At 41.5% G+C, this 144,179-nt stretch overlaps 1 protein-coding gene and 1 long non-coding RNA gene across 3 annotated transcripts; one reads left to right on the forward strand and one right to left on the reverse strand.

Annotated features, from left to right (window-relative positions):
• Positions 1 to 14,367: 14,367 nt before the first annotated feature.
• LOC139029706 (uncharacterized) lies at positions 14,368 to 18,777 on the reverse strand. The gene is made up of 2 exons (XR_011481922.1): positions 18,574 to 18,777; positions 14,368 to 16,102 (listed from the first exon to the last, which is right to left on the reverse strand). It is a non-coding gene; the product is annotated as an uncharacterized lncRNA (long non-coding RNA).
• Positions 18,778 to 18,833: 56 nt separating this feature from the next.
• MAP3K7 (mitogen-activated protein kinase kinase kinase 7) lies at positions 18,834 to 80,950 on the forward strand. Of its 2 annotated transcripts, XM_020871770.2 has the most exons (17): positions 18,834 to 19,226; positions 32,747 to 32,857; positions 35,574 to 35,639; positions 36,142 to 36,187; positions 37,276 to 37,414; positions 41,071 to 41,195; positions 44,997 to 45,125; positions 46,846 to 46,976; positions 48,576 to 48,657; positions 51,137 to 51,267; positions 51,928 to 52,057; positions 54,626 to 54,706; positions 62,334 to 62,398; positions 70,020 to 70,125; positions 74,537 to 74,598; positions 75,279 to 75,394; positions 77,859 to 80,950. In XM_020871770.2, exons 1-17 carry the CDS (start codon positions 19,107 to 19,109, stop codon positions 78,037 to 78,039), a joined length of 1,821 nt encoding a protein of 606 aa, XP_020727429.2. In that variant the 5' UTR covers positions 18,834 to 19,106; the 3' UTR covers positions 78,040 to 80,950. The 2 variants fall into 2 exon arrangements, with proteins under 2 accessions (XP_020727429.2, XP_020727435.1); XM_020871776.2 differs by lacking the exon at positions 54,626 to 54,706 and having other exon boundaries at positions 18,836 to 19,226.
• Positions 80,951 to 144,179: the final 63,229 nt, after the last annotated feature.

The following is a 144,179-nucleotide window of genomic DNA, read 5'->3' on the forward strand; positions in this document are numbered from 1 at the left end:
TATGTTTATCATTTATAAATTGTGATAAATAGTAGCAGGAATATTACATTATAGTAAACTACTTTAACATTTGAAATTTTTTCTTAAAGAGCTACAAAAAAGTTATAAAATCTCTATTACACTTACCTTTTTTGACCCAATCTTTGATGGTGTATTTCTAAGAATCCCAATATGTTCTTTCTTTTTGAAAAAATACACCTCAACCTACAGACCAGCAACTGAAGTCTAATGAGCCTCTGATATTGACAAATCACTGCTTTCAACTCATCTAATAATTTTAATCTTTATCCCAAATTTATTATTAAGATACATAGGCCTTTGTTTCTTACCAGCTCTTTCATTTTTCTATTGTGAATTCATTTTTCAAATAAGAATAAAATAGAATATTCAAATATTAAAGAAATACTGCTGCTTGGATAAGGTCAAGAAAATAGGTGAAATTAAATTTTGGCTGACAGTCAGTGCCAACCCCATACTATTTCAAAACCATTGCAGATAAGGTGGCTTAGAAGAGTCCAAATTCAGTGCACAGAAGGTAGACCTGGGTGTGTCAATGTTTAAGGTATGAAAGTCTGCACTTCATGAAAAGGAATGTATGAAAGCTAAACACCAACATAAAAAAATGAAGTATTTCCCATTGTACTGGAGGAGTAAAGGCTAGAAAAAAGGTATGGCCCTGAGCTATGGTTTAGTTTTGAAGGATGTCATTTGTGATAATAGCAACAGCTACCAAGATGAAGCTGAGCCCGTGAATCCACAGGAAATTCAGACATGTGTGAGTATATCTAGAGGACAAATGAGATTTGGCCATCAAGGTTCTCTTTCTGAAAGAGACCAAGAATGCTTCTGGAAAATAATTCACCTTTAGGTTAGCACAGACTTTAGGAGTATCAGTTTGACTCAAGTAAATGTGGTAAGTTAGTGTCAACAGAAAAAGGGATGATTTGGGTCATGTTAGGAAACTTATGTGACACATGTGGAGAATGCTTGAAAGCACTGGTAAGAATTTAAGAGGCCAGAATGACCTTGGAATTGACTGGGGAGAATGGAAAGGAGGTGAGAAACAGAGAAATACTGTATTGTTTCTGCAAGTGTGACCTTTGACCCTATTTTTATTTATATTTATTTTTTTCTTCTTCTTTGACCCTATTTTCATTCTGCATCTCCTCACCCCCCGAGGAAAGATGAGTTAAATCACATAACACTAAGGCCTAACTGGAGAAAATCATTACAAAGCTGACGCTGTGTCGAGTTCTCTTTCCTTTTCCCCTCGTTTTGGCTGATTTCAAATTTTGGAAGCAGAGTTCTTTTCTATTTGAATCATGAGAACAGGAAACAACTGAAGAAAGATTATTTGAGGGCTCATTAATGATATTAACTGGTACGAATCAACATTTTGAAGCTATTATTTTAAAAAACAAAACAGAACAGCCCTGGCCTCTATGGGTTGGGCAGAAATCAACTGGGAAAGGGCATGATGGGATGCGATAATGGTTCATATCGTGATAGGGTTTAGATTATATAGGTGTATTCATTTATCAAAACTCAACAAATGTACACTAAAGGCGTATGCATTTATCACATGTAACATTCACCTCAAGAGAAAGAAATGTAAAAAATACTGAGCTCATTAATGATATGAATGCTGAAGTATTTACGAGAAAACGTACCAAAGTCTGCAATTTACTTTCATCAATGAATATATCAAAAATTAAGATATGCAAATGGGTGGATGATGTGATGAAACAATAAAAAATGTTGATAAAACCTAGGTGGTAAATTACAGGTATTCACAATAGAATTATTTCAAGTTTGCCATATGTTTGAAACTTTTCACAATAAAATGTTGGAGGGAAAAGTTACTTCCTTGCATCCAAGAAGGCTTAAAGTCTAAAAGGGGCCAGAGTAGAGTAAGATACTATCTATCTACACTGCATTTAAAAACCAACAAAGAACCTGAGTGGGATGGGAACAGGCAAGATCAGTCTGTCAGCTCATATTTTCCCTGCCTCTGACTCCCCAAGCACCCCCCATCCCCCAGCACCTCAGGTTATATTGATTCTCCAATCTTTTGCTGGTGATCCAGACATTCTGTGCATTAGGCAGTCAGTATGAAAACGGATACAGCTGCCCATTATATAACACTCCCCGCCCCAAACCGTACATACATCTTACTCCAAACAACGAGCTTAGAAGCTGACATGCTTGCCCGTATTCCCAGCCTCAACACTGGCTCCCACTAACCCATGTTGCTGGCCGAGCCTCTTCTGCCCAGCCAGGCTTACGGTTCAGTGCCCCCGTGACGACCCACGGGCTTCTGGAAGCGCTAGTAGTAAGGGCGGAGTTGCTGTTTTGGTCTCTGTTATCTCATCAGCTTTCTGGGATCACTGTCCCAGTTTGGCTCCTGAGGCCCAGCCTATCACATAAATAGATGATGACCGCTGTACACAGTGACCCCGAGAATAGTCAGCTAAAGGAAAAGGCTACAAAGGGTCCTTCGCTGGGAAGGCATGAGGCTCAGAAAAGGGTTGAGACGGTAGAAGCTACATCTCAAGAACCTCGGTCAAGCCAGTTATGCAACAAATTTATTTAAGTCCCTACAATGTGCGAGGCAATATGCCAGGCACCGAGTAATTTGGTGGTGAACAAAACAAATATAGTCTCTGACCTCACAAAGCTTACATTAGTGGGACAAAACAGTAAATAAAGGCTAAAAATCAAATACCTATACATATATCCTTTAGAATTTACTACACATACTATGCAAAGTAGGGCTTGCTGATGGATTATTCAGGAGATCTACTTTAGACTAAGTGGGGAGAAAACACTGAGGAAATGTCATTTACGTTGTGACCATATGAAATATCAGAAAGCAGACAGTCAAGAGAGAAAGGAGATGTGAAAGGCTGTGAGACAGAGCAAACTTAGAGGAAAGGGAAGAGGCCTGTTTAAACAAGAGCAGCATGAGGAAGGGGTAAGCTCTTGGATAAGGTTTCAGACAAGTGAGCATGGACCAAATCCGAGCAGTCCCGACAAATGTGCCAAGGCTTTGGATCTTACTGAAGTACAATGGGACACCCTGGGTTCAAGCCAGAGATGCAAATGAAGTCTTCCTGAGTGCCACCTACCCCAGAAATCGCTCCAGTTCTGCGGACCAATCTTCCGGGATCATACAAGAATGTCAGCTCCAAGAGGTCAGGGATTTTTATCTGTGTTGCTCACTGCGCTATTCCATGCCTAAAATAGCAGGAACTTGGGAAACATGTGTTGAATCAACAGGGTGTCTCTAAGAACAACAGGCCTTCCTTATGACTGTAGATTTTGTTTCAATGGCTCTGCTCTCTTTAAGCAACTATCATCTCAACATCATAGCCATTCTTTACTGCTTCACAGTGAAGAAAAGCTTAACTCTCAAGCACAGACTCCAAGAGCCAAAATGTTCTTAAAATAGAAGTCTGTTTATTTGGTGTTTTGATCACAGAAGACTTGTTGAGGGAGGGAGAAGAATGGTTTCATATGGTCCATATAGCAAATATTAGGAAACTTACCGTGGAAAGTGAGGGGGGGGGGGGGGGGGGGAAAGCAAACTGTGAAGGAGTGGCAGGAAAGCATTGGTGGAACAGTTGGAAGGTAATGGTTCACATAAGTTCAGGGTAGATCCCCAGGCACCCCTGAACCCAAATGCTCTGGCATTGTTCTCAGGAGTCTTTCCACCCACACTCCAATTTCTGTTCACAGGCTTTGTTCTCAAACAAAGATACCTGCTAGGAGCTTCAGGTATGCTAACTAAGAGTCTAGCAAAACAAGCAGAAAGAGAATGCCTCTTTCCCATGGTTTTAGCCAGTCTATTGGCTCTTATTGGTCTGACTTGGTTTACACATCCTTTCTTGAACCAATCACCATGGCTACAGGGATATACAACTCTTCATAGCCATACCAAGACGGTGTTTTACCACTGGAAGGGGGAGTGAGCAGTCAACCTCACCTTAAACCCAAGTACAGAAAGTGGTCATTCTCCAAAGAAAAACAAAGTACGCTAACTGCAGAATTTTAGGGAAGTGACTGTTCGGGGGACAAATAAAAGGCAACTACAGAGTGTTAATAATTATTTCTATGTACAAAGAAAATTAAAGGCAGAGAATGGATAGAAATTGCTTTTTTTTTTTTTAAGGAATGCACAGATTATATTACAAACCTTCAAATAACAGACTACACATAAACTTTCTGTAATGTTTTCTAAAGTTTTGGCTGAGTGCAAGTTTCAGATGAACAATCCAATCAATGCATGCACATAAAAAAAAAAAAAGCAGAGCTTTTAATTTATGTATGTTTACCTAGACATGTGACAAGAAGGCAGTAACCATTTACAAGAATTTTATGCACGTCAGACAAGGATTTAACTTGATATATTTTTAAGTTAAGCTGAAAACTGCCACAATGTGGAAAGCTAAATGTGACAATTATTTCAAACTGATAATACACTATTCATTATAGTATTACTTGTGTTTTGGACCACTTATTTACTTAATCAAGAATGTATACAATTTTGAGGTGTGTTTTTTTTTTTAATTTCAAGCATTTTTATACTTAATCAACAACTTCAAAAATCTTAAGTACAAAACGTGGCTGAACTTGGAGTTCCCGGGTGGTCAAGTGGTTGGGATTCTGGACTTTCACTGTCATGGCCCAGGTTCAATCCCTGGCCCAGGAACTGAGATCCCATAAGCCATGTAGTGCAGGAAAAAGAAAAAAGGCTAAACCAAATACGAGAATACTGAAAACTGAAAACCTCAATGAGATTAATGAAATAATAATATATTCCTTAAAACAAACAAAATTCTACAATAATGAAAAGTCATTGCTGAGAGTTCTTGAAAGGGAATGAGAAACTGAAAAGGGAAAAAGAAAAGAATTAAGGAGATGGATGAGAGATGCAAAATCAGTAAGTTGTGATCGATACAGAAAAGCATTACAGGGGACATATATTACAAATCTGAGCCTTGCAATGTAAGTGCCAGGAGAAAAATTAAACACACTGAGCAAAACCAATAATCTTCTATTAAAGACTATCAAAATGTGCAAGAACCACACGTTTGCAATAATAGCATATAAGTATACCTGGAAAAACAACATAAGCTTCACTTTAAGCTTTTGTGAGGGCAGAGAGGTAAGACGAAGTAATCATTCATCTTCTGCTGTATCTTTAAATGGGCTTCCCTTGTGGCTCAGCTAGTAAAGAATGCACCTACAATGCGGGGGACCTGGGTTCGATCCCTGGGTTGGGAAGATCCCTTGGAGAAGGGAAAGGCTACTCACTCCAGTATTCTGACCTGGAGAATTCCATGGACTGTATAATCCATGGGCCTGCAAAGAGTCAGACACATTGAGTAACTTTCACTTTCACCTTCATCTGGCACATAGTGGATACTCAACAAACTGTGCTCAGTTGAAGAAGGACACACATAATCACTCTATCTGGTTATTTCCAGTGAGCAGTTTGGTGGGCCATTTTGTGATCTCAAAATGAAACCAGTTAAACCAATACAGCATTATGTGAATGTGAATCTATAACCAAATAAACCCAGAGAGACTCTGGGGTATCTAAGTTTCAGATTGGAAAAAGATACAAAAATTCTATCCATTATTTGTGTCTTGTAGACTTGCAGGGCCACAACCAAGATTCTACCTGGACTGGTTGCAGAACAAGTTCTTAGCTTGGCTTCCCCTAGAAGCAAATCCTGAGACAAAAACTGAACGCACATAGCTTTTTAGAACAGTGACTCTGACAAGGAAATACGAAAATGATACAGAAAAGGAAAGGCAGCCTACAGAGGGTGTGTGATTAAGCCAACTAAGCCAGTGGACATCACAGGGAAGCTTTAGAATTATTCCAGCAAAAGGGTGGAGAGCCTGGGAATTCATACATCACAGCTCCACTGGGTTAAGGGCCATCACCCGAGGGACATTAGCTCTTCTTCATGTTCAGCCTGCCCAAGCATGTGCAGAAAGGGGGTTTGGGCCGCCCAAGGCTAGTCCAGCACACATGCAGTTGCCGGCCCCTGGAAGTCAGGCTGGCCCGCACTGGAGAGTGACAGAATCTGAGGGGATATGAGTGGAGCACTCACAGTGTCTGCTACACCAGGCAAGCAAGGGCAACAGGTATATAAATGGGAAGAGGTCCCAGAATAAAGAGAGGATATGAAAGTGAAATTAATTGTAATTTCTTAGTGTTAGGCTAAATAGCCTTTAAACGTACTAGGGCACAGTGGCTACCACTATCTGTGTTCAGTAAACCACTGTTGTTGATGAGGGACTGAATCAATGATTTAGGACTGAACTATTTAGAAACAGATGTACCTGAATTCCACAGTCATAGCGGCTCACCTACACTGAGCTTCGAGTATTTATTTTTTAAATTTCACTTTTGACAACCTAGCTAAGAGGGGACAGCTTTCATGTAGAACTTTTTGTTCTATACAAGTCACATACTCTGTTTTAGTCATAAAGTATCAAAAATAAAAACAGATTAAACCCTAACCATTTCCCCTACATGAACATAATTATACTATCAAAAATCTAAAGTCAAAAAGCATCTTGAAAGGAATAAAGTCATTTAACCTCTTGTTCTCTATATGTCCTAAACCTTATAAATCTTGAGCTTATATTCTCAAGCTCTAATGACTTTTAAAGGTGAATTTTTTAATCCAGATTTTACATCTTAGTTCTACAGCTAAAATTTGTTGCTTTCAGAAATCATTTGTACGTATGCCAGTTCAATACGCTTCAATCGGAGGTGAATTATCACTTCTGATTATACTTTTTTTAAATAAATTAAGCTAGAGACACAGAAAATAATGTATTCTTTGTTTCCCAAAGGGGATCAATCTGAGATTTATTAAAGTTGATAATGAGTCCCTTAGAAAAACGTAGAAATCAATTCTGAGTAGGAAAGTTAAGGTAAGCAATATTACATGAAACGGAAACCAAAGATGGCTCCACTCCTGTTAGTTTAATACCCACCATATGTCAATTCAAATATGCTATTGTTTTTCTTCTAATGAAGATGGCTTATATTGATTAATAAACTCTTGAATTGCCTGCATACATGAGGAGGTGTAAGACTTGCTCTCATTTAGATTGATCAAGAATTGCTTAATTTGATCTCAGAATAAAATTCCCCTTCAGGCAGTGAGTTGTATCCAGTTTGGTTTAGGATAATGACATACTTAAGCAATTGCCATTTATCAAGGAAACTGGAAGTAATTACTAGAAAACTTACAGAAATTTAGAGATTTAAAACCTTAACATAAACTGAATGACAATATTTGCTATTTTTTATCCTCCCGAAAATTATCAATTTCTATTTAAAGGCATATAGTATAACAATAATACATTTGATACATTCATTATAATATGACCACATTCCTAAACATCCTTGAAGATTCATTCCTAAGGACTAAGTGACCTTTCATTCTTTAAAATATTTCACTCTGCTTAAATTTCAACTTCAATTTCTTCTCCCTGAAACCACAGAATCTCACCACACCAGCCCCAAGTTTAAGCATGTGCATACGTTTTAAGTCACTTCAGTTGTGTCCAACTCTTTGCAGCCCTATGGACCGTAGCCCACCAAGCTCCTCTGTCCATGGGATTCTCCAGGGAGTGGGTTGCCATGCCCTCCTCCAGGGGATCTTCTCGACCCAGGGATCGAACCCACATCTCCTACACTGCAGGCAGATTCTGAGCCACCAGGGAAACCCAAGTTTAAGCCAGCCTTAACTGACTAGTAAATGATCAGATAAGAAAAGAGAATACTATTAGGAAAATTATAGTGATGTAATCCTAAGGCATAATTATCTATCAAATAAATGAGCAGCAAAGGCCCCATATTATTTTTCAGGGAAGGTCCATATTCTTCAAACAAATAAGATTGTAATTAATCATCTGCCTTAAGGAAACCCAATATACTCCAAAGTAATTTAATCATCTGAGAGCTCAACAGAAGCCTAGAACTAGTAATCTAACTCCACACTTTCAGGCAAAGAGGCTTTGGTGACTTTACAAGGAACCTCTGAAGTGAAGTCACTCAGTTGTGTCCGACTCTTTGCAAGCCCATGGACTGTAGCCTACTAGGTTCCTCTGTCCATGGGATTTTCCAGGCAAGAATACTAGAGTGGGTTGCCATTTCCTTCTCCAGGAGATCTTCCCGAACCAGGGATCAAACCTGGGTCTCCTGCATTGCAGGCAGACGCGTTATCGTCCGAGCCACCAGAGAAGTCAACCTCTAGGATCCTTACAAGCTAGCTGTTGTCTTTTCAAGCAGTGCTCTGGTTGATAAAATAAGACACTAGTAAGTTCATTACAACTGCAGCAATCTCTTTAAATACACCACCCCTCAAGCCTCCTTTAGTTAATCTATAGTATCATAATTGTCCCCGCTTATCTCTACTCCCTTTCTCCAGCACTATCCTCAAAAGGACTAGTATACAGTATTGGCTTTTTAGTTCACAGGGCCACTAGTGGTTTTGGAGAGGAGGAACCAAAAACCTAATCGTTCTTAAAGTGAACCACTAAAACTGAGTTACTGAATTTACAAAACCAGAGATTACACCCAAGATCAAGATCTCTTCTCACCAAGGTGACTTGCTATTCCAAGCACCCTACTGGAAAGTCTTGAACTTTAGTTAAAAGAAATGTATTACAAAACAAGAACAGAATCACTAACATCAACTTTATTTTTTAAAACAACAGGAAAATGGGCCCAAGATTAAAATGTTATCAATAATGTTCAGTTCTTCAAAAATGAATTATTAAATTTATTTCTTAAAATATATGCTGCTGCCTGTATGTGAACTTAATGGTTCTCAACTCCACAACTGGGCTGTGAAATAGAAACTCAGGCTGCCTCAGTCACAGCTGAGACCTGCTGGATCAGAATCTCCAGAAGTAAAACTCATTGACTAATCTGTAGACTGCGGCTAACTTTTATGGACACATCATGTCATGTGTCTTTATGCCTTTATACAGCATTTCACTCATATTAACATCTTTGGACACCACATAGTTTCTAGGCACTGTACTATATACTTTCACATACCATTTGGAATACATTATGATTTAGAGATGGAATGATATTTTAATATGTAACATTGATATGATTCACATCCCTATTAACAGAAACAAAGTATTTTAATATTGATAGGACTACAGCATATTCATTTAGCTCAATATTGACAGCATGGCTAGTCAAGCTTCAAATATTAAAGACTTGACAGATTACTTCTTTATTTAACAATTCAAGCTAACACTTCTAACGTGGGTTTAATAATCCACGCAAAAACTTCTGTCCTTCAAGCAGAGACTCCATTGAGGAGCAGTTGTTAAAACCCCACTTCTTGGATGTCTTCTAACGCTTCTAATACTTCCTCAAATATCTGAGCACTAAATACTGATTTCCCAGACAGAACAAGTAAATCTTGAAGATCAAACTATCTGATTTAATACAATCACATTTAGGGGAGATTTTCTGTCTACACTACTTCCCTTAACTTTCTGAACGCCTCTGGGCACAGCTGAAAGAACGTTACTTTTCGTACCATGTGTTAAAGTTTAAGTGTGTGACATAACTGATTAACAATTTTTTGAAGATTAATTAGCATCCCAACAGAAATTTAACAGAACTTTTCATTAATACCTTAATCTTGATAGTATCAATTTTCCCCTCAGAACACTCTGAACTCCCAGAGATGGCTTCCAAATAGGAGCCTCTACTTACTTAATGGAGCTTTGAGCCCCTGAGAAGAGCTCTGTGGGGTGCTGGGGAACTCAGCGGAAAATGTTAAAGGGGCAGCTTACAAACGGGAATGCAAAGTAGGCCCTCTCAGCCTAGCAGGTTTCAAGTACTATCTATCCCTTACCCTGATTGCAACTTCAGCAGAGAAGAGTGGTTTGTTTGCTGAAATAATGAATAGTAGATGGCATCCATTTTAGTGGAAAGTTTTAATTGTGATTCCCTGAGGCTGTGTAAAATAAAACACCCTTATTCATTCCCGTAAATGAAGCCAAATTGTTTCCAGAATTTCTTCTGAAAAAGGCCATCTAGGAACACTGATCTGACATTTTGGTCTGTGACAGAAAACATTTAATGAATTTCCTTTTGTAGCGAAAAGCACTATTTCTATGAAGATCATTTTTTTTCTGAAGTATGTTGTTATCTGATTAAATTTCTGCTTTTAAAAACTGATGCTGAGGTACAACAGAATGTTTAAGCTTGCCTCAGACATTCAGAAAATAAAAATGTCTATCCTGTCTGATTTTGCATCTGTTTTAGCTATATACAAGTTATGTCTGAAAGCAATCATCAGTGCCACAATAACACCTTATTACTAAATTTCAATAAACAAACAATTCAAATGGATTAAATGGTAGTGAGTACTGGGGAAGAAGAAGAACTAAAGTTTACCCTTGCAAAATACACAAGATGAATTACCTAAACATTAGTCATTTTAACACTGAAGAGAGGTATAAATTGACCAACAGAACAAAGCACCTTCAGAATTCTCAAATACTTAAGGAATCTCTGTGATAAACAATTAGGTATGCTACTTGTATGCCAATTTAGCTATTAAATCTTTCCTCAGCGGTATTATAGGAAATATTTGGTTAATCTATTCCTTATACCTGAAATAAAGAGTGTTTACTTAGAAATGCGGATACTCATTTAAGTTGAGAAGATTATGAAGTGTCTACATTCCCAGTGCTGTTCTAAATCCTGAGATGACAGTGGTGAACAATTGATGACAATGCTTAGGATCAATCCCTGTCCCAGTGGAGCTGACATCCCATGGGGTGGGGAGAGAGTGGGAGGACAGAAAATAAACAAGGCAATAAAAGCAAATAAGAATGTCAAATAGGTAAAGGGAGAGAAATCAAACTGAGCAATGGATAAAAAGTGAAGTGGTAGGAAGCTGAAGTGGAGGTAACTGAGCCAAGATCAAAGTGATGAGATAGAGATAGCAGTTGGAAATTAGAGAAATTGCAAATCAGAGCTGGAAATTGCAAATCTACCTACCTGTAGACCTGCATCCATGAAATTAAAAGATGCCTTCCCCTTGGAAGAAAAATTATGACAAACCTAGGCAGCATATTAAAAAGCAGAGATGTCCCTTTGCCTACAAAGGTCCCTACAGTCAAAGCTATGGTTTTTCCAATAGCTGGATGTGAGAATTGGATCATAAAGAAGACTGAGCATTGAATTGATGCTTTTGGACTGTGGTGTTGGAGAAGACTCTGAACAGTCAAGTTGAACAGAAGGATATTAAGAAATGATACTTCAAACAATGTCCCATAAAACACAAAAAGAAACTGAAGGACGAAGTCCAGAATTCTGGGGGATTTGGCTGAATATTCACTGGAAGGACTGATGCTGAAGCTGAAGTTTCAATACTCTGGCCATCTTACACAAAGAGCCAACTCCTTGGAAAAGACCCTGATGCTGGGAAAGATTGATGGCAGAAAGGGACGACAGAGGATGAGACGGTTGGGTGGCATCACTAACTTAATGAAGATGAGTTTGAGCAGACTCCAGGAGATGATGAAGTACAGGGAAGCCTGGTATGCTGTAGACCATGGGGCTGGAGAGAGTCAGACACGACCTAGCAAGTGAACAACAAGAACAAAGTGTAGACCACTAGTACACGAGAAAAGAAATCTAACTCATATAAAAGCAGGCCTTCTCCTAACATTTGTAGGGCCCACAACAAGAAGACAAACAGGCTCACATACATATGTCAAAATATTTATAACTTCTAACTCAAAATAACTGGTAAAGGGAACAAATTCCATCTTGCACCAGAATGCAAGTGGTATGAGCTCCTGACCTATCCCCACTCCTCCTATGCTAGACCTAATTTTACACTGCAAGGAACCTTACACCACCCACATGTGGACAATCCAACCTACCCATTGGAGCCCATTCCCACACCCTCCCTACACAGAGATTTGCCTTGGCTAACCTTCAGGAGGCAAGACCCAAATCCAAAGGACATTCTGAGTTTTTCTCATGTTTAGCTTCTTGAAAAGTATTCAACACTGAAATATCCTTTTATATTTATTTCCACATCATAGTTTACAGTTTTCCACAAATTTCTTTGGCAGTTCCTCTGCCTCTACCCATACCTTAAAGATTTTATCCCATAAGGTTCTGTTTTAATTCCTCTTCTTTCTCATTTTATACATCTTCCCTAGGTAATCTTGTTCATTTCCACGACTGAAATCATCATCAATAGGCCAGTATCTGTTTCTCCAGCACTGCCTTTTCCCCCAAGATTAGTTGCCTACTTGATAATTACACTTGGAACTCTCTCAGGCATCTCAAGCCCAGGGTCTTGAACTGCTCTTTATTCTCCTCTCCCCCAGTCTTGTTCCAGTCTTCCCTGCTTCTGAAAATAGCACCCTTCCCAACTGAGTTGCACAAGTGAGAAATCTGAGAATCATCCTTTGTACCTTTTGCCCTTTCCTTTGTCTCCTTCCCCAACATCCCACCAATTCTGTTTCCTCAGTATCTCTCAAATCCATTTATCCAGAACCCCTGTGGCCACGATCTATATTGTTCAAATTACTAACACTTCTATTAGTACTGCAACACCCTCCTAGCATCTCAAAATTTTCATGTCATGGTACAGGTTAAAGATAATATTGTAAAATATTCTGGGATAAACTGGAAAAGACTGTAAAGAATCTATTTGGGCTTAATTTAAAAAAAAAAAAAACCTGCTTTTCCCTCATTGGGTTATTTTAAAAAATAAAGCATTACAACATCAAAAGAATCCTTGTAAACATCAAACACATTTTTTCAAAATTTTAAAAGGAATTTTTATAAGCTTTCCTTCATAAATGTAACTTTTTTAATATAAGATTTTATATTGTACTTGAAATACCTATTAACAATCCTAATCAAGACTTTTTAAAAATGAACTCTTCAAATTCTTGATAGTCATTATCAAAGACAACATATATTCATGCAAGAAAATGAAACTGTTTAAATATTTTCACAAACATTTAAAAATCTACAACAGCTGAAACAGTAATTTAAAACTCTCTAAACAATTCTTCCTCTTATTTAAATGGCAAATGTAACGTTCAAACTCCTTGGGATAACATGAATGGATTTTGAAACCAACTACATTGTTTCATATCAAGACTTTCAAATACAATGATGGAAATTTTATCTGCAGGATGCACCAGCACCATCAAAGCAGTTGCCTCCCCACTAACACAATTGATGGGGAATAAAAAGAACATCAGCTGCAAACAGAAATGCTAGCTTCGTATAACGTTAGAGAACGTCTTGGAGCTGCACCTTTACTCCACTTTTGCAGGCCCACTCTGACCAGCCACGTTGTGGACACTTGGAACACAAACCCTCCCAGAAGCCTATGGACTGTGAAAGACCTAGAATGAAGACGTGGGGAGTACATGGAATAAGGAAACCCAAATATCAAAGCAATGCATGAATCTGGGGAGCCACTCTCCAGCACTTTCACAGAATTGCTAAGGGATTGGCTCTCTTCTGGGAGAAAACTGCAATTCAAAACTGCAGTTTTGAATACAGTGGAAAACTACTTCTGAACTTTCTATAAAGAATATTTGATTGGTGAGCTACTTTGGTCTGGGACACAGTAAAGATACACTTTCTAAGTATAGAGCACAACCTGAACAGACATATAAATAATGAACATTTGTTGGCTGCATTCCCAGCAACCATTCCCTGCTTTGCTCTCTTCTAAGTCTCTAGATCTTTCTTCCGGTTAGCAGCTCCTCCTTCTCAAAGCTCACAAGTCGGTGAGTCCTAGATCTCAGATAAAGACATTCGTCACTTCGAAGCCCATCTCCCTCCTTTAGTCAAGGGTATAGTTGCCAAAGTTTAAAGTGCACTGTTCTTCAAAGGCAGCTATCAAGAGATGCTGTCACTGTACTAGACAGAGTGATATGTCACAGCAAGAATCAAACTGCTAGAGCATGCACTCTTAACGGAGGTGGTATCATCTCCCAGTGGGGGAAACTGGGGAGGAAACAAAGTCACTCTCTTTACGTATAAAGCAAAAATATGCATACAGTGCATAAACAGATTATACAGTATATATGTAGTAGTAAAAACTCTGGAGGCTATTAAAAGCTTTAAAAGCTTCCTTAAGGGATTAATAATGGGAAAAAAAAGATTGAGAAACTCTGCTCTAGAATAATGGCAAATATCACAAAAAGTAGATGACAACAATGGAAATTCAATTATTGATGTTACCATTAACTTTATGAATCAAATGACACTGTAAGTCTTTCAACTATAGCTTTCACTATAGCTTTCAACTTAACTAAACTAATAAATCCCCTTTATTGTTTAAGCAATGTCTTGATTTTTCTGTCATTCATAACAAAGTCACACTAAGAGGTAAACTACAGAACTTGTTCTGTTACGTATTGACACTGAGGATGGGAGGTATAGAGTGCTCACACTGGGAGGGGCTTCAAGTCCAGTTCAACTGCTTGATATTCAGTTCAGTTCAGTCACTCAGTCCTGTCCAACTCTTCGCAACCCCATGGACTGCAGCATGCCAGACCTCCCGGTCCATCACCAACTCCCGGAGTTTACTTAAACTCATGTCCATTGAGTCGGTGATGCCATCCAACCATCTCATCCTCTGTCATCCCCTTCTCCTCTCGCCTTCCATCTTTCCCACCATCAGGGTCTTTTCAAATGAGTCAGCTCTCCGCATCAGGTGGCCAAAGTATTGGAGTTTCAGCTTCAACATCAGTCCTTCCAATGAACGCTCAGGACTGATCTCCTTTAGGATGGACTGGCTGGATCTCCTTGCAGTGCAAGGGACTCTCAAGAGTCTTCTCCAACACTACAGTTCAAAAGCATCAATTCTCCGGCACTCAGCTTTCTTTATAGTCCAACTCTCACATCCATACATGACCACTGGAAAAACCATAGCCTTGACTAGACAGAACTTTGTTGGCAAAGTAATGTCTCTGCTTTTTAATATGCTATCTAGGTTGGTCATAACTTTTCTCCCAAGGAGTAAGCGTCTTTTAATTTCATGGCTGCAATCACTATCTGCAGTGATTTTGGAGCCCAAATAAATAAAGTCTGTCACTGTTTCCACTGTTTTCCCATCTATTTGCCATGAAGTGATGGGACCAGATGCCATGATCTTAGTTTTCTGAATGTTGAGTTTCAAGTCAACTTTTTCACTCTCCTCTTTCACTTTCATCAAGAGGCTCTTTAGTTCTTCTTTGCATTCTGCCATGCAGGTGGTGTCATCTGCATATCTGAGGTTATTGATATTTCTCCTGGCAATCTTGATTCCAGCTTGTGCTTCATCCAGCCCAGCATTTCTCATGATGTACTCTGCATATAAGTTAAATAAGCAGGATGAAAATATACAGCCTTGATGTACCTCCTTCCCGATTTGGAACCAGTCTGTTGTTCCATGTCCAGTTCTAACTGTTGATTCCTGATCTGCATACAGGTTTCTCAAGAGGCAAGTCAAGTGGTCTAGTATTCCCATCTCTTCAAGAATTTTCCAGTTTATTGTGATCCACAGTCAAAGGCTTTGACATAGTCAATAAAGCAGAAATAGATGTTTTTCTGGAACTCTCTTGCTTTTTTGATGATCCAGCAGATGCTGGCAATTTGATCTCTGGTTCCTCTCTTTTTTCTAAAACCAGATTGAACATCTGGAAGTTCACAGTTCATGTATTGCTGAAGCCTGGCTTGGAGAATTTTGAGCATTACTTTACGTGTGAGATGAGTGCAATTGTGAAGTAGTTTGAGCATTTTTTGGCATAGACTTTCCAAGGAATTGGAATGAAAAGTGACCTTTTCCAGTCCTGTGGCCACTGCTGAGTTTTCCAAATCTGCTGGCATATTGAGTGCAGCACTTTCATAGCATCATCTTTTAGGATTTGAAATAGCTCAACTGGAATTCCATCACCTCCACAAGCTTGGTTCATAGTGATGATTCCTAACGCCCTTTTGACTTCACATTCCTGGATGTCTGGCTCTAGGTGAGTGATCACACCATCGTGATTATCTGGATCTCTGGAAATTTGTGGAGATACTATAGACTAGTGACTGAAGTTCACATGAAATTGTGAGCTCTAGGCTTCCATCCTTAACTCATGAAAGTTAAAGAAGTTAAAAGGAATACAAAGTCAAAATTCAGGTGAACTGAGACAAATTACACTCCCTCAATTCTCTAGATTCAAACTATATTATTTATGATTCTTTGATTGCAAATAACAAAAATACAACTTGAATCAGCTTAAATGAAAAATGGGAATGTATCAGCTCATAAAATCAAATCACAGAATGGGAGAGGTACACTGGACCTTGAGGATGATAAGATCCAGAGTAATAAGCACTGCTGACAGCTGGGACTTTAAAAAAAAAAAAAGAAAAACTGCAAGCAAATAGGAAAAGGATTGGTTTTAGATTACTATCAACATCGGAAGTCCAAATCAGTATATAAAATATAGAAGCAGAAGTATTAAGGTAGATGTTCAAGATCATGTGGGAGATTCACTTTGAAATGCATCCCAAAAAATAAAAAAGATGTACACATGAGAGGATGCATAGACAGATACATGATAAAAACAAGTATAGTAAAATTTTAATGATAACATCCTACCAGTAAGTATATAGTAGTTTACTGTAACATTCTTTCAACTTTTCTGTATTTCGGTATTTTTTATAACAAAATTTTTGGGGAAAAAAAAACAAGCAGAACACCATCATGACTATGGTGACTAATCCCTTATCTGCAATATTCTAGTTCTAAACTGAGGTACAGAAAACAGATCATGCACTCCATGAAAGTTAGGACTGGCAAAACTATTCATTCAGCCAAAACATAAAAGAATTATCTCTTGAATTCCCACTTGGTAGCATCCACTGTTTAAAGATCAAGGCGTTAAAGAAAAAGTAAATATAACTTGTGAGTGAAAGGACAAGGTTAAAAGGTGACCATCCGAGTTTGGGAATTTGAGTAAAAAAATGACAGGTAAAAATGGTTATCCCATTAATTTAATATACTTTCATTTGGTGGTTGTTTTTTGTTTCATTGCTCAGTCATGTCCGACTAGTCGGAGAAGGAAATGGCAACCCACTCCAGTACTCTTGCCTGGGAAATCCCATGGGTTGTAGCCTTCCAGACTTCTCTGCCCATGGCATTTCCCAGGCAAGAACACTGGAGTGGGTTGCCATTTCCTTCTCCATTCTATCTGGTTATTAGTGCACTAATTAAGCATCATTTTATTGTAATACACATAGAAATAAAGCTCTGATTTCTCACTTGGACAACTGAGTAGATAATGGGATTCTTCATGGAGACAGAAAATGCCCACAAAGAATATATACGTAGTGGGTGATAACTTCTGAATGTTTTTGGAATCTTAAAGTTCATGCTCTAAGTTACGTCTTTAAACAGAGATGTTGTCCAATAGGTCCAGAATTCAGGAAAAATTTGAAAACTGGGAGAGATTGTGAGTTACCATCATAAAAGTGGTCAATACCCTGGGTAAGATCACCCAGAGATTGCTCTGTGAAAGAAATTATTCTTTCTTCCAGTCTCTTACCCATTCACCAAATTATCATTGTTATTAAAACTACAAATAAAGAGTCACACTGTCTTCCAGGAGTTCGTAACTTCTTAATTGCCAAATTCAATGACCTATTCGCAATCCAATGTGTTAAACTTACTTCTGTACAGCATTTATTTGGTTAGCTATTCCTTACTTGAAAAACTCTCCTCCACTGACATTCCCATCACCATTCCCCTCACTTTCTCCTTTCTGACTGTTCCCTTTTTGGTCTCCTACTGAGACAGAACTTGACCTTCACAACGTTTCATTCTTAAACCTTCATCTCTAACTCCAATTATCCCAATTAGGCTTTAGATCAAACTGACTGATGTTTAACAGAGAGTTTAAAATTAAAAATTGTGTTGCTAGTACAACACAGGAAATACTTTTCACTTTAGAAATACACTGAGCTAGGTGCTTGTGAGAATCATAATTGATTTACTCCCGAGCCTGTTTACTCCTGTCCTGAAAATGGCAACAAAAATACTTAATTTGCAAGGCTACTGTTAATGATAAAATATGGATACATAGACGCAAAGTATCCAGCACAAAGCACTGCACTCCGACATGTACCATTAATACATCCTATAAGTTAAAATGAACGACAAATTATGCCAAATTATAAATATCTACCTTACCTAAAATTAACTTCTGCTCGTGAGCCTATATAGTATATTCAGGTTACATACGCTGGCTCGCTGTGTATTATTTTCTTTAGAATCTCTGACAGCATCAGGGACTGGCTCAAAGTAACAGTAGCAATCGCTTCCTTCCAAACACCAAAACTCATTTTCCTAGGCTTTTTAGGAAATAGTGCAGTTTAGCTTCGGAGTGAAGCTGAATGGTAAGCTTCCTCACAAAAACTCAATCCAATACTACCCCGTCCATTTGCAGGTGTCTGAGAGAAAAGGGAGCGGGGTCAAAACATACTTCACCAAGGAAGGTTGAAACCGTAGCTTTTATCTTTCCCGCTGGTTCCTAGAGGACCAACCGTACTGAGATTCCACCGTGCTCTGCGCCACTTCCGTTCGCGCGTTTTAATTACGTCACACGTCAGCTCTCGCGGTATTATCACTTTGCTGAAGCCCTTTAATAAAGGTCTCGCGAAATCTGTCCCACAGGTCCAAACAAGCCTCTCACCCTCCCCCACTCCACCCCTCCCCCACTCCACCCCCAACCTGTCCTCCTTTCTCTCACCGAATTCTCCCCTCCCCTCCCGTGATCTCAAGGCCCTCCTCTCGGTTCCGATCTCTGGCCGGAACCGGAAGTTTGGTGGGCGGGGCCGGGCGGCGGAAAACGCTGCGGAGCCGGAGCCGGGACTCGGCTGTGGCCGCTGTCCCTGTCCCCGCCACGGATCGCCGTGGCTCCAGGTTGAAGGTCGGTCCGGAGGCGGGCGGGCGCGGGTCTCCCCCGGACTGTCCGGGCGGCAGCCTTCCCGGGCCCCCCGGGCTCCGCGAGGGATCATGTCTACAGCGTCCGCCGCGTCTTCCTCCTCCTCGTCTTCCGCCGGTGAGATGATCGAAGCCCCCTCCCAAGTCCTCAACTTTGAAGAGATAGACTACAAGGAGATCGAGGTGGAAGAGGTGAGCGAGGCCCGGCACGGAGGCTCGGGCCCTGGCCTGTCCCGGTCTCTGCCTGGTCCTGACTCTGAAGGCGCCTCCCTAGTTCCTCTCTTTCTCGGGACCCACCCTGGCGTCCCCACACCCCAAAGAGCCCGGGTGTAAAGCGGCTCTCCGCGTTCAGCGGCTCCGGGGTAGCTCTCTTTTTTCTCATTTCACCACTCTTGAGTTTGAATTTAATACTCCCGTGCTTGGAGGTTGGGTCATCTCAAACGGAAAAGGATAAACTGGTGCGATCGTCTGGTCCACCAGTTCCAGAATCTGTAAGTAGTAAAATTTATCAAAGACCATGGCCGTTTTGGAGTTTTAGTTCTCCAAAACATGGTGTTCTTAAGGGTCAAGGATTGTTTTATGTTCGACTTCTGGCTCAGCGTCTGGCGCGCAGTGGGTGCTCAATGAATGCTTCGTAAATTGATACATCCACAAGTCTAATAGTTTTTCCTCAAGTACCGAGTAGCTCTGTTTCGCCAATTCCATACAGCAGTAGTCATGTTAAATGTTATTTAATAGCCTTCAATTAGACTAATTTACGTTAATTTCAGCATTAGTAATGTAGACTGGTTTAGGATGAAAAGATGTTTCAGGTAGCACATTCTGAAGAAATAACGACTGATTTCAGTGACAACTAGAATGTGAGGTCAGACCAGAAGTCGCTGTTATTAAAGCTGAATACATCCTTTATTCTGCAATATTTAAATTATTTTGGAGCAAGGTAATGTGCCTTTAGCACATTGCTTCTTTTCAATGCACAGAGGTTGGTTGTATAGACCATAAAAATTAGAAAACTTAAAGCTATATATATTTTAAAGACACTTTAGAAAGTGTTAAAACTTTGGTTGCAAATGGTATTTATTATTTACCATTTGTTTATCATTTGAGAAACTTACTAAGCATCCTGCATTACATATACCCACGAGAATCCTGCATGTTCTGTATTACAGATCTCAAAGAATTATCTCTACTTTAAAATTTTTAAATTACTTTTACACAGTGGTAAGCTAAAAGTAGTGAGATAATTATCCTTCAACGAATGGTTTTTTTTTTTTCTATGCATGTTTTGGAATAATGGATTACTTTATTTTTACTTGCTTAAAATAATATTAAAGATCGCTGAAAACAGCCTCATTTTACAAGATAATGTAAGTGGGAAGAGTAAAACCTTTGGAGTTAGATGAAGGTTCAGTGTATCAGCTGTGCCATTTGTTAGCTGTGTGATCTGGAGCAAGTTTCCTGACGAGCCGTTTTGAGCTTTAGTTTCCTTAACTGTAAAATGATTATAATTTCGACCTCACTTTATTTGTATGAGACTTTATTAGGCAGTATATGCAAAATACCCAACACAGTGCCTGACACACATTACTAGGAAACTGAGTTTCAGAGAGGAGCTGTGACCTGCTTTAAGGTCATATGGCTAAAAGAAGGACCCGTATTTTGGAAGAGGGGGAGGTTTTGTGTGTCTGTGTGTGTTTTTTTCTATTGAGACTATGATAAATTCTTTTTTCAGAATTGGATAGTTGATCTCGCTTTCATGGCTAACATTCTTTCTTTTTTAAGAATAAAAATTCGGTGAGTCAGTATAAAAGAATCGCAGTTTTTAAATAAGCATTTACGTCTACTCTGTGGCGAATTGCTATGCTTGTAGACTACAAATTGTTATATAATAATAACTTGTACGTCGTGGTCTACCAGATGTTTTCAGAAACTTACATCATCTGATTTTTACAACCTTAGTTTTCCCACACCGCTTTCTGAAGCATTTTACATTCTTGGTTATTCGTAAGGTGTCGTTTATCCTTCTACTACGCTTTCCCCAAAGCTATTTAACCTCCTATTTGAGTTGTTTCCAAAGACCCTTCCTTTAGTTTAGATGATGTTTCAACTATTCTTTAGTAGATTTAGGACATTCCTGAGGAGTATATTTTTGTTCCTAGATGAAGTTTTCTTATGTTAGGCAGTCTTTTAATTTTGTTCTTTTCAGTTTTGATTACTCAGTTTATTTTCATGTTAAAGGTTTGAACTTAGATCTTTCTAATGTTAAAACCATTACATAATTTTCATTATATTCTTTATGTTCACATTAAAGCAGTGTTACTATATAATCTAGGCAGCACCATGGGCGCTCATTATTTCTCAACTTAGATTCTGCTCCCAGCTTAAAATCATGAATAAGAGAAACAGAAAGATGACTAGAAACAAAAAGTATTTTACATTGCTTTCATTATTATATATGGTACCAGTATATTGCCTACAAATGAAGAAAATCATATTCTGTTTCTCAGATAACAGTGTAATTGAATCAGCATTATACTAATTCAGTTAGAAACTGTGTATAAAGAAAAATACTCTGACCATAGGCCAAATATGCACTCATTTAACAGATGTATATTTTTAAGGCATCGGCTGATTTTAATCCTTAACATTTCTTATACCATGACTCAGTAATAATCAGTGTGAAACTTTCTAAATTCAGTTTTGGTATCAAATTATGTCAGGTCTCAGCATTCGAAACCTATGTAGGTATTTTTAAAATTTTTTAAGTCATTTTAGCTTTTATCATTCTGGATCTGACTGTTAGAATGAATTGTGAATTATGTATCAGCACATTGGGGACTAGGTTGCAAGAAGTGATAGAGGCAGTGTGGTGTGGTTAAAATAAAAGTGTACTGGGCTGGGTATTTAGAAAATGTAGATGCCATACTGATTCTGCCATCATGTATTTCAGTAACTTTGAGCAAATCACCTCATTTTTCTGAGCTTCTTGATTTCTCACATAAAAAGAGAGAGTGAACAAGATAATTTAAGGTTTCTTCCCGTTCTAAAATGAAGTCACACACTTACTCTTTCACACTTTTTCTGGTATTTATGCTCTGTTTCCACAGTCAGCTTTAAGAACAGTGATCATGATAAAATGTAATTTGTGACTGACTAATCCTGATTAAATAGGGCAAATGATGCTCCCGTTTTACAGATATTGACAACCAGTCATAGAGTTTGATTTGCCAGAAGCCTCATATCTAAGTGCATGGTAGAGCATGGAGTTGAGTTTGAGATTCACACTCCTGAGTCATTTGCTCTTTCCTCTTGGATTTTTAAGGTCCCTTCCTTCTTTCTGAAGTTACTTTGTAGCCAAACCTTATTGTAAGAATGGGAAACAAAATACCGATTTCATTTGTAATAGCTGGTCTCCAGCACTTAATGAACATTCTTTTCTGAGCTAAGATTATAAAAGATGAGTGAAGGATCCTAGGGTTCTCTCCTTAAAAACTTTGACTTATCCTGAGACTAGATTTTCAGAACCACAAATTAAAACTATGAATGTAATGTAAATTGCACGCTTAAGCCATAATTGGAAAGTAGAGTTTATTACAGAAGGCTCCATTTAGCAGGAAAGATTTTGCAACTAGATTTTGAATAAAGTAAGTATCATAGATTGGGAAAGATACTAAAATGAATTCTTTGTAGTTGTTCCTCTGCCTCAAATGCTCTTTGCCCTAGAATTTCATTGACCTGTTCTCACCATTCAAGTCCCATTCAAGTGGTGGTGATGGTGGTGGTGTAGTCGCTAAGTCGTGTCCGGCTCTTGCGACCCCGGGGACTGGAGCCTGCCAGGCTCCTCTGTCCATGGGATTCTCCAGACAAGAATACTGGAGTGAGATGCCATTTCCTTCTCAATGTTACTTCCCTGGAAAAGCTTTCCTTGAGCAACCTAGATCATTGTCAGTTCTAATATCCTTCATGGCACTTAGCTGTCACTGAAAGTAGGTATCCCTCAGCACACTTTAACCTTATTCACACTTTTAACTCCAATGCCTAGCATCTGAAGGTTTTCTGTAAGTAGTTGCTGAATGAGTAAATGAAGTTACTGCAGCATAGTCATGAGAATTCTAGTGTCCATCTGGTTCTCTTTATGTGAGCTGGTCCTTTTATGTGATTAAACCAGAGGTTAAGATAAATTAGTGATTTGGCTAATGCAGCATTTACACTAAAAATAAAATCTGATTCTCTATGCAAATGTTGATTTCATTGCAATTAATTATACCTAGCAAATAGTTTGGTTTAACCAGGGGTAAAAGATTCTGCAGAGGGTCAGGTACTATAACAATACAAGCCATGTATTAATGGGCCTTTACTAAATGCTAAAAAGACCCTGTTTGGCATGGTTGCTTTTTAAAGGGGAGATCCACAGTGTTGACATCAAGAATAGCATATGTGCAATGCACATACAATAATTGCAGCATTTATATGTTCTTAGAGACATGCAGAGGTTCTGTTTTAAATTGAAATACAGAAAGAGCTTTGACAGTATTGTACATTTTGTGATTTTTTTATGTTAAATGTGTGGGCAACTGATAATAGAGAAAACCAACTTATAGTGGCCTGAATAAACTGTGTATAGATTTGTTATTATTAATATTAAGAATATTCAGAATTATTAATAAGCACGTCCATGTGAAACTTGATTGTTGGTTTCAGGAGAAACCTGTAATTGTTATCACAGTGAAGAGGTAGCCACAGTGATCATGTTTATTGTGTGCCTGTGTAACTTAAAAGATGACATGAGCATATTATTTGAAAGAAAGGCCTGTTTAAAGGGCCAGATAGATGTCTTATGGCCGATTTTTAAAAGTCTGAATGATCAAAGCTTTACTTTGGTGTTATAGAGTCTGTCTTGTCAGCAGGTGGCAGTTCTACTCTGCCACAGTTAATTAATAGATACTGAAGTTCTGAAATAGTTGGAGGCTCCAAGTTCTAACTAATAACTTCAGATCTATGTTCTGTCATGTCCCAAATTTCCAGCCAGAGCAATGGCAGCATGACCAGGGTCTGTTCACATAGACCACGGGTCAGGGCTAAAGCAGGCTGCCAGCCGCAGTCCACTGGGCTAGAAATACGGGAATGGACGCAATTAAGGGTTATTTCATAGCAAATGAAGAGTCCAAGGGTGCACACCCTTTTCCATTTAGTTTTCCTTTAGGTGGTTTTTTGCTTTTAAAAACCTGACTTGACAGGGGAATGGAGTGTTTGTACGTCTTAAAGAAATTAGTTTTTAAAGGAGTTGCTTTCTTTGAACACATACACCAAATTTTGATTTTGGTGTTCTTGCCTTTTAATATTAACTGCATGGAAATATTTTTTTCTGTCATCTCATATTCTTCTGCTGTACTTTTTTCATATTCAGAAATTAAATTTAAATCTGCTTTACTACATGAGACTAAAATTGTGGATCCCAAACCATGAGAGCTAAACCATGGGGGGAGAAGTACATATAATAAGAGAATTAATCTGAAAACATTTTAATTTAGAAAACAGTCATATGTTCAGAAGGAAATATTTCTAATTTGACTTCCCTTTTAAAACCAAAGTTCTCGCTGCATTCCTTTGTTTTTCTATTTTTGTAGATGAGGGATTGTGAAAAATATCTGAAATATTTATTTCTGGGTTCACCATTTTGGATGGATGTGTGCATTGGGGGAGATACTTGTAATTTGGACATGTGCCATTTTTTACACTCTTGGTGAAAACTGATCTTGGGGGAGAGCTGTCCATTCACAATAATTGTTCATAATAATATGTCAGAGAAGCTTACTCAGATATGAGTACAATCCAAAAAGCATATTTGATTGTGAACTTGAGTTAGAAATTTTTATTATTTACCTCAGTTGCCATTGTGTCTCAATTTGTCATCTGTGCTCTTCTGATCTACCATGTGTCAAGAACAACAATATGTTGTTCTCAAGAATTCTTCTTTTCCTTTCTTCCTGCTGAAGATACCATGTCAGTGGTCTGGAAAACTTCCATAGACCGTATCAGCAGTAAGAGAAGGGTCTCTGGTCGGTGTGATGGTTTCCAATGAGGTGTCTTGTCTCACTGTTAATTATGGTTTTAATATAACCTGATACAGTCATTCTCAAATACCAGAATCACCTGAAGGGGTGTGTTAAAACACTGATTGCTGGACCCGACCCTCAGACTCAGTAATTCTGGGTGGGAACCTGAGAATTACATTTTCACAAATTGCCTCTGACCCAGAGATCACGCTCAGGGAGCCATGGACTAATGCACTTGCTGTTTTTATGTTTGCTTGCTTTCTGCTGGTCTCTTCTTACCCTGTGTTGTAAACGTTGGCGTGCTTCAAAGCTCAGTTCTGGGACCCCGGTGATCACTTGTTATTTTTTGCTCACCACATCCAGGGGGTTGGTTTGAAGTACTAACTAAATGCTAATGACTCTCCCAAGTTCTTAATGCTCTGCCTGACCTCTTGACCCCCGTTTCCATCTTGTTTCTTGGTATCTCTACTCGGAGGTCTAAATAGGCATCTTAGGCTTTACATGGGTAAATCAGAACTCTGTGCTATTAAAAAAAAAGAATGAAAATCTGCTTGCTTCATCCTTTCTTATCCTTTATTAAACTGTTTCTGAACCTACACATTGTAATTGACTCATGTCTCTTCCTGTCCACCTGTCCTGCCTGCATGCAGATCATCAGCAAGCTCTTTTGACTTTACCTCTAAAACATATGGTTTATGAGATGGTTGGGTGGCATCACCGACTCAGTGGACATAGGTTTGAACAGGCTCCAGGAGATAGTGAAGGACAGGAAAGCCTGGCATGCTACAGTCCATGGGGTTGCAAAGAGTTGGACACAACTTAGCTACTGAACAACAACTAAAGCATATTCCCCGGCTTCCCTGATGACTCAGCAGGTAGAGAATCTGCCTGCAATTCAGGAGTGGCAGGAGACTCAGGTTAGATGGGAAGATCCCCTGGAGTAGTAAATGGCAACCCACTCCAGTGTTCTTGCCTGGGAAATCTCTTGGACAGAGGAGCCTGGTGGACTCCAGCCCGTGGAGTCACAGAGTCGGACATGGCTGGGCACATGAGCACAGAAACGAGCTAAAACGTATCCCGGTTCTGCTCATTTTTCTGTTCCACCGTCAGCCTTGTTCTCAGAGCACTTCTCTCTTGCTTGGGCTGCTTCTACAGCCTTCTGCCTGATCTCTCTCTATATATAAGCTCTTCCTTACAATTCATTCTTCACATAGAGCCAGAATGATTTTTTTTTTAATGTAAAATCATATCACATTCCTCCTTAAATTCCTTTAATTGCTTCCCATCACAGTTAGTTTGAGATTCAGACTCCTTTTCATTGAGCCAAGAACCCTCCAGGATCCAGACTTTGTCTGTCTCTCTGGCTTTATCCTGCATCACTCTTCCCTTTTCCCACTATGTCCTGCTTGCACCAAACCCTCCCAGTATTTCTCTAGGTCATCATTAAAATGTCACCTTTCTCATTAAGGCCTAGTTTAAAACTGGAGTGGGAAGAGTGCATGCATGTGTACACACACACACAATTATGTTTCTTTTCTTCTTAGTGCATTTATCATTTTCTTAAAACATTTTGTCTTTTATACATATATATATACACACACCTGTGTATACACACATCTTGCTTCCTCTTTGTCTCCCTGCACACAGAGAATATAAGTAGTTAGAACAAGGATTTTGGTTTAACTTGTTTACTTCTGTATCTGGAATATGTAGGATAATGCCTAAGCTGTAGATGGTGTTCAAATGTTGTTGAATAGGGATTATAGGTTTCCCCCCTCCCCCCCTTTAGGTTCCTTACACTAGTAGTTTCTTCTTTGGTTTGTTCCTTGTGTCATTCAAATATGAAATTAGTAACCTCCTCAGATGCCTTTTATACTCTCCAGCAATAAATTTCCACATAAGTTTGTCCCATTATTTAACTTTTTCTTTTTCTCAGTGGCAGTTTTTTATAAGCTGTTATTCATCTTATTCATCTTTTTGCCGCACATGCTTGCATGCTCAGTAATGTCTGACTCTTTGCAACCCAAAGAGTAGGCTGTAGCCCGCCAGGCTCCTCTGTCCATGGGGTTCTACAGGCAAGAACACCAGAGTGGGGTGCCACTGCCTCCTCTAGGGAATCTTCCTGATCCAGGGATCAAACCTGCATCTCCTGCGGTCCCTTCTTAGGCAGGCAGATTCTTTGCCACTGAGCCACATGGAAGCCCCATCTTTTTGCCCACTGGTTGTCTTTTCTTTCCTCTCCCTACCCCCCGCTTAAATTGAAAGTACATTTCATGTGGATCTAGGCCTTTGTCTTATTTACAGCTATATCTCTTGTATCCCAGATGGTAGCTGGATATAGTAGACATTCCAGAGATACTGGCTTAAGGAATAAACACAGTTCATCATTCTCTTGGCACTAGCCTCACTTCACCCCTTGAAAGCAGGAGACCGTACCCATTTCTCCCCGCCTGCTAACTGGGCGCTCCTCTTTGGCTCTCATTGATCCTCTGAAATTCAGTTGAGCTCTGCATTTAGCTCCCTGTATTTTGAGCTGTCTACCATCCAGCAGCCTCCTTCCTGCAGTCAGAAAACTCTTCAGTTATCCTGTTTTACTCTTGGCAGGAGTTTTTCTGTATCATTCCCACATTCTGTCAAGGCTGAAAGAATGTGGGGCCTCCCTCTGACTGTCTCCTTCACCACACGTAACTCATCTCCAGCTTCCCATGTTGGCAGAGCCTGTCCTGTGAGGCTGCTTTCTCCTGGAGATCTCAGTGAGAAGTTGAGAGGGAGGGGGCATGGAAATAAGTCTTCTCTACCCTCGAATCCCTAAGTCTGTCCTGAAAGCCGCCAACATAGTCTCATCTCTGGCTCTTTTCAGCTGGGAAGTGTGTGTGTATTGTTTTGTCTTGAATTTCTTCTCTACCTCACTTGCAACCCTTGAAGGCAGGGAACAATTCTTCATATATTTTTTCTTTTACCCCTAATATTTATGCCATTTGAAAAGATGGGAAGTCACATTTTGATTCTGTGATACGGTGATTTACAAGAAATATGAAAAGAATCCACCTGCAATGCAGGAAACCCTGGTTCGATTCCTGGGTTGGGAAGTTCCCCTGGAGAAGGGATAGTCTCCCCACTGCAGTATTCTTGGGCTTTCCTGGTGGCTCAGACGGTAAAGAACCCATCTGCAGTGCGGCAACCCTGGGTTCAATCCCTGGGCTGGGAAGATCCCCTGGAGGAGGGTGTGGGAACCCACTCCAGTATTCCTGCCTGGAGAATCCCATGGGCAGAGGACCTGGCGGGCTGCGAGCCATGGGGTGGCAAAGAGTTGGCCATGACTGAGTGACTAAGCACACACGTACTTGGCCATTCAGATGACCAAAATATTTCTTAAATTTTTGGTCTTTGTCTGCAGTTTCTGGCTCACAGCTCCCAAAACCCTCTGAATTTTGTAAGTGATGAGAGATAAAGATGTCCTGAGGTTAGTTTGGACCACACCTAAGAACGGGGCTGCTAGCCCGGAGAACCAACAGTGTGATTAGAGGGTTGGAGCTTTCAGCCCCGCCCCTCTGACCTCTGGGGAGGGGAGAAGGGCTGGAGGTTGAATCAGTCAGCAGTGGCCAGCAACTGAATCATTCACGTCCGCGTAAACCCGGAAGGACGGGTTTCAGAGAGCTCCCGGGTGAACACACTGAGATTGGCGGCGGGGGGCCCAGAGAGGGCGTGAAGCCTTTGGGGGGGAGAGGGCGGGTGCAGCACAGTCTCGCAGGACTGAGTCCTTAACCTGTGGGATCCGATGCTCTCTCCAGGTGGATGATGTCAGAATTGAGCTCCATGATAGGCTGTCCAGCTGGTATCTGAGGATTGCTTGGAAGTGTGGGTAAATCCCCCTCCACACACTGGAGTTTAGTAATCAGAATCATTACATACACAGAAATGTAATTCATTAAGCGCTGATTCTGTGCCTCTGACCTTTGAATTCACAGCAGTTATTTTTTCTATCATGTATTTCAGTTTACCTGTACAACCTCAGGCATCTTGGACTTTATTTAATCATTTTAGATCTGTTGTTTCACCATACACGTGAAATATCACGTGGCCCTGATGCACGCAGAGGCTTCTTAATAAGTTCATGGACTCTTATCTTACATGAAATGCCTGTTTTATATTTCAGAGTGTTTCCAAAAAATTGCTTTTGTGAACGAGAGGGAGAAAGTTTATTATGTCGTTGCTGCTGCTAAGTCGCTTTAGTCGTGTCCGACTCTGTGCAACCCCATAGACGGCAGCCCACCAGGCTCCCCCGTCCCTGGGATTCTCCAGGCAAGAACACTGGAGTGGGTTGCCATTTCCTTCTCCAGTGCATGAAAGTAAAAAGTGAAAGTGAAGTCGCTCAGTCGTGTCCAACTCTTAGCGACCCCATGGACTGCAGCCTACCAGGCTCCTCCGTCCATGGGATTCTCCAGAGTCCTGGAGTGGGGTGCCGTTGCCTTCTCCGTATCATGCCCTTAGTTGCCCACATTTTGTTCTCGTGGTTTCAAGTTGCAGGCTCAGGTTGGCCATCCTCTCAGCACTAGGTGGCACTTGTGCATCACAGTTAGTCATGCACACCTTACACAGTTTTTGCAGCAGATGCATGATACACGAGTGTAATGTTTGAAATCCCTGTGTGGGCATTCTTGAGAATAGCAAAATGAAACGAGACCTGTTGAGTACCAGTTGCTTTGGTGTATCTGTAAATACATGAAAAGTGACAGAAAAGTGAAATTACTATCCACTAAGTCCTGTTTGACTCTTCTGTGACCCCATGGTCTGTTGCCTGCCAGGCTCCTCTGCCCCTGGAATTCTCCCGGCAAGAATACTTGATTGGTTAGCCATTCCCTTCTGAAGCCATTCCTTCAGGAATTTACCTGACCCAGGGATTGAAGCCACGTCTTCTGCAGTAGATGCAGATTCTTTACTGTCTGAGCCACCAGTGTCAGTTCAGTTGCTCAGTTGTGGCCGACTCTTTGCGAGTCGGACCTGAGCCACCAGGGAAGCCATTTATAAATACATAGTTGGAAAATAAATTACTTCCCAATTGTTATTCATAGTACTCTTAACAGATAGACTGGTCTCTCCATCCTTTCTTTCTTCACCTGATATTGTCATATGTTGAAATTCATTTTAGGACCTGTATGCTGTTCATTGTGGTTAATTTGAAAGAAATAAGGAGTATAACTCCTCAAACTGATTCATACGCAGCTCCAAGCACTTATTATTCTTTTGTGGTATGTAAGAAAATGTCTGATTTTGACCTATGAACTCTATGGATAATATGCTGAAGAAAAAGTAAACATCTCCCCTTTACTGTTGAGAAAACAGAATCTCAAAGACATTAACTTGCCCAGTATTGGTAGCTAGCAGGCAGACAGATCTATATTTAAACTCAAATCTGTTGGGTTTCAGATCCTAGGTGTGGTCTTTCCATTATTCCAATGGTACGAGGTTTAGCCAATCGCTGTTCATGTTAAAGTAACTGGATGCAAAGTTCAAATAAGTGACATTGACCCCTTTGCCTTATGAAAGGTACAGAGGAGGGCTAGAGCCTTATCATCAGGAGGCCCCTAAGCACCGAGGGCCAGGAATGGAAGAAGAAAAGTCACCAGAATCAAGACCACTCAGTTTCCTTCAGGCTGATGACATACAGGCTTTCCACGTGGCTCAGTGGTAAAGAATCCACCTGCCAAGCAGGAACGCAGGTTTGATCCCTTGGTCGAGAAGATCCCCTGGAGGAGGGCATGGCAACCCGGGCTTGCCAGGAAAATCGCATGAACAGAGGAGCCTGGTGGGCACCCGTCCACAGGGTCACAGACGGGTCAGACACGACTTATGGCCTAAACAGCAGTGACATCAGAGGCTGAATATAAAGTGAATTGTTTATCACATCCTCTGTGTTTCCAATCCTGACTTCTCTGATCCTGTGATCTTGGTCAACTTGGCAACTGTGTGACTCAGTTTACTTACCTTTAAAATGGAGGAGGATTAACTATGTTAATACACTAAAGCACGTAACCTAGTTGGAGAAGGAAATGGCAACCCACTCCAGTATTCTTGCCTAGAGAATCCTGTGGACCGAGGAGCCTGGTGGGCTGCTGTCTGTGGGGTTGCACAGAGTCGGACACGACTGGAGTGACCTAGCAGCATACATTAGGTAACATGAGAAATGTCCATACTGCTCTGTGTAGTGTTTAAAGTGGAATTTGAATTATGGCTGGAGTGGCCATCCATCTCAGCTTACAACTAACGATATTAGAACCTATTTCTTACTCTGGATAGAGTACCTGTTCATGTAAGTTTGCCTAAAGTGAAGACTTCCTCCAAGAGAAGATGTAACTGCTCCTTTCTGATACATGAGAGAGATTTGCGTGCATGCATGCGAAGTCGATTCAGTTTTAGCTTACTGTTTGTGACCTCATGACCTGCCTGGCTTCTCTGTCCATTGGATTCTCCAGGCAAGAATACTGGAGTGGGTTGCCATTTCCTTCTCAGCTCACTGCTTACTACTTAGAAAGTACATCATTGGTGAGAACTGTAGATTTTTCACCTAAGGAAGTACTTAGATCCTTTGGAATTTGAAAGATTGGAGCAAATGGCACAAAACTAAGGCATTTTCAGTGACAAAACAGACTGGTTTTGTTCTAACAAGTATCAAAAGCTGTTCTTTAGTTGTTTTAACATAATGACGAATTTCAAGCATCAGTAGAGTAGCCTGAGAGAGGAATGAACTCAAGAGCTACTTGTCAGCTTCAACAATAATACAACACAAGTCAGTTTTTATTTTGTAACTTAAAAAATAACTTCAATGAGATATATTTTACATATCTTAAAATTTAGCCATTTAAAGTGTACAGTAATTTGTACAATTTACTAGGTTGTGCAAACATCACCAGAAATATGTTTTCAAACATTTTCATCTCCTTGGTAGGATTCCTCCTACCCATTTTACAGTTACCCCCAGTTGCCACTCTCAGCCCCAAACAACGACTGATCTACTTTTTATCCCTATAGATTTGCCTTTTACAGACATTTCATAAAACTGGAGTCTTGTGTGGTCTCTTGTGTCTGTCATTGAGTCTGGTGTTTTTAAGGTTCATCCATGTTGTAGGAGGATCAGTAGCTTGTTCCTTTTTCTTGAAGAATGACATTCCGGTGTACAGTACGCCATGTTTTCTCTGTCCTTCACAATGGCCAGTCTTTTATCATCTATTTTTATCCTTTCCCCTCTACTGCCTACCCCACTGAACTATTTAAAAGCTATTTTTAATTTCATAAATATAAGAGCTTAAAACATTGATTATGTTTCTGCTTTCTATTTTTTGTTTTTCCAAACCATCTTCTCTGTATCCTCTTATTCATCTTACCTGTCTTAATTTGTTTTCTGTCTCTAAGAGTCTTTTTTTTTTTCTTTTTCATTTTGGTTTTGAGAGTAAGAGGTGTCTAGACCATAAACTTCCAAAGAGAGAGACAGTGCCTTTTATTGTTTCCTTGTTTGAATGAAAATTCATACTGGCTCTGTGGCAAATCCAGATCGAATCTTCTTTAACCTTTCAGGTTTGCTTCAGCATTAATGGTGGGCTGGATCTATTTGTTTCTGATTCTCATGGGGCTTTTTTTGTTTGTTTGCTTTTAACTCAGGTTGTTGGAAGAGGAGCTTTTGGAGTAGTATGCAAAGCCAAGTGGAGAGCAAAAGATGTTGCCATTAAACAGATAGAAAGTGAATCTGAGAGGAAAGCTTTTATCGTCGAGGTAAGTGGAAATGTCATTTCCGTTGTGTAGTTCTTACCTGAGATACGCTGTGAATTTGATGTTTGTGTCTCTCCATTGTCATTTCTCTGGGTTCTTCAGCATCAGCAATTGAGTTGAACTACAGGGAATGCCATAGAAACATTTTTTCATTCATACTCTTAGTTCTGATTAAAAATTAGAAGAGAGATGTAGCTGCACAAATGAATTCATCCTTGAATTAAAATACAGTCTCTTCCCTGTAATTCAGATCTATTTCAAGGCATAGAATCTAAATTTTAAAATAGAAAAGAAATGGTAATCTCTCCCATTATCTAAAGTTAAGAAGGGAAATTTTATGCATTCATTTTTGACTGAACACTTTAAGAAATTCGAATGAGATTATTTTAAGGAAAAAATTTGTCAAATTGGCTTGTCTCATTTAGCATGAAAATTTATAGCTGTTCTCTTACAGATTTGATGATGGAGAATTCGATAATTATGAGATTTTTGTATTATCGGGTTCATTCTTTTATGCTGTTTTATATATTAGATTACAGTATTCAAATAAATCAGTGATTTTGTGACTTTTTAACTTCATTGGCCAACAGAAGTGGTCTTTATAAACTTTCTGAATTTATATCTGTGAACTTATTTAATTATAATGTCAAAATATGCTTCCTGATATTTTTAAATGCATAACATGAGGAAATGAGAAATTCATTCTAATATGATAAAGTAGATTTTTGTAATTAATTGAATGAACTGAGAGATGCTGGTGAATGGTTTGCTGTCATCATGAGGAAAAATGATCTGTAGTCCAACAGTCTGGCTTTATCTTGCCTTATTCACAGTTTCTGTTTATGGTCTAAATGAGGTTATTGATCAGATACTATTGTATTGGCAGTTTCCTAAAACTAGATAGAATGATATGAATTAAAGTCTAGGAATCTAGTCAAAAAGATGATAATAGCTTGGAGAAAAAATTTTTCATCAAAGTTATAGTTACACGTAATTTAAACTGTTGAATGGTTCTCCATGTATTTTTATTAAAAATCCCTTGTATCTCCTCCCATCAAGTTTTCTGCTTCTCAGAGGCAACTACTTTGAGCTCATCCTTAGTTTTGTGTAATGTCCCCCAATCCAGAGACTCACACCTTCTCTAAAGAAGGTATTTTTATATTTCTATCTCTGTGTTTATCTCTGCATTAAATATATATTTAGAGAAGATATTATTATACCTTCTCTAAAGAATCAACCTCTAATCTTTGGGACAATAAAGAGGCATTCACTCGCTGTTTGAAGACAGGGAAGGAGGGAATCTTTGGCCTAATTTTAAGCAATCTCTCTTATGCCCTTTTATTAGTAATAGCTTATGTGAATAGATACCTGGTATTGTCACCGCTCCCCAAACTTTTGGAGGTTTTATGAGTTAAATCTGGTTGCTTCTCACTTTTTCTCATTTCCTAAGTTATTGCTACTCATTTGCTTTCCAACTTCCAAAAATGTGTGCTGTTTTCTCATATCATGTTTTCTTCGTCTTTCTGAGTTTGTCTTGGAAAAAAGTACCTTTCCTCTTTTGGTAGTGTTTGATGGGGGAGCAAGAGTAAATGCTTGAACAATCTGCTATCTAAAGCTCGGTACTTCAGAATCTTAACAAGGTGAAATATAATAAATGGTGATATTAAGTCTCTTAGGACTAAAAATCTAGAAATGTTGGCTATAGAAAAGTACAGCTTTCTAGTAGCATGTGGCAAAAGAGTTTACCTTTGGGCTTCATATGAGCCAGCAGTATTATACAGATAATAGGGAAGGAGAGGAGGAAGGAAGAGGAAGAAGCAGGAAAGGGGGGAAAAAAGAGCAGGGAGCACTCTGGGGGGTATGTCAATATTAATCTGAGACAGAGAGCAAGAGAAATAAGTGCAGCCAAACCACTCACGGATCTCACTACGAATCACTGGCTTGGATTCAGCTGGATAAAACTGGAGGCACCAAGACCAGTTAGAAGGAGGCTGTGTAGTAATTACTACATTGGCTCAGATTGGAATTGCTAAGGCAAAGGCAGCTGTAATGGGAACTGAGAAGAGGGAATTAACTCGGGAGACAGGAGGTGGACGGAAGAGAAGGCAAGAGTGCAGATTTTAAGTCAGACAGACCAAAATTCAAACTCTGGTTCTACTACTTCCTAGCTTTGGGTATTTAGCAACTCATTTAACCTCCTCTGAGCCTTATGTTCAGGGCACCTCATCTTTAAAATGAAAACGATCATACCTGCCTTGCAAAGTTGTGAGGATTACGCAGTATCTGTGAGGGGCTCCCAGCGCCCAGCATAGAGCACTCCTTCAGCCATAGCTCTGGAGAAGGTGGTGATGACATGGCTTCCTCTGGTGTGGATACCTGAGCCCGGTGCCCTCTCAGGGATGGCATCCTAACATTTCTTGGCAGACTTAAGTGCTCCTGATTTGTACTCACGCCTTGTTCATACCTCCTGTTGTAGCCCTTTGCATGTTGCTTTAATTATTTCTGTATGTATCTCTCCCACGACTAAACTGAGGACTCCAGGGTGGGGCTTCTGTACCGTTGTGGGCAGGTGCTTACGATCACAGTGCCTGCTACCTAGGAGACACTGATTGCTGAATGATTAAGCTAACGTTTTGTACAACCTTAAGATTTGAGTGATACTGTAAGATCACCTCCTCAAAAGTTAGCACTTTTCAGAAGAAACCTTTTTTCGTTACAGCTTCGACAGTTATCGCGTGTGAACCACCCTAACATCGTAAAGCTCTATGGAGCCTGCCTGAATCCAGTGAGTCTGCCATTCTTCATTTTACTCTGTCTGTGAGGAAAACATGGCAGATACATGCCGCGGTGCAGGTTATGAAGCGGTTTTGATCTGTCATATTATCTCTAAAAAAAATAATAATCATGCTGTGTGTGCTTCTAATCTATTAGCAACACAGTGTCAGGGAAGAGTTCTCTTGGGTGGTCTTATCCAGTAACCGCATCATCTTTGGAGGTTCCCAATAACCTGTGATGGCCTCTGTTCATTTGCACTGCAAAAAAATCCCCAAAGGTCTGGTGATTGTGTTTTTATATACATCTTCACTCTTAGACAGTGGGCCCCTAGAAGACAAGGTCTTAGATCATAGATACCTTTTTTTTTTCCTCTAGTGCTGTTCAGATACTGGGGACCAAAAGAATGGTTTTTAAATGCATTTATAAAATCAAAGTTTGATCTAAGTTGTCTCTCAAGTTCCCTAGGATGCTGTAGCTCTGTGGTTAATTATTCTGACATATGTTTCCTTCAGGTGTGTCTTGTAATGGAATATGCTGAAGGGGGCTCCTTGTATAATGGTGAGTGTCATTAGACCTGTCTTTATCTATTAGAATAAAATAATTGAAAAGCTTTTAATACAAACTGTAAGTTACTTAATGTTCTTCACAATTTATCCTCCGAGTCCCAAAAGGAGATAGTTACGAAATCTGCCAAAGATTAAAAATCTGCCAAAGACAAGAAGCTACAACATTAGTATGTGAAATTTAGACGTCTAAGTATAGTAATCTTCTAAATTGATGGTACTCTTCATAACATTAAAAGCATTTACTTGCTTTTTAAATAGATTTTAAAGTATCTTCATACTTACAACCTTTTCTTTTTGCCTTGTCTTAGCTTTCAGTCTCCTCATTTTAGAACTTTTTAACTATACATCCTTATTCTGCTGTATTTTGCCTTTTCCCCCCCCGCAAAAGTAAATTTGTGAAAATGTTCACTTTATGGAACATTCTGGTAACAATGAAAGGAAACTGTATTATTTAGTTCCCTTTACAGAATAGAGCTAATCCATTTAGTTACCTGTGTACAACAGAGCTGTTTCACTCTAAGAAACACCAACCACATATATAGTCTCTTGTCACAGCATTTTTATAACATGTAGCATTTTATTTAGCTATGTCTACTGCTCATGGGTTTGTCATTGTTAATGGCTGTCTAATGCTTCTGTGTTTTATTTTGAATTACTTCTAGTATTTAGCTATTATAGAAAGCATAATTGTAAACATTTCAATGCACATTATTTTATTTTCTTCTATACTGTTTCTTTGTATCTCTCTAAAAGTACAGTATGCTATCAGTTGCTTAAAATTTATATTATTGTGTGCAAGACTGCATCTATTGAGATTTTTAAAGTGGTAATACATATTAATCGTATTTGAATGTATGTATAACATTTAATAGCCGTTCTGTTAAGTGTTAGGTACTTACGTGGTAGCTGTCCATTTGAAACCTTTAGCTGTTTCTGTCTCTATCGAGAAGAGAAGGAAAAGCAGGGCCGAGGGGAGCCGTGCAGGAAGACGCGGGCCGTGGGCTCTGCCGGCGCTCGTGCTCCCCGGCGTCTTCTGTTATGTGCACTAAAGCTCTTCTTAGCTTGCGCCTCTCTCCGCAGTGCTGCACGGCGCGGAGCCGCTGCCGTTCTACACCGCTGCCCACGCGATGAGCTGGTCTCTGCAGTGCTCCCAGGGGGTGGCCTATCTCCACAGCATGCAGCCCAAAGCTCTGATCCACAGGGACCTGAAGCCCCCGAAGTAAGTTCGAATAATGTGGTCTCTCTCTCCGCACTCCCCACCCACTCCCGAATTGAAGCTGGTCATTGCACATCAGTTTTTCTTTTCTCTTCCCTTTTAGCTTGCTGAAGAATGTTTATTTCTATTCTTTTAACGTTCTTTATTTTTAACACACCTCCATCATTTAGCCATCTAAACTTGTATTTTAGAACGTTGTCTTCAGTGGCAGTTTTATTTTTAATAACTTCTACCTTAGATTATCATCCTTCTAGAATCTGTTAGTCTGTGCGTCCTGTTTTGTGCCCACAGTATATTTTGGTTTCCCTGAACAGTTTCATGAGAGCAGAGACAAGCCTGTCTCGTTCCCTGTTGTATCCCTAACGAGCACAATGTCCACACATAGTCAACATTTCCACCAAACTACACAGGGTGGTTATTATTTGCATTTTCAGAGAAAGGCAAAGGGCATTGCTGGAACATCTGAGTAGAAACTGAAAATATTCTGGATTTCTTTATATTGTAGATTCTGGGACTCTGAAAGAACTTCAAAATTCCCTAAATAGATATTTTTAAAGGCTATAACTTCAGAGATCCACCCCGCCCCCAGGGGTACTCAAGTTAAAGGAAACATACACATTTTTGTCCCCATTTCTCTCTAATTTTCCCCTTTCTGTCCGCCTGCGACAAAAATCCCCCTGTGCCCGTTCTCTACTGCTGGCCATCACATGGGTTCTCAGATAAGAGGCTTCCCCTCGGAAATCAGTCACAAGCTCTCCATTCTCTTGACAGTGATTTAAAGCATCAAAGTATCCCTTCCAGGTAGAACTTCTCACTCTCCTTTCTAATCTGATGCACTCTGCATAGGTTTCAACTCTTGGAATCTCCATTCTCTCTGGTGTACCTTGTTTCCACCTCCAGGCTTACACTGATTTCTGTTTCCCTGGGTCCTTGGTCAAATAATGTTCAATTCCCAGGTTTATGATACTTCTTTTTAACTTGACTCCCGAGATTGTTGTTGTAGCTACCTATCTTGGGTAGTAAAGAAGAAAGCAGTTTTATTGGTCCCTGTTTTGGGAGATTATGTTCTCCTTTCCCCACTCCCCAGATTAACACAGAGTTGAATTATCAAAGCAAATTTGTGAAAATCATAGCTCTTATCCAGGAATAAACTGGCTGATTAAAAGGATGAGGCATGAAGGTGTTAGGCCTTCATGATGCAAGTATGAGGCATGAAGCATCCTTTTCTTGGAGGATCCAGAACCCATTAGATGCAAGGCCCGTCTGCACTGGGGCATATTTGGCTTTCTAATGACAAATGAGTTATTAAACAATATACTTTAAAGTAATCTCACAAAAGGCAGTTTTTTAGTTTTTAACATCTTTTGGATTCCATAGTTATACAGCTTAAACACCTGCTTCCATTCTTCAGCCACACCCTGTAAATCCATAAATTTTAGGGTTATTTAACCAGCCTATTTAGACAGACCAGATAGGTCTTACCAAAGTCATCTGCAGCTAGGGACTCTCGTTTTGCTAATAAATACCATTAACATATTTACATAGAGATACAGTCTAGGTCGTTCCTTCCTCTCAGGCATTCTTACAGTTGGACTCATGGTGTAGTGTGAAAAATTGGGGCACCCAGTATACAAATTGGGCTTTATCATTAGAATTTATTTTGTAGAAGGTACTGGGGGAAAGGAAACTCTTTGGAATGGCTGTGCTTTCATATATAACTGCGTACACAGACACATGTGCCCTATCTTATGGTCTCTGAAAGCCTGTGGAGCCTGCAGTCAGGAGGAGTGTTTAGAACGGCACAGAGAGAGGCTCCTGACCATACAGTCAGGTGTTTCATACGGTCTCCGCTCATGCTCCCGCCCCTACTGTGGTTACCTTTTGCTAGTTCATTCAAAACCTTACGAGTAAAGGGGTATTCACTCTAAGTAGTAATAGTATAAAAGTGATTCAGAAAAATTACTGTGATATTTTGGATATCCCAGGATGAAACCAAGAAGTCAGTTACAGAATTCTTCTCTTGGGCAAAGAGTAGTAAGAACTTAGCAATGGTGAAACAAGGAAAAATTTTTTGTTTGTTGAAGTGTATATAAAGGTAATTTGCACTTAGCATTCTTTCCACTTAAATTATCACAGAGGTATTTGTGACATTATGGAGATGTGAATAGTAGTTTATCTGGCTTACTTTAGTCTTGATGGACTAAAAAAAAAATTAATCTAAATAATCTGTCCAATTAGAATTTTGGAACAGAATTATATGCAAAGAATTTATAACTTCATGTAAATATCTGTATATAATGATATAAAAAAGATATCCTGGTAAGGGAATAAAGCAACATTATGTATAGTGTAACCTATACATGCTTAAGGTCCCATATACTGCTCTTGACAGTGCTCACAGGGATCGTATTAACGTGGCTTTGACTCTTAAACTCACATGAGAAGAGTTTTGGTCCTCCAGCAATATGGCAAACTGGGTAAACTGCAAAAACATCCAGCAGCAAACCCAGAGGTGCTCCATCTTACAGCGAGCATCCTTTACGTGCATAGGTGATCTTGTGAGAAGACAAGGGAATCTTTGAGCCAAAAGAGAGAGAACTGAGCCCTAAATGGGTTCGGTGGTTCGTGGGTTTTGCTCCTAAAGTTCAAAGTAAACGTTCCTGATTCATGTCCCAGACTCCATCTGCCTTTTAGGTCAGAATCCTCTGCATTCAGTGACATATAGGGAAAGGAAAAGGAGTATATACGTGTATATGTAGGAGATTTTTATGGATCAGGCTTGAAGGTGAAGTACATAACATTCTACTGGCTAGAATGGTCATAATAACCATACCTAATTGCTCAGAAGGCTGAGAAATGTACCCAAAAAGGAAAGGAAATAGGGTCAGTGAACAACTAAGCAGCCTTGCTACATTAGGCTAACTAAAGACTCATTTCTGTTCACAGTAAGGTTAATAAGAGCAAAGAAGGTTTGGAAACTTTTGGCACCGTGATCCACAGTAAGAAGTACTTTACAGTCTGTCGTGTGTACATAATAATGTGTGTAGACCTGAAACTGAACTTTACTGAAACAATATTTAATCTTAGTAGTTGTGATACACTTTGATATTTTCTATTTTATTTTTTTTTAATGCTGTCATAATCATCTGGGTTGTTTTGCAATCTAGGTCCCCAGATATGTGATCTAGAATTTTTATGATTTAGATTTTATGGCTAGGTTTCTACTTGCACCTTAAAAAACACTGGGGTAGGCAGATGAAGTCTAGGAGCCAACAGTATATGAAGGTATTGCTGTCCATCCATTCCCATTTCAGAACACCATGATGTTCACTTACTAGATGTTTTTTAAAACCCCATATTTTGGCCCAGAGAGAAGCATAGTCAAGAAAGATTATGGAGATAGAGTTGGAGACATCAAAATTTGAGTCTAGCAGTCACCCTAAGAACTGGCTTAAAGTCAACTTTTGCTGATATTCCTCTGTATTATTAAGCTATTACAGGTGACTGGTTCACATTTTACAGAAGCTGAATGGTGACATTTTGCTTATTAGCCTTTTCTATTTCCTCAAATGTCTTTTTTATTATAGAATCAAATACTGGTCTCATAACCTTTCATTCATTTTTTGGTTTATTTTCTGTCTTGTTTGTTTTTGAAACAGCTTGCTGCTGGTTGCGGGGGGTACAGTTTTAAAAATCTGCGATTTCGGTACAGCCTGTGACATTCAGACGCACATGACCAACAATAAAGGGAGTGCTGCTTGGATGGCGCCTGAAGTCTTTGAAGGTAAAATAGCAAAAGCATGATGTGACATGATCTGCCTTATTACCCCATGTAAATCCAGTGTGTTTATGGCTTTCCCCTATTTACATGATTGTATTTCTGCAAGGCGTTTACACAAGATACTTCCTAATAAAGTCTAAGGAAGTACTGCATAAATACAGCTTTAGATCTTGAATCTCATAGCAAGATTTCAGTTGTCTGTGAAGTTCAGGCATTTGTACAGTTGATCCTCATGCTCGGATTCCACAACTGAAAAATTGCCTGCGTGTACCCTAAAATCAGTACTCATAATTCTTTTCATAAGTTATTCACAGGTATGCACAGAGCAAGAAAAGATTTTGAGTCGCCCAGCACACACATTCCTAGCTGAGGTCAAAACAGGGCGATGCTCTGTGCTCTGTCAGTTCTCATCCTGTATCACTTCTGTGATCTATTGAGGGCCTCATTATTTCCCCTTTTTTGTACTTTGTACTGATGATTTCACAGTTTAAAACAGCCTCTACGAGTAATATTGAAGTGCTTTCTAGTGTTCCGAAGTATCAGAAGGCTGTGATGTGTCTTACAGAGAAAATGCACATGCTAGCTAATCTGCATTCAGGCATGAGTTACAGTGCTTTTGGCCATGAGTTTAACATTAATGAATCAATGATTTATATTAAAAAAGATGTTTTAAACAGAAACACATAAAACAAGGTTAATATATTGATCAGTTGACAAAAATGTTTTGAAGAGGCTCACAGGAACCCAATCCTGTATTTCCTCTGGGAGGAAATGATTCACTGTTTACAAATGCACAGTTCAGTTCAGTTCAGTTGCTCAGTAGTGTCCGACTCGTTGCAGCCCCATGGACTGCAACACAGCAGGCCTCCCTGTCCATTGCCAACTCCTGGAGCTTACTCAGCTCATGTCCAGTGAGTCGATGATGGCATCCAACCATCTCATCCTCTGTTATCCCCTTCTGCTCCTGCCTTCAATCTTTCCCAGCCTCAGGGTCTTTTCCAATGAGTCAGTTCTTCGCATTAGGTGGCCAAAGTATTGCAGTTTCAGCTTCAGCATCAGTCCTTGCGATGAATATTCAGTACTGGTTTCCTTCAGGATGGTCTGGTTGGATCTCCTTGCAGTCCAAGGGACTCTCAAGAGTCTTCTCCAACACTACAGTTCAAAAGCATCAATTCTTCAGTGCTCAGCTTTCTTTATAGTTCAACTCTCACATCCATACATGACTACTGGAAAAACTAGACAGACCTTTGTTGGCAAAGTCATGTCTCTGCTTTTTAATAAGCTGTCTAGGTTGGTCATAGCTTTTCTTCCAAGGAGCAAACGTCTTTTAATTTCATGGCTGCAGTCACCATCTGCAGTGATTTTGGAGCCCCAGAAAATAAAGTCTGTCTCTGTTTCCACTGTTTCCCCATCTATTTGCCATGAAGTGATGGGACCAAATGCCATGATCCTAGTTTTCTAAATGTTGAGTTTTAAGCCAACTTTTTCACTCTCTTTCACTTTCATCAAGAAGCTCTTTAGTTCTTCTTTGCTTTCTGCCATGCAGGTGGTGTCATATGCATATCTGAGGTTTTTGATATTTCTCCCAGCAATCTTGATTCCAGCTTGTACTTCTTCCAGCCCAGCGTTTCTCATGATGTACTCTGCATATAAGTTAAATAAGCAGGGTGACAGTATTCAGCCTTGACGTACTTCTTTGCCTATTTGGAACCGGTCTGTTGTTCTATGTCCAGTTCTAACTGTTGCTTCCTGACCTGCATACAGATTTCTCAGGAGGCAGATCAGGTGGTCTGTTAGTCCCATCTCTTTAAGAATTTTCCAGAGTTTATCATGGTCCACACAGTCAAAGGCTTTGGCATAGTCAATAAAGCAGAAGTAGATGTTTTTCTGGAACTCTCTTACTTTTTCGATGATCCAGCAGATGTTGACAATTTGATCTCTGGTTTCTCTGCATTTTCTAAATCCAGCTTGAACATCTGGAAGTTCATGGTTCATGTACTGTTGAAGCCTGGCTTGGAGAATTTTGAGCATTACTTTACTAGCGTGTGAGATGAGTGCAGTTGTGTGGTGGTTTGAGCGTTCTTTGGCATTGCCTGTCCTGGGGTTGGGATGAAAGCTGACCTTCTCCAGCCCCGCTCGCTGCAGACTCTGTGGGAGAATACAGGGAGGGACAGGGACCCAGTGCGCTTTCTGTTGGTGAAACGTCAGCGTTCAGAGCTCCGGAGCATGCCTTAGAAAGAACGCAGGTAACTTAACTCAGGCTCTGAGAGAGTGATCCATAAGTTGCATATGAGGTTTCTGTATAAAAACATCAATTATCTTTTAAATAATTGAGGAAAGTTGAGCTGAAGACGTGTGATTCATGCATTAGAAGGTATGAAAGCTCATGAAATTCAGAAACATTGAATAATTGGATTCCGATTTTGACTTTTATTTTTGATGAATTTAAAGTTTTTTGTTCTTTGTTTTTAGCCACCAAGAGAAAGAAATTTGCTCTGCAGCTGGTCCCTTGAGTGGAGCTATTTTGCCACAAAGTTCAGTTAAAATGTTTGTGGACAAGCACATGTTAAATTATATAAGGTTAAATCATGCCACTTGTTTTAAGTTCGTATGTAGAATACACATAATTGGCATTGTTTTGAAATTCTTTATTTAATGTGACTTTCTTTGAGTTAAAATAGCACAGTTATTACTGTAGTGTGGAGAGCAGAAAGATTTGTTTTTACAGATGAACCCAGAAATAAAAGTTACTCTTAATTGTTTAGAGCAAGAAAACTCAGACTATTAGGCTGTGTAGATTTCTTCATTTCTGAAAGGTGTCAGCACCTGTGGTTCAAGTCAGACTGTGGTGTCACTGTCCCGTTCATAGTGCCTACTGCCTGGGGCACATGCAAAGCACGTCCGCAGCTGCTGTTGTCACATTGGTCGTTCTCACAGTGGGCTCTTCGTGGGGTTTAGGGTTTTTTTTGTTTGTTTATCAGCTGATTGACAGCTGACTTACAGTTATGTACATTTTGCAGCATAAATCTGCTTACTGTAAATTTGGTATTTGTAGTTTTCCTGCTTACAACTTACTTTTAAGTTTGCAAGTTAATAATTTATCTCACCAGATACTTTGGGAAAAAAAAAATCTTCACACTAGATTAGGAATTTCTTCTGCTTTGATAGTGTTTTCCATCAAGAGAATGGGAGAAGAAAATTTTAAGATTAAGCAATTACAGAAAGGAATAAGAAATTACAGAAAGGAATGTACAGGTTGTTTTAATTCTCTGCCCCAGAGAAAATATGTTTAAATAAAAGATAAGGTCTACATTTCTTGACAAAAAGGTAGAGAATGACTAACTTTCTAAAGTGGGTTTGTTTTTTTTTTTTCCTCTTTATCGGATGATAATTCCTTTATAGCGTGGTAGTCTCTGCTGTACATCAGTGCGAGTCAGTCATAACTAGACATGTGTGTGTGTGTGTGTGTGTGCACCCCCCTTCCTTCTGAGCCTCCCTGCCCACCCCCATCCCAACTCCAGGTCATCACAGAGTGCCAGGCTGGGGTCCCTGTGTTACAAGCAGCTTCCTGCTGGTTACCTGTTGTATACACGATAGAGCAAATTTCTGAGTGCGTTATTCATATTTAACTCATTTTAAAGTCTGTTTTTTGCAGAGACTTGGGGTCTTCAGAAAGTTTCTCAGCCATACCTGTGGCAGTCTCTTGTTTTTGTACATGATGCTTATTCTTAAAATTTATGAAAGCCATTCCTTCTGTAAGTCATGTGGGGAAAAGTCTTTAAATTTTACTACCTTTTTTTCTAGGTAGCAATTACAGTGAAAAATGTGATGTCTTCAGCTGGGGTATTATCCTCTGGGAAGTGATAACACGTCGGAAACCCTTTGATGAAATTGGTGGCCCAGCATTCCGTATCATGTGGGCTGTTCATAACGGTTTGTGAAGTTTTTTGTCAGTAGGTTTTGTATATTTCTTATTTGGAAATTGTTTCTCCCCCAAAGAAGACCATTTATCCCCAGTATTAAAGTGTACGATTTCTCGTAACCAGCCTCAAGCCCTCCCTGCCCCAACACCAAGATGGAGCAGAAGGGGGCCAGTCCTGGCTCTGGATAAAGCTGAGAAGGTCTGCTCGCTCTGCCCACGCAGAAGAGGCCTTCAGCAGACAGCCGGAGCCAGCCGCCCCGTTGCCTCTCTCCAGCAGACAGGGACACGTTGGACTGGACGCTGTGGGGAAAAATCAATTTTCTCACATGGTGAAGAAAATTAGGGAGCTATTGCTTTTTTTTCTTGAAGAAGCAGTGTCTCATTGAGAAGAGAAAGCAAAGCATTTTAAGTTTGTTGTTACTTACGATTTGTTACTTAAGCTATTCATAAAGGCAAAACGCAAAGTGCATCACATAGTCTTGCCTTTTAGCTTCTCATTCATCCTTATGATATGAGTGCTATTATTGCCCCATTTTACAGCTTTCCTCATTAAGAAGCTGAGACCTAGAGCAGCTAAGTAATTTGCCTAGGATCATAGGTTTAGTGAGTGATGTTGCTGAGATTAGATCTGGATGTTTCTGACTCAAATGTCCATATTTTTAAGTTATATTCATTTATGGACACAATGTCCTTGCATCCCTTCTATTCCCTTTATACCTCTAATTACAATGTTTCTAACTACTCATGATACTAGAATACATCTCCTTCATTAATCAAGTTACTTTGCAGTTGCTTTGGGAAAATAAAATTCTTGAAAGGGAATTGCCAAATCTTTAAACTTTTGCTCTCCCTCTCTGTTGTTAGTTTCTATCTCTTGATTATAATTATTCTGATTAATGGCATTTTTGACACACTGTTCCACATGTGATAGAACAAGTGTCTGCCCCACTGTTTTGGTCATTCATAGACATGTCAAGGAGTCGCTGGCGTGATCGTGTGAGTTTCCGGTTCCTTGCAGTACCTTTCTTGTTGTTTCCTTGCAGTACCTTTCTTGTTGTTATGGAGGATGCTAGAGCGCTCACCTGGACAGTTTGTTTTCTTTTTCTGTCATGTGGCAGTAAAATTGAATATCAGTGAAGTAAGAAATAAAAGAACTAACTGATTAACTGATAAATTTACAAAGATTTCATTATAATCGGGCCCTTCTTTTAAGTTAGGGGCCTTGCTAGTGATATTAGTCTTGTTAATTACACAAAAGTTGGCAGTTTTCCGCTTGTGAAATGACTGAGTCACACTACCCTTAAGGTCTGCCTCCCACAAAAGAACCGTTTAGAAGTCAGTGAGTGTAATACCGTAGTTGATGACTTTTGATATGTGGAAGATGATTTTTCAAACAGATTTGAAATTTTTATGATAAATCTGAAAATACAGGTCAGATATTACCTCGAGTCACCATTCACACATTAAGCTGTTAATTATTTGTTAAAAGAGTGTTTATAATAAATGAAATATTATTAACTCTCAGTCATAATGCATGTGAAAATTTTAATTTGGCTTCTCAAAAGGTGTAGATTCCCCTTTATGAAAATGTAATGTTAACCTAAAGGACAAAATAAATGTGCTTTTATTCCTCCTAAAAAAATCTTGGTTTAGAAAATAAATAGCATGTTAGAAACCTACACTATTCTTTGAGTAAATACATTCTTTTCTCCCCTCCTCTTTTAATTGTAGGTACTCGACCACCACTGATCAAAAATTTACCTAAGCCCATTGAGAGCCTGATGACTCGCTGTTGGTCTAAAGATCCTTCTCAGCGCCCTTCAATGGAGGAAATTGTGAAAATAATGACTCACTTGATGCGGGTATAATCCTTCTTTTGAGGGGCTTTGGGATTAAGGGACTCTTATGTATACTGAGTTTTAATGGGATTTTAAAGTAAGGGGATATCATTTTTTTTGTTGTATAGTTTTTTGTATTTTCCACTTTAGAATGGGTATTCATTACTCATATAATCAGAGAAGAAAGCATTGTTTTAGGAAGAAGAAATCTAGCTCTTGATAATGGAAAGATGGCTGGATGAGGCCTCTGAACATGCTTTTTTCCTTCTCCTTGACTCAGCAGATGCATTTGTTACTGGGCCTGTTGCCTTATCTGTAATGTGAGAGAAGTTGAATTAGATGATCTCTAAAGCCTTTACAGAACTTGAGTATTTTATGACTCTAATTGTTGCTGAGTTATAAACTTTCTTTAGTACGAATCTTTATCAACCTGTCATTTATATAGCGCACTAGAGAAGCTACACTCCCAGACACTTTTATTTAAGTGATTTTTACCTTTTGGTTTTTCATTGTATATTTTCAGCTTTTCACTTGCCATTAAAAAGTTAAACTTTTTTCTAGGATCTGTAGAATATTAGAATTTAGAAGAATTATTTTAAATGATTATTAGAATTTCCCAGTCTATAAATCAAACACTCTTGTTAGAATTATTTGAATCATTCTAGGCCTCTGGTTTTTGATGCACTAACAAATCTATCAAGTAGTACCTTGACTTGGAAATGTTTATGCACTTGCGAAAGTGCCTGAATTTCAGAACAATTTGCTAAGTAGAAGAATCTTTCAATCTCTTTGAATATAGATCAAGTGATTTCCTAAATGGACACATAATTAATTTGTTCATTCTGTTGAAAATAAGTTAGGCTCAGCAACTTGAACTCATCTTCTTATAGCTTAATTTCATATTTGGAGAAGAGCTATACGTAGAATCCTGGGACCTAAAGATACATTCATAAGAAAACACTCAGTAAAAATTAAAATTAAAAAGTAAAGAAAACAGCTTGGTCTCCATAATCACATACCTTAAAACTTTATAAGTTATTCAGATTTTGATTGTGTTTATAGGTGCTTTGTCTAATTTGAGAAGAAAACGTTTCTCTTTTTTCTCCCTAAATTTTAATTTTTATCCAGCAGATATATCCAATATTTTATCTCTGATTCATAGAGAAACTTTCATAATCTATCCTTGATATTTAAAATACTGATTCTAACAAATTATTCTATGACATACCATCTCAGTTGTCAGACTAAGTGATTTCGACACTTCAGAGATTAGCATCACTGCTATGAGAACATGAATAATGTTTCGTATAATTATGATGAATGATACTGCTGAATTTCATATGTCCCTCTAGAAGAATATTGACTGTTTTCTTCAAGATTATCTGGGCTCTGTGTAGGTGGATACACAGCATTGATAACAGTTGAAATTCAGAAGAGTTAGCACATTGTTGTCTCTATCTACAAATTTCCACATATGCCGTAGTGAAAATAAAGCAGCATCTTTGCTGCATTCAGATCTCAGCAAGGAAGTAATTCACACATACTTACTCTCTCAGTTAATTTTCACACGATTTAATTTGTACTAAAGAAAGTTTACATTGTTATTTACCTTTTTATATATAGTACTTTCCAGGAGCAGACGAGCCATTACAATACCCTTGTCAGTATTCAGATGAAGGACAGAGCAACTCCGCTGCCAGCACAGGTGAGTGGATAGATTGGAACGGTAATAACCTAAGATTTTTGCATCTCTGTTCCCATGAAACGATAATCAGGAAGCAATGAATGATGTCCCTTTTTGCATTTTAATTTATTCATTTAATATGATTGCAATTTGAATTTCCAGGTGTATCATTCTTCGTGCAGGTACCCAGGTTAAAGAGTTAATTGAAAACCCACTTCCAAGTTTTGAAATTCTTACACAGTTATATCTAAAAAGACTGGATATTATATTTTTGTGGATGCCATTCTTTACTTGAAAAATAATTCTTACACAGATACAGCTAGATCAAATAGTATCAAAAATTATTATATAAAACAGCATATTTTCTGTATCATGAGCACCCTACTAGTTGATCTTTGTAGAAGAATCCATAGAGACATTCATTTAAGAAGCTGTGTTTTAGTTCAGAGTTCCTCAGTTCCATAGTTTGTGGTCATCAAAAAAAATAGTAGAAGTAATACTCTAATTTAGAAAAATTTTACTTTTCAAAATATATGGTATTATGAACATTTCATTATTCAGTTCAGTTCAGACGCTCAGTCGTGTCTGACTCTTTGCAACCTCATGAACCGCAGCATGCCAGGCCTTCCTGTCCGTTTGCTTAAAGTTAAAAGGCATAGGTGTGTATGTACACATATACTTAATGCATTCTTAAAAGTTTATTTTTACTGGTCTATTTCCCCTACCTCCAAAAAAATTATATGTAAACTGGTTCCAATTTTACTGAAAGTCTTTCTGAGATGCTCTGAATTCTAAAGTGAATTTCTCTAAAAACATTTGCTTGCCACTCCTTACCCTCAGCTGACCCTGACCGTTTCCCTGTGATCAGAAGACAGCTGCCAGACTCCCCGTCCACGCGCCCCCTGCCCATGTCTGCCCGTCTGCTCTGCACCCTCTTCTGTTCCCACGCTGAACTGTCCGTGCTCACAGCCAGAGGCACGCCTGTCCCCTTGTGCATCAGATCCCGTCTGCTCTCCTAGCAGTTCTTCCTGTCTCTTGCATCATCAGTTTTCGCCTCTGTACTGGGATCATTCCATGAGTATATATACAGTAGTCCCGTCCCCCCCCCCCATCCACAGTTTGCCCAGAAATGCTAAAGGAAAAGTTCCAGAATGAAATAATTCATAAGTTTTAGATTACAGCCGTCCTGAGCAGAACGATGACGTCTCGCTCCGTCCTGTGCATCGTCCTTTTATTCGGTGTATCCTATCCACTTGTCACTTAGTAGCCCTCTTGGTTGTCACATCACCTGTCGAGGTGTCACAGTGCTTGTGTTCATGGGACCCTAGTTTTATTTACTAATGACCCCAAAGCACACGAGTAATGATGCTGGCAATTCTGATATGCCAAAGAGAAGCTGGAAAGTGCTTCCTCTAACTGAAAAGGTGAAAATTCTCAACTTTAATTAGGAAAAACAAATCCTATGCTGGCTGAGGTTGCTAAGATCTGCATTAAGAACTTCTGTCCATGAAATCATGAAGAAGGAAAAAGAAATTTGTGCTTGTTTTGCTGTCATGCTTCAAACTGCAAAAGGTAACCGCCACAGTGCAGGATAAGTGCTTAGTTAGAAAAAGGTATTAAATTTGTACAGTAAGGCACTTTGAGAGAGAGACCACATTCATGTAACTTTTATTACTGTATATTGTTAAAATTGTTCTGTCTTATTTTTAGTTACTCTTGTTCATCTCTTACTGCGCCTAATTTATAAATTAAAGTTTATCCCAGGTATACGTGTGTAAGAAAAAACACAGGATGTGAGGGCTCAGTACTGTCTGAGGTTGCAGGCATCCACTAGAGGTCTTGGAATGTATCCCCTGTGGATAAGGCGGGGACTGTAGAAGTCTGTATTTGCATTTCTCTAGCTTCTCTCTTGCCATTCTCCTGTGCTCACTCCTTCAAGCTTTTATTATGCCACTACTCTAGAACTGCTTTTGTCAAGGTCACCATCTTCCCAACCCATAAATGTCAGGGTGCTCAGGGCGTAGCCATTTGACCTCTTTGTCTAAACTCATTTCCTTAGTGATCTCATCCAGTGTACATGTATACCGTGTGTTTGCCAATATTTTTGCTCCATCCCAAACTTGAACTCCACACTCACATATCCAACTACTTGACTGATACCTGCTGTGAGCTCAGAATTACCATTTTCCTAACTGAGCTCCCTTCAGACTCAGTCGTTCCACACTCTTTCCATCTTGATTAATAGCCATTTCTTTCTCTCAGGCTGAGAATCTTAAAGTCTTTCTTGACTATTAGAAAACTCTTTAGGCACTTTGGTTCCCTTTTTGTGCTATCCTGAAATATCATTTAAAATGGGTTTGTTTGGGTATCTTCATTAGCTTGAAAAGTCTTACCTCTTTTCATATCTTGCTAGTTTAGAAAAGAATTTAAGTTGCATTTTATTGAATGAAGCGTGTGTGTTATTTGCAGCCTATTGTCATAAATATTTTTGCTTTCCTAGGCTCCTTCATGGACATCGCGTCTACAAACACCAGTAATAAAAGCGACACTAACATGGAACAGGTTCCCGCCACAAACGATACAATTAAACGCTTAGAGTCAAAATTGCTGAAAAATCAGGCAAAACAACAGGTTTGTTTTATTATTGAAAGTTAAACCTTTTGGTAACCTTACCAGTAGTCATGAAGTCCTAAACATTATACTAGCAAGTATTGTTTGCCTTCTTCACTATACAAGTCCTGAATCTTGTTCCTAAAGCAGACAGATAGGCTCAAGAGTAGAGATGTGTAATGAGATTCTTCTGAAATTCTTTACAATTAATCGTTCTCCCATCTGATGATTGCTGCCTTTGGCATTTGTACATATCTTCCTTATGATCCCTCACTTGGACAGTTGATGGTTACAGGTGTAAAATGGAGATTTCTTGGCTGTACTACCTGGTTAAAGGAGTTCTTCTAGATCCATCATTTCATGTTTCCAGATTTATTATATTTTTGCTGTTCCTGGTTTTGAAATATTTCAAGGAGTGATTTTATTCATCTTCCTTGAGGCATTTAGGGTAACTAATAATTGGGACATTTAGCTCCCAGCTCTAGTGATCACCTTTTCCTAAAGGCCAGTGTCTGCAGCTTATTCTTCGTCACCCCTACAGCTCCCACTCCCTGAAAATTTTCCATTTCTTTCAGAACAGAATCCCTAAAAATCCCAGTTGGTATCTCCCTTCTTCTAGCTGCCCAGGATTTTTACATATGAAGAGTTTCAGTAATTCAAATTGACCTATGTTTTTAACAGAGTGAATCTGGGCGTTTGAGCTTGGGAGCTTCTCGTGGGAGCAGCATGGAGAGCTTGCCCCCAACCTCTGAAGGCAAGAGGATGAGTGCCGATATGTCTGAAATAGAAGCCAGGATTGCTGCAACCACAGGTAAAAAGGAAGTAAAAGTTTGAAGAGGAACGAAAATGGTAGTTTCAGTTGTTTCGGTCATGGGAATGTCAGGGGCTTTTCTTGTGTGTTTCTTAAATTTTTTTAAAGCAGGAAGTTGATTTATAATATACTTCCCATGCTTCTAGCAGAAAGCATCTCAAATTCCAGATAAAGCAAGCATGATTTGTAAAATTATTTGCATTATAAAGTTGAATTTCTTATTACAGATTTTTATCAAATAAAATTCAGCTCAATATGAGCTAAAAATCTAAATGAGAAATTGAAATTTAGCCAAAACCAGGATGTTTTGGCAGGATTCTGAGTGATTCTACTAGAGTTTTGTGCTGAACTCAAGTAATAGCAAATGTTTTGTTTCGAATTTAGCAGGAAAATGTGCTCCAGGTCCAAATATTGATTTGGCCTTACTCTCTGCTGCTGCTCCCTTCAGTGGCACAGGCAGCTGAGTTTGTGATTAATTCTTTTAATTGTAAAATAAAAGGTCGTAGTAATTTGATCTGGATAAAAGCTCGCATTTCTCTTCCATTTTGTCAGTACTTAAAATGATTAACTGTGGAAAGACTGGTCAGCACAAAAATAATATGTTTTGTTACCTTAGTGGACTTCTAAGCTTCTTTTCTAACCAGGTTCATTTAGTAATGATGGGTTAAATTGTTTTCTTTCTGATTTCCCTAGGGGTGGAGAGGGACTGATTATAAATACATTTCTATCATGGAAAATGTAGAAATATAAATTTTAAAAACCCAGTCTTCCATGATTATCCCACTAAAAAATAAACACAACATTTTTGTGTACTTACCTCTAGTCTTTGAGACTACATATGTATATATAAGTGTATTCCCTAGTGTATTAGCATTTTTTTTTTTTAACTCAGCTAACCAGGTTTTGTGGAATTATGTTTTGTTTTGTTTTAAGATCATTTTGGTCTCTTTCTAAAAAGAATATTTTCATTTTGTGTGAAGTTCTTTTAAGAAGGAAGTTGTCCAGAGGACCATCCTAACTCTTTTTGTCTTCAACTAATCTTGGTCACTTGTTTATCAGTTAGCATTAGAATCAGTTAGATCTTACAGAATTTCCAAAATAACAGTGTCTTTAACACAGACTTTTTTCTCACACACACACAAATCTGGAGGTAGGCTCCTCGACCTTTGGTGACTGGGTTTCTTCTGTCTCTCTGTGTTACAATCGCTGTTGTGTGGCTTTCATCCTGAAGGTGCCCCTGTGCTCCATAATGGCTGTTATGGTTCCAGTCATCACATCCACAGTCCCAGCATCAGGAAGCAGGAGTTAGGGCAAGGGCTACTTGTTCAAAAAGCTTTCACAGAAGTCCCTCCTGACAGCTCCCACGTTTATGTCTTTGGCCATAGAAATAGGGCCAGACGGCTCCCTGTGGATCCAAGGGAAGAGGGGATCTGCAGTCTTTCACCTGGGAACGTTGCTGTCCTGAGTACAGTTGAGGTTCTGTTGCTAAGAAAAAAGGGAAAAGTAGAGATTGGCTGGTCTCTGCCACGCAGATGGAATCTTCAGAAACAAGCAAGTTGCGTGGAGGTCACTTGAGTCACAAGTGTTTCTGTGAGCAGTGGGAGTGTCACAGGACCATGTCTGATGAACAGTGTCCACAGAAATGCAGCCTAACACTTTGGGAGTCCTTTTCATTTCAGGAATATCATTCAAGTCAGAGCTGCCAAATAGTGGTTGCTCCCTAAAATAGGAAGTGTTCTGTAATGTAATAGTAATAATTTTATATCTGCTAGTGTCAATTTTTTAGTCAGGTACTGGTTTATAATTAATCTTTACAGAAGTGATGTTTCACCAGATTAAAGGTAACCACATATATTTAAATAACCCTAACCTTTCTCTGCCTAAATGTGAATAAAACAGATGGGCTGAACATTTGTTGGTGAATTGTCTTACTTTGACAGGTTCATATTTTCCAGCCTTTCAGAACTATTCCGGTTTAGCAGGAATAGACCCTAAACTTTGGAAACTACAGTAAATACTCAGTTTATCAGAAGTATGTTTAAATATTTGTCATTATAAGAGCATATACTTTTCATACTTTGATTCAATAATTATCATATAATCACTGAATTGTACTTTGTAGCACACTTCAGGAAACACCTCATTGAACACATATTCCTGTGTTTGTTTAACTAAAACAGATATGGCAGCTTATTTCTTTTTAATTCCTCTTTTCTTCCCACTTTGATCGTAGACCCTCACTGCACCTCAGTGGTTGCATGTGGATTATTTCCACGAACGTGTTGGAAATCTAGCTTTCTCATCACCCTGCAGCTTTGTTTGTCTCCGTCCTGTTTTCTTTTTTCCTGCTAATTAAAGCCAGTATGTGAAACATCTTGTATTGATAGTTGTTTGCTCCTTCATCATGCCTTGTGTAAGCATGGACAAAGGGTTTGATAGTTCTGCATGCCATCCTGCATGAAGTGTTATTAACATAACTATTTGAAAAGTATTCTGTTTTTGTTCACTGTTTTCTGTGTTACTATTTGTGGTTGTTTGCATGTATACTGTATGTGTGTATTTTTGCAGCCTTTTCCAAGCCTAAACGGGGCCACCGTAAAACCGCTTCATTTGGCAACATTCTGGATGTCCCTGAGACCGTCACAGCAGGTATCATGGACCACCTGGGATGCTCTAATAGCTGTAAAACCGGAATAATGACCCCTGGTGCTTATAAAATGCTTCTTGCTCCAATTTGGTAGAATGTGAAAGTACATACCTTGCATGCAGTCCTCAGGGAGACAGATTAAAAACTGTATACATTTATCTGCACTGAAGCCAGCTTGGCCAGAAACCTCACATCTCCAAAACTGAGGAAGAACTACAAGGTAAAGTAATAAGCTTTTTCATGGAAGGAGGCATACCAGCCCAGAATTCTGCCAACTTCCTCTCATCTTTTAAATGAGCGGAATAGCTGGACCCAGACCTTTCTTGCACCTAGCAGAAAGAGAAAACAATCCTTTAAAAATACTTGTTGTCCTTGGCTCCTTTCCTTTCTTCATTAGAACTTGGGGGCTCCCTCTTGGCATTCTGTCCCAGCCTCTTTCTGTTGGTAGCAAGTGAAATAGGAAGTTGAGAAAAGAGAAGCTACATAACATTTTGCCTTAACCTAGAAAACAGAAACAAAATAAAAACTAAATGAGATTTGCTGTTTTGCATGGTATGTTGCCAAATAATTATGGTCACTTCTGATTCCTTTGTATTATTAGGAGGATCTTCTTGCAAATTACATGTTTCTATACCTAACTCCCACATGTCTCATATGGTTAAATCGCTGTTATTTCTTATGGTGATTATCTCATAGATGAATCTAAATCCCCGTGCCTCGTAGTTCTTGGCTCCTCCAGTAAACTGGTACCTGAGGGTAGAGACTGTGTCTTTGTTATTTATTGTTGATGGCATCAGCTGTGTCTGGCTGAAGACCTCACACATAGTGTTTAATAAATATGTGCCAGTTATGGAAATGACCCATTATTGAGCTCCCGGCGGGTCAGAACTAGGATACATGTAAAATCTGTAAATTACAGATGTGTATAAAATATTTTAAACAGTTCTTAGGGCCCATTCCATCTATGCAAAACCATTTTATTTCTAGTTTTGTTATTCTTTTTTTGTTTGTTTTTGTTATTCTGGTTGTTCAATTGGTTTATTTTACATTTTCATTGTTGCCCTTCAGAGAATACAGTTAATTTATTCCTCGCATATGTTTACTGAGTCATGGGCTGCTTTCAAAATTAGTAAAGTACTTAGGATCATTTTATCTCTGCCCTGAAAGATACCAAGTTTAAGGGAATAGTACTCTAACTGAAGAAGCAGCAACGTTTAAACATTCATACTGCTGAGCTGTGATGATCTTAAATGTTTGAGAGTATCAGAAAAATTAGGTGAATGGCACACAAATCTTAATCTGGGTCTTATGGATAAACATTAAGAACAGATACACCCACACATAGCGAAATAGCCAGTGATGTATGTGACAGAGGCGGAGAAAGCAGCCTCCGAGGTTCTGAGCCGGGGTGAACGTGTGCACCACACCACACCCCGCCAGGGGACATCTGGCGCTGTCTGGAAACGTTTCTGATGGTCAGAATGGGCGCTACTGACGGCGTAGGCGGAAGCCGCGTCGCTGCTAGGCAGTCTGGGGAGTCTCGGCGGCCTCCCGCAGCCGAGAGTTAGCATCCTGAAGGGCCAGAAGGGCCAGGGCTGAAAACCCCTGGTGAGGAGTGCTGTGCGACCTGTAAGGCAGTTTAAAGCACATCAGCGTAACAGCCATTTCACAGATGAAAAAGATTCGGTGGTGCTGAATGGTTTTCCCAGAGTTCCACAGCCAGGATCCCATCCTAGATCTTCTGACACCAGATTGCACCCATTTTTTTTTTTGTTTTGTTTGAATCACAGAAGTTAGAATAATTCTGTGGTGCTCCTACTTAGGGTTTGTATTAGATTTAACTGAGCTCTTCATCCAGGAGATACTTTTGAGTGACATTGGATCCTTCTGGGGTCGGGAAAGCGTAATTCTGCTGATAATTGCCAGAGTACCAGTGCTTGTCAAGTGGAAACAGTATTTTATTCAGTAATACGTTTATTAAATGTTCTTGTTGGGTTTTTCCCCCAGATGTTCAAACATTAACCTAGTAGTTTCCATTTTTTAATAAAGGATGCAACCAGTGAAATTGAAATAATAGGACATAAAACTCAAACGTTAATTTATTCTTAGGTTATATTTTTAAATTAAACATAAAAGATATAACCTGTGCTTTGGGAATATCTCAACTATCTTACATGGCCATTTTAATTGTAAAGAAGGATGAAATTTAATTCCCTAAATTTCTTAATACCTTTTAGAACTTTTTTACTTGAGGTTGATTCCCTACAAATTCTGTGGTTATATTATCAGATACTTCTTGATATATCCAAACTGGCATTAATTAGCATTGAATCCCAGTTGTAAACATTTTTAAAATATAAGCTATATTTTTCATCTGTTATGGATAAGTATTTTCAGTAATAACTTTCCTTTGGCCAAGTGCTGTATACTGAGCTTAATCCTCTGGGAATAAACTGCCTCTTTTTATTAGGAGTGCTCCTTTACGCATCAAGTAAGTTTTTATATGTATTTATTAGCAGTGTACAAATGTATCATTTTTGAAGTGTTGCTTCTTGCATTTTTAAAAAATTTTACCAAGTTTTGAAAGTTTTTAAATAGGCACTGTTACTCTAAAAAATTTTTTTGATACAATCCTTATAATGACTAAAATGCCTAACCTGGTCATGGGTGAACAAATTTAAATCTTGTTTTTTGCTTGCTCTTCAACACTGGTAAATATCCTGCCATCAACAAATGAGGAAGAACAAGCAACCTGTGGCTAACACCAGCATCCATCAATTTAACAGTCTCTCGGGTCATGCAAAAATGGACCTTTAATACCTCAGAACTTCTGTTGGTCAAACTACACAATTGTTTGTATCCTTGCTACCTTGGGCCTGGCTCTCAAAGAGGTATTGGCAAACTTTGTCATAGTTAAGTCTTCTTTCTGCTTTCTGCTGCCCACAGAGTGGCTGTAAATCGGTCTGGCTTCTTTTTAGCAAGGAAGACACATAACAGGGGCAGTTGCCAGTCCAGTATGACATTTCGCTGACTCTTCATTGGGAGAGAATGTCCTGCCAAATAACTGTGCAGCCTAAGCAAAGTTAATGTAAATGCAGACATCTCTTGCCCATAATTGAAACTGTCTGATTTATAGTTTTCTAATCCGTTTTATGTTACTTTTATTTGAAGAAAAGAGAGTGGGTGGCAGATTATTGGATTGCTTTAAATTTTTCTAAAGTTTTTCCTTTAAGATTTTGATGAAAACATGAATTTTTGTTTATTTGGTCCGTTTACTTGAATTTTCTAGACTTTCCCACATTTTGCTTTTGTCACTATCCAAGCTTCCAAGGGTCTATTTTCCCTCCATCTTCATCTCAAATACTCAAATGGGATAGGGATTATGAATTGGGAAACTATAATACATTTGATAGTAACATTTGATCTGATGTTAGAAGAATACCTAAATTTTACATTTCTTTTAAAATTCCACATGTCAAAGTTAAACAAGTGAAATGTCAAAAAGTTAACAAGAGCAGCAACCTTTTCCAGTTTCATAGAGGAAGAGACTGAGTCAGCTTCCCTGACAGCTTAGTGGTAAGGAGCCCACCCGCCAAAGTAGGAGACGTGGGTTCAATTCCTGGATTGAGAAGAGTCCCCTGGAGAAGGAAGTGGTAACTCACTCCAGTATCTTGCCTGGGAAGTCCATGGACAGAGGGGCCTGGCGGGCTGCAGTCCATGGAGCTGCAGAAGCATCCAGCTGAGCTTAGCAACTAAACAAGAGACTGAGCAGTTAAAAAATACTTTGTTGATGGCTCTGGTGTCTGTCATCAAGGGAGATCAGCAGTCCTGCTCTGGAGCCCTTGTGTGAAGAGTTATAGCGCTTAAGGAAGTCAGCTGTGCTTAGAATATATTTTGAAATTCCCTGGATGAAAGTACTGTCAGATACATGCACACAGACCACCTGCAAAAGATTTAATTGAAGCATAAGCTGTCTGTAGGTTCTCCCTTTCTGTTAAAACATCCTCAGGTATAGTTTATACCAGATTGATTGCTATTATGAAATGAATTTCCAGCATATGATTTGCAAAAGTAAATTTTTCCAAATACTGATATTGAATAACTGTTGTACTTATATTATAAAAGATAACTTTTTAAAACGAGCTAAATTGTAAGGTTTTATAGAATATATTTAAATAGTTTTTGTTAATACTACTATAATATCGTACTCACTGGTTCTGAATTTCTTTTTTAAGTTCAGACTAAATTACAATACTTGGCTTCATTTTAAACACTTGAGATTTTTCTCCTCTGTTCTACAGATAGGCATTGCCTTCATGTACTTCTGTTTGAGGACCTTGAACAGTGAGATTCTAGTGTACTTTTTGTTATTCCTAAGCCTGGGATAAGATGGCATAACATTTTAAACTGATAGAACACTTTGACCAAAAAGCATTACATACTGTCTTAAGGATTTGCTAGAGAAGGCTGAATATGCAAGTGTTTTGTTGAGTCAGCCTTAATACACATAAAATATTTTTGTCCAGGTCTCTGAATTTAATTGACATTTGTTGCTTGTAATATTCTTGAAGCTGAAAAGAAACTTTAGGAGTCCTTAATGGTTTCAACTGCATTTAGATCTCTTAACTGAGAAAAATGTAATGATTATTCATTCATTTTAAAGTTCAGTCAGGTACACTGAGCCCTATTGTATATTTATTATTTACCAAAAGTGTGATAAGTAGTTAAGAATATGAAAAGTGCAAACGATCAACAGTGCAGCACCGCTGTGAGGAGACCATGAGGTAGAAAGAATCAAGCTTTTCTGGAGCTCAAGTTCCTACCTTACACAGATAGTGTCATTAACACCTGCCTTTGTTTAGGGACACGGAGGCCCAAGGAGAGCTCTTCTGAGATACGCTACATCTGCTTCTGCCAAGTGCAGACACTGCTCCTTCAATAAAATTCTGTATTTGTGACTAATTAAATAGGGAAGTGCATCTAACCTTACAGGAAATATTTCAGTAGTCTCTTTCCACCTTATTGTAGTCTACCAAGATCACTTTTTAAAATCTAAAAAGGATAAGTGTCCCATAATTTTTAATATTCAAAGCTTAACAAATATAAAAATTTCCAACATTTTGATTAAGGGATGTCTCCAAGAAAATGTATTGATTTTTACATGAACAGTGTCTTCAGAAAGTTGGAACCTAGAAAAATGTAAGTAGTTTAGGTAAGGAAACTGATAAGAAAAGCCGCAGGAGTGACTCTCTGGAAGGACTCTGATGACTTCCAAATACCAGCTCAGGAAAGCAGTTGTACTTTAAAAGAGCAGCTTTTTGGAGAGATGGATTTTGTTTCAGTGTTGTAAAAGCAATTGCCCTCTAAGCTGCTGTTCCAACCACACTTTTAGGGGTGGGGAAGAAGGTGGGCTTAGGGATGTAGTATATTCCTTTTGTTGCTCTTAGAAAAGTTATTTTTAAAAATATCCTTTGTCCCCTATCAGAAGTCCTGACGTTCCAAAATTCATTACAGATTAAAAAACTCAAGACATCATTTATAAATTCCATATTCTTTGATTAAGCACCTGTTGATACCATATTCTCCCTTATTTCTACTTCTTTTTTCCTTTATACTGCTGTGTTTAATACAGGTATGCACATATTAAAGAACCATGAAAAAATGTAAATGAGTTTCTAAATTAGTGTTTAGTTACCAAAAAACTCAGAGTCAGTCTAAATGTACTGAGCACACACTCAGTAATTTTCATTTGTGATAATAGGAGCTTCATGTTTTTTACGTTCATATTTCTGAATTATGGCTTGAAACTTAACATTGGAGCAACAAGTATTTGCTGATTGCGGTCCTTTCTCGCCCCCTCTGAGCTGTATGCCCGGCGGTCTCTGCCGTGGTTACGCTGATGAAATGCGTCGCCTGGCGTTGCTTGCTTTAGACTCCTGCTGTAGCTGTAAGATTTCTCATCTGACGGCATCTGTTAACTGTCAGCTCTCCTTTCCCCTACTTACAACTCTTTATTCCCCTCTCCTCCCCTTCTCCCCTCCCCGCCTCTCCCCACCATCCCCCCCCCCCCCTTAGAGCTTGTCTTTGTTGTTATTGCAATGGTGATGTAATGATTTTCAGACACATGTGCTGGGTGGTTCCCCAGATTCACAAATGTTGCTAATCTGAAAAGAGAATTCCAGACACTTTTACAAGCCTGTCTCATCTCAGCTAATTTTAGAATGATTGTGTTGAATGAAATGTGCCTGAAATTGCTCATTAGTCATGGTAGTGGGGATCCTTTTTGTCCTCAGGAAAATGGGGATAATTAAAAGTTTTCAGAGAAATAGCTTAGTGTGCCTGTTTCCATAAATGTGCAGTTTGTTGTTATGTCAATTTATAACTGAAAGTTGGAACTTGGAGTAAAATGAAATGTGAAGTAACTTGAAGATTATGCAAAGAATTCTAAAACATAGCTTTAAATACAAAAGAGTTATACTTTCTAGGATAACTATAAATTTGAGTTTATATACTCACTGCACGTACTATTGCATTAAACATTATTCTTCTGTTTTAAAGTCCTTTTAGTGTATGTACAAAATAGTAGGGTCACCTTGATTAAGATGCTGGGATTGATTGCTGATTGGTTTAAAATAAGATAATGAAAGTTATGGAGATATAAAATTTTAAGAATGAATTCTGTCAGCTGATCAGGCCACAACTATTAGAATACGTGGTCTGAGCGCTGCCCACTATTACATAATATAGTCTTCAGAGTCAAAAGAATTTTTGACTATTGTGTCAGCTGTTACTCACAGTATTTTGGTGTTTCCTTTTAGACAGCTGATTGCTCATCTTAGAAATAACTGTGTAAACAGCCCTATTCCCAAATAGAAGTGCTGAGTGAAGCTATTGTTCAATTCACCGCCCCCCCCCCCCGCCATGTTGCTGAAGACTTAGTTAGATTTGTCTAGTTCTTTCATAAACTGATTTTTAATTCAGTTATGTTTGGCGTGGAAGTTCCTGAAGCAGGGTTAACACACTAGCCCATTTCAACAAGCTGTATATTTGAGAATGAGAGTAATCTGTCTCCACTAGGAATTAAGAGTTGTTGTTCACAAATAATAAATTACTAGATTCTGACGAAGACTAATGGGATTAGGTAAGTGTGACTCAGTGCAATAAATTCAAGCCTAAGCATCCTTTTAAGCTCTGAAATGAACAAGGTACTGCTGTTGGTTAAAGCCAGTCATGGCTCACAACTTGCTAGCTGTCTTGCTGAAGAAACTGTAACGTAAGGCCCTTGAAATAGATGCCGTCATCAGCCCCAGCCCCCAAGCATTCATCTATTTAAACACATGACAGAAGATGGTGGAAGAGAATTCAGCAGCTCTTCGTGTGGTAGGAGTGGTTATTGTATTAGGACACACTTTATTGTGAGCCAGCAGCTTTTGAGTTAAAATACTATAGCTGTTTCTCTTTCTTTCCTTACATCTTTCTTTCTCTTTTTTTAACAATAAACACTTTTTTTTTCTCACAATCTGTGTAGATCCAAGGAGCAACAAATTCCAACTTCCTCCTGTAACTGTTAAACCCTTCTTGTCTCTGAATAGATTTCAGTATTTTAATTTTTTGATTTTTTTTTAAAAGGCAACGGGCAGCCAAGACGTAGATCCATCCAAGACCTGACTGTTACTGGGACGGATCCTGGTCAGGTAAGACTTAATCTCCGGATTCTCTGTCTTTGAAGATTAGTGATGGGCACAAATCAATAATTAACTGGAATGTGTATCCTCTGCAAAATAAGTTTTATAAGTTGACCTAAAATAATGAGAAATTCATTATCATCAACTTAAATATGTAAGGGGGAAAAAGTATAGATGCCATTATTAACTTAACTTGAATCTAAGAAGAAACTGGTTAATTCAATAGTGCTATGTGTGTGTTATCTGGTTTTCATATGTGCTTTAATAAGGAAGTATTCAATTTTGTACTTGGAACAATTTGTCATTAACATTGTCCTCCAAAATGTATCATTAGCCTTAACCTCCTTTTTACTAAAGAGATTAAGTATCCCCCCAGTAAAGATGTCACTTCTCTGGGGTCACAGCCACCGACATACCTGGTAGACTGTAACTAATCTTTTAATTTGTCGCATCTGCTAGATTTGCATTTTTGTGAAACATCCTTAACACAGTATTTACTAAGCAGATGGATGAACTCTAGCAGGCCATCTATCCCAGTTGTTAAGGGTTTTATTCATCTTTATATTTCTGGATGTTCTTCTAAACTCACCTTACCTCTTTGAAGATGCCCCAGACACTGCTGCAGTTTAAGCCATTACTGAACGGGTGCAAAGTTTTAACCAACCAAGTATATAAACGTAGCAGTCATTGCCTTTTTTATTATTTACATCAATACTTAACATATATAATTTATATCATATTCATAAAATGAAGTGAGAACTATTTATAAGGTTTTATTGTTGATTAGCTTTCAGTTGTGCCAAAATAAATTTTAATACTGTAGCATGCATCTAAAGTGATAAAAATACCACATAAAAAATTACAGGATTATATGTTACAACCAGTGTGATTTAATTTCTGGTAAAATGTGTTAGTACTTTTCATCTTAAAAGATGTTTTATTATTACTTCTTTTTTATAACATGCTTGAAATTTTAGAGATTCTTTGTAGTTGTTAGTAAAAATTTGAAAGTCTTTTCTAGCCATCAACTAACTTAACTAGTTAACAAAAACTACTTGAGATATTTAAATAATAACAGTCTTTGATCTTCATTTATATCTGGGAATATTTCTCATAATGCCCACACACACCTTCAAATTCATATATGCACACCTATATGCATATGCACACATATATAAGCATATACACATATATGCATAAAATATATAATACTCATGTATTATATATTTTATGATATTAAGTGATCCTAAGTCTTAATTTTATTAATTTAATAACATCTTTTTCAGTATATCTGCTTTTGTGCAACCTCAGAACTTTTGAATGAAATTTCCCACTCTCTCCCCCTCAAATACTTCAAGCATTAATCAGGGCATTTAGTAATAGATAGCTTGACATCTGATATTTGCTTTGATTCCTTAAAAGTTTGATGAACTCAGCCTTTTGAATGCTGTTTACTATTGCCGTTGACATTCCAGTTATGAAAAACTCTAGCCAAGTATTCTCCCTCTGATTAGGAGTGAGAGGCTTGCTCTAAGGCAGCTCAGGAGCGTCTGAGTGCTTCTCCACTGTGTTCTAGGATGACGGCATCGCTGCATCTCAGGACTGAGCTCACTGTACCAAACCTTACGCATTTGCTCACAAATTCTGTGTGACCTGAGACTGATCATTACCGTGCGCATGTGTATTTACGTGCACATGGGGCAGCACCACCCTGGCACTGAGGCACACTTGCCTGAGTTGTTGCTGACTACTCCAGAGGTTTAGAATAAGGGGAATTTGATACAGTGGTGAAATTTGTTGTGAAACAGGGTCTGTGCAACCATTGCCTAGCCAGTGTTAAAATTGTTCCACTCATTCAGAATTACTTACATATGACAACCTTAAAATGCCTAATATACAGTTAGGGACGAGAACGACAAATAGTAATCCTAATACACTGTGAAAACGTTTTCCCCTGAAAATGTTATCTATGATAAATAACCATTAAATCTTTCTAATTACTCATGAAAGTAACATTTTTGGAGAGGAAAAGTATACAAATCTGGATTTTCAAAACTGAAGATATAGTTCTTTTTAAAGTCTGGCTAAGCAGTGATTAAACAGATGCATAGGGATTTTTTTGGTTTGTTTTGGCCATGGAAATTGATAAAGAACATAAAAGTATTTGCCCAGCCAATACAGTTGTCAGAGGAAAAGAGCGTTTCCTGATGAAGTTCAATATTATATCTCATAGAGGAAAGTGATCGAATAGGCGTTTCTACTTTTGATTCAATATTGACCTTAATAAAATCGCGTAAAGTTTTCATCTGTCAACTAAAAGTGACGATTTTTGTATTGCCATTTCTATGGAGAAGGGGGAATGGTGAACATTGCAAGCTTCTTAATTAAAAGTGCTTGTGTCATGTTCATGTGAAAGATTGCATCCACACAGCATCCATCTCACTTTTAAATTAACTGAGGTTTTTATTAATTTAGGAAGCTCGTTAAGCATATGTAATGGATCTGGCCTCCATTTAAGAAAAAAGCTACCCCTGATGTTGAGGAACTGATCTCATACTAAAGCCTTGGTGTTGTTAGAAGCTGGAAATAAACAGTGTCTATCTCAGAACACCAATAGACAAAATGACTCTGAGATCATGAAAAAGGAGACAAAACAGGGCCATCTGACAATGTTGTCTAAGCACAGATGGAACAAGGTCACTGTGCCCCCACAGAAAACCAAACACTGCCCTCTCGCGCAGACGTGAGTGCCTGCCGCCGCCCTGCTAGGGAGCAGCTTACCTCACTCTGCCCCGCCCTCCCCGTGGACTGGCCACTGCTTTCTGACAGTAGCCAGGCTGCAGTGAACCCCTCCTTCCTTGTGGCCTCCTTCATCCTCTCGTGAGCTCTTGCTGAAACCTTACGGAAACACCCCCGCCGGGCCCTGGGGAGAGCGCACTGCTTTACCGCAGCAGATCCTGAAGCCAGCTGACTCCAGCACAGTAGGTGCATCCGTGGCAGGCTCTGGCCAGGGTCCACTGGCAGACCGAGAAAGCCCAGTCTCCCAGGAGCTCGTTTGGGCAGAGCAGACTTCGCCCAGATCAACGGGAGAACTTCAGTAATGACAACTGCCTTTTATTTATGGTGCGCCCATTTTGTGCCTTTACTGTCAGGCCTTTAATGTATTTTAACCTGAAAGTTTGGTACTTTTTATTTTCCCCATTTTGCAGATAGATAGACTGAGGCTTAGAGAAACTAAGTCTCACTTCCCTTGGCGCTGGCTGGTATTTGCTATAATCAAGTTTTGAATCCAGATCTGATTCCAAAAGCACACAAACTCTACACTCTGTTGTTCTGTCTTGCATATAAAACTGAATGCAGTGCATGGTAAAGTAATCCTAGACCCCTTCAGTTTCAAGTGTTGTGGCTTCGTTTGGTCTGCATCATCACTAACTATTTAAATACTGTTTATTGACAGTTTTTACTGTACTATAGTTTTGAGCAAGGCTAATCCTCCTTGGTAATAAATTTATAGATCTGTTTTCAAGATTTCTCTTGGAGGGTGCAGCAGTCAGTGACAGATTACAGCTGCAGAATGATACGACTGTGATTATTTAGAGAACCAGACATTCTAATTTTTATGTGGACTCAAGAATCTACCTTTACTGACCTGATATGTGGCTTTGAGCAAGTCCTTCGTTTCCCTGAGCTTCAACGTTATCTCCCAGTGGGGACCATAATGTCCGGCCCCCAGGTTCCTGTAGCACATGAAAGTACCAGACACACCAGTAGATGCTTGGTTCATGCTTGGATGCCGCCCCCATCTGCTGCCTCCCAGGTCTCTTACCACTTATTCTCACGATATTACTACGGAAAAATAAAGCAAAACTACCACTCAAAAAGATGTAAAATCCATTGGCATTCTGTTCTTTCTGTATCATAAGGGAAGCTTCTGTACAGAGACTATGGAAAGCATCTGCTTTAAAGGCCTTCTATCACATGTCAAGAGATGTATTACCATACATTGTCATTATTTAGTTAAGGAATACAATTTTTCATACTATTTCTTTTGTCTATAATAATAATTTTCTGTTCAAGCTCTAAATCAGAAGCCTACATAATTATATTTCCTAAATAATTCCTGATTCATAGTATACCATCCTATTGGAGAATTTAAAGACCATATAAGAAAAATAAAATTCTAAAATTTGTCTTATAATAAACTGTGGTGAAGCCAGAATTAGAGTGAGCCCATAATTTTGAATTAAAAAGAATATTTTTAGTACATCCTTTCATGTATAGATTTAATTAATTTGTGATTATCATGATGAGGTAAGTACCCTTGTAAATCCACATTACCTACTGATACCCATTTCTTTTGAATATCTATGCTCTTCAGATGTTACTTCACAAAAATATCATATAAATCAACATTTAATCTCTGTTTTGTGCTCCTTTAATTTTAGCAACTAAGATGATTCCTGAGAGTTTTAAATAGCTTTCAGATGTCAGTCTAATAGTAACCCTGGCCGTAGATCCTTGACTTATGAAAATATTTTTCCAGTCTTTCAGGTGAGACATAAAAAGCAAAGCTTTATTTTTGTTTGTAAATAACTCCCAATTCCTTTTTATAAAGTTTTGGTCCGAGTCCAGTTAGGGTTCGTGTCTATTGATGGTCATTCGCCCTGCAGTTTAAATTTGGCTTAGTATTCTTTTGCTGCCTTAAATTGCTGTGTGGCATTTCTGAACCCTCATAACTACTTTCATAGCCAGTCCTTGTGGTAAGTCAAGTTTCTCTATATCTCTTATTGAACTTTTCCATTTCTTTGAGAATAAAGTAATTATAAATGTCTTGAAGGGAATTGTAAATGTCTTGAAGGAAGGAGCAACCTAAATGAGTTTTAGTAGTTTCAGAGCATTTATGGCCATCAATGATTTTTTTTTTAAACAACTACTATAAAAATTAAGACTTCCTTCATACTCAGTTACCAGCAGTTTGATACTTTTTTAAAATTATCGCAGTATTACCTGTCCTGATTTATGCCTTGGATTTTTTCAGGTATTCAAAAAATATGGTTTGGTTTTAAATATTTCTTTAGTTTTTTTTTTAAATACAAACGTTAGCATATTGTGTTATTTGTTGAGATACTCATTCCTTGAAATATAAAGACTGATTTAGTTAATTTATGGATTTAAATTTAAGTCATAGCTTTTCTTAGAGCCTTGAAGAAAGACCAGTTTTGAGATGACTAAAAATATTAGCCTTATTTCTTAGTTTTATAACTCCTGGGAAATGTGAAGTAGAACAAATGAGTATTCACATGAGATGAGATGAAAGAAATAAAGTAGCAAAGAATTCTCTTGGAAAAGATTTAAGTTTAAGGAGTATAATAATTCATACTAGTTTCAAGTGGTATTATTTGTTTTAATACCACATATTCAGTGACCCTTTTTTTTAGCATACGGAATTTATTCTTATACTTTGTAAACCTAATCTTGTATTTTATCTTGTTTAATTTCTCACAACTGATATTGGTTCTCACATGTCACAAATATTTATATTTAAAATATTGACGTAAAATTAGGCTGACTGAAACCCTCTTCTAGCACTCTGAAGAAAAATTGCTCTGTATTTGCAATAGAAATTATAACTGTGGTCATATCACTGTACTCTTATTAAATCAAGTCTTGGCCTTCAGACAAAGAAGGTTAAAGGACTGAGGAATAATGTCATATCTATTTGTTTATAGAGATTAACAGCATTCTAAAAATAAGAGTTGATTATTTCATCACCATTCTCTATGGTGTATATTTTCATTCTTATTATATATCAGTGGTAAATAAGCCTAAACACCAGTCCTACATCTGTTATTATTTAATGAGTCTTTATTATATGGTTCTTTACCATGTATGTGGTTTTTATTCATTATATGATATATTTGGCAATCTCCTTAATCCTGGGGTGACCAGTAGAAAAGGACACATGATCAGTGCCCTTAGGAGATTTTAGTGTTTTGGGGGAATCACAGACTTTAAGAGTAATGTAAAGCATTTCAGGCCCAAGTTGGAGTTCATGTCTGAACAGACTGTAAATACACCCAAAGAGAAAAATATCTTTGTGACCAGGCTTGGTCACTGTGTATGTTTTGTAAAAGAACTGTAATTTTGAACTAGGAAAGGAATTGCTAGGTGCTACAAGTCTACTCGTATATCCCATCTTATGGTTACCACAACCTAATTACCTGCCACTTGGTGAGCATTTTTATCATTTTGCAAAAATGTTTCATGGGTGCTTGAAAAGCATGCATAATCCCGTGTGTGTGTGTGTGTGTGTGTGTGTGTGTGTGTGTGTGTGTGTGTGTGTGTGTGTGTGTGTGTGTGCGCGCTAAATCGCTTTAGTTATGTCCAACTCTTTGCAACCCTGTGGACTATAGCCTGCCAGGCTCCTCTGTCTGTGGGATTCTCCAGGCAAGAACAGGGGATCTTCCCGACCCGGGGATCAAACCTGCCTCTCTTCCGTCTCCTGCATTGGTAGGCGGATTCCTTAGCACTGTGCCACCTGGGAATCCCTTTTTAAGCATAGGGTTCATAAATATGTTTAGACCAAACTTGCTTTTTATGAAGGTCAGGTTTTACTGTGATGTGCATAGTTTGGTTTTTGGACCCTTTTATATATCGCAGGAGTATCAGAATATCTCACCATGATGGTAAATTCTTTTGGTAAGAGTCTGTGGGTGGTAACCTCAGTTTTTGTTCATCTGAGAATATTATTTTGACCTCATTCTTCCCATTTTTGATGACTGAACAAATCTAGAGTGACAATTGTTTTCTTTCAGCAGTTTGAACATATTCTACTTCTGTCTTCTGTGTTACTGTTGAGGATCTAACTGGTATTCCTTCGTGGATGATCTTTTCACTCTGGCTACATTTCACTGTCTTCTGTTTATCTTTGTTTTTTAGAATTTGACTATAATATGGCCTGTGTTTAACTCTGTAATGTAGGTTTTCTCCTCATGTTTTTCTGCTTGGGCTTTGTTATGGTTGGAATTTGTTATATCTTCCATCAAGTTTGGAAATTTTTTATTGATTGATGGCAGATACATTTTCTACCCTGTACCCAGAGCTGCTACTTAAGATAGACAGATTTACTTGTTACCGCTTTTGTAGGGTAGGTTTTGTTGTTTTGTTTTCTAGTTTACTGAGAATGAAGCCTGCTTGGGTTTTAGCTTTAAGCAAGAGGTTCTCCAGTCTTACTACCTTTGTACAAAGCCCCCAAACTTTATGCCTGTTCCTCTGAGTATAGCAGGCAGTCAGAACAGAAGCTCCAGGCCATTGGGTTTCAGTGGAAATGCCCAGGGCTAGCAGCTTAAGCACTTGCTAGACTTTATTTCTGGTCTCAGAGCATTTCCCTTACTTTCTTGCAAGCTTACTGGTTTCTAAGAGGTATTATGTGTGCGTGTATATAAAATTTTAGCATACATATATTAATATAATATTCCCAGAGGATCTATTTGATTTCTTGCAAGGGTTTTAGAACCTCTTTTGATAAAAATGGAAGTCTTTCCTTTGCCTTAGAATGGAAATTTTCTCTTGTTATATTTGTTTTTATATCAAAATCACACTTTGTCCCTCCTGTCATTTCTTCCTGCAGGTGAGCAGTAGGTCATCCAGTCCTAGCGTCAGAATGATCACTACCTCAGGACCAACCTCAGAAAAGCCAGCTCGCAGTCATCCATGGACCCCTGATGATTCCACAGGTGACCAGTTTATTTCCTCATTATAAAGTTGAATTTTATGTTCATTTAATCATGTGATTACTCTAATGTTTATAAAGACTGGTGTTATACTGTAGTTTAGATTTTCCTTTTAATAAAATCGAATATTTAGCAACAAATTTTAAAATATCATTTTGAATACTAAGACGGAAACTACTTTTCCTCATGTGGTTCCCCCCACCCCCCATACTAAACCTATAGTTTGAAGATGGTTTGTTTGGGGATTTTTTAAGTAGGAAGATACTCCATTCTTGGTATTTCAGTATGATTTTTCTATTACACTCTATCCTTCTGGTAGTAATGATGGTAGTAAACTCTCGTCTTTTGAATAACTAAAAACAGGGTGGTAAAGTAATCATCTTCATCTCAGTGTTTTGTTTTAAAAATGCAAGATATTGTGTACCTTGGTAAGAAAAAAAAATTCTGACCTTTGACCTTTTGAAGCATTTTTAACTGAGAGGGAGACCTCATTTCAGTTACATAAATAGTCTGTTAAATAGAGTTTTAAAGGTCTGTAAGAGTTATTAAAACTTCCCAACATGAATAACTTAACTGATCAAAAGCAGAATATAAGTATTAAAATCTGCCTGTCTGAAGGTAGTAATGAAATAGTTTCATTATGGGTAACCAGGAAATTATGTGTCACAATAAAATTAACTTTAGCATTAAGAGGATACCTTGATAAATATGCAGCATAATTCTTCTATGAAAATTATTTATATATTATATTGTGTCAGAGAGGGAAGATGATCTCTTAGACCTCGAAAAACTAAACCATTTGGGATTTTATATCAGATCAAGAATGGTATAAATAATGGCAGTTAAATTGAAATTAAAAAGTCAGCTTTCTGTCTTTACAAACTGAAGTTCTGCTTGTAAGTATTTATAGATATTTGACATAGTGTAGTCAAGTTCATCATGTAATTTAAAAGTTACCTGGGTGGCTTTCTCTGGGTCATGAAGATAGAACTATATTTAGCCTTGGCTGTCCTCCCTGGTTTTAGAAAGTTTAAACTTAGTGGTGGCAAAAACTCCTAAATTTCACCCCCATCGCAGCCCAGCCTCCGATCGTCCAGAACATTCACCACTACTCAGCACATGTTTATCATGATGTGCTTCTCCTCAGAAAAGGGACGGGGAAATGATCTTGAGAGATTGGACTGTTAGCGTTCAGGTAGTGTTAGCTCTTTTTGACTCACACATCCTTCAGTGAGGGCGAACTTGCCCTGGCCAGCACTGTGCCCATTACAGCCTTTGCTGGGTCTCCTCATCTCAGCCTGGACTCACCTGGACATCCCAGTCGAAGTGGGGCAGATAGCGAGCTCACGAGGGTAAAATTGTGGTTCTCCTGCCTCCCTCTCATTTAACCGCTGCGATTCCACTTTATGTGTTCTTCTCCCTCCAACCCCCATCTCTCTTTGTTCCTTTTCTGGAACCGAAAATACCACAAAATACCAATAGCTAGACATCATACATGAGTCCAGGTTGCAATATCAACTAAGTTTCATCTCTGCTGTAAAATATACTATAAATTTGTGGTTATCATTTTTAAATAATTTTGAATATAATTTTAGACATTGGGAATCTGATTTAAGTTTATAAATAATAAAGTTCAGCTTTGCACTGTTTCTAAGAAAGATATTGATACTGAAGCTAACAGAATAAATTGTAGGGAAGAGACAGGTAAAACCTTTTTCTTTCAAGGCCCACTGACCAAGAAAAAAATGTAGAAGTGCGTATGTTAAGTTAAAACAACCTAATTAATTGGGTTTTTTTAATTTAAAAGAGCAGCAGTTTTTTGTGTTTTTCAGAGAGAAAGAACAAAATAGTTAGTAATTGTAATGCATGGTGCTCTTGTAATATGGGTTTTTGCTTGTGATACATTTCAGGTGAAGAAAGACATGCCCAAGAGCAGCTAGTAAGAGAGATGCCTGGATCCAGTAGAGGGTGCCACAGAGGTGTCAGGGACACTCGCTTAAGAGATGGTCCTATACCTAGTACTTCGCAAAGATTGAAACACAAATCATGCCCCATTTGTTTGTATTCTGATTGGAGTCATGGTACTGACACATTAAAAGTAAACTCATCATGCTCTATAACAGACTGCTACGTTTACAGTATAAGCTGAGTGTTTTAATAGTTATAGATAAGACCTGGCATAGTCTGTGACTTTTTTTTAAAAAATGAGATTTATTATTTAGTCATAAAGCAGAAAGGAGAAGACAGCATTCCAGTTGAAGGGAGCATATAGTTAGAGAATATGAGATAGTTACAGGTTTTGTGTTTAAGAGACAAGAAGGGAGGTTTTACTTAACCACTCATTGTGAGTTCTGATATTTAGGAAAAGAGGTTAGATTTGATCAGCAATTAAAACGTTATAAGATAAACTTTCATGGAATAACCTTGCTGTCTTAAAACCAGAAAGTGAAAGTCGCTCAGTCATGTCCAGCTCTTTAGGACCCCATGGGCTGTGTATGTAGTCCATGGAATTCTCCAGGCCAGAATCCTGGAGTGGGTAGCCTTTCCCTTCTCCAGCAGATCTTCCCAACCCCAGGATTGAACCCAGGTCTCCCGCATTGCAGGCAGATTCTTTACCAGCTGAGCCACAAGGGAAGCCTTGTAACCAGAAACTGAAAGCTAAATTTCAGTTTAAGTGAGAAGGTGAAAGCTCACTTCTTGGTTTCAGAGAGCAGATGAAATGCAGTCAGGGGCCTTAATTCCCGCCGTCAGAGGGCTTTACAGCTGTTTGAGAACAGCACAGTCCTTGGGCTTCTTTCTTTTTTTAACCCCCAGAAAACTGTGAAACACTGATATGTTTAATTCTGAAATACATATTGGGGATAGGGGACTGATTAAATATGATATATGAAGTATCAAAGGTTTAAGAAAGTGATAAGAGTGGAAATATTAAATTGAAATTTTAAGACACTTAATTTTTCCAGTAAGTTCAGAGGAATCACTTTTAATAAGTTTAATTTTGTTAAAAGCAGTATTCAGTGGAGGTATTATTTGAAACTATTGTAGGGGGTGGGGAGAGGTTTCATCAGAGAAATAAATGTATTTCTTGTTTAGCTATTTCAAAAAAAGCCTTTGCATTAGTATATGATTTTAGGGTAAAGGCTCTAAGGCAATATTCTGTTATTCCTTCTTTATTGCACTCCAGCACACAACTTAGCAACTCAGCAACAGCAACAGTTGAACATGACTTTTTAAATCTGAAATGTTAACTTGAATATCTTAAATTGCCCTTTGTTCCCAATTCTTCACCTGGTATCAAAGGCAATAATTAAAAAAGAAGAACCAGCGCCATGTGTTGAGTGCTCCCCAGAGACTAGCTAGCACTTCGTATTATCCCTTAAATACATTATCTCATCTGCTCTGAATTAGCTTAGCTTTTGGAATTATTTGGAATACCAGTCAGCAGTAACTTAGGAGGTCCTTGAACCGTCTGACTATCTTAGTCTTTATTGTATTTGAGGAGGTGCCTGCTGTCCTCCTGACCGTGCCCTCATTTACACCACTCTCTCCTGGAGTCTCGGAAGCAGGAAAAGTGTGACGAGCTCCCTTGCTCAACTCATTCATTCTCTGTTAACACTGGGGAAGCAGCCGCTTCTGAAATAGGAAAGTCTGTGTTACCTCCCAGTTACCCTTCCTGCTCCTGGAAATGTACAGACACGTTCGTATTGGGAAGAGCGCGCCCCATGCTTCTTCTCTCGCAAGTTGTTGTTCTCCAGCAGTTTCGCCTCTTTTTGAAACACAACCAGAACTTGTGTGTTGAGATGTTTTGGTAAATCGGCCGGTTGGTCTCTGGAGTCAGCCCTGTGACTGCTTTCTGACGTGACGGTGAGTCGCACCTCCTGCTGTCCGTGTGTACTGCGCTCCCGTCAGTAACCCCCTCGTTCTCTGCGGTGACTCGCTGCGAGGAGCGGGACGGGCGGCTGGAGGCAGGATCTTTGCTGATAGAGGATGACCCTCTGGAAAAGAACGTGCCTCTTGCTCTCCCCCTTTCCCCGTGAAGGAACACGGATAATTGCTGGAGTTGACACAGCCTTATAGTAAGCTTAATATGATCAAGGAGAGAAGGACTGTGAGGCTTGATTAGGTAGAGTCCGTAAGACTGAATTTAAAATATAAAGGTCCCTGTTTTTTATTTTAATTAAACAAGGGCTTACATGCTTTAATATATTGTTTTCAGTTCATAGCCAGCTTAAATTGTAGGCATGAGAGTATGGTTGTACTCCAGTTATCTGTAATTGGGTGTCCTCTGTTTACCTTTAGAAATCAAAATTTACCAGTAGCAATAACTTTTTTCTCTAGGAAAAACAATCCTCTGCTTTCTTGCTTTTGTTTTTAATTATTTATGACAGAAAATAAAAACATGCTGTAATTCCAGATACCAATGGATCAGATAATTCCATCCCAATGGCTTACCTTACACTGGATCACCAACTACAGGTAAAGGAGCACCTTCTCAGCACTTTCCTTTCTCCTTTTTAGAGAAGCTTGTCTTGAAAGCTAGTGGTTGTGTTCTTATTTGTCATTGTGTATGCATTTATTTATGCTTTCAGTTGGCCTCCTTAAACTTTTAAAAATCAGATTGAAATAACTGATTCTCAGTTAAGTCAGTGAGATTGCCCAAATCCTATGTTTCTAATCCAACAATCACTTTAAAGTACTCATATCTTTGTTCAGCTGCCAAGAATAGGTCTTGGCTCTTCATTGATAGTGTATTAAAATGTAAAACTCATATAAGCTCATCTCTCCTTAATAGATTTTGTGATACATTGGCATGTTCATGGTAACTGAAATATAAGTAACACACTTCTCTGCCTGAGTATGAGAGCTATAAACATCTTTCAGTATAATAAAGTTTGGCAACTAAAATGTAAAACCAGAGGTCAGGAGTACTGTAGTCATAGTTCAAAAGTTTGAAAACAGCAAGTGTAAATTTAAGATCTGAGTTAACACTGACAAAAGAACACTGAGGTTTTCTAAGCCTGGTTTATTTAACGCTTATTTTTAAAACATCATTGCTTTAGTGCTATGAAAGTCGTATTACAGTCTCTGTCTTAACGCTAACGTAGATACTGAGATTTGACTTAATTATGTTTTTAACATTTGTGATTTATTTCCAGCCTCTAGCACCATGCCCAAACTCCAAAGAATCTATGGCAGTGTTTGAACAGCATTGTAAGATGGCACAGGAATACATGAAAGTCCAGACGGAAATTGCATTGTTATTACAGAGAAAGTGAGTTCTCGTTTATGAGTAATGTAAAGCATTAGTGTTGGGAGTTCAAAATGCGCTAAGGTGCAATATTGTTTAAAGACGTGAAAACCATCATTCTTAGAATTAATCATGAAGTATATTTCTCATGTGGAGCTTTTCTCTATGTTTATGTTTTTTCTTTTTTTTTTTTTTTTAATTTTTTTATTGATGGATAATCACTTTACAGAATTTTGTTGTTTTCTGTCAAACCTCGCCATGAATCAGCCTTAAGTATACATCTATCCCCTCCCTTTTGAACCTCCCTCCCGTCTCCTGCCCCATCCCACCCCTCTAGATTGACACGGAGCCCCTGTTTGAGTTTCCTGAGCCATAGAGCAAACTCCTGTTGGCTATCTATTTTACATATGGTAATGTGAGTTTCTACATTACTCTTTGCATACATCTCCCCTCTCCTCCCTTCTCCCCATGTCCATAAGTCTGTTCACTGTGTGTGTTTCTCCATTGCTGCCCTGTAAATAAATTCTTCAGTACCATTTTTCAAGATTCCATATATATATGCATTAGAATACCATATTTATCTTTCTCTTTCTGACTCACTTCACTCTGTATGATAGGTTCTGGGTTCATCCACCTCATCAGAACTGACTCAAATGCGTTCCTTTTTATGACTGAGTAATACTCCATTGTGTATATGTTCCACAACTTCCTTATCCATTCATCTGTCAATGGACATCTATGTGGCTTCCATGTTCTAGCTATTGTAAACAGTGCTGCAATGAACAGTGGGATACATGTGTCTTTTTCAATTTTGGTTTCCTCAGGGTATATGCCTAGGAGTGGGATTGCTGGGTCATATGGTGGTTTTATTCCTAGTTTTTTAAGGAATCTTTTATGTTTATGTTTTTTAAGCACCCCTGGCTAATTTTCCATGTACAACTGAACTCTTGACTGAATTTTTTACATTAGCAAGACGTAAGGAAAATAAATAGGTGCTCTTAACCATATATTTTATGTTCTCAGAATTTTAAAGTTAAAAGCTATTTAGATTTATTGGTAAATGGATTTATTGTTTCCTTGGACACAGGTAAAATAATTTGATTTACTAATGTTTAGTTATGCTTTATCTTAGAAACATTTTTGCAGATACAGTGTCTCCAGGTGTATGTTTCCAAGAGTAGGATGACTCATTAGAGGGCTTTGTTTCACCTCTGAGTGTTTCTCTGAGGAGTTCTCTACTCACACGTTGCTCTGGGAAATAGACTCCTTTTCTCGAAATAAAGTTCCGTTTCCGTTCTTCTCTACTTAAGATTCTTAGGAAACAGTATTTCCGTTTTCTTGAACATGACCTTCATGAAATTTTACTCCTTTGACACTGATTTATGATGGTACTTTCAAGAAGGGAGAAAAAAAGTTTTTTTCACAGTGTTCTAATACAATGATTTTGATGAATTCAGTTTAACATTTTAAAGGTAAAGCTAAATAGGTTAAATATTAGACTTTATGAACTGTAGAACTATGAATTTTGTCACACTTTATGTTAAGGAAAAAAACTATTTCTTATGTCACATGTTTAAGCTGTACTATTTCCATACTTTAATCATTTGAAAGAAGAATTCTATGCTGGAGAAAAAACACAGGATGAATTGAGGGACACTGTAAAAAATATGACAGTTTTAATCTGTTTTAAGTACTTTAAGAAATGTTACTAGTAAATTTTTGTTTGAGAGCCTTTCATTAATTATTCAGTTGTTTCTAGTAGGGCCCCTTTAGGAACTAATAGATAATATCCTCTAAATAAAAGGCACTTAAAGAAGTTTATCAGGCTGTAAAAGACTGGTTTTTCTCAAAAATAATTGCAAGGGTGGTACTTTGTATTCATTTCATTATTTTCAAAGTAGGAAATAGATTTAAGTTGGATAACACCTATTTTAATTATCTTGCCAATGTTCTATTAGCTACCACTCTGCATTGTAGTTGAATAGAATTGTGACTTCAACTTTGCATATGAAAACGGGAATGTGAAAGTCAAGTATTAATGATTAAAACTTCCAAGGGTTACTTTCAAGTGGAGCCGAGTAAGCTCTTCCCAGCCTTTTTTCTTCCTTCCTACATACAAGGGATAACAAATGAAATTTTCTGGAACTTTATTGTACCATTTTATCTGTTTTCACTACTTATCTAAGTACAGTTACACTTATTAAAAGGAGTATCATGTTTGTATGGGTATGCCAGAAGAGTAGATGATGGTTTCCATTGCAGCCCATAGTTGTGTCTGACTAGTGTTCCTAAGCTCCATCCATGGGATTTTCCCGGCAAGAGTACTGGAGTGGGGCGCCATCGCCTTCCGTTAGGAGCAGCGGCAGCAGCGTACCTAGCCTGTATAATGATAGACCCAGAATCGGAGTTCTGATAATCAGAGCTTTCATTACCAGCTGTTAAGGTAGGGATATTTCCATCCTATGTAATGTGTGCTATTTGTTTTTAGGCAGGAACTAGTTGCAGAACTGGACCAGGATGAAAAGGACCAGCAAAACACATCTCGTCTGGTACAGGAACATAAAAAGCTTTTGGATGAAAACAAAAGCCTTTCAACTTACTACCAGCAATGCAAAAAACAGCTAGAGGTCATCAGGAGTCAGCAGCAGAAACGGCAAGGCACTTCATGATTCTCTGGGACCCTTAAGTTTCAAAATATGCAAAGACAGACTTTTTTTTTTTTAGGAAAGAAAAACCCTTATAATGACAGTTCATGAGTGTTAGCTTTTTGGCGTGTTCTGAATGCCAGCTGCCTATATTTGCTGCATTTGTTTCATCGTTTATTTTCCTTTTCTCATGGTGGACATGCAATTCAACTGTCTCCTTACATCACATGGGGGCATCTGTACTTGAATAAGCAGCAGTTCTCAACTTCAGAACAGATGCAGTGAACCGTGGCTGTATATGCATGCTCGTGTGTGAAGGCTGGCCTAAGGAAAACGGGGTGTCAGACTAGCTGCTATGAGCAAACATCGTCTTTTTTTCGAGGTGGAACCTCAAGAATGATTTTGTTCTTGTATCTCATCTCAAACAACCAATAATCTTTTTATCCAAAAGATGGTATATACCAAGTTAAAGACAGGGTATTATAAATCTAGAATAATTGGTGGTACATTATAGAAATGCAGAAACTTTAGGGATAGTTGAGAGGGAGGGCTTTGATGCCAGCATCCTTGGATCAGTACTGAACTTTATCCATAAACCTTAAGGTAAGTGACAGCCGCTGTATTTAATAGAAGTGTATTTCTTTAGACTTAAATTTGGCTATGACACACAGAACAAAGTGGAACCCTTTTTTTAAAAGGTATAAAGATGTTAAACTCTGTGATTGCTGAAACTGTAAAGCTTTTATGACTCTTAATATTAATATCCCTTAAATGAAATTAAAAGCTAAGCGAACATGATCCAGCTTAACTGATCATTCCTTCCTGCAGTGATTATTGTATTGTTTTACTGTATATTTGAAAAACTGAAGAGAAATAATGGAAAATGGAAATAATTGCTCCAGCTAAAAGGCTCAGGCCTAAACTACTTTTACAATACCAAATGAGTAAAAAAAAACCTGACAAATCAGGACAAGTTAGTGAAGAAGTTAAAGGAATAAATCTCAATTCATCAAGTATCCTATTTATCAGTATTGGAATGATTGATTTTCCTTGCAAGCCCATCCTAGAATGCCTTTCAACACTTTTAAAGGAATTTCACTTATAAAGAAAAAATTTATATTGTTAACAGTGACTTTGCTACCAACTTTGAAAATAAAAGTAGTAATAAAACTTCATTGAAATAGTAGACTATATAAGCTCTATTTTTTCAGTTGGTATTAAAATAAACTACATTTTGATACCAGTACAATGTGTCTTTTAAATAGGGATGTCATCAACCTCATTTTTATAGCATTAATGTTTTATGAAGAGAAAATTAAAAATGAAAGCATAATTGCTGTGATTATTAGAATTATATTGTGATTGTATTGTAGTTTTGCTCTGTTTCAGATAAGCAAGTTGATCTAAGAAGTTATCAAAATTATTCTTAAAAATACTAAAGCAGGTAACTTTTTCTTCCATTATTTCCTCCTCTTCCCACCGAGTTTTATAATGTATTCCTTATGTGCACAAGCAATAAAGGTAAAGGACAGTTTGTACTTAACTGTGTCGTTTTTAGCTTCTTCAGGGTCAATTATTTAAAAGTTTCTAGTAAATACCAATAAATAGTGACTGTTACTTCATTTAAATAAACAGGATTTTCATTCCCGAATGATTTAATTACCTAACTAAAGGTGATGTTAGGCTCAATGTTAGTAGTCGAATAAGCTTGACGTGGAGAATAAGGAAAAGCTTCAGTCTTTCATAGCATCGCGCTTGTTTGTACGTCTGTCACACCACCAAAAGGGACCTAGCCAGTAAGTTTAGAGACTTCTCTAATCATCTCAGAGCATGAGATAGCCAAGCGTGGATGCTAAGACTGAACTTTTCCATTAGGATTTAGCAGATTGCAGATTTTATTTCTGGTCATTAATGTGTTTTTGTTATACATTACATGCTTAAAGGGAAAGTTTATGTTTATTATTATTATTATTATTATATGCAGTCACTTCATAAAAATATCCCAAATAGGTAAATGGAAGAAAATAGCAGTTTAAGTCACGGTGCCAAATGCAGGAAAGGCTGTTAAACCCTCCCGCGTCTGTTTACAGCCTCTTCCTGGGGTTTCCGGTGCCGCAGTTGTCCTACACTCTGAGTACAGTTCAGCCTGGCTTCGTTTCTAAGTTCTTGCATTGCCAAGCTCATGCTTTTAAGTCCTTATTCTTGATGAAGGGAAAAAAAGATAGCAGGGTTAATTAAAATCTGTAGCCAGTTTCATCAGTGTTCTTACCTGTCAGCCCTTCAGAGATGTTAACAAGAAACCAAATTTGTTATTAATTCTGGTTTTACCATTTTTTGTAACTCATGTATTTTGGAGGGATGGAAATAGCTAATAGACATGGAAGTATCTAAAAGGTCCTAGTCTGAAAAATTCACAAGCAGTCCTTGAATAAAGCGCTAATTACATTTTATTTTAGCCTCCAGGGAAAGAAAACAAAGCTTTTAGCTAACTTACAGGGAGATGCTCCTCAGCAGTTAAAATAGACTTTTTGAGGCAAATAAAAATCATTTAAGAATATTTACCTTATAGCCACATAGTATGTTGAAGAGATCTGTTTAAAAATTGTTTACAAATGTTTGACTATTTTTGCTGAAGTATTTTAGAGCATTGAATGTCTTTTCCATTTCTCCAAGTTTCTTTGTGTTCCTAGTGTCATCTCCTGCCTGTAGCCAGAGATCACAGGCCTTCCCTGTGAAACTCTTGCTTCTTTCTGTAAGTGTGTGTGGTTTTCAGCGGTCAGCTCTTCTCTTCAAATGATAGGAAATTCTACTTCCGTCATTCTGAACATTTTATGTAAAATGATGTAATGCAGAAATCCTTGTGCATACTATGTAATTGAAGGAAGCTCTTTAGATTTATTTTTGTTTGTAATAAAATTCAGATTGTTACTCTAAACTTGGTCGTAAAACTGGTGGTGATTTATATCAGCAGAAGAGTGTGAGGTGTCCGCTCCAGCAGCCTGCTTGGCTTATACAAAATAGAATAAAAACTGAAAAGTCAGACTCCTGATACTTAATGCCATCGTAAAATTTTTAATGATTTTTGAGAAGCTTTCCTCAAATTCAGATTTTTGGTTAAATGGATTCTCTTCACAATTTCAATGAACTGTGATTTGCATGAGGTATAACACAGTGCACATCACTACACTTATGCTCATTAGCAACCTGATTTCTTGTAGTCTATGTAAATTACATTATTTCTTTACCAACCTGTTAGCCTTCTGACCTGCACATCTGTGCATACACACAAACTCTGCCTTCACTTTAGTGAATACATCTGCTTATTCACCATTCCCCAGCAAATATCTCTTGGGCGCCTGTGAGAAGCCACGCCGCTCTGGCTGCTGCCGGGTGACGTGTCCGTTTCAGTCCCGTTTCACAGATGGAGCAGTCGGCGCCTGAAGGTTAAGACTGGTGCCTGCAGCTGCTTTTCCGTCATCATCCCTCTTCAGCAGAATCACAAGCCTGGAGGCTGTGGCCACCGCCAGCCCCGGTGAAGGAAAGCTGATGGCAGACAAAGGGAGGGCCAGTGAGGCACCTTGGAGCTTGCATCCCAGGGGCTCGGTGACGGCTCTACCGAGAGCAGCGTGCCAGCGTTGAGACCCACGTGTATCTCTCAAGCCTGAGTCTGCTCTAAGCCGCGTCGCTGTGCTGTGGTTTAGAATGCTCCCTGAGAACCGAGGTGCTTCAGCTTTTTCAGTCACCTATTTGATGGGTAGGGCGTCTTCAGCCTTCTGCCCCACCCTCAACCCCCACACCTGAAGAGCATGCTGAAAATGGAAAAACAGCTCATGGGCTTGTAAGACCTGGTCTTTAGACTCCTCCATTCTTCAAAAAAAGAGACTTTACCCAGGCTTTTTTCATTTTTGGTTTGTTCTTGTTTTGGTTTTTGCTCTTTTTGGTGTGTGTGCAGTCACTTCAGTTGCGGCGGGGACAGGGGGTCCTATTAAAGAATAATTGGAGTGTAATTTTTAATACAAGAAACTGTATCCATTTAAAGTCTGCAGTTCATTGAGTTTTGACACTTGTGCGCACTTGCAAGGGACTTTCCCGGGCGGCTTAGTGGTAAAGAATCCGCCTGCCATACGGGAGACGCGGGGTCAGTCCCTGGGTCGGGAAGATCCCCTGGAGAAGGAAATGGCAGCCCACTGCAATATTCTTGCCTGGGAAATCCCATGGACAGAGGACCCTGGCAGGCTACAGTCCCTGGGGTCTTAAAAGAGTCCGACATGACTTAGCAACTAAATACACTTGTAAAACCGTCCCAGTGACCAAGATCCCGAACGTTTCCATCCCCCGCAAAGCTGCTCTCCTCGCTCACAATCTCTCCCTCCCTTCTCTCCAAGCCCCAGTGTTCTCTCTAGCAGGGTAAAATAGTGAGCATTTTCTAGAAGTTTACATGCATGAAATGATTCAGTATGTACTCTTCTTATGCTTTTTTCCTCCTCTTGAGTTGTTTTAATTTGAGAGGAATGTTTTAATCGTTTTTAGTGATGCTTATCAGTTTTTGAGGGAAAATGTAGGTTTTAAGAGGTTGTAGATATGTCCAGTATGGCCTATTCGATTGTACAGTGTTACCATCTTCTGAAACATTTAGGATCACTTTATATTTTTATAGAACTTTAATACTTCACTCACAAAATCCCTTGCATTTGTTAGTTTTAAGCTTATTTGTGTCTGTATTACTTCAGGTGTTAGAAATGTGAATGGTCATGGTGGGTAACATTAGTGAATATTCAGTCCTTGGTGGTTTTCAGGAAATATGGTTGATAAATGTAATTTCTTTTCAGTATTTGGGGTTTTTTTTTATGTTGTAGTTGCTTTTTTCTTGATCAAAAAAGGGAAGATGAGGTTGGTTACACTGCAGAATAATATGAAGAACATTTTAAATAACAAAACAATCTTCAAAAATCGTTAGGTGTAATATCGTGTACAGGTGCTATCAGTGTCCTGTCTGCTGAGTTGGCAGAGTGTAGACTGCTTGCCAGCAGGACCTCTGCTCTAATCCTCATCTTAGGCCCTCCCGTGGGGGCCCACTGAAACTCACGCTTCTGTTTCCATGAGCTGCCCTTCTTGCCAGTTTTTTTTTTTTATATTTATTTTTGTTTAATTATTTATTTGACTGTGCCAAATGTCAGTTGCAGCACATGAGATCTGTAGCTGCGGCCTGTGGGATCTAGTTCCCACACCAGGGACAGAACCCAGGCGCCTTGCATTGGGAGCGTAGAGTCTTGGACCCCGGACCACCAGGGAAGTCCCCTCAGTCAGTTTCTCTGAAACTTTTCTGAGAAGCAATTAATGTTATCTGAGTTTCATGGAGCTTCTACATTTCCACATAGTGAAAAGCATTCTTCATCCTGTAATTTAATGGTCAGCAATATCTTATAGATGCCGTAAGGCAGCAGGATAATTGCCTTGAAAGCATCAGAAATTACTGAGCAAATACTATTTATCTTCTGGAAGTCAAAAGCAGTTCACAGAATGAAACTACATTTACTGCTTATTTTCTCTCTGTGGATACCTGCCTCTTCTTTAGTTATAGAAATGGCTATATTAATCATTGATTGATACATTGACCAAATTAGAGACTAAAGAAACCTGAAAATGGACATAACTTAATAGTTGAAGAGAAAATGGTGATATTTCTTCATCACACACACGTTAGACCCCTTCTGACTTTCAGTGTTTCCTACGAAAATACTTTAAAATATGATGAGCCTGAGAGATCCCTTAGTTTTAATGATCCTTCAGCATAGTCTCCCCATTTCCAAGGCTTCAGATGAGTCTGCCTTTTCCAATATTGGCCATGCCAGCTATCACCGTTAAAACTACACAATACTAACTTCCATAAAAATCCAAGAGACCATGTACCGGGGATGTTCCAAGTTCCCCAGTAGATGCCTGAGGCTGCAGATAGTACTGGACCCTTTCGCAAAGTTTGCTTTGTCTATTATACACAGAATATTGGCACTAATAAAATAGTACAGTTATTACAATATACTGTAATAATAATAAAAGTTCATTGTGGTTTCTCTCAAAATGCCTTATTTTACAAATTTATTGCTCTTCCATCTTAACTATGCACTGTACCATGCTAGTTCAGATTTTTTTCCTTCTTTATGGTTTCACAGGTAGAAGATTTATTTCTTCCATAGATCTTAGCCATCTCAGCATGTGATATTTTTTTCCTTACTAAGTCAAGAGCTTTCACCCTTTCACTTAAAGGAGGCAGTTTACAGTTTCTCTTTGGCATATCCAAATTGCCAGCGTCACTATTCTTGCATTTGGGGGGCTATTATTAAGTAAAATAAAGGCTCCTTGAACACAAGCAGTCCGAGGCCACAGCCGTCAGTCCAGCGAAGGTGGTGACTGTTAAGGGACCAGTGTCACCATGGGAACACCAGAAGGACAGATGCTCAAGTCCCTGGCGGGACAAAACAGCATTTCATCACAGTGCGCACAACAGCTCAAAGTTTAAAACTGATGAATTGTTTCTGCTGCTGCTGCTAAGTCACGTCAGCCGTGTCCAACTCTGTGCGACCCCATAGACGGCAGCCCACCAGGCTTGTCCCTGGAATTCTCCAGGCAAGAACACTGGAGTGGGCTGCCATTTCCTTCACTGCATGAAAGTGAAAAGTGAAAGTGAAGTCTCTCAGTCGTATCCGACTCTTCGCAACCCCATAGACTGCAGCCTACCAGGCTCTTCCGTCCATGGGATTTTTAAAGCAAGAGTACTGGAGTAATGAATTGTTTCTAAAACTTCCTATTTAATTACTTGGGGCCATGGTTGACTTTGGGTAACCAGAAAACAAAACTGTGGCTAAGGGGGAAATGCTGCAGCCTTTGGGCAGGTCTGTAAATCAAAAAGTACAAGAAATCGGCATTTATTTTCCATTCTTGCTAAACAAACTATTAATAGTACCTGAACCAGTTTTGCTACATGAAATGTTTAAACATTCCTGTAATTGTCCCCTGGAACTTCATTTTAGGATCCAAAACGCCTGCCTTTCCCTTAAATACCAGCCTGTGACAGATGTGGACATGGTTGGCCTACAGTGTGAGCAGGCTGCATCTCCGCAAACTGTTCCACATGAGAGAAAGCGGCACAGCCCCTAACGCCGAACAGTCAAAGGTGTCCCCATCCCCCGCACACAGTGCTTCGGCTCTTTAAGGAAGAAACGGTCTTGTTTTACACTAAAAATAGTCAGACTGCTGCTTGTTACTTAAAGGCTTTCCTTAACCACTCTTGTCCTACATTCTCTTATTCTGCTGGCTGTTAGGGAAGAGACATTTTATTATCCTCTAAAACATAACATTTCATCCCGTAGGACTGCCCTCTACAAACTGACTTCAAACACACGTGGATATGCTTCTTTTTACTTTTCCTTGGTGAATACCCATCTGTTTTTTTGTTTTGTTTTTAATGTTTTGGCTGTGCTTCATGACATGTGGGATCTTAGTTACCCAACCAGGGATCGAACTGGTGTTCCCTGCATTGGAAGCAGAGAGTCTAAACCACTGGACCTCCAGGGAAGGCCCAAACCATCTATTTTTTAAGTGATTTTTTTTTCTTTTTAGTGTAAAGGAAAGGAGGGAAAAGAAAAGAGCTGAAGTAACAGGGACAAGGTCAGACTATTGACATAACAATCTCCAGTTTGTGTTATTCATAATTCCAAGATAGGCATGCCAGCTATAGATGGAGCGATATATAAGTGCATTTCTGCTTTCTCTTAGATCAGCATTCATCCGATTGCCCCTGGATTCAGGGAAAGGTACTGTAGTCATCCAATGAGCTTTGCCTTGGATCCTGAAAGCAGGAGGGGTGTAGCTGACTGTGGGAGGGGATGACAGAGACCTGGGAGGCAGAGTGGCTCTGGTCCTGGCCAGATGCCACCCGGCTGTTGGAAGACTCTCTTGGGAGAGAGGAGACTGAGCCCCAAGATTCTTCATTAATAAACACAGGAATGGCCTGGATCCGATTCTAAATGCCTGTCATCTCCGTGTTTAGTATTACCTTTCCCATTCTCTGCTAGGGCTAAATTCATAGCATCCATCAAATCATATACCTCAGGTACTGATAAGAGAATGATCTCAAATGTTAGGAGGAAATAGAATTGAATGTGTGGTTGTGGATTCCTTCTTTCAGAACACATTCTAAATCCTTTCAATTACAGTTGCACTGGTGTTTTCATAAATTCTCCACAGTCCTTTAAAAAAATGTTACCTTGATTAGGAATCAGCAAATATCCTGGGAGGGCTTCCCTGGTGGCTCAGTGGAAAAGAACCCGCCTACAACGCAGGGGATGCGGGTCTGATCCCTGGGTCAGGAAGATCCCCTGGAGAAGGAAATGGCAACCCACTCCAGTATTCCAGCTATGGCCAACTGAACGACTAAGCAATAACATCCTGGGAACGGAAGTAAAAGTCAGGTTCCACGCGGAATATCTCTAGGACTGGAGGGAGAACCTGGATGGAGGGCAGGTTACTGCCGCTCTGCTCTCTTGATGTGTTTGCAAGCTCAGAACAATGGGAAGAGTCTCAGATCAAACGGCAAGGCAGAGTTGCCACATAACGACATGCAGCCAATTGTAAGTCTTACTGTATTAAACCCGAGGGATGCTGAGGGGAAAAAAACTGCCTCCAAACATAAGTGGAAATTGAACTTAATACTCTAATCACCATAAATTGTGGTGATTATTTGTGTAAAACCATAAACGTACACTATGACTAAATGAGTCATTTACAGAATATCCTTTCAGTTATTAACTTGGCATAAATGCTAATCCCTAAAGATGAAATTGAGCAGTAATCACTAGGAGCATTCAAGGACCTTTTGTAATCCGAGGATCGCATTTACATAGGGTAATTTCCCCCATGGTAGCGAGTAGGGCGGCTCACTGCTTTGTAAGTAGTAACATATGACAAGGATGCTATAACAAGGAATGGATTTTCGTCTCTTCTCCCAACCCCTCCCCTTCTTTCCCAATCTGAGCTTAATTAAAATTCCTCAGAACTTGGCTCTGCTTAACAAGCGGGCAAAGCCAGTCCTTTAAACGCGGACACCACCTCTGCTTCTACCCATTAAGGGTCATTGAGGAGAGCACGTCCGCGGTGTCAGGGCCACAGGTCAGAGGGCAGGAATCCTCAGAGCGAAGAAGCAGAACACGCCGCAGCAAGTAAATCTACCATTTTCCTGACTTCTAAAATGCATTTTAAAAGATGAATTGTTAATTTTTCGAGGTAGTCCTTAAAAGTCCACATAGCTTTACATCAAATTTATCTTCTACTAAATGAGCAGCTGCAGCCCCGCCCCCGCTCTCCACCCCTTCTCTGCCCCACATTTGTAAATAATATACTACTATTTCTTGATTTATCAAATGTGCATTCCAAAATTCTGGCTTCATCTCACGGTAGCCGGGATTTAGCTAGCACAGGCACATCTCTCAATCTCCTCTAAGTCTTCCAAAAATAGTCGCACTCAATTTTAAATCAGCCAGTATTACATTATTGTGACTATGTAACTAGAATTCACTGTTGAGCCAAGTAAAGTATGACTGTAACTATATTGCCTTTCTCTGAAAACCATGTTTCTCCTAGTACTATTTTTCGTTTGCCTTATAGATTTAGCCCCTTTAAATGCTTCAAACAGGTGTGCCACCCACAGCCATCGATAATCTTCCGTATTCTTAAGCGCAGTGGACAGGTCCGTGGACATTCTCCCTCTGAGTTCAGCACCAGCTCCTGACTGGCTTGGTGCTCTCCAAGCCTCTGCTCAGCTGTCATCCTGTGACCCCTCCATCGCTGCTTTCCTGGGCTGGATCTCTGTTTCCTGGACTTCACGTCTGTCTGTTTTATGGTTTATGCCCTCATTTGGCTAAAGTATGTTATCCAGTAGCTTCTTCAGAAAGGGCACAAACGAAGTAAACTTTTTGAATCATTATGTGGCTGAAAGATGGGCTTCCCCAGTGGCTCAGATGGTTAAAAAAAAAAATCTCCCTGCAATGTAGGAGACTGGGTTTGATCCCTGGGTCTGAAAGATCCCCTGGAGAAGAGAATGGCAACCCACTCCAGTATTCTTGACGTGAGAATTCCATAGATAGAGGAGACTGGCTGGCTATAGCCCATGGGGTCACAAAGAGTCAGACACAACTGAGCGACTAACACACGCAGCACGTGTGGCTGAAAATGCCCGATGGCCCCTGTATTTTTACCCGAGGTGCACACTGGTCTATATTTCTGCATCCCCTGAAGACTGAGGACCTCAGGTCAGAGGACTAAAATGTCCCTCTGGCTCAGCTGTTTTCTGGACCATTTTAGACTGTGTTGTGTTGGTTGCTACCCCGTGGACTGTAGCCCACCACGCTCCTCTGTCCAAGTATCCTCCAGATCAGAATACTGGAGTGGGTTGCCATTCCCTTCTCAGGGGGTCGTCCTGACGCAGGGATCGAACCCGGGTCTCCTGCATTGCAGGTGGATTCTTTACCCTCTGAGCTGCCAGGAAGCCCTATTTTAGAGTAGGAGGGAGAGCTTATCTTTTTAGCATTCCAGGCTCCTCCTTAGCATATAAGAAAATTCTTCCTGCCATATAGTTACATCTTTTTTTATTGTATCCTTGGACTTTTTTCTGTCCAAGAACATGGATTGGGGAGAGGAGGGAGAAGGCCTAAGTAAAGAACTCAACTGCCTGAAATTGACTCTCCTTGGCCTCTGAGGACTTGACAGTTTTCCAAGACAAGGGGAGTGGCATGTAGGTTAGTATTATCTCAGGCTGCCACTTGTCCATCCATGAATGGGCCCCGAGTTGTGATGCCACTCATGTGCAAAACGCCTGACCTTAAAAGAGTCAAGATTAGCCAGTCTCAAAGGAGTGAGCTGTAGACCTATGAGAACGTCAATACCGTTTTTCTCCTAAAAGAGCCGTAGCAATTTAAGTTACACCTGAGAAGGAAGAGGGAAAGGGCTTCTAGGATGTTGTTCAAATTAAGGGAAAAGCAAAGGGAGGAAAGGTTCATATAAAAAAGAAATACATGTAAAAAAGATGTGCGGCGACCACTGTCTCCACCGTGCTTCTCCCTTGCCTGTCTCCTTGCAGGAAAGCTGGAGACAAGAGACTCGCATTTCAAGCTCCATTCACCGCTGGGAGTGGCTGAGTGCCCTACGTAAGACCACGGGCCAGTGGCAGGGAGGCTGCTGAGCAGCTTATGAAAAGGCTTTCTCTTTTCCAGACAGAGGCTTGGAAGGAAGAAGCCTTTGTTCCTTCTGTCCTTCCTGCCTAGGACCCTGTGTGAGGACCTAACATGTGGAAGCATCATGTGAAAATGGTGATAGAGGGCCCTCACATCAGGATGATGGAGATGAGGATGGAAATGACCCGGATGCTTTACCCCATCAACCCGGAGATCACAGTCTCCGGACAGAAGCAATGAATGTCCCGGACTTCCTTGGCAAATCCTTGATCTCAGTCTAAAATAGGCTCCTTTCTGTGCTTTTTTTTTTTTTGAAGTGAGATTCACATAATGAAAATTAACCATCTTAGCTTTACAGTTCAGTGGCATTCACAGTGTTGTCCAATCCCCATCTCTTAATTCCAACATTTCCCTCACCCCAGCAGAGAGCCCTGCACCCATGAGGCAGTTGCTTCCTATTCTTCCCTGCGCCCAGCCCCTGGCAACCACAATTGTTTTCTGACTCTATGAATTTACATGTCTGTATATTTCATATAAAAGGAATCACAATACATAGCCTTTTGTGTCTCACTTTGCATGTTTTTGAGTTTCACCCATGTTGCAGCTTCTATCAGCACTTTATTCTTTTACATGACTCAGTATAATAATGTGATGGCATAGATATACTGTATTTGGTTTCTCCATTCATCTATTAGGGACGTCCCTGTAGCTCAGATGGTAAAGAATCTACCTGCAATGCAGGAGACCCAAGTTCAATCCCTGTGTCGGGAAGACCCCCTGGAGAAGGGAATGGCAAACCACTGCTGTATTCTTGCCTGGAGAATCCCATGGACAGAGGAGCCTGGCGGGCTACAATCTGTGGGGTCCCAAAGAGTCAGACACGACTGAGCAACTAACACTACTGTTCATGGATTGGTGGGCACTGGAGTTTCTGCCTCTTGACTGTTGCAAATAATACTGCTGTAGACTTTCATGTGTAAGTGTTGGACCGCCTATTTTCAGCTTTTGGGGGTGTATGCCTTGGACTGGAATTGCTGGCTCATCTGGGAATTAACCTGCTTAACTTTTTGAGGAACCATCAAAGTATTTTCCATGGCAGTCGCATGTTTTTTTAAAAATCATCCTATGCATCTCCTTGTATCTGTTTCTTCCCTATCATGCAAGGTCTGTAAATGTCCTGATCACATCACTACACAGTGTCCCCAAATACTAACGAAGTAGGCCCTCAAACATACTTGTGGACTTAACAAAGAAATGAGTGAGTGTGACAAAACCGATTCACCATTTAAACAGCCCACGGTGGATACAGGCGGTGGATGGATCAGAGGGGCCAAGGATGTGGCAGAGACCAATAGGAGCTGTGTTCACCTGGAGCCCTGGAACAGGCGAGATACTTCGCTGCATGCTGACATCACCCTGGGGCCCACGCAGCTCTCACACAGCCCGGCAGCTGCATTGGACCTGTCTGTTTATCTGCCCCCACTGGGCTGAGTTCTGCAAGAACAGCCACCAGGTTTTTTTCATATTGCCAGTTGCACAGTAGATTCTTAACCAGTGTTTGACGAATGAATGACTATGAATGAGTGGCTCTGAATGGAGAAACAGATAATAGCTGTATGATCTTAGGCAAGATACTTAACCTTTTCAGTCTTAGATCCTTCAGTGGTAAAGCGGTTCCTGCCTCAAAGGATTCCTTTGATGGGTAAAAGAAACAAAGCTTCCAGGGATCTTAGCAGCAGGCTGCCCGTGGCAGTCACCCAGTAAATGATGCCAGAACACTCCTTGTGACTCTGCAGACATAACTAGAACAAATGGGCCCAAGCTGAGGGGACAGGTTTCAGCCTAAAAGACAGAACATTCTAACGTAAGCTAGAGCAGGGCCACGTCCATGCCGTTCCCTTTGGTAAACGCAGTGCCCGGCACAGAGAGAACACACTGCTGCCTGATTGTGTAGTGCGTGAGACTGGCAAATGCGGAATGCGCAGCCGGGGGTCGGACACCACTCATCGCGGGGGGTGATCAGGCCAACACTGAATGTTCACTTGCCTGAGATGGAGGGATAGGCAAGCCTGCTGTGGCAGGACAGATGTGTTGACTGCAGAGATCCCTTATCATTCTGGGTGGTTCATGTTCTTTGATGAGCCTGGTGAGACAGCAGGTTCTTCCAGGGCAAGAATTGGCAACAAAGAAATTGAAAAATAGCTCTAGAGATAAGGGCTACCAAACATAGTACTTTTATTATCTTTCATGAGGAAGGGGAAGCATTCAAAATGCCTCAAAACTGAAGCTGATAAAGTGAAATTTGGGACTTTCTCAGGAGTCTAAAGATGTATCTTCATAAAAAGTGAGGAGCCTGAATGCCAAGAAGATACTTAGACTCACAAGTTCATGGCAGCATTATTCACAGTATCCAAAACACAGAAGCAAGCTAAGTGTGCGCCAATTGACAAATGGATAAGCGTGTGTGTGTGTGTGTGTGTGTAATGGAATATTATTCAGCCCTGGTAAAAAAGGAAATCCTGCCACTTGCAACAACATAGGTGAACCCAAAGGACATTATACTAAGCAACTGTCCATGAACTCTCCAGGCCAGAACACTGGAGTGGGTAGCCATTCCCTTCTCCAGGGGGTCTTCCAACCCAGGAATCAAACCTGTCTCCTGCATTACAGGTGGATTCTTTACATCTGAGCCACCAGAGAAGCCCATAAATAAGCCAGACACAGGCAAATATCACAAATACTCTCTTATATGTGGAATATAAAATAGTTAAACTCATAGAAGCAAGGGTAGGATGGTGGTTGCCAGGGCCTTGGGGTGAGCTGGGAGGGGAATCAGGAGATATTGGTCAAAGGATACAAACTTTCAGGATAAGATGAGTAAGATACGGAGATGGAATGTATAGAATGGTGACTATAAATAATATTGTATTGTGTACTTGAAATTCACTAAGAGGATAGATCTTGAGTTCTTACCACAGAAAAAGAAAAAATGGTAACTATGTGAGGTGACGAACATGTTGACTTTACTATAATCATCATCACAGTATACTTACAGTAAGACATCAAGTTCAGTTCAGTTCAGTTGCTCAGTCATGTCCCACTCTTTGCAACCCCATGGACTGCAGCACGCCAGGCCTTCCTGTCCATCACCAACTCCCAGAGTTTACTTAAACTCATGTCCATTGAGTCGGTGATGCCATCCAACCATCTCATTCTCTGTCATTCCCTTCTCTTGCCTTCTCTGTCGTCCCCTCCTCCTCTCGCCTTCAATCTTTCCTGGCATCAGGGTCTTTTCCAATGAGTCAGTTCTTTGCATCAGGTGGCCAAAGTATTGGAGTTTCAGCTTCAGCATCAGTCCTTCCAATGAACACCAGGACTGATTTCCTTTAGGGTGGACCAGTTGGATCTCCTTGCAGTCCAAGGGACTCTCAAGAGTCTTTTCCAACACCACAGTTCAAAAGCATCAATTCTTTGGCGCTCAGCTTTCTTTATAGTCCAACTCTCACATCCATACATGACTACTGGAAAAACCATGGCCTTGACTAGCTGGACCTTTGTTGGCAAAGTAATGTCTCTGCTTTTTAATATGCTGTCTAGGTTGGTCATAACTTTTCTTCCAAGGAGTAAATGTCTTTTTATTGCATGGCTAAAGTCACCATCTGCAGTGATTTTGGAGCCCAAAAAAATAAAGTCTCTCACTGTTTCCACTGTTTCTCCATCTATTTGTCAGAGATTGGGATGATGAAAACTCTTTGGAGATGGGTAGTGGTGAGGTTGTATAATAATGTGAACAGACTGAATGCTACTTAACTGTACACTTAGAAATGGTTAAAAATGGTAAACTTTGTAATGCATGTTTTACCACAATGAAAATAATATTGATGCCTTTTCCTATTTTCCCATTTCCTTTTCCTATTCTCCTATAGGAAAAGACATCAAGTGGTATACCTTAAATGTATACAAATTTTAGTGTTTTTTTTTAAGTAAATTGGGGGGGAAAAAGCTAGGATCCTGAGGTGTGATTGTTTTGCTTAATGTGCACTTCTTTAGCAATTGCAGAGATATTTCCAATTGCATAATTTTCCAATTTTGAAAATTGGAAATTTTCAATATTATTTTCATTGTGGTAAAACATGCATTACAAAGTTTACCATTTTTAACCATTTCTAAGTGTACAGTTAAGTAGCATTCAGTCTGTTCACATTATTATACAACCTCACCACTACCCGTCTCCAAAGAGTTTTCATCATCCCAATCATTTAAATATTATTTTTAAATATTAATATTTATCTAACAAATGTGTTCAAAAGTTGGAGCTAAACTATTAATCAGCAATTCACTTTTTTAACAAAGGAAAACCTATATTTTTCCTATAATCAAATGGAATTGCTTTCAAAAGGAGTAAAATAGCTGGATTTCCTGAGAAGGAAAAGAACTTTAGAAGTATTTTCTATACTTGTAAACTGTTTTAAATGTCATTTATTTGAGTAGTTAAAGAGATTAAAAACCATATAGATTTCATGTATATCAATCACTGGTCAACAAAACCCAAACACCTTCTATTCCCAGAGTCAATAAATGAAGCTTTATAAGCATAGATGCTACTGGAAAAATTTAAATCATCAGTCTCAGGTAATTTGGTTACTTTATTGTACCTATTTGAACTGCAGCTGCTTTCACGGAAGGGGTATAATCAACCCCATGTGCCCGTATCAGAATCTCAAATATAAGACTTGAAATTAACAATCAAAGTCATTTTTGGTAACAGATCTGGTTTCCATTTCTCCAGCTGACCTCATGGGGTCTCTTCCAGCACCTCTTCTCATATGCTGGGCTCCGATGCCCGACCCCAGTGCAGCGGTCTGCCAGGGTCACCCCAACCCCAGACACCCAGGCAGCTCCGCAGGACAGCCCATGACAGGTCCTGACGAGCGGCACAGCGGGGCCAGTCACACCGATTATAATCAGCTTTGTATTGTTTCATTCTACCTCCTCCATTTGATAGAATCACCAAATTCAAAAATTACTGGGCAGCAAAGGTGAATGAAGCAAACAGCTAATATCAGACACCATTTCACAAGCAACTGCCTGGATAAGCCTTTAATAGAATTTCCCAGTTTACAGCTCTGAAAATGAAGACGGCAAGTTACCATGGAAACAAATAGTCTCTTTAAAGAGAGACAGCCTCCTCTCCTGATCTAAGCATGTTCCAGAAGGGAGGAGGTGGGAGGGGAGGAAAAAGGTAGGCCAAGCATTTGCGACTGGAACAATGAAGGGAAGTTTTCTCATTAAAATCATCCCAATGAAATAAGCTTGGAGGGTCAGCTCAGGATTAGTTTGTTTTCTTGGCTGTACTATTGAAAAAAACCTCAAGTCAGAGATTTTGAGACATTTGGGCAAAATGACATTTTATTGGTAGTTTCTTTCATTTTTCTCCTTAATTCAAATAGTGACACATGCTATGACAAGTGAAACCCTCAGTACGTGACATAAAAGGCAAAGAGGACTCACTTTTCCTGGTCTTCTATCAGCAACAAATACCCATGGTAACATACCATTGATTGCTTTTCTCTGCCTTTAGCCTCTTCATATGTTTGTATATAAACATATACATATATATACAAGCAATATATACAAAAAAAAAAAAGCTAATTTAAACATTGGGCCAAGGACTTAAATAGCTATTTCTCCAAAAAAATGTATACAAATGACCAATAAGCACATGAAACGATGCTCACCTTCAATAATCATTAGGGAAATTCAGGTCAAGGATAGCTATTATTTTAAAAAAAGAAATCAGTATTACTGAAGAGGTGAAGAAATTGGGAACTTTAAACTCTGATGGTGCAGCTATCATGAAAATACATACTTCCTCAAACAGAATTACCACATAATCCAACAATTCCACTTCTGAGCATATCCCCAAAACAGTTGGAAACAGACCTGAAAAGATGTTTGCATGCCTGTGTTCATAGCAACAGAGTTTACAACAGCTAAAAGATGGAAGCGACAGAAATGCCCATTGATGGATGAGTGGGTCAACCAGTGTGGTACATACATGCAATGGAATGTTATCCAGGCTTAAGAAGGAAGGAAATTGCGACACAATTAAGACATTATGCTAAGTGATCGAAGCCAGCCGTAATAATGTATAATCCCACTTCTTTGAGGCACCTAGAGTACCTCATGAAAAGAGAAGGTATTAAAGCGGGGTAGTTGAGAGGAGGTAGGTGTAGGAAGCTGTTAGTGTTAACTGGGTGCAAAATTTCAGTTTGGGAAGAGAAAAAAGGTCCAGAGATGTATGGTGGTGATGATTATACAACAAGGCGAACACAGGTAATGCCATAAATAGGTACCTGTTCAAGTGGTATTTTTTTTGCATGTTTATGCAAATATTATGGATATTTGAGCACAATAAAAATTTTAGTTCAATATATATTTATGTATAGGAGTATTTTGTATATATGGATGTTTTGTATGTATAAATGTATAGAAATTTTGTTTTTGCTCTTGACTGCTTGCTTTTACTAAAAGAATTATACTACACACTTACTCCTTATGAAACAAACCCCAAACCTTACTGGTATAAAGTAACCATGTTAATTATGGTTGGATGGGACATCCCTGGCAGTTCAGTGCATGCGGATTTGATCCCTGGTCAGGGAACTGAGATCCCCCTTGCCATGAGCAGTATGGCCCCCAAAAAAATTCTTTAAAAAAAAGCTACGCTTAGAAGTAGGAAATCTATTTACCTTAGCAGAGAAGGCTCAGTTGACTAATCTCCATGGTGTCTGAGGCCTCGTCTGGGAAGACTCGGAGCCTGGAACAGGAATTGTCTGCAAGGAAGCTTCTTCACTTAACTGTCTGGCAGTTGATGTTGGATCCCCACTTGGGCTGTTGACCAGAACGTCTATATGTGGGCTCACCACATGGGCTGCGCCTTGGAGCTTCCTCACAGCGTGGCGGCTGAGTTCTACGGGCAGCATGGCAAGAGAGGGGAACAGAGCATGTCGCATGTTTACAAGGGCGCGCCGAAAGTCACATTGTGTCCTTGGCTGTGTGCATCGGGTTTTCAGAGGGGCGATGCCAAGATAACCCTCTTTGGAAAATACAACCTGTTGTAGCACATTGATTACTTTGCTACTTGCTTTTAGGACATTTCATTGACATCCCTTTAAGTCAATCAAGACGTAATTCTTCAGTTTTTCTCATTTCTTTATAATTACAAAATTACCTTAAATTCTAAAAGTGATACAAATACAATAACAAAACTTGGAAAACATAAAAAAATCTATCTGCAATTCCACTTCTTCAACCAATCACAGCAATCACTTTTAGACTTTTTATTCCATAATTTTCTCATAATGTACATAGAGTTTGTTTGTTTTTAAAAATTTCCCCTTAGCACATAATCCCCCAGATTCACTTCTTAGCATTAAATTATCATCTTTATTTTTCTTGCGTGGACAAAGCAAATATAAGAGGAGGGTACACCATGGGATAAAGTCAACAGGTAGGTTCTTGCTTATCTAATCCTACCGACAACCATCAGGGAAAATCACTTCAGGGCTTTCAAGTTTTCCATCTTCGTTCCTAGGAGCGTAAGGCAGAGACACAGCACACTGGCTCCAGAAAAATGATGTCCTGAGTGAGCAGCGCCTTCTGTCACATCTAAGGAGCAGATGACTGACCTGGGTGTGGAACGCCAGCTGCTGACCTTTCTCTCAGTTTTCCGCTACCCTGACTTGGCATTGGGGTTTCAAGAAAATGCATGCATCTAGCAAATAAAGTTTGGCAGAGCCCATGTCTCCCAAACACGACTCCAAACTGTTACTGGTCTTCATTGGTCTGCTGTGAAATGAGAAAAATGACCATGGGGTGGGCGTTTCATGAAGCTAAGTGGATTCAATGTTTTAAAAGCTGGGCTTTATTCAGAGGTCATTAAAATGTCAGTATCAGGAGTTCCTTGGTGGTCCCGCGGTTAGGACTCCACGCCGTGACTCAGGTTCAGTCCCTGATTGGGGAACTATGATCCCACAAGCCAAAAACTAAATAAACGTAATAAAACTAAAAATGTCAAAATGTATTTTACAACATTATTCAGATCACAGATTTTCTTAGCATTCCTAAGTAGCAAAGTAGAAAGCTGACAAGTCTCAACTTAGTTTCAGTCATTCGTCTGATCTGTGTTGCTTAGTCGCCGAGCTGTGTCCAACTCTTGCGACCCCATGGACTGAAGCGCACCAGGCTCCTCTGTCCATGTGGTTTTCCAGGCAAGAGCACTGGAGTAGGTTGCCATTTCCTCCTCCAGGGGATCTTCCCAACTCAGGGATTGAACCTGCCTTCCCTGCATTGGCAGGCGGATTCTTTACCGCTGAGCCACCAAGACAAATGGAAACCCTGATCCAGTCACCTTATGAAGAGTTTTTGAGTTTGAGGTACGATATTTGTCAAAAGGGATTACACTCTGAGGTTGGGGGAAGAAACTGCTTGACATGGGAGAAGGATGCAGAACTCACTCTGCTCGTGATGGTCAAGCTGTGTGGCCTTGGCCATGTCATTTATACTCAGAGTCTCCTCAACCATCAATCGAGTAGGGGCGAACAGCTTAACTGTGGGAAGTGCAGAGAACTGGGTAAGTGCCGAGGGCCTTGGGGCTGCACCCTCGAAGCTTTCCCACACCAAGGCAGCTGAGCGGGTCCTGTAATAGCTGGTGAAACACTCAAGAAGGGACTTTCTACCATCCCAAGTATTTCCCTGGGAGTTTCCTAATTTCAATGAGAAAGAGTATTCTTTAATTAAAACGCCGCCACAGAAATTTTTTTTAAGAACAAATTGCCATCTAATTTCCCTTTGATCTGTTTTTTCCACTTGGGTTGCAAGGTTTTACAGAATTTTCCCCGCGCGCTTGGAGTCTGCAGTAATTTTATTTCATTCTGATTAAACTTCAAAGGAGAAAGCACCAAGCCCCCAGAACAAGAGAAGCTTTTTTTCCACTTCATTTATCCGGTAGGCATTTCGGGGGCATCCACAACGTGCCTGACATTGTGCTGAGTGCTGGAGATACAAAAATAAATAAACAGAATTTGGCCCTTGCCCTCACTGCGTTCAATGTTTCCAGGACCTGATCAAGCCACAAACAGTGGTGGTGACGTAGAAACGGTGGAAACAGCATCACATAGTCATCTTCTGCAGGGGCCTTGTAGGTGCCAAATGGTGGCCTTGGCTGAGTTGACACTTTCAATGAAACTTAAAGGATGACTAAAATGAAATCAAAAGAGGGCATGAAGGACAACTGAGGCAGAAGAGATAGCAGAAGCCCAGGTCCAGGGGTGGAAAATCACATGGCCTCTGGTGTGTGTGCACGTATGTACGTGATAGTGTGATATATGTCCATGTATACGTAGATGTATGCATCTCTGTGTGTGTGCATGCGTCTCTGCGTGTATGTGTGATTGTGTCTCCATAATAGGAAGGACCTAGAGTAAGTGTCACCGAGACCGCACTGATGGCGTGGGCAAGGGCAAGGTAACTGCAGCAAGTTGCCAGGATCTTCTGTTATCCGTGGTGTTTCCCTGGTGATTCAGACAGTGAAGCATCTGCCTGCAAGGCAGGTGACCTGGGTTTAATCCCTAGGTTAGGAAAATTCCCTGAAGAAGGGAATGGCGACCCAATCAAGTATTCTTGCCTGTTGAATTCCATGGATAGGGGAGCCTGGCAGGCTACAGCCATGGGTCCCAAAGGAGTCAGACACAACTGAGTGACTAACACTCACTGTAATATCTGTGGGTGTCAGGGAAGGAGAGTCAAAAATTTGCTTTAGAGAAGCCGGAAAGAAGAATGAAAATATTCCAGCATGGGTAAATTTGACTTTAATTTTGACTGACCCTGGAAAGAAGAACCCAAGCTCCCCTGTAGAGGTGACGTGGGGATCCAATCCAGGGCTTCTCAAGCCTGGATGTCCATTTGCATCCCTGGAGATCTTGTCAAGATGCCGATTCTGACTCAGTGGCCCAGGATTCTGCATTTCCAACCAGCTCCCCGGAGATGTCAGTGCTGCGGGTCCGCGGAGCACACTCTGAGGATCGAGGTCAAATGCACGTGTTGCCCAGTCTTGATGCCAGCCTAGACTGCTCGCTGGGGAGCCACTGACCTCAGCTCAGGGCAGAGGTCCCCAGAGGACGGCGTTCAGTCCCTCACTGCAACCAGACACAGGGCCCCATCTGGCGGGAGTCCAGGCCCTCTGGTCTGAAAGGGCTGCTGGCTCCACAGACCTAGAATCAAAAAGTGGAAGTTGGGAGGAAGCGGGCAGAGATGGAGGGCTGGAACTGGCACTTGCTCAGAAAATGGGCCCAGAGAGCTCCTAACAGGAGCTAAGTAAGACACTCGGGGCCCAAGAAAAGGAAGCAGGAGCTTAGGCAAGGGCCCAGGCAGCGCCTCAGACACTGCACACAGACCGTTTGCTCGGTGACTGTCTTTGCTTTACGCAGATATCACAATCATCATCACCCGAAGCCCCTTGCAAAGCCGACCGTAAATCCCTGCCAACAGATGAGGCTGGGAAAGCGCAGAGCAGTTCGGGGGATCACTCGACCTCCCAGTGGATACACAGGGGAGCCCCAGTTCACACCCCAGTGTGCAGGATCTGAAAGTCCAAGTCTATGGGGGACCACACACTGTCCGCTGCCCGTTTAATGATGGATGAGGCCCAGGCTCTGTGCCCTGGGGTATGGTCTTTCGATTATCTGAATCCAAAACCAGTGATGTCAGCCATGAATGTCAGGCCAGGAGGAAGCCAGTCAAGAGAAGCCAGCATCTGAAGAAGAGCTGGTATCGGGAACTGGGCTGCTCTTGGACAAAGTGGCCCAGGCTTCTTGGTCCTAAAGGAGATCCGCCTCCATGTAGGCCAGCCGGGGGTCCAACACGGCCCTCGCGATCTTGGTAGGTGCAGAGGTAGACAAACTGGTTAGTGGACATCTTAAAGCCATCTTGAACAGAAATCTTGGCAGAACTGGAATAGGTACCTGAGAAAAAAGAAAACAGCGTGAAATGGGAAGAACCACCATCTGACAAAGTGTCTGAGCAGAGCATGCAATCAGGAATTGGGAGCTGCTGTTACTATTATCATTGTTTTGTGGGGTGTTGTTTCTGCGCATTGCTCTGGAACCAGCGAGTGATATACTAGGAACATTCTCGGGCATAATTAGATATTTCATTCTCAGGAAACCAAAGTCTACAGGAGTCCAGCCAGGTCGCTAAATGAACGAGCTGAAGCTTCATACAGCGTGATGGAGGAGCATTCACCTCCATCCAACATTTTACAGTCACAAATATTCAGCTATCAGAATGCTGTTTGCCCATGGTCACTGCTTACAGCCACTGGTTCCTCCTGGCTGGGCTATCATGGTTCAAAAATTGTATTTCTAAATGCCAGGAGCCTTCCTATAAAAAGAGCCTCAGACTGGAGTTGAAAGAACCACTCTGCTCCCCACTGACACTCTCCATCTCCGCACCTTGGCAAGGGGGACAAGGGCACCTCTGCTGCCTGCCTCCGGACCAAGAGAGGTGCGGCAAGTGGAAGGAGGCAAAGACCGCCGTCCTCCATGCGGAGAAGCCCTGATGCTACCCTGCCCGAGGCTTGCCATTCTATTCTATTCTCCTTATTAATGCTATTATTCTTCTTATATCCTCTCTGTTGTCTCTAAACTGCCCCCATCGTTTGAAGAACCAGACGGCATTTACTTACATACATACATCCATAAAATAAAAGTCTACATGGAACCTAAAAGCAAACGTCCATGTATAGGTCTAAATACACCTAACATGTATACAGACTTGTAGGCATATATACTGGGATTTCCTGTCGGCTCAGCAGTAAAGAATCTGCCCGCAGTGCGGGAGATGCAGGTTTGATCCCTGGATTGGGAAGATCCCCGGGAGGAGGGAATGGCAATGAACTGCAAAAATTCCATGGACGGAGGACACCGGCAGGCTACGGTCCCTGGGGTCGCGAAAGAGTCAGACACAAATTAGTGGCTAAGCAACAGTGTTTGTATAGAGACATATGTGTGTGTGTGTGTGTGTGTGTACACCAATACACACACACAGAGGCATACATACATACATATATATATGATTTTTCCTGTGTACAAAACTCAAAGGACTACTCGTTAAAGCAGGTGAGACACTTCCACAATTCGTTTAAAAGATTATTATTTAAAAATGGAAATAGCTTGGAGCAGATGACTGGAAATCATTCCTCACTGCAACTCACATGGAGGAAGCTGTCTAATTCTTGGAAATTTAGACATTCTTCTCGTAATTTAGCACAAAAATGGGCCTGACTCAATCTGCTCTTCACATTTTGGTAATTTAAAAGGACATACGGAATTTTATTTTAATGGTAATTGCAAACTCATGCAGAAAATGTAAATGAACATTTCATGATTAGCTTACAGCATAAACTATGGCTTCTATTAATGTATTCCAATTTGTAATTCTTTTCGCAGTATGAGATTTGAAAGCTGTGATTAAAATTAATTAGGTTAAGTAAAGTTTATCCCCCTGAGCACTGCTGTTGGGAAGGAGCACGAGGAACACGCGCTCTGCATCTCGCTCTGCAGGAAGCCGTGTCTTCCCGAGAAGTCGGCCGGCTCCTCTTCTCTCTCGGAGCTCGCCTGCTGCTTATTTGGCATATCTCAAGCACCGTGTATCTCCTCAAGGAGCTAATTGAACCACTCAACTTTTCTTTGCTGGATCACAAAACCACATAGCTGTGACTGCGTCATCTTCCAATAAGGGCATTAGTTAGATCCATCGATTGTTTATGCAGGAAAAGATTGAAGAAAGGAGAAGGGGACGACAGAGGACAAGATGGTTGGGTGGCATCATCAGCCCAATAGACATGAGTTTAAGCAAACTCCAGGAGATGGTGAAAGGCACGGAAGTCTGGCATGCTGCAGTCCATGGAGCCGCAAAGAGTCGGACACTACTGAGTGACCAAACAACAATGAATTGTTTAAACACAGTACATCTTGGAGGGAAATCCATACATCCTGTAAAACTAAGGTAATATGGCCACCCAGAATTCAGTGCCATAATCGCTGTGAAAGAGGTGCTAAATGAGGGAACAATAAGAAAGGTAACGACTAATCCCCACCTGTTCAGTTCAGTTCACTCAGTCGTGTCCGACACTTTGCGGCCCCATGAATTGCAGCATGCCAGGCCTCCCTGTCCATCACGAACTCCCGGAGTTTACTCAAACTCATGTCCATCGAGTCAGTGATGCCATCCAGCCATCTCATCCTGTCGTTCTCTTCTCCTCCTGCCCCCAATCCCTCCCAGCATCAGGGTCTTTTCCAATGAGTCAATTCTTCGCATGAGGTGGCCATAAGTATTGGAGTTTCAGCTTCAGCATCAGTCCTTCCAATGAACACCCAGGACTGATCTCCTTTAGGATGGACTGGTTGGATCTCCTTGCAGTCCAAGGGACTCTCAAGAGTCTTCTCCAACATCACAGTTCAAAAGCATCAATTCTTCAGCGCTCAGCCTTCTTTATAGTCCAACTCTCACATCCATACATGACCACTGGAAAAGCCATAGATACCCCTCGTCCAAGGTAAGGAGCAGCAGCTGCGCTTTTCTGGAGCAGCCGTGAAGAGAGACCCGACGTCCACGGTAAGAGAAACCCAGGTAAGATAGTAGACGCTGAGAGAGGGCATCAGAGGACAGACAGACTGAAATCACAATCGCAGAAAACTAGCCAATCTGATCACAGGACCACAGCCTTGTCTAACTCAGTGAAGCTAATCCCTGCCATGTGGGGCCACCCAAGACGGTCGGGTCGTGGTGGAGAGGTCTGACAGAATGTGGTCCACTGGAGAAGGGAATGGCAAACCACTTCAATATTCTTTCCTTGAGAACCCCATGAACAGTATGAAAAGGCAAACAGATAGGACACCGAAAGATGAGCTACCCAGGTCGGTAGGTGCCCAATATGCTACTGCAGATCAGTGGAGCAATAACTCCAGAAAGAATGAAGGGATGGAGCCAAAGCAAAAACAACAGCCAGCTGTGAATGGGACTGGAGACAGAAGAAAGGTCCGATGCTATAAAGAGCAATATTGCATAGGAACCTGGAATGTCAGGTCCATGAATCCCCACCTGCACAATTCTGTTTTGGTGCAGAATTGTCTTGAATAATGATTACCTCATTTGATTGCCTCAACTATCCTGACAAGGTTGTTTGCTGTTGTCCCATTTTACATATGAGACTACTGAGGTTAAGTGATCATTCCAGGATCAAGGAATGATGGAGATTAACCCAGGGCTTCTGAGTTCCCATCCTACACTCCTTCTGTGGTTCAGCTCTGTAGCTGCTGAAAACAAAACTGAAGTAAACTTTTAACCTAGAGCTTGCCTGTGTTTACTCAGCAGGTTGAAATTCATTACCTAGGTTCCTAGGATGTGAACTAAGGCAAAGTTTAACAAGTTCAGAGTGGTGTTCATCCTAGTAAGCAGCGCATGTCTGGAGGGCCAGGACAACAGAGAGAGCAAAGCTGGCGCAGGGACACCCTCTTCTGATTGCAGATCTTGATTCGAGTCATTCGGCCTTCCCTAGTTGTCCTTCTGCTTCATATCCGGCTACTCAGGCCACCCCCGGCTCCTCTTATTTCCTGTGGTGCATGCAGTCTCTGGTCCTGGCACGGAGATATGGACGTGCATGACACACGTCCCACCTCTGGGCTGGCCTGACCCACGCCCTGAGTCATGAAAGAGCCCCCTCGCCGGTGACGCATCCTTCCTGGCTCCGCACGCGGCCTGACCTGGCTTCTTCCAAGGAGGACTAGTAGCTTTCGAGTATGGAAAACTGGGTTTCATTCAGCCCTTGAGTGAAGGGTGTAATTTCTTCTTTGTTTTTAAAATCCGTGCTTTTGTCTACCAGCACTACCTGATAGAAATCCTGTGATAATGGAAACTTCTACTTCTGAGCTTTAAATACGGTAGCCACTAGCCATGAGTGACCAGCGTGTGTTCATATGTTCTCAGGCCTCATGTGTGACCAGTGTGTGCTCAGGCCTGTCCGACTCATTGCAGTCCCATGGACCACCGACCGCCAGCCTCCTCTGTCCATGGGATTTTCCAGGCAAGAATCCTGGAGCGGGTTACCATTTCCTTCTCCAGAGGATCTTCCCAATCCAGGGATCAAACCCACACCTCCTGTGTCTTCTGCATTGGCAGGCAGTTTCTTTACTTCTAGCACCACTTGGGAAGGCTACCCTGATGCCTCAGCTGGTAAAGAATCCTCTGTGTAATGCAGAAGCTCTATATAAAATAAAATCTAAAGCTGGCAACCTCTAGCTTGTATGGTAGTAGACTGGTGAGAAAGATGGGGGAGTAGCTGGGATCCAGTAATGACCCTTATATCCAGACACATGGAAAACCACAAGCTCCCAGAGATTAAATACGGAATGAATCTTTGCTTTTAAGGTGGAGGATTGTGTAAGAAGAGACTTTCTCTATTGCCAGTGGACTTTGGGCCAAGGAATCCAGTTAAACATTCATAGGCAGATAGTTCCTACTACATAGAGCTGGTGTGGTGTGAGCATCTGCTAAAATACTAACAAGTAAGCAGCGACGAGTCTGCAGAACCCTTTACCTGCAGAGGCTCATGGTACACTTGCTCCTTCCTCCTGCTGCCTATCAGTAAAGATCTTCTGCCCAACTATGAGAAACGCATTACCAGGAAACATGTATAAGTGCTGCTGGAGACTGACCTTCTACTCATATTAAAGCTGTTTGCACAGACTAAACCTCTTTACTAAAATCCATTCAGCAAACAGGGGTGGAACCAGGGCTGCAGAAACACAAAACATGAGACATGTGTGAAATCTAGCCTGTAACCTTCAGGCAGGAACTATCCAGGGAATGAGTGCGAATTCACTGCCCTGGACTACTGGTTAAAGACAACAGGCTATTATGGGAAGTTTACAAACAAGCTTAGATTTTTAAAATATATTTGTAAGTATTCCCTATGATCACAAAACACTTGAAGATGGTGGGATGGCATGATCAATTCAACTGACATGAGTTTGAGCTAACTCCGGGAGATGGTGAAGGACAGGGAAGTCTGGTGTTCTGCAGTCCATGGGGTCACAAAGAGTCAGATACAAATGAATGAAGAACAACAAGCATGGGCTTTGAGGGCTAGAAGCAGAATTCCAGGGAAGAGGGAACAAGATGCTATTAATAGAAAGGGAAGAAAACCATACAGTTTATAAAGGGGCATCACACTCAAAACTCAGTCACCTAAACCCTGCATATTGTTAGCTTCCATTTTTCTATGAGAAAACGAGAGATTTTAGGCACTTCCCCAAAGTGGAACAGTGAGCTAGTGACTCAAGGGAGCCTTTAGACTCCTAGGCTGGGGTTTTTGTCCCTACCGTGAATCTCAAAGCATTTCATTGCTCTGGGGGAGTGATCAAATCAAATCAAACTGAATTATGTAATTAGGTTGTAAGTCTGTGAATAAAACGTTCATATTATAAAATTTCTATAAGGAGGACGTTGGACCTCGGTTCTCACGGCACAGGTGGGCCTGTCCGACTGTGAGGTCCCGAATCCTTCCCAGACTGTCCTGCTCTTGATGACCACTAGGTGTCAGTGTGAGCACGGCCTTCCAGCGCCTCCCGACCACGGAAGACCCAGGGCGGGGACAAGCGGAGTTTCCTACGCCGGTGAGTCATTCCGCGACTCCAGGGTCGTGGTATCACTCTCAATGTGTCTGATCATCTGGAGTTTTCTCTGTGCTCTCCAGCCTCACCAGAGGCTGCTCCATTTGCGTAGAGATAGCCGCTGTGGAACCTTCTACTGAATTAAGTAGAATTACTGAATGAGGGAGATGCTTAACGGGGCTGTCCGCCCTTTGAATGCCAAGTAATTGTCATGCTTCTTAGTAAGCAGGGCTGCTGAGCATCCTAGAAGGAAAATTCCAGGTCTCCTGCTCTATGTCCCGAAACCAATTCTTAGGCTATGTAGCATCTTGGTTGCTTTCAATTGCGACTAGTTACAGAGTAAGTGCCATTAATAAGAAGAAATTGGAGACTCAGAGGTGCTGAGCTTATTTGTCCCAAAATACATTTAACTTTCTCATTGCAAAGAAAGGCATCTTTGGGGGGGTGACCCAGCCTGCCTGTTTCGAGAAAGGAGCATCCCGCACAAAAATTAATTATGCTATTAATATTAGTTAATGCAGGGACTTCCCTGGTGCTCCAGTGGTTAAGACTTTGCCTTCCAAGGAAAGGGGTTCGGGTTCAATTCCTGGTTGGGGAGCTAAGATTCCACATGCCTTGTGTCCAAGAAACCAAAACATAAAACAAAAGCAGCCTTATAACAAATTCAGTAAAGACTTTAAAAATGGTCCACATCAAAACAAATCTAAAAACAAAAAAATTAGTTACTGCATATTGAACTCCCAGAAAGTACCGTGTATACACTTACTATAGGTTATCTCCTTTGCTCTGACCATGGCTAACAGAGGCAGATGTTAACATGATCCCGACCTTCCAATGAAGAGACTGAGAAATTATTTACCCAAGCCATGGAATTCAAGTGAGGGTCTCTGATTGAAAAAACCTAACATTTGTGTCCATCTATGAGTAGTTAGTAGGTTTTCCTGGTAGCTCAGAGGTAAAGAATCTACCTGCAATGCAGGAGATATGGGTTTGATCCCTGGGTCAGGAAGATCCCCTGGAGAAGGAAATGACAACCCACTCTAGTATTCTTGCCTGGAGAATCCCATGGACAGAGGAACCTGACAGGCTACAGTCCATGGAGTTGCAAAGAGTTGGATACAACTTAGCGACTAAACAATCAACAATAAAGAGATGTGAGTGCTTATCACGTTCTTGAACTACGTATAGGGTCTCACTCCACATCCGTCACACAAGGGGACACACAGATGAATCCCCATGTTCTAGTGCAGATTTTTTGGAGGTAGAGCAAGATGCCAAGACGCTCACTAGCTGGGATGGGCAGGAAGTCCCCACAGGCCTGGCTTAGCTGATGTTCAGCTGGACAGGCCCACCCCTAAGGTGAGATTGGCCTGGTACAGGCAAAGATGGAGGTGGTCTAGACTAGGAGGCAGATGGCTCAATAGCGATGCAGCCAGCACCGGTGCAGGTACACAAGCTTCCTAGCGTGTCCGTCTGGAGATAAGACAGTGCAAAGATCTTGATTTCACTCAGAAATGGCACATTTTCCTCTAGGTTTATTTCCTAAAGTCTTGATCATGATGACTCTTCCACTGGTTTGCATGAAAATAAGCATTCAAGGACAATGTGGCAAGTTTTTTTAAAAAAACCGACATTTATTACAGGGAAGATAATCCCTAATTTTGAGATTCTGCCCTTCCTGATTATGGTTAAAATGTTTCTCTTAGGAAGACATGGAAGTTGATTTATATCTTCATAATGTTCCCTGGAAAAATAAAAACCTGACATGCCTACGGAGTGCTCCTCTTTTCTTCTTCTTTATAAAAAAGTTAGATTAAAATCTAGGAACCCTATCTCTGGGTGGTCCTCAAACTTTTCCACCCCTGAGCAAGTTAGGAGTATTTCACATACTGCCATCTAGTGGTCACCCTCTGTCACACATGCTGACTCTGAGAAAATGGTGTGTGGGAACACAAGGTGTGTGTGTGTGTGTGTGTGTGTGTGTGTGTGTGTGTGTAAACTCAGGTGCCAACAAGCAGAGATGTGTTAGCATGGAAAAATGCAGGTTTTGAAAACTGTGTAGAAAGAATCAGAGTGAACAGACCTCCTACTCCAAATCCATGTGGGCAGAATTGAAAGCAGGTGTGTGGGATTAGCACGCTGTATTTTTTCCAACATCCACCACCCACCCAAAGGGCAGCCGCGCAGAATCGTTCATGCTCAGGAGCGCGATCAGCCAGTGGGACGTGAGACGGTACAGAGGAGAAGCTTTCAAGACGAAACTTGAACCAAATGTGTTCACGGAGTCACTCATACCTTTTGAGTAACAGTGGCATCCCTTCCAACCCCGGGAGGACCCCTCACCTCTCCCAAACGGGTGAGTGTGGATTTCTGAAAGTGTCTGTGCAGAGAGCTTGGCAGAGAACGTGGGTTTGCACACAGCAGCAGCTGTGACCTCTGAACAGGGCTCCGCCAGCAGCTGGGACATCCCGCCTCTGTGCTTCACTGTTGCTGCCGCCTCTGGGCTTCTCCATCTGCAGCCTCCTGCCAATCCCCTCCTCCAGGCTGGCCGCTCATCTTCGTTTCAGGCTGCGAGAGAGACTGTCAAAGGGGGGCAGGGGGAAGGCAAAGAAACCCTGTCTAGGGTAGAGAGGAGACGGCGGTCCTTCCTTAAAAGGCCCGAAACCCCTTCCCAACCCCAGAAGACCTTGTGCAGAAGAGTCTCAAACGACATGGTGTTCTGGAACTCTCCTGGGGGGCCCTGAACTGAGTCAGGGAATTCAGGTTCCGGACACTCGTGCAGAAGCCAACAGTCTGTAACTTGCTAACAGACTGTGTTCTGAAAGGTTACGTGTATATTGGGCTTCCCCGGTGGCTCGCCGGTAAAGAATCCAACCTGCCAACGGCAGAGAACGTGGGTTCAGTCCCTGGGCTGGCAAGATCCCCTGGAGGACGAAATGGCAACCCACTCCTATATTCTTGCCCGGAAAACCCCAAGGACAGGGGAGCCTGGATGGGGTCAGAAGGAGTCAGACAGGACTTTGTGACTGAGCACCCAGACACATACATGTGTATTAGTCCCTTTTGAAATTTGAAATACGTTTACACATAAAACCAGTGAGCTACAGTGCTTAGGTTCCCAGGCTGGCTTGGGAAACCCACTTAACCTCGTCTCTGCATCTGCACTGTGCTGCGACCTCCTGGAGGCCACCTGTGCTTTCTCTGAGTGGGGCACGCTGTGGGGAGTGGGGTGGAGGTTCTGCAGAGCCTTAATCATTGATTCTTTCAATAATTCTCAGTAGAAACTCCTTAACACATCAGAAGAGTACCCAGGGGGGTAAAATTAGAAAGAAAGAAAGAAATCTGAATGTAATTAATCACACTTGCCAGGAGGATGTGTTCACAGAATTCTTAGATAAAATAGCAGCAGCCAGAAATTCCAGGAAGACAGTGCAAGGGTACAAATGGGTGCCCTGCTCCCCGGGCTCTGGACACCCAGAGCTCACTTGTGCGCCTTTGAGTCTTCTCCTCAGCTGCCTCTGTGCTCCGGACAGTGCTGCGCCCCTTACTTCTGGCTCAGAGTAGGTGCTCAGTAAGTGTCAGATGAGTGGAACCGCCAGAAGCAGGCGCAATTTCTTGCATTCACTTTATACATAGTAACCAGTTATCTGCTATGATGTGCGTGTGTTCTAAGTACTGGATCAACAGTGGGCCGGGAAGTTGGGTCCCTGCTTTTGTATCTTGTGGCAGGTTAAGTAATGGCTCACCAAAGTGCCAGCATGCTAATCCCTGGTGCCTTGAGTATGTTGTTATGGACATAACATGGAAAAAAGGGATTTTCAGACATGACGAAGTCAAGGACCCTGAGATGGAGAGAGCATCTTGGATTATCCAGGTGGGCCCAGTGGACTCACCGAGGTTCTTATGAGAGGCCACGGTGATGCAGGCCCACAAGCCAAGGAATACAGGCAGCCTTGAGAAGCTGGAAAAGGCAGGAAGCAGAGTCTCCCCTGGATCCTCAAGAAAGACCAGAGCCCTGCAGACACCTTTGCAGAGAAGACACCAATTCTGACTCCATGTTGGAACTGTTTCTTGACTTGCTTTTCGTTGTTTTTGTTATTATAATCACACAGAATGTCCCGCCTCAGAGAATCCTGCCTCTCTGTCTGACCGTTAGACATGCCTTTGTTCAGGACCCTGTCCACCGTAGATAGCAGGAAGGGAGACATTGACACATCCCTGCCTGAGGCTTGGCATTTTAGGAGATGTTTTCTAGATTAGTAGTCTTTTTACTTTGCTTCCTCACCTTCCCCCATCTCTGATCTATAAAAGAACCCAGCATCCAGACCCCCATAAGCTGGTTATTTTGAGGTGCTAACCTACCGTCTTCTTGGTCAGCAGGCTCCCCAGTTAAAGTCTCTTCTTTGCCTCACCCCTCACCTCTCAGATTCATTGACCCATCAATGAATCGGTGAGCAGAGTGAGCTTGGACTTGGTAACAACACCTTGATTTTAGCTCTGGAAAACTGCTTTCAGGCGTCTGGTCTTCAGATCTGGAACGTAAGGAGTTTGTATTGTGTTGAAAGCCACTCAGATTATGCTAATGTGTTACGGCAGCAATAGGACATGAATATAAGCTGAATGTAGTTGTAACTTATTAGCTATTTTGTACAAAGTGTAACAGGCTTCCCTGGTGGTTCAGTGGTAAAGAATCTGCCTGCCAATGCAGGAGATGTGGGTTCCATCCCTGGGCCAGGAAGATCCCTTGGAGAAGAAAATGGCTATCCCATGGACAGAGGAGCCTGGTGGGCTACAGTCCATGGGGTCGCAAAAGAATCGGACCCAGCAGAACGACTACAAGAACAACATGAAGTATAACAGACAGTAAAAAAGTAGCCCCAATACAGCATCATAATAGAGATGGTACAGAATGATGGTCTCTTCACAGTTGGGCTTAATAATTCATTCTTCTCTTTGCCAGTCAGAGAGCCTTTTTGAGGCTGTACCTTTTTGGGATAGCAGAAATTCACCTTGCAGCTTCCAACATCAGATTCTGAATCTCCAAATGCTTGTGTGTGTGTATATATATATATATATATATATATATATTTTTTTTTTTTTAAGGAAGGAAACATTTTGATGATAAATCCTTCCCTAGATAACAACTTTTATTTTAGCATGAATATTGTCCCTTAACTGACAGTCAGGTTCAACTTGGATTTTTTATCATAGCACCCAAAGAAACAGAGAGGAGATCTTTGCCTCTCATTTCTCCAAGGAGGAACCAGGCACAGATCTGACCAAGTTGCTTCACCGCCCACGAGCAAGAATATGAACTCAGCTCTTTTGACACCTCAGTCAAGGGCGTTCCCCCAGTCTCAGCTCTAAAAGAGGCTTTAAACATGTGGAGGGCTGGGGTTGACAGCTTGCTACAGGGAGAGGAGAGGAACTCCGGAGAAATACCAACAGTCAGAACCTCTGGAATAAGAGAGCCTCCAGTTTTTACATTAAAACAAGGGGGAAAATGTGACAATTGGATGAGTTTCATTTTGAAACTCATTTAACCCGAAAAGTCAAAACGAAACTCCAGGGGTGCAAACCCACAACAATCAAAATAAAAACAAGTTTTCACAAGCCCCTTGCGAAGCTAAATATAGATTTTTTTTTTTAGATGGACCCCACTCACCGTCAAATTCATGACTTTTGAGAACGATTTCAAACATTATTTTTTTAAAAAAATGTCAATCAAAAGAAACATAGTTTCGCAGGGGAGGGAGGGTGAGGCTGGGCTTGTATGTGTGATGGGGGAGCATTTCTCTGACTTAGCTCCTCCCCCAAAACCGTCAAGCTGTTTTTAAATACCATTTGTGGTCACCTGCCCTGGTAATATTTTCTAATTGTGGTCAAAAGAAGCTGACTAAATGTTTGTGTGTTCGCTCCAGGGGGAAACTGTCAAAAGCCAGGGCCTTAGTGGACGGCCTTCCGTCATCTTACTTCTCACCAGGTTCTTGGGTGCATCTGTGTGAGCCCCCTCTGCGTCCTGCTGTCGAAAGAGCGTAATCCAAATCGGAATCCAAAGTGCTCTGGCTGCAGCAGGGGCCGTGCACACGGCTTTTTCCTGCTCCTGACCCTCCGGCCTCACCTCTGCGCCGGGGGCTGGGGTCACCTGGGGCCCGAGGGTGGCCCCGGAAAGATGGCCCCTTGGTTCCTCAACGTGCGGTGAGGGCTTTGAGCCAGGATGTTTGAACTGCTGAGCAATTTCTCATTAAGACGTGAGCACCCAAGTGTCAGCTGGAGCTCTTGGCTTTTATTTGTGGTGGGCTGTTTTCCTGTCACGGCTGTTGTGGTTCACCGTCTACCTGAGTGTTCAAAACTGCTTTGCAGGATCCCAGGGCTGAGCTCCAGATCGGCCCTGCTCCTTCCCCTCCCACCGGTGGCCCCCCGGGACAACAACCCCACGGAGCATCTCCTCCTGGGCCCCACTGCGTTCCCATCCCGAGAAGAATCGTGAGAAAACAGGCATGAGAAAACACACTGTCAGATCTGCAGTGTCTATTTCCAGGAATGGTACTTTGGGGAAAACTGAGACAGCTCTCCAGACTGCTGTGCCAAAGAATTCAGACTGTGATTTCCCGGAACAGACGATGGAAATCAATTGTAACCCCGTGAAGTCCAAGAATGGAACTGGGACTTCAAAAGCCTTAGAATTTGGGGAACCACGCCTCATTTATGCGAAGGAAATAATCACGAATATGTATAACATTTTCAAAACTAAAGTCACAGGGATATTTATTAGGAGTTCACCTGTGATAACAAAAAATGGAAAAAAAATCTAAATGGCTAATAAGTTATTGATCAAACACATATGGTATGATCATATTTTTTTGTCATCATCAGTAACTAGCATTTGTTGAATGGTTACTGTGTCCTGGATGTTATGTATTGGTTTTATGGGTGTTATCACACTTAGTCCTTAAAAAACCCCAAGAACTTACGCCCAGAGAGGTAAAATTCCTTATCCATGAGCACAATGCTAATATAGTGAGACAAGTAATAACCACCTACCACCCCACCAAATTCATGGCCACCTCGAACCTAAGAACATGACCTTATTTAGAAATAGGGTCTGTGCAGAGGTAATTGCTAAAAACAAAATCTACGTAGGCCCACCTATGACTGGTAGCCTTAGCTTGAGAAGAGAGAGAGTGATTTGAGCCCCACAGAGACACAGACAGACGTCTACGTGAGGATGGAGGCAGAGACTGAACGATGTGTCTACAAGTCGAGGAGCGCCAAGGGCTGCTGGCAGCCGCCCGGAGCTTGGAGAGACGCATGAGGCAGACTCTCTCTGAGAGCTCCAGGAACAACCAGCCCTGCTGACACTTTGATTTCAGACTTCTCGCCTCCTGAACTATGGGAGAATACATGTCTGTTGTTTTAAGCCACCCCATTTGTGGTGAATTGTTACGGCAGCCACAGGAAATGAATACAGATGAAGTGAGTGGTACACACAGGATTTGAACCCAGGCTGACTCCAGAACCAGAACTCGCCCTCTGCGCCATATAGCCTCCGACAGTCGGGCTTAACATGGTATATTTAACATCACATTTGGTAAAAAAAATTTGAATATATGCATAGAAAAGAACTGGAAGAATATATGGTGAAATGTTTATTTCTGGGTAGCAAGAATCCAGATGGATTTTAATTTCCTTCTTTTTGCTTATCTGCTTTTTCCTTTTTCAGCATCAAATGCGATACTTTTCATAGTAAGATGCACACGGAATGATGTAGGAGGGAAGGGGCATCATGCTACAACTTGCGCTCAAATGGTTCAGACAAAAAAAAAACTAATAAATATGTATCTACACAGAGAGAAAGTGATTAAGCAAATGTGGGAAAATGTTAATCATTGAGAATTTGGGTAAAGGGTAGATAGGAATTCTTTGTATTGTTCTTACAGCTTTTCAGAAATTTTGAAATTATTTCAAAATTTAAAAGTTGCCCCTACCCGCCAAAAAATAGTCCTAACCTGGAAGATATTCCAACCTGAAACAGAAACAACTTTATAAACATAAATGCCAAGACGCAGCCAACTAGCGTACTCTAAGAATCAGAAAAGTTTATTTGTGGATTAAAAGCAAGTATGTGCATCACAGCAAAGATGACTCTCCAAAGGGGTGGGGGGAGGCAGAGAGAGCGACAGAGTATCGGGCGACGGAAGAGAGAAGTACCAGAAAGAAGTTCCTGTTGAAGTACTGTCCTGGGGCCAGCGCGGCCGTGCAGCCCACCGCAGCTCTCCGAGTCGTTTTTGGCACACGGTTGAGAAGGAGTGATTTCAGGCCAAGCCTGGACAAGGAGTCCGAAGAGGAGACTTTGCCGAACCTGCTGGGGAGGTGTGTGCCTGGATCTCTTCACAGGCCCTTCAGGCTCTGACGGCAGCCTTGAGTCACTGCTTACTAGCTCCCCAGAGTAGTAGAGTATGTTGCGTGGCTTCAGTCGGGTCCGACTCTGTGACCCCATGGACTGCAGCCCACCAGGCTCCTCTGTCCATGGGATTCTCCAGCAGGAATACTGGAAGTGGGTTGCCATTTCCTTCTCCCGGGGGATCTTCCCGACCTGGGCTCAAACCCACATCTCTTATGTCTCCTGCATCGGCAGGCGGGGTCTTTACCACTATCACCACCTGGGAAGCCCCCATTTCCCCAGCGGGTGGTCATCAATAATAACTATCCAGGCTACATGTTTCGAAGTATTTACTTTTATTTACATATTTGGCTGTGCCAGATCTTAGCTGCGGCATGTGGGATCTAGTCCCTTGACTGGGGACCGAACCCTGGCCCCCTGCATTGGGAACCCGGAGTTTTAGCCACTAAACCACCAGGGAAACCCCCACGTTATGTTTTTAAAATAATATGGATAGACAAACTAGAAAAGGATTTCCTGGTCCTTTGGAAATATAAAATTATTGACAGGCCACTTGATATTTTTATTTTAGTAGAACAGAAATCCTAATGTGCCAATTTTAAAGCTCACTTCCAATCGACATGTCTAGTTTACCATCTGGGCAAATACAGGAAAGGGTATGTCCATAATTTGGACTTATCTGGAAGGGAAAAGAGTCACATTACTAAATGGCATTATTTCAGATGGTCCCTTTCTCTATCATTAATTCCTATAAAAATCTGTGCCCATTATGAAAAGTAACAGTGTTATTGGCATCATTTTTGTTCAATGTATTGTGTAACTGGGCTAGTTCTCATCTGTTTACAGGAGCCATTATTTCCTGCCATTCCAGGGTGGGTGAATGGCAGGGCTGATGTGAATGAGTCTCACTTAGAAGTAGCCCCACCTTCAGCCTCAAACAGCACGGATGAATATATGGTTTGGCAAATGTGTATTGAATATATTACGTGCCTTTAATTGAGTCAAAGAATAATAGGTCCACTTTTATTCCATTCTCAAGTTGTTTCACGTTCAACATTCCTTCCTCACAAAGGTTAGCTAATTGTTCCAATTTGCAGTGCCAAGTAATTTGTGCCTAGTAATTCCATAAATGTTTGTATTTCTGGTTTCTTACAAAGCAATTCCACTTCACCAGGCTTCTAAGTCTTGTTGGAGGGAAAGGATCCCACAAAGACCCATCCTGCCATCACACTTGCATATTCTGAATGTCCCCCAAACCAGGGAGAGTATTGACTGCCCAGGGTGCCTCCCACGGACCATTCAGAGAGAATCAGCAGCCAGTGGGAGGGTGTCTGAGTGGGAGGTTTGGTGTATGTGTAGATAATTTTCCCTAATGTATTTAAAACTAGTTTGAAGTTCAAGTGGGAAGAGTCCCTTTCTTGCCTTTCCTTTATGGAAAGAAAAAGCAGCTTCTTGGTAAGATTCCAGACCATCAGCCCCACCACCATGTTGACCTGTTTACAACTGGTTTTATTAACATTTTCTGCTTTATGACATCCTCACAGTGTACAAAGAATCTGTCCCTTTGAGTCTTATACCTTCCTTCTCAAGGGAAATATCCTCCCAAAGCCTGACTGTGGCCTTTTGGATTTTTGTTCTTATTTTGGGGGTAAAAGCAATGGTGTTTATAAACTTATGCATTAGAGCATGACCTAGTGATGTAGTGAACCCTGAGTTCATGAGCAGTATTTAAGCCCTTTTGGTCAACCAGCCTTAATAGGTGAGTATCATTGATCAAGACATGTGCATCCATCCTAGACCACCAGACTCACAATCCTGACAGGAAGGACGCAAGCCAACCACTGACAAGTCTTCAGTTGACCTGATGACTAAGTTAAAGCCTTCTTTTGGGAACTGACATTAAAATAGAGTTTCCTTGTCAAAAACGACTAAAGTTTTCACGAACTTGGCGGTGACTGCTGTCATATTTGAACTCTATGCACTTAACCCACATGCGTTCTTGTGGTCTTTCAATCTGCCTTATAAAGGCAGAACCAGGTGGGAACCAGGTTCTTGCAGTTCCTTGCTTAGTAATAGCACCCAAGGATTATGTTGTGTGTAATGAATTCTATTTTTTCCATTTCCAGCAGAAGAAATCCAGGTTCAGAAAGTTGGCTTTCCTGCAGGTTTACGCAGAGTTCATGACGCTTGGGGCCAAGGTCTCGTCCAGGGCTCCTTGTTCCTTGTGGACCTCAGGCAGTGCTGACTCCTGGACCTGCAGTCCGTGATGGTCACCAGGTGAGCAAAGGTGCCTTAGGTTCAGGGTGGGGGCTCTCAAACTCCAGTGTGCATAAGCATTAAAAAGTGTGGGCTCTGGAACTCCTACCCAAGTATCACTTCTGCAGGCTAGGGGGCATGTGCATTTTTAACAAACACTCTGTGTGCTTCTGATGCAAGTAGTTTGCAGTGAGAAGTACTGTTCTATAAACTGGGATGGAGCATATTCCAACATGTGCCTTAATTCATCAGGTTTTTTTGGTTTTGTTTTCATATTTTCCACTCAAAATTCTATCATTTCAATGTTTTTTCCTAATGGGCAAACATTTAGGACAAGAAAAGACACTCGGGGTCATTAGTCATTGGTGGTGGTGGTTTAGTTGCTAAGTCACATCTGACTCTGTGTGATCTCATGGACTGTAGCCTGCCAAGCTCCTCTGTCCATGGGATCTCCCAGGCAAGAATGCTGGAGTCGGTTTCCATTTCCTTCTCCAGGGGACCTTTCCAACCCAGGGATCGAACTCAGGTCTCCTGTGTTGCAGGGCAAATGCCTTACCTCTGAGTCACCCGGGAAGGCCCATTAATAAGTGGGGAAATGCAATTGAAAATCCCGATGAGATACTGTAGCACACCCATTAGAATGGCTGTAATCAAAAAGACAGTACCAAATGGAGACAGAGGATATGGAGAAACTGGAAGCCTGGCGTACTGCTGATCAGAGCATAAAATGATAACGCCACTTGGGAAAGAGTTTGGCAGTTTCTTAAGAGGTGAAACATACATTTGCCATATGATCTAATAATTCTTCTCTTAGGTATGTGCCCAAGAGAAATGAAAACATATGTCCACACAAAGACTTGTACATGAATGATCATGATAGGTTTATTCATAATTTCCCTAAATTAGAACAACACAAATGTCCACCTACTGATGAACAGATAAGCAAAATGTGATACAGTTATACAGTGGAACATTGTTCAGTATTTTAAAAAGAGAATGAGCTGCTTATATATGGCACAACATGAATGAATCTCAAAAACATCACATGAAATAAGCCAGACACAAAAGACCACAGATCACATAATTCCACTTAGATAAAATTTTTAGAAAAGACAAATCTATAGAGATATAAACCAGATCAGTAGTTGCCTGATGCTGGGAGTAGGATTGACTTTGAAGAGACAAAAGGGAACTTTATGTCAAGATAGAAATATTCTAAAACTGGATGGGAGGCATGACTACAGAGCTCTGTAAAGTTACTAAAAAATCATTAAGCTGCAAAGTTACAATGGTGGAGTTTTAAGGTGTATAATTTATACCTCAAAAAAGGTGTTTAAACAAACAACAGGCTCTCAGAAATGGCAATTGAAGGTTACAGGAGTGAATGAATCAATCAAAAAACATTTCAAACATTTCAAAGTATTTAGGCGCTGGTGTTCAAAGAAATCTATCTGCATATGATTAAGCTCCTTCCGTTGCACACGGTCATCAGCTCCAGCCTAACGTGAGTCTCATTTGTTGGTGGCTTTTTTCTTTTCAGCTCGCTCTGAGTCATAGTTTCAGCCTCTGCCTTCACCGACTTATCCCCAACTTTCCAGCTGCTCTCAGCTTTTCTCAGCCTTCACCACCACTAGATTCTCTTCCCTTTAAGCTAATGGGCGATTTTAGCCTTTTAGCTTCCTTAACAAGCAGAAAGGACCGTCCACCGTTCCCTCTGACTCATGTGCTTTCTTTTCCGTGCGGCAGGAGAAGAAAAAAAGAGTTTTCAGCCTCACCATGCGTGTCTGTGTCAGCAATTCAATTGTTCCCTTAGCAACCATCGCTTTTACTGCCGGCTTTCCGATACACACAGCTTTCTCGAAGAGCTTAAAGTCACAGAATATCTGGTTCGTGCCAGAAGCAGTTTTCTAAAAAGACCAGTATCTGTTCTAGAGCCAACTCTTTTTAAAACAATATTCAAACAAAACACACCAGTTTCAGACAAAGCCAATGAGGCCAACAGTGCTGAGGAGACGATGCCTCGCAGGAACACTCAGCTGAGACGAAAGGCTAAGCGGCGCTGGTCTGCCGCTCTCCTCCTGGTCGGTGGATGCCGTGGGCCACAGGGGAAATCAGAAGTGAAGGAGGGAGGATCATCCTGGGCGGGAGCAATCTAGTGACTGTCCTTTGCTGATGCAACAATCGAGGCATTCTTTTTGCATTCGAAGCTTTCCCGATTTTCCATTTTTCAATATGACTCCTTATGTGAGCATACTGTCTTCAATGTGTTTATACATCCAGGTAAAAACTAAGACCCAAGGTTAGCTCAAAAGTGTGGTTTCCTTTATTATTCCATCCATTATTTATGTTCCAAGAGGATCTGTAAATTGTTTTTCCCTTTAAAAAAAAAAAAAGATACATTTCCTATGTCATGTGAGAAGCAAGGGTGTCTCAGATAAATGGGGTCATGTGCATACCCTCTCCAACACCATGAGAAGGATCTGGAGTTTGTGATATTCTATTTCATAGGCCTGTCTATAGGGATAAAAATCCCTCGGTACCAGTGGTAGTTTCTTCTTTAATTAACAAGAGTGAAGAGGTATTTTATCACTCTTTGAGAACACTGGCTTTCAGCATTTCAGAACACCTGTACTTCAAACAGCTGATACCAATATCAAGGTGAAGCCCTGCTGAATATTAGGTGCAGTGGGAGTTGAGTATATGACTTGCAAGATTTAGGCATCTGCCTTTTTAAAAAATGTATGGACATATATATGGTACTCTTTTTTGTTTGTTTTGTTGTACTTTGCTTTATTACACTTTACAGATACCATGCTTAGAAAGTTTTTTTATTTTTTATTGAGGTAATAACATTGGTTTATAACATGACATGAAATTTCTTATGTACAGCACTGTATTTCTACTTCTGCACACGCTACAGTGTGAACGAGCCAAACCAAGACAAAAGGGGAGCTCAGAGAACAGAGTAGTGGGGTTTGATTTTGTTTTTCAAATTCTTTCTATTTCAACTTTTCCTTTCGATTAGTTCTGTTCCTAATTTAGGCTGATTTTCCTTGATATTAGCCCAAATTAAGACGATTTTCATATACACATATGGGCTCCATATTTATATATATTTCAACTGTTAACACAGAAGCTATTGACCCAGTGGGCTTGTAGAACAGGAAGAAATCCTCTGGTGCATTTTATAACCTTTAAGGATAGATACTCAGTTGAATACGTATTCCTGCAGGTCCCAGCTCTGTGGCCTGGATGTCCCCAAAACCAGTCCTCCAAGCTGTTTTGAGAGCTTGTACTTAAGGCCAATCCACTCCCTCAGTGTTTCCCAAAATAATGCAAAGTCACCAAAAATGAAACACTCAAGTTAAGGTTCTAAGTCCATCCCCAAGGCCTTAAGGATAAAATTCACAGGCGATTTATCACAAATAGCCTATTATGGGCAAACACTGCCAACCATTCCCACACAAAGCAGAAGCAGCAGCTTCCCTGGTGGCTCAGTGGTAAAGGATCCGCCTGTCAATGCAGGAGATGCAAGAGACGCAGGTTTGACCCCTGGTGCAGGAAGATCTCCTGGAGGAGGAAATGGCAACCTACTCCAATATGCTTGCCTGGAAAATCCCATGGATAGAGGAACCTGGCGGGCAAAGACTCAGACATGACTGAACACACAGCCACCTTTTCAGTTCAGAAAGGGTAAAGAGAGTCCTCCCGACTGGAGTTTGCCTTGGAGGAATCAATAACTATCTGGTTTTTATGACAAGACAGGAATAAAATGTCCCCACCTCTGTGCTATGCTGCGCTTAGTCGCTCAGTCGTGTTCAGCTGAGCCCCTATATGCCTTGAAATCTGTCACTTGGAGACTTAGGCAGGTGAATGAACTTGGGTCTGATCTGCTGTCCCTGAATTGCTAAAGAACAAGATTTTTCCTCTTTAATGTTTCTGGGCATTGGTTTCCTCACCTGCTGAGAGAGTGGGGTGGAATGAAGAGCCTCCAGGCTCCACCGTGGCTCTAATCTGTGTTTCCACTTCCTCCGGGTCTGGACTGCGGAATTCCATGACTTTCTGTGTCTGCCCCAGCTGCCCTGACCCTCTCTGGAGCCCTTTCTTTCTCCGGGAACCAGGCATCTCTCACATGTATTGTTCATACATTCTGATTCACCCAGCCTTTCTTCACACCCCCATCCAAGTCAGAGGTGTGAAAGCAAAGAAGGAAAAAGTATACACAGACACATACATGTAAATATAGCATCTATAAAACCATGTGTTTCAGGGAAGCCCACGGTCACCCAGAGCTCAGTGCTCTGGGCCTCACCAGGTGATTCTTCTCGGCAGGAAATGACCCGTCAACATCCTGCCCTGTCTCGGGGGCCCATCACACATCCGGTTCCTGGCCGGGCTGGCTCCTCTGCCAGCCACAGCCTTGATTTCTAGGCTGAATGGCCAAGTGGGGTGCTCTTTACAGCAATTTCTGAATCAAGTTAGAGGACAGTTTAGCTCAGGACCTGCCATGTCACTGGTCCAGTCCCGTGCACGCAACCTCCCCACTCACTCCTGTTACAAGAACCACACGCCGACAACTTGTCCCCCCAGTGGAAAGTTGCCCTGAGTTCAAATATAGTGGGAGAGTCTAGAGCAATTCTGCTGTCAAAGCTGACTGATTACCCTACAAACAGTCCTACTAGTCCTAAGGACACTTATTCAGGAAATACGTCTCCTGATCTCTTTTCTCTCAACCCTTTTTTTCTCACCCACCCCTTTCTCTGGCCCATCGAACACAGGTGAGAGTTTCAAGATGATGCCCCTGGTGGATGGGAGCGTCAAGGCTGTGCCTTGGAGTCTTGTTTTTTTCCCAAAGGAATGGATGCATGATTGACTGCTGTGTGACCACTGAGGTCATAGTGGTGTTCACTGAAGAAATAAATGGCTCTCTGGGCTGTGAGGACATGTGCCAAGACAGTGACCACGGGGACAGGAAAGGTGGAGAGGAGGGGACCAATCAAGACAGGGGAAGAAGTATGAAGACCACACTTCTGAAAGCATATACATTTATGTACGTATGCATATATTAAATTATACCAAAAGGTCTTGAAAGAATCAGAAAACATAGACTAGTTCCAGGGAAAAATAATCTACAACTTTGCCTCCTAGAGAGAATCGTTGCTGACGCTATAGTGTGTTTCCTTCACCTTTGTTTCTTGTGGAAATGAAATTTAAGAATGCAGTTTTGTGACCTGTTTTCTTTCCAGTTGGTAATACATCCTGGATCCTTCTCACCACTTGTTGCTGTGGGCTTGAGGCAGGGCTGAGCCCCTTACATTACTCCAGGAACCCCGCCCCCAGGGGTGTATTCTTTATTTTTTGACTTAAGGTGAAGCCTTTGGTTTTGACCTGGGTTCAGTGACAGAATCACTGCATCCTCAGACCTGCAAAATGATAGCCGGCCATCATGCAAATCAAACCTGTTTCACAAATGAGGTAACGGAGGCCTGAGCCACAGCCAAACCCAGGACTGGATCCGCATGGACCGCTCCTGGTCTGTTTGCCCCACACCACAGCCACAAGTGCGAGAAAACTTCCTTTCAGCAAACGGCCCTCGAGAAGCCTCGAGGTGGGAAAGGGGTGCGGCCTCCCCAGGATGAGTGGGGGCTGCTCAGCCTCACCCAGTAGAGACCGTGGCCGGAGTGCGTGAACCAGGGGACTGGCCAGGGCACAGGGACCCAAGAGCCTTGCCACTCTCACGGGGCCCAGAGGAGACTCCTTCCACCCCAGGGCCTTCACCTGTCGGAGGTGCAGCTCTGCCTTCTAGACGCAGCACTGGGCCACGTCTCACCACCTCCACCTCTGCCGCCCCTTCGGCCTCCCCTTCCTCCCCCGGATTATGGCAAGAGCGCCCCACTAGGATGCCAGCTTCCTCTTGCCCACCACAATCCCCACAATGATTGCCTACAGCTGGTGCATGCTGAGTCGCTTCTGTCATGTCCAGCTCTTCTAGACCCTAAGAACCGTAGCCCGCCAGGCTCCTCTGTCCGTGGAATTCTCCAGGTAGGAATACTGGGATGGGTTGCCATTCCCTGCTCCAGGGGATCTTCCAGAGCCAGGGATTGAACCTGGGTCTCTTGGGTCTCCTGCACTGGCAGGGGGGGTTCTTTATCACCAGCGCCACCTGGGAAGCCCCACAACAGCCACTGGGCTCCTTTCAGAATGTTAAAGTGCTCCGAAGCTGCGTTCTACCTTACTGTGGCTAGAGACCAGAGTCCTTACAACGTCCACAGGGCCCGTCCATCCCCGCCCGTCTGCCCCTCTCTGTCCTACTTTCCTCCCCAGCTTTCTGGGCTCCTGCCACACCTGCCCCCTCGGTCTTTCTCACACTTGCCTCTGAGTCATTGCCCTGGCTGGTCCCGGAGTGCTCCTCCCCACGTTCCGCCCCGGACTGCATTCTCACATGCTTTGGGTGTCCGCTCAAACACCACATTTTCAGTGGGGCTTTCCCTGAGCATTTGAAGTTGGGGTCCCTAGTCAGGATTTTAGGTGACTTCCTTCTAGACATCTTGGCTCCCTCCTTCCTGAATTGATGCTCCTAGGTCCTGATCACTTCCGGACGCACCACATATTCCACTCACTTCTCCTTGTCTGTCTCCCTCCACCAGAATGCAAGATCTAGGGAGCCTGGGGTTTTGTCTGCTCACATAATTAGTGAAAATCTTTTCTCACAAGTCATGGGAACCAACTGCAGCTTAAGGGGGAAGGGAGGCCATTTATCCCAAGGACTCATGAAACCCGTGGGCCAAAGGGAAGGCTGGACTCAAGGAGGAACAGGGACCCAGAAAGTAGGCTCTTGCTCCCCTCTTTGTAGGTCTCCTTTCTCCTCTGTGCACCTCCTGGCTCTTCTTCTCCAGACCATAGAACAAAATATGGCCACCCAGTTTTCATGCATCAAGTCAGCTGGGTATAGGATACACCAGGCTGTGGCCTAAGTGCTCAGGGTGCCTCAGGGAACAAAGTGGAGTCCTGCCTTCATGGAGTTCACGTTCCAGCGCAAGAGAGGGATGCAGACATCATCAGTGAGCAGAGACTGTAGATGAGAAGATGGAGAAGAAAACGAGCAGAGTCAGGAGGTGGGGGACCGGCCCGCGGGGAAAGGCGCCCTGGGAACGGTTTTAAACATGGGTCAGAGGGCGCCCCAGGAGGAAAGCAAGATTTGAAGAAAGATTTCTAATCGCCATACAGAGTGGCTCAGAAGCTCACAGCTAAACCCACAAAAGAGAAATCTGATGGATCCAGCCTAGACCAGGTGTCCACCTGTCCAGTCACCAGGAGAGAAAGGCAGAGTCACAAAAAGCAGGCCTGTTTTCTGGAAGCCCCTCCTGTGGATGAGACGGGAAGGGAAAAGGCATTCCCAGAGGAGAGGAATTATCTTGAGCTGAAAAGACATCGCCAAATGGATCTGCCCCTAGAGAGAGTTGGGGACATTCTGTTTATGCCACTGGAGGGCCAGTGGTGACTTTAGAGGTTGGAAAAAAAAAAAGAAAGTCCCAATCCAGCTGAGTTGTTCATGTGACCTCACCTGCTGGAGGTCTGTGGGAAACTAGACCCCCGATCCTTCCAGATTTACGGGAAGGCATTGTGCTGTCCGAATAGCCCAAGACAAGCAGACAGATGATGAAATCACCAAGAACCTTGCTGAATGGGAACCGACTCAGAAAATAATGTACCACATCTCCAACTGTTGGGCTTGTTTCTGCCTCCTTGGGAAGGGTTGCCCATTTTTAGCACAAGCAGAACTGATTCTCATCTGTACCCTCAGGATTATTTTCCCAAAAGAGCAAAAAGTCGCAAAGAATTAAGGGAGCAGGAAGGAATAAGGCATGGGCATACTGGAAGATAGAATGGCAGAAACCACGACACTCAGGTTATTTCCTTCTGAGGGAGCCAAAATGGAAAATTTGATAAACCCCAAGGCATCTGTTGCTTTGCAAGAAATGCCTTAGAGAATTTTGAGCCTGGAGGATTAGCTCAGAGGACCCTCCTCAGATGTTTACAGGCTCATGTGAATTGTCAGCCTTTGAAAAGAAGACAAGTAGTATTTACAAATTTATGAATTTAGAGGCCTCAGGCCCCATTACAAAAACCAAGGAATGGAAGATGCTAGTCAAGTTTAAACCCAAAATGTAGGTCAGCTCAGGCTGTGAGTTCACAGCAGAGCTCCTGGCTGACCAGTGGACATAGATTGTGCCCCACCCACCCCCATGGCACCAGTATTCGCAGGCAGCAGAGACTGAGATCCTCATATGTGGATGAAGATGCCAAAGGTAAGGTAGAGAGATGGCAGAATCAAAAGACTGTCCTGGTTGCCACGACCAAGAGAAGGATAAGTGTTTATGCGGGCTGTCAGCCCCGGGGCTTTACATGGGGCTGACTGCAGAAGCCATCCATGCCCAGCACCGAAAGAGCAGGTCCAGAGTTTGCCTTGCACTAATGCAGGAGTCAGAGGCTCCCAGCCGCTCCTTGGGAGACAGAAGAGGCTTTGAGACTGGGTCAGCTTTGGTCACCTGCCTCCTCAGAGTAAGCAGTGAACGCACCACCACAGGGAAAGCTAAGTATCTGCAAGAGTCAAAATCAAGATTTGCTTCAGAGTCTCAGGAGAATTGTAAGCACTGACTAGCCAGCACCTGGGCTTCCATGGTCTGAAACAGGTACTCTCTCTAACCCCACCCCTGACTGTTCAAGAGACTACACAACGGGGACCTCAAAAGCGTCTTTTGGAGGATTTTACTGTGATCAGAAGCTGGTTTCTGAAACCTAAGAATCTTAACTTTATTAACCCCGTAAGGAAGTGTTTCTGGGGGTTATCTAGAGCTGAAGGAAAGCTTCACAAATCCAAAGATTCCTCTTTATGCCCAAAGCTCAATCTAAGCAGCTGTCTGGAGGTCAGTTTCTCTGCTGCACCTTGTCACATTTCCTGTAAATCAGGCTTAAATAAGAAAGGGCCTTCTACCTAAGGCGGGCCCACTCCCCGGGCCAGCCTCCTGGAGGCTGGGACCCAAGGGTTGCAGAAGGCTCTTGCGGAGCGCCCTGCTCATCGTCACCAAGCACCATCACTGGGTCGAGTCTGCCCCAGGAATCACGGCTTGACCTTGGCTGTGTAAAATCTGTTTCTATGCCAGAAAGTAACACAGCCATAGCGCTTCCTCTTCAGATTGCTTGTCCCAGCATTTCCCAGAGACTTTGCTGAATTCCTGGAAAGACTGGCATGACGAAGCTGCCAAGAGGGGCTTCCTGCGGCAAGAACGCGAGAGCAGGGGGCACGAGAGAGCAAGGGGCACGCGAGAGCAGGGGGCACGAGAGAGCAGGGGGCACGCGAGAGCAGGGGGCACGCGAGAGCAGAGGGCACGCGCGCGTGGGGCCACGGGGATGGGGAGTAGGCGTCCCAGGCAGAGCTGGTGCCCTGACCAGTGGCCACAGCACTTGGGAGATGTCTTCAACATCAGGATGACTTTGTTCCCTCGAATGACTTCAAGGAGTTGTAAGGGGCAGCATGTAAGTACTAGATGGAGACTGCTGTGAAAAAAAAAAGTGTAGTGATTATGAAAAATCTATATTTCTTTGTGTGGGTATGTGTGTGTGTGTGTGTGAATCACTAAAGACTAATTTTGAGCCAAGTATAGAGGCCCTGCCTTCCCCAAGGAAAAAGCATAAGCTTTGGAGCCGCAGAGACTGAAGTTTAAGCCCCAGCTCCTTCAGTTCCTAGAATGTATCCCTGGGCAAACCATTTACCTTCCCTGAGTCTCAGAGAGGCTGTTTACTTATCTGTGAAATAGTGGTTTTCACCTTGTAGGGCATATTATTGTATTAATAACTGGATTAGAGGTGAGACAGAAGAATCTGCTAGCACAATGCCTGGCACATGTAAGTAGTCAGTAAATGATCGTTGCAGCTGCTATTGCCTTTTTTTTGGTAATTTTTTTTTTCATTTGTTTTTATTAGTTGGAGGCTAATTACTTTACAATATTGTAGTGGGTTTTGTCATACATTGACATGAATCAGCCACGGATTTACATGTATTCCCCTTTCCGATCCCCCCTCCCACCTCCCTCTCCACCCGATCCCTCTGGGTCTTCCCAGTGCACCAGGCCCGAGCACTTGTCTCATGCACCCAACCTGGGCTGGTGATCTGTTTCACCATAGACAATATACATGTTTCGATGCTGTTCTCTCGAAACTTCCCACCCTCGCCTTCTCCCACAGAGTCCAAAAGTCTGTTCTGTACATCTGTGTCTCTTTTTCTGTTTTGCATATAGGGTTATCATTACCATGTTTCTAAATTCCATATATATGTGTTAGTATACTGTATTGGTCTTTATCTCTCTGGCTTGCTTCACTCTGTATAATGGCCTCCAGTTTCATCCATCTCATTAGAACTGATTCAAATGAATTCTTTTTAATGGCTGAGTAATATTCCATGATATATATGTACCACAGCTTCCTTATCCATTCGTCTGCTGATGGGCAGCTAGGTTGCTTCCATGTCCTGGAAGTGCTGTGATGAACACTGGGATACACGTGTCTCTTTCAGTTCTGGTTTCCTCGGTGTGTATGCCCAGGAGTGGGATTGCTGGGTCATATGGCAGTTCTATTTCCAGTTTTTTAAGGAATTTCCACACTGTTCTCCATAGTGGCTATACTAGTTTGCATTCCCACCAACAGTGTAAGAGGGTTCCCTTTTCTCCACACCCTCTCCAGCATTTATTGCTTGTAGACTTTTGGATAGCAGCCATCCTGACTGGTGTGTAATGGTACCTCATTGTGGTTTTGATTTGCATTTCTCTGATAATGAGTGATGTTGAGCATCTTTTCATGTATTTGTTAGCCATCTGTATGTCTTCTTTGGAGATGCTATTGCCATTTTTAATAAAATTGATGACATTAAAAAAAACACAAGGATTCGGAGAGGTGTATTAAGACACTTTCTCTGATGTCAGGGAAGTTAATGGACTAGGCATATGGATATACAAAATATGACAGCCAGTGCTGACTGGCATTCTTAACCCTCTCTCCTTCTTGTCTTTTCGCTCTGGAGGCAAGAAAGGCTAAATTGTCACTTTTCCGACCTCCCTGGCAGCGAAAGATTGCCGTAAGACACAGTTTTGGCTAAAGAGATGTGAGCCATGACCTTCTTCCCTGATAGAGGCATGGCTAGTGCTACTCTTGATTCGTTCCTGCTGCCTTGAGTGTGGACCTGATGCCTGGGGCAGAGACAGCCATACTGTACTCATATTGCAATAAGCCACATGGTAGGGAAATCAGGACAGAACAAGAAACAGGTCCTAACTTCTTGTTGACATCACTGATTGCTGCATCAGCCCTGGGCTACCTACTTCCTAGTCTTGTAAGAAAAATACCCTTCTATTTGTTTAAGTGACTCAGATGGGTTTTCTGTTGCTTACTGCTGAAAACACTCTTATCTGATAAAGAATTTTGTGATAAGCTTCTGAAATACCTTGCTGACCTAAGCAGAAAAATCCACAGTCACTTTGACTCTCAAATTCTCAGAGCATGTGCTCTGTAGACATTAAATAATCCTAAATATTTGAATCCAAATGAGTATATGTGGAGGAATGTAGGATACACACATATATTTCCTTAGTAGCTTATAAAACCGTGGAGGTTTTCATTTCTCAACCTTTGGAGTGTGTAATCACAGTGGAACATGCTCATTCCTGGGCTCTAGCCCTGGAGAGTCTAGCTTCACATTCCTGGGTGAGTTCAGGATATCACAGAGTTTTGCACAGGTGGTTTAAGGAGGCACAGGACTTAAGGAGACCTATGTTATAGCCTTCCTTAGCAGGGATCTAAGCTCAGCAAATCCTTGGTACTAAAGACTCCAAGAGTCAGACTGAAAAGGTGGAATAGCTTTGCAGGTAGCATGGCACAGTGTTGCTGTTTTAACTCAACAGACTCACTCCTCAAATTACAAAAAGTTATCAGGTTTCATAAAAACATAGGATTTATATTCAATCCTCTACTGACAGTTACACAGGCTTCCTCTTTAATTTTGCATAGCTCTTGGTCTGGATAAACCAGCATTCAACCTGCGCAGGGATCAGAAACACTGGAACCACTGCCTTATGACCTTATTTTAGTAACTGGGATGACCGTGATAGAAACTCCACAAGACAGTGTGGGGCTCATCAGTTAAGCCTGACATATTCACATATAGACAGACTAGGGCTCTTCTAGGGGGTGCTTCCCAGATGGTGCTAGTGGTAAAGAACCTGCCTGCCAACGCAGGAGAGATGCGGGTTCAACCATTGGGTCGGGAAGAACCCCTGGAGGAGGGCAGGGCAACTCGCTCCAGGATTGTTGCCTGAAAACCCCACGGACAGAGGAGCCTGGCAGGCTACAGCCCACAGGGTCACAAAGAGCGGGACTCGACTAAAGCGACTTCGCAGGCTTGCAAGGTCTTGAAGGTTGTTTTCTGCTTTGAGTGTTTTTTTTTTTTTTTTTAACCCAGCAGCAAACTGTTTTAAGAGCCAAATATATTGTCTTTTAGATCAGGCTTCTTTATAGTATCCCTGGTGGCGATTATTGCTAAACAGTCTTAGATTCATACATAGAGTACTGTGTAAATTCCTTCATCAACCCACTTTTGAGAAATAATTGCTGAGCTTCACATTTTAGTATCTGTTGATACCATTTGAGCCCATCCTCATATTGCATTTTTTATTATTTTTAGTACTGCTGATAATAATAGTATAACTTTAACGAGCCTTAGTTGTATACCAGACACTGTACCATACTCTTTACATGAAGTATTTTATTTGATCTCACTACAGCCCAATGAGGGAGGGTACTGTTGTCATGACCATTTCACAGGTGAGTAAACTGACTTTTGGGAAGTTAAATGACTTATCCTCTGACAAAGCCTGAAACTCATCAAGCCAAGTTTTGAATCTAGGGAATTCTTTTCCCCAAGTCCACCCCCTTAACCACCATGCTGTATTAGTGCCATTTACCATCCACACTTATCAACTGTATTTTTCTTGTGGTCACGCTGTGAGCATCTTTGAACAGTTATTCTATCGTGAGTGATTGTCATCAACTCAGTCAGCCTTCTGCTACAGCATCATCTATAACATCTTTTCAAAACAGGTATGGTCATGGGTCTTTTACTTGTAAAACTGCTGTGTTTCTGTGTTTTTAAGCCTGTTTTGAGTCACTTCCATAGATGCTGGTGAGATAGAAGAACATGAGTTTTGGAGTCAGATGCTTTGCTTGTGTGGCCCAAGCTGGATATTAATCTCTTTAAGCTACAGTTTGCACTTCTTTAAAGGGGAAGTGTTCCAGCTACCTTCTAACTCCCCAGGATTATGTTCTGGCCAAACAAGCTTAGTGGATATGAGAAACGCTTTGAGAATGATGGAGTGATATGGACACTATTATTATTTAATGAAGTGAAGTTGATTTACAATATTGTGTTGGTTTTAGGTACACAGCCGAGTGATTCAATTTTTTTTCCCCCAAATGATGTCCCATTTTGAGTTATTAAAAGGTATTAACATCATTATTTTATAACTTTCATTTCTATACAACTTTTCTGATTAGTCTCACCATAATTCACGGTCACAAAATCTCCAAGTGGCCTTCAGCCTTGCCCAGTAAGCCCATGACACCCTCCGCGTCGGTGAGCTTTCCCCTTCGCCAAAATGACCGTTCTACACTGTCTCTCTTCACGCGATGCCCACCCCAGTTTTAGCTGGGGACCTTGGCTCCTTGCACTTCCTCAAGAAAGCTGCAACAACCCAAAGGCCTGCCTCGTCACTTCACCACCATAAGGACCACGCTGTGTCCTCCCGGCTGCCTTCTGATCACCAGGGAGCAAGCGTTCCTCTCTCAGGGACCATCCGCCCTCCGGCGCCCACCTCTCCTCTGGAACAGGGGAGGAACAGGGGACTCTGTTCCTCCAGCGTTTCCTTCTCTTCGGCTCCTTTCATTTCACTTCCTCTATGAGAGTGCGATGCTATGCTTCCCATATTAAAAAATAGAAAAACCAACTCCCTCTGGACACGTTTTCACACAACCCCTGCCCTGCTTCTCTGCTCTCCCTAGGAAACTGTTAGCACACTCTCCTGGTTCTGCTGCCTGTTTCCTGACTGCCTCCTGTCCAAACTTGCCGCCCTCTCATCAGACTTGCTTCGTTGTTCTGAACCTCCGAGTGCTAGGGTTCGCGCAGTGACCCCTGGTCTCCCACGTCCTCATACGTGCTCTAAGGAGCTTCACACAGTGCCATCACTGGGGGAAAACCCTGACGCTCTTGTGTTGTACCGTCCTTTCTCATTTAACCTTGCTCACCCAGGTCAGGTCTGTGTGCTTTTGAAATATACCAAGCTCATTCTCAGAGCCTGGAAGTTTTTTCTCTACCTGGAATGTTCTTTCCCTCAACTTTGTGTTTATTTCACTTGGTTCTTCCTCAGTGGTCAGATATTGACTTCAAGGTCACCTGCTCAAGACACCTTCCCTGAACACCCCCAGTCTCTCTCTCTCTCTCTCACTCCATCCAGTATTTCAGTTCAGTTCAGTTCAGTTCAGCCGCTCAGTTGTGTCCGACTCTGCGACCCCATGAACCGCAGAATGCCAGGCCTCCCTGTCCATCACCAACTCCCAGAGTCCACCCAAACCCATGTCCATGGAGTCAGTGATGCCGTCCAGCCATCTCATCCTCTGTCATCCCCTTCTCCTCCTGCCCTCAGTCTTTCCCAGCATCAGGGTCTTTTCCAATGAGTCAGCTCTTTGCATCAGGTGGCCAAAGTATTGGAGTTTCAGCTTCAGCATCGGTCTTTTCAATGAACACCCAGGACTGATCTCCTTTAGGATGGACTGGTTGGATCTCCTTGCAGTCCCAGGGACTCTCAAGAGTCTTCTCCAACACCACAGCTCAAAAGCATCAATTCTTCTGTGCTCTGCTTTCTTTATAGTCCAACTCTCACATCCATACATGACCACTGGAAAAACCATAGCCTTGACTAGATGGATCTTTGTTGGCAAAATAATGGCTCTGCTTTTTAATATGCTGTCTAGGTTAGTCATAACTTTCCTTCCAAGAAGCAAGTGTCTTTTAATTTCATAGCTGTACTCACCATCCACAGTGATTTTGGAGCCCCCCAAAATAAAGTCAGCCACTGTTTCCACTGTATCCCCATCTATTTGCCATGAAGTGATGGGACTGGATGCCATGATCTAGTTTTCTGAATGTTGAGCTTTAAGCCAACTTTTTCAGTCTCCTCTTTCACTTTCATCAAGAGGCTTTTTAGTTCTTCACTTTCTGCCATAAGGGTGGTGTCCTCTGCATATCTGAGGTTATTGATATTTCTCCCAGCAATCTTTATTCCAGCTTGTGCTTCCTCCAGCCCAGTGTTTCTCATGATGTACTCTGCATATAAGTTAAATAAGCAGAGTGACAATATTACAGCCTTGATGTACTCCTTTTCCTGTTTGGAACCAGCCTGTTGGTCCATGCCCAGTTCTAACTGTTGCTTCCTGACCTGTATATAGGTTTCTCAAGAGGCAGGTCAGGTGGTCTGGTATTCCCATCTCTTGAAGAATTTTCCACAGTTTATTGTGATCTGCACAGTCAAAGGCTTTGGTGTAGTCAATAAAGCAGAAATAGATGTTTCTCCTGAACTCTCTTGCTTTTTTGATGATCCAGCGGATGTTGGCAATTTGATCTCTGGTTCCTCTGCCTTTTCTAAAGGCAGCTTGAACATCTGGAAGTTCACAGTTCGAATATCGCTGAAGCCTGGCTTGGAGAATTTTGAGCATTACTTTACTAGTGTGTGAGATGAGTGTAATTGTGCGGTAGTTTGAATAGTCTTTGGTATTACCTTTCTTTGGGATTGGAATGAAAACTGACCTTTTCCAGTCCTGTGGCCACTGCTGAGTTCTCCAAATTTGCTGGCATATTGAGTGCAGCACTTTCACAGCATCATCTTTTAGGATTTGAAACAGCTCAACTGGACTTCCATCTTCTCCACTAGCTTTGTTTGTAGTGATGCTTCCTTAGGCCCACCTGACTTCACATTCCAGGATGTCCGGCTCTCGGTGAGTCCAGTATTTAACTCTTTGCAAATCACCTGCCACCCCATGTGTTTCTTATTTGTGTTATCTTTGTTGTTGTTTAGCTGCTAAGTTGTATTCGACTGTCCCGTGACCCCATGGACCGTAGCCCTGCCAGGCTCCTCTGTCCATGTGATTTCCCCAGCAAGAATACTGCAGTGGATTGCCATTTCCCAGGGGTTTCCCTGCCTGGGGGTCAAACCCACATGTCCTGCACTGGCTGGCAGATTCTTTACTGCTCAGCCACCTGGGAAGCCCGTGTCATCTTATGCCCCCACTAAACTGTCCGCCTACCAGAGCAGGTATTTCTTCACATTCACAGCTACATCCTTTGTGCCCAGAATCGTGCTGGCTCAAAAATAGATGCTGAGTGAAGCTGCGTGTTTGTTATGTATTTGGATAATGCTAGACATTACTCCCATGTTGAAATAAATCTCCTAGTAATAGAATCTGCCTCTTATCAGTCATGAGTACCCTTTCCTATATAACTCTAGGGCTTTCTGTCTTGGGGATCATTCTGGTTACATTCAGAACAATGGACATTTTGTTCCATTTCCTATTTTCTGGGAAGCTAAAGCTCATTAAGCCCCTTTCCCCATTAAGACCCTTGGGACCAAAGCAATTACTAGGAGGACAATGGGTATTATATGCTCCTACACTTCTCAGAAATGATGCCAGCATCTCATAAATGGCAGGACCAGGGTCTGCAGTGATTATTTTTATTCTCATTGTTTTGACACTACAGATGAGATAACTTCATATGCTAGTTCCTAAGAACCATACAAGAGCCATAGTTGTCCTAAGTTGGCACCAGGAGAGAAGTTCGATCCTGCTGTCTTCTGCCAGCTCCGAGTGGGGCCTCAGATTTGCCATTTGAATTCTCCCTGGCAGCCGCTTCCCTTTGAATTTAGAGAGTGGTGCTTTCAACTTTGTGAATGAAACGTGGGGCCAGCAGAGTCAGAAGCCCGGGCCTCCTTCCCGCTGGCAACCAGCCTTCACGGTTTCCTGTGTTAGTTGCCTTCATGAGCAGCAGAAACTCGAAGGACAATGCCATGTAAAGGAGACACTTGATCTGTTCCATGAAACTCAGACCTGTCGTCATCTTTCATGCACGCCAGGAGGCCTGTCAATAGGACTGCCCTTCAAAACTGTCCCCAGATGCTCAGGAATACAGCATCACCCTGTTAACCTACATAAAGGGAGGATGGGATAAATGTGTGCTGACATTAAAAAAAAAAACAAGTGTCTCTCAGTGTTTGCGATCTCAGAGAGGTCGGTGTTGCTGCAGATTTGCAGGAACAGATGTGCACGGTGAGAGGGTGCTGCCTGGAGGCTCCGCTGGGCAGATGGATTCATTACACCACCTAATGAAAAGCAGTGACTCAACTGTGGCCTGAGGGAAGGAAGGCTGGAGTCATACAGAAGATCCAGGCACTTGGGATGCAAGATATGCAGATGGGGAAATGACAGGAGGGCCAGGTGAGAGATGCTTGTGATCCTCTGAGGATGGCCAGAGAGTTCTGCCTGCATCCAGTTTATGTCCAGACCTGCTGCTGCGTGGGAGCCGGTGTAGCAAGGCCTCATGACCAGCAGTAGTCGTTACACATTGTACAAACCCATGAAGAAACAATAGATGGGAATAGGCTGAAATGGATGTAGACAGGTACAGCCTGGTGGCATCCTGCGTCCTGATAATTAATTACCAGCTGGCCGCCTTGGGCATTTTAATTAATGACCTAAGCCTCAGCTTGCATGTTCCTGCTTAGTTGCTAAGTTGTACCTGACTCTTTGCAACCCTATGGCCTGTAGCCCGCCAGGCTCCTCTGTCCATGGAATTTTTCCAGGTAAGAATACTGGAGTGCGTTGCCATTTCCTCCTCCAGAGCATCTTCCTGACCCAGGGATCGAACCCACATCTCCTGCATATCCTGCTTGACTGGCGAATTCTTTACCACTGAGCCACCTGGGAAGCCCAGGCTGGAGCGTGGGAGGTAGTGGAGGTATAATAGTACCCATCTCAGGGTTAGTGTGAGGGTTAAAGGTCAGGATATACAACACCTTAAGACTTGAGAAACAGCGAGTTTGCCCATTTCTGGACAAAGCCTCCACCACTTCCAAAGGTAATAAACGAATCCCACTGTATCTGTCACCCTGACTTCCCAGCCCCTGCACTTTCTGAACATCTGCCTCCAAAAACCTGTATCAGCATTGTTAGCAGTTCCTCCACAAGCTGCTGTTTCCTCCATAAGCCCAGTCTTTCAACCCAAAGGCAATTCACTGGATTTTATGAACAAGAGCAAAACAGAGATGAGAGACCATCCTTTCTAACACTCAGGAGTGTTATTCATATGTCAGCTGACCCGAGTCTCAATCACAGCACTGTCATTGCTGAATAATGTTGTAGACGGAAGGAATTCAGTACCCTGCCTGGGGTAGGGAGCATGGTGATCTCCGGAAAACAAAAGCAAGAGCTAGATCATACCTTTCTGCTGCCTCATTCTGAAGTTTTGTTGCTAATGATGCTTAAATTGTCCAGCCCCTAAGTTCAATGGCCAGTAAAATATTTTAAAATAAATATTTAAATGACTTGTATTTGTTGCATAAAGACATTTCCAGAAAGGTTAAATGTATTATTTGGGACTGCAACAAGTTCACAAGTTTGTTAAATCCTGAACCTACACATGGTTTAGAAGTAGTGTTAGTAATAACAATAATAATCATTGTAATTGTAATAGCAATTATCAGGATTGAAGTCACCATTTCTTTGCAAATATTACTGCCAGATATTAAGAGTCCGATACTATTTCCATTTTTACCTTTCAGAGAACTGAGATCTGGCTCCTGATATGGTGACCATGATTAAACCTCAGTAACAGCTCAACCTGTCAAACCACCCAACATAAACAGACATGCACTGATATTAAATTTGGGTTCACTGCTAAATGGGCTAAAAATAAGAATAACTTCAGTCAAATGCAACCACATCAGAGAGTTCACACTAAAAAAGTCACTCTCAGAAAAGGAATGCTCTGAAAGGTCAGATGGAAATTTCCCCTTCCCACCCCCAAGTGCTCAAAGAGCGAATAAATACACACCTCTCTATTAGGCCAAGGATCTTCAAGGAGGTGGCTGTGGGCAAGAATCATGGCTCCTTTGATCTGTAGAAACTGTTTTAAAAAGAAACATGAAAATAAGTGCAAGGATTCAGTGAGGTGGGAGTGAGGTGATTTTCCACCATCCGAGGTCAAGGGTAGAGGATGTCATTTATTTCCTATATAAACCTCAAAGTCAACTTTCCAAAATAGAAAAAAAAGATTTAAAAGTGGAGTTGCTTGAATTGACTCTCTGGCTCTATATGATTTTTCTGTTCTCTTTGTTGGCATTATCCATCCAAGTCAACTTACCTCTCAGAAAAAGTGATGAGAAACATTAGACCATGTCTTCAGAAAGCCCACATTGTTCTAATGGTCCTTCACTTTCCCTCGATAATTTTGACTTTGTTAGTAAAGCTTAGGCGAGAGTATTGTACTGGAGGAGGAAATGGCAACTCACTCGTGTTCTCTCCTGGGAAATCCCGTGGACAGAAGAGCCTGGTGGGCTACAGGCCGTGGGATCACACGGGTTGGACACTCTTGGCAATGAAACCACCACCAGCTATAAGCATTGTGCTTTGAAGTAAATGCTAAACTAGACCAACCCACCTGTGGGCAGCCGCTCTTTTCTAGGAAGCGAAGTGAATAATTAGAAAAATGGAGAAACATTTTCCACAGCCCTTGCTGCTGCTTTCCCTTCATTCTTTCTGTGTAATTTCCTTACACAAAGGACTTTCTCTGATGTGTGTACTTAACGAGGAGCCTCATCTCTTGCCCTGAAATAGTCGACCAGGTGAAGGGAGCTCTCTGTCTTAATTTTGTCTCTCAGAACACTGCTTTGGCTTTTCCCCCTTTTCTATTCTCTCTTTCAAAAGAGTTGGTGGAACATTTCAAATGTGTTATGTTAATACACAGCAGTAAAAATACGTGTTCCAATTGTTTCATTCTGCCATCTTGAATGAGGATCTGATCTGATAAATGCTTTCAAATGGCTGTTTATCTATAATGTGACACTAAAATCATTAAATATAAAATGAGCCCAAATGAGTTCTACGGGGAAAAAAGCACCAGCTTATCCAAAGAGTTTTATCTATTTCTTATTTCAGCTAAACATTCATTGCCTTGCTCCCCTTCCTCCTCAAATTTTCCATCTCCACGGGATGGACATTAACTTTCAATGTTTGAGGAAATCCCCTTAGGTACAGCACAATTTCATCTTATGCAAAGTTTTTTTGTTTTTGCTCTTCAATTTTTGGCTGTGCCACGTGGCATGTGGGATTGTTGTTTCCCAATCCGGGATCGAACCAGCATCCCCTGCACTGGAAGCTCGGAGTCTTCGCCACCAGACCACCGTGGAAGACCCTGTCTGCATCTTCACTTTCTGAGGTTTCAGTTACTCACAGTCAACCAAGGTCCAAAATATTAAGTGGAAAGTCCCAGAAATAAAGAACAAGACTTTTTTTCCCCTTCAGATTTCTTTCTCTTTAAAACTTTTTATTTTATATTGGAGTATTGTTGATTTACAGCATCGTGTTAGTTTCGTGTGTAAATTGCATGCTGTTCAGACAGGCGTGAAGAAATCTCGTGCCCAGTGGTGGTGAATCACCTCTTTGTTCAGTGCATCCCCAGGCTGTGTTCTCTACCCACCCGTTAGTCACTGAGTGGCCATCTGGGTTGTCAGATCAACCGTCATGGTGTTGCGATGCTTCTGTTCAAGGGACCCTTATAACTTTTGTTACCACTAGTATAGTGTCATAGTTGTTGTGTTTTACTATCAGTTCTTGCTAATCCCTTACTGTCCTTAATTTAGCATTTTTTGGTTGATTTTTGGCTGTGCTGGGTGTTCGCTGCTGCTCAGGCTTTCCTCTAGTTGCGGTCAGCAGGGGCTTCTCTCTAGCTGCATGCCCAGCTTTCCCACTAGAGCGGCTCCCCTGTTGTGGAACACGAGCTCCAGGGCGAGTGGGTTTCAGCCGCTGTGGTTCCCAGGCTCGAGAGCGCAGGCTCAGTTATCCCCGGGATGTGGAATCTCCCCAGATCAAGGACCGAACCCATGTCTCCTGCACTGGCAGGGGAATTCTTTACCACAGAGCCAAGGGAAGCATCCCTAATTTAACTTTCTCATAGATATGTAAGAATAGGGAAAAACATGACATCTATAGATAGGGTTGAGTACTATCCGAGGTTTCAGGCATCCACTGGGGGTCCTGGAATGTATTTCTTGAGGATAAAGAGGGGCTGCTGTATTTTATTTTTGTAACTTTACAGTAACTCAATAATGCAATTTATAGCATCTACAAGGAAGCCTCCATGTTCTAATCAATTGCAGCTCTTCTGCTCTGAGTACCAGAAGCAGAGGCTATGTTTCCCACGAGCCTTTGACTAACACAGCACCAGGGCCCCAGACAGAAACTGAAAAAGCAGCAAAGACATAAAGCCTTTTTTTTTTCCAGCACCGATTCAATGTTGGTCTAGCAGAAAGAAATTGCATGGAGAAGTTGACTATCATCACATGGCTGGCTCTTTGAGACTGATCTGAGTTTTCCACTTGAAGGATTCTAAGCACTCAGAATGTCATGTGTAACCTCAAAACATCCTATGCAGTGGCCTGGTTCTCAGAGACTGGGTTCAAGGAGTTCTATCTCTCAAAATCAAGCTGGAGCTGGAGGCCTGGGAAGGGCTGTGACTGCCCTCAAAGAACCTTGTCCAAAGTATGTCAGCAAAGAAACTTCACATGGCCTAGGGAACATCAGGAACTTCTCATGCTATCTCAGAGTAAGGAAACATTAGAAACCCCACTGCCATATGACTTGCACGCTAGAACCTTCTGGCCATAGACACGAACCCTTGTACAAAGTAATCTGCCCATTCAAGACAAGATTTTGGTGAATTCAGACTTGAGCTCTGCATTTAGCATAATTTAACCCGAAATTGTTTTTCATATGATTCCACTTTTCAAAGAAAAGGAGTCTGGGATTTAAAAAATGTAACCTTCAAGCTCTACACTGAAACAAAGTCATGCATTTTACTAAATAAATATAATCAAGACCATGCAAAACTCAAAATTCTTTCCAGGTTGTAACTACTATTGCTTGTCTACCTGTTTTGGCTGAGTGCCAAAGCATTGATGCTTTCGAACTATGGTTTTGGAGAAGTCTCTTGAGAGTCCCCTGGACTGCACGGAGATCCAACCGGTCAATCCTAAAGGAAATCAACCCTGAATATTCATTGGAAGGGATGATACTGAAGCTCCAGTACCTTGGTCACCTGATGTGAAGAGCCGACCCATTGGAAAAGACCCTGATGTTGGGAAAGACTGAGAGCAAAAGGAGAAGGGGGCAACATAGGATGAGCTGGTTAGATAGCGTCACCAACTCAATGAACATGAATCGGAGCAAACTCCAGGAGATGGTGAAGGACAGAGGAGACTGGCGTGCTTTAGTTTGTTCATGCAGTCACAAAGAATCAGACACAACTTGTCGACTGAGCAACAACAAAGCCTGTTTCTGGCTCAAGCCCTTGATGCCTGTTACCAAAGCCCAAGTAGAGAATCGGCATGCTCATCTAAGGACGGGGAGGACCACGGCCCAAGGCCAAGAAACCTTGAGGTGTGCAGAGAAGACAGACGAGGAGAGACAAATGCCCAGTCTTAAAGCACACGGTCAGACTCTTCGCGCAGCCCTGACTTTTAGCACAAGACTATAAAGTAATAATTATATATGCATTTGTTGCAGTGGTTATTTAGCCACCAAGTCGTGTCCGACTCTTTGCAACCCCACGGACTGTAAATCAAAACAGCCACTCCATCTGTGCTCTGTTGTTCAGTCGCTAAGTCATGTCCGACTCTGTGGATCCTCTGTGTGGATCCATCTGTACTAAGTCAGATCGATTATCTTCATGAACTCATCACCACTGACTGCTGTTTCTTCTCTTTCACACGCTCGCTCTCCCATCTCCCTCCAAGTCTTTCCACTTCTTTTGCTCCACCGTTTTGTCCCATATTCCAAGGCCACTGCTGTTATTACACTAAACTTGACCAAGTCACTATTGCCCTATGTTGTCTGACCGCCTCTAGTCTTTTTCCAACTCATCCTACGGTTGCTGTTAATAACTCAGTCATGTTCAACTCTCTGCGACCCCATGGACTGTAGCCCACCAGGCTCCTCAGTCCATTGCATTTTCTAGGCAAGACTACTGGAGTGGATAGCATTCCCTTTTCCAGGGGATCTTCCCGACCCAGGGATCAAACCTGGGTCTCCTGCACTGCAAGAAGATTGTTGTTTTGTTTTTTTTTTTTTTTTTTTTACCATCTGAACCACCAGGGGAGCCAACCCACTCTATCATACATCCCCTCATTGAGCTATTTTCTTAAAATGCCATGTTTTCATCATGTTAGCTCCGTGCATAAGAATGAACAAGGACTTGTCAGAGCTCACAATCTTCAGCGTGGTGTTCACGAGCTCTTCTCCATCTGGCTCTGCCCTCATCCTTACAGCACCACTCCCTTTGAGGGAACGGCCTCCCTCCCCTAGTCTGTTAGGATGTTTTCCACTGAAAGTCTGTCAACCTGAGATTCTAAGTGTTCACTTCTGCTGGAGAAGCGGGGAAGAGATTGAAAGGGCTGAGCTGGGAAAGAGCAGGCATTCTTTGGATTTAAAATCCATCAGATGTCTTTGCAAATGAGCTGGGGGTGGAGATGCCTCCCTCTCAGATTGGAAAGGGGAATTCAGTGGGGTGTCGTGTTGGGGCGGGTCTTAGAGACAGAGCCTTCTGCTGGCTAAGGCCGGGACTGGGCTTGCGGCACGTGGCTCCCTCACTGCTTGTCGGCAGGGAAGGCAAGTCTGAGGTCAGCTCAGCTGCCTACCCGGAATCATGGATGGAGACAGTCAAGCATCACGACCTTAACAAACTGTGAGTGAACGCACTTCAGGGAGAGTTCTCAGGGCCGTGTCCTATGGGAAGCCTTCTCTGACCGTGTGTCCTGTCTGTGAAACTTCACCTGAGCTCTTGTCGCATCCCACAGTGACCTGAAGCAGAGCTCTGGACGCACGGAGTCCAGAAGGTGAGTCTCTCTGTTTTCTCACCTGTCTCCTCCGCTCCTAAGGATGTTCGGCACACAACGTCTGGTATGTGGGGCAGCTCCATAAATGAAGCCACACGCTTCTGAAAGGAAAAGCCAGGGCAAGAGTAAAGTGGATTGGAAGCTCTCCTTGTGAGTGGGACTTTGTCATTGACATCTTCTCTCCGCAGAGCACAGTTCTGGACCACACACAAAGAAGGCACTCACTGAGTGAGTCAGTGACCAATAAGCCAATGCTATTTTTAAAAAATTAATTAATTTTAACTGGAGGATAATTACTTTACAATATTGTGGTGGTTTTTGCCATACATCGACATGAATCAGCCACAGGTATACACGTGTCCCCACATCCTGAATCCCCCTCCCGCCTCCCTCCCCATCCCATCCTTCTGGGTTGCCCCAGAGCATGCATGCCCTGCTTCATGCATAGAACTTGCACTGGTCATCTATTTTACATATGTTAATATACATGTTTCAAAGCCATTTTTAAAAAATATTGCTATTGGACCCTTTTATTTCTTTCTCAGATTAAATGTGAAAATCCAACCCTGTGACTTTTGTAACCCTAAGAGCTTTGTTTTCAAAACTAATGGTTAAAATGATGCCAGTCAAATTTTCACACATGCAGCTTCAGTGCAACTATCTCAGAGCACAGACAGATAGGTTTAGCCTTCTACATCATGCTGCACATGACTCAGGAGCATTTGCAAGGTTGCTGTGACTTCCAGACGGGGCTGCAGCAGCACCCAGAGCTCCCCTAACTGGACGTGCTGCTAGTGAGGGGAGGGGCCTGCCGTCGCCTCTCTGCGTACACACGTGCTCTCGTTTAAAGCACAGCTCAGACTGCTGAGCGGGAAAATTCTAGCCTGCAGGGTCCAACTTCAAAAACTGAAAAAAAAAGAGAACTCCCAAGCCTGGTTTCCACTTCGGCCTTAACTAGCTCCTATTGTGCTCCATATGGCAGGACATATGTTTCCCACTACACAAATTTAAAACATCTGAAAATAATATTTTCCTGATTGAGCAGCCGTTAGGGATGAGGCAGCATTTTCTGAGCGAAAGCTCAAGTCCGTGGCAAACCTAAGAGACAGCAACCCCAGGCACAAGGGTCACAGTTCTCTGAGGCTCAGCCACAGTCCAAGGACAGCCTGCAAGTCCTGGGACAGAAAGCCGAGCATCGTCACACTGCCCCCAGCCCACACCGCAGGCCCACAGCCACGCTTCTCTGCCTGGAGTATGAGCTTCCTAATAAAAAATAGAACAAACAGTGCACATTATGTAGAAAACAGTATTGAAATATACTTATTTGAATAGATTCATTTTTGTGATCTTATCTCTGTTCTCCATAAACTAGTCTTTAGACCTTGGAGAATTATGGGAGAAGAAGTGGAAAACCTTTCTCATAAATTACCCTGGATTGGGCTGGAGCAGGGAAACTGATAGATGAAGAAGTGATACAGTTTCGCTGCTCGTAGGGTCCTGTAATGCCCTGAGATTCTGGAAGGAACTGCTTGGCAAGGGAGGGAGTCCTCGGGTAGGAGATGTTTGGAGTCTTCTGGTCAGGAAAGGGTAAACGCAGAGAGAATGATGCTAAAGCCCAAGGCAGCCCCATTAATTATGGACGCTGGGCCGGACAGCTGAACGCAGCAGTAGCAGCAGCATCCCGTAAGAGGCCTGGGGTGAGGGCAACCTTCTCACTGAGTCGCTGAGTCAGGGAACTCTGCAGAGTTGGCATGCAGCCGCCCTGGCAAAGGAGTTTCCAGGGAGCCAAGACCGCTGCCCGGGGTCCAGATAGAGAGGAAGAAAGGGAGGGGGACGGAAGGGGGAGGCAAAGAAAGAAGGAAGGGAGAAAGGAATGGAGGGAAGGAAAGAGGAGGGAGGGAGGGAGGGAAGTGATTTGGAGAAAGCCTGGAAGATAGGACCACCTGCTTCAGAGCAAGGGCGCGTTTCTCTCTCATCGTGAAGTGTCACCTGACCATTCAGATGCCCACTCCATCCCCTGGTTTTCCTAACATACTGCATATTTTTCTCATCTTGTTTCCTTCCTCCCTGACGAGAACACTAACTCCATGAAGATAGAAAAACCCTGTTCATTTGGCTCGCAGAGCTGTGCCCTCTAAAATGAAGAGTCCGAAACATCGCCCTCATTCCCGGTGCCCTCGCGTGGCCTTGAGTTGATGAGGGCGGTACCGTCAGTCCCACGCAGGAGGGGAGGCAAAGAGGCTGGTAGGGAACTCCTGCAGCCCTAGATGGGCAGGCAGGGAAGCCCCTCCCCAGAGGAGGCAGCCCCCGGCGGCCCCCACGCTCCCGGCGCCCTTCGTCCAGCTCAGACAGCACACCTCACCCACCGCGAGTCCTCTGGTTCTCTCAGCCGCCCCCTGAGGCAGGCACTGTTTCTAATTTTGTATTTTACGTAAGTTAACTGAGGGGCAAAGAGGTAAAGAATTTGATCAAGGCATTTACAATGTGTTGTCCTTTTTGTACCTAAAAATGATCGAATATGGACCCCTCATAGGGTTTGACCTAAATGCGTGCCTGAGATCATTAAATTTCTTAAATGGCAGAAGACAGATGCAGATGTCTGTCTGTCCACCTGACTCCCAGGTTCAAGGGCAAAGCCATTCCCATGGAAGGACGCCATGGGGAGCCCAGGTCCTTGGATCTCGTTAGAACAGTCACACAGTGAGGGCTTGGAGAGAGGAGAGAGGATTGGAAATAATTGTCTGTGTGAACTACAGCCATATGGGCTTCCTAAAATACCTCAATTTTAAAATGAAGATGCCTTATTCAGCCTCAAAAAAGAATGAAATTCTGACACATGCTACGGCGTGCATGAACCTTGAAGACATTATGCAAGTGAACCGAGCCAGACAGAAAAGGACAGTGTACGATTCCACTTACATGAGGCACCCACAGGAGAGAAATTCAGACAGACAGCAAGTAGAACAGTGGTTGCCAGGGGCTGGGGGTGGGAAGATGGGGTGGGAGGTTACTGTGTAATAGATCCCGAGTTTCAGCCGGGAAAACTAAAAGTGTTCCAGAGATGGGTGGTCGTGATGGTCATACAACAATGGGAATGTACTTAATGCACACTTAAAAATGGCTAAAAGTGTAAACTTTACGTTGTGTATATTTCATCCCAATGGGGAAAAAAGTGAAGACAATTCTCGCTTCACTTGGAATCTGTCCAGTAATGAGCCTCACTGGATACTTTGATGCTTAGAAAAAAGAGACTATTTCAATTTTATGCCTTTATGACATAAAGCAT

This window comes from Odocoileus virginianus, chromosome 19, assembly GCF_023699985.2.
Source record: "Odocoileus virginianus isolate 20LAN1187 ecotype Illinois chromosome 19, Ovbor_1.2, whole genome shotgun sequence".
NCBI classification, from domain to species: domain Eukaryota; kingdom Metazoa; phylum Chordata; class Mammalia; order Artiodactyla; family Cervidae; genus Odocoileus; species Odocoileus virginianus.

Coding starts and splice junctions, on each gene's coding strand:
- MAP3K7 (XM_020871770.2), top strand. CDS start 19,107: ATGTCTACAGCGTCCGCCGCGTCTTCCTCCTCCTCGTCTTCCGCCGGT. Junction 35,640..36,141: donor ATGGAGCCTGCCTGAATCCA/GTGAGTCTGCCA, acceptor TGTTTCCTTCAG/GTGTGTCTTGTAATGGAATA. Junction 51,268..51,927: donor AAAATCAGGCAAAACAACAG/GTTTGTTTTATT, acceptor TGTTTTTAACAG/AGTGAATCTGGGCGTTTGAG.